A 144,179-nucleotide genomic window follows, 5' to 3' on the forward strand; every position below is an offset into this window, starting at 1 on the left:
ACATTTTCTAGGTCTAAGCTTAATACATAAACCGTGGCTGAGCGCTCTAAGTAAAGACTATCGTCTATCATATTATAATACAAGAACCTCTAGTAGGTAGTTAGGAGTCTCATGTTGATACAAAATTACTAACAAATACCCATTACTAATAATGGGGCTATAAAACTAAATAAACAAATCCAGTTCTTTATTGCCAACACGAGTGTGCAGTATCAAAAACTGTTCTAATTTATGATTGTATGATGTCATATAAAGTGGAACTCAATAAGAATAAAAGACGCGCAGTGAAAAACATGTGGCCTGGCAGCGTGAGAACATAAAAAGCAATCCGAAAAGACAAACAAGCTTTATTCACAACTTACGACGAACTCCCTAGCGCAAAGGTTAGAGTTGTTAATTTAAGTACAAGGTCCCGGGACCTTCGATTCCCGGCAAGGAATTTGTAACTTTAGAATTTTCTCTGGTCTGGGCTGGTGTGTACCGACAAAGACGTGACGATTTAGTGTTCCGTTGCGATGTCGCTTAGAAAACGATTAGGGTTATGACTACCATACTCTCTTACAGGTTAGCCCGCTACCATCTTAGGCTGAATCATCACTTCACCCACCAGCACGGCTTGGATGGGCAGAAGACAATTATATCCCCAGGGGAAAGGAGACAAATTTATCTTCTCCCACAGCTTTATCAACTCTCAGAGCACTGACGCACAGGTCGAAATAATATCCAAATAAATTATATGCGTATTAATAAATGGGAGCAAACTTCTCCTATTCCATGTTCCAGTGATTTAGCAGGTGGGCACGTTAATTATATTTTTTTTCAGGGGATATAATCAGGGATATAATTGGGGGTTATAATTTTTATAATCCGCCCGTGCTAGCCCTGCTGGTAAGTTTGCAGTTCACGTCTAACTTGTAGTGAGAAAAAATAAACTTACAGTCGTATAACAAAGTACTTTATACGCGTACTGATTACGCCTACCCTTTGTCTACGTCTTTTATCCTCGTTTATAACTTCTCGGCAATATCTTATGTTGCTTTTATTATGTTTATAGACGAGCGCTTGACTGCAATCACACCTGATGGTAAACGATGATGCAGCCTGCAACCTAAGGTGGAGAGCGCTTGCCTAGAAGATGCCTATTCACGCTTGGTTTGAAGGTTCTCATATTGTAAGAACTGGGGAAAATGGAAGCTGGAAGAGCATTCCAGATCCTAGCGGTGCGGATCAGAAACGAAGATGCGAAGCGCTTCGTACGCGTCCGCACTTTCACCATTATTACCAACCCATTACCAGGGTGGGGTCGGGGATCGAATTCTTTCCCTTAAGGCTCAAGTCCTGAACACTAGGCTATCATGACTTCATGTTACTGGATGCCGGACATACTCGTAGGTCTTTTGTAAGCGTTGACACACGCCGCTTGTGTTCCGCCAGTAAAAAGGTATCTGTGATTGATTATATACAAAAAAAAATTTAGCTTAAAAAGTAATTATTAAAGTCCCGACAAAGAAAAACTAACGATGTTATTTCTTAAATGATTCCGATTAACAAAATAAGGTCAGGTCAACACTCGGTTATAAATGTATAACATGTTGTTTTTTGACCACAGTTACGCAAGAGGGCGTTGTAACTCGAGAATCCAACCGTGGTTTCTCAGAAACGTGCTTTTAAGAGAAACAAGGGTTTATCGATTCGTACCCGATATGGGAGCATAGCTAGCGTAGTCGAGATTCAAAGCAATGCTTTTGTTGTTTGGGCAATGCTAATTAACATCAAAACTATTTCAGAAGTAGGTATTTTTAATCGCCGTCTTAATATTTTATGACTTATTTTTTTAGGTATGAAATCAATCCGTATGCTTTGTGGTTATTCCAGTAAGCAGCACTAGTACGCTATTGACAACAATATTAAAAATTAAAAACCGGCCTAGTGCGAGGCGGACCCGCGTATTCCATGGAATCCCTTCATCAGGTCCGTACATGGTGATAATGGGGCCACTTCGAGAGTATACTTACTATTTCGAACCATAAAAGATTTTTGAATGTAAAACATATAAATAAAAAATTGACAAGACATCTCGCATCTGTGAACAAACATAAAGCAAAATACGTACATACATTCTAAGTATAATAAACGACAATGATGTTGCGTTATCAAAATGAAAATCTAGACTTTCTATTTTCAAATGGGTCTTTAGCGAGCACTTTTTATGCGTACTTACATACTAGTGACCCAATAATACTTACATCGTAGTGACCTAATTGCAATAATAACATTCGAAAACTTAAAACTAAAGTTACGAAGGTTCCAAAACGCGCTCTGCAGGATTATTTTGACTCTGGATTACCAAGTCAGTGTAATCATTATTATGCTTTATATTAATCTTTTAGTTGTCATATTGATCACGTCTGTAAACCACCGAGACAACGTCATGATCTCGATGATCGTCTTAGAGAAGGAAGTCACTAAATATTTAGCATAGTTTTGATAGGTGTTCCTATAGATAGTTTACAGTAGCGTAGAAGAAGAAGCCCCATTCACATTAGGCGATAATTAATCTTAAGACTAGTAAATTTGTAAATAACAATAAAGAAGAAAGATTATTTCGATTCTTGAACATTCCTACGAGATAGGTGGAATAAAGATATTTTGTATTTTTGCTATACAGTAAACTTGTTGTTATAACTACTTACGTAATTAGATACTTATACTGATTTCTCTACATACCCGGGGATGGGATAAAAAGCTTTATCGCGGGAGCATTTCTTTCTACCAGGATATTAGAAATTGTAGATGCAAGTCGCGCTTCGCTAGCTGTCTTTTTTCTATTATACGTACTGCTCAATACGAATTCCGTGTACCTATTGAAAAAAATCACTTGCACTATGCATTGATCCCCCTCTTCCTTTAAATAAAACTTTGCTGGACTTTGACCCTTTAACTTGTGTGCTATAATGTTTTAAGGGTTGATGCTCTCAGACTTATTTCGCAGTATATCTTAAACTACAGCCCTATCGTAGTTGTCTCGGAGTCCCACCAAAACGCAAAGGATACATCCGACAGACCAAACGAGTCGAACAGGTCTCAGGTTTTTAAAGTATGTATCTTTTTATACGGTTTCCAATTTCATTCTCGCACAAACAACACAATGAGGGGATATTTGCAACCGTGATAATAGCGTGGAGTTCCACAAAGGAATAATGCGGTTTAACTGGATGAAAAGTGTATATTCGCATGAATAATGTTGTTAGGTTTTTTTTACTGTACCTAATAAAATTATAAAGAAGTTTTCGCTTTAATAGAGGAAAGCAAGAAAAAAAAAGTGTTTACTAGTAAAACCTGTCGAGATTGAAAGTGAAGTATAGAATATTTGCCAAAGGAAAATGGCTTGACGAAAACTGAACAACAAATTGACCATAACTTCGTAAATTCCGAGGTCAAGCAGAAAAATGCGCGGAATCAAAATATTTCGAAGGGCACGCAGCTGTCTCTAAATTTCGCGGCGAACAGCGGCCATTATTCGAAACCATAAATAACTCCATAAAAGAACGACTAACCCTTCATTGCCTCTTCCTTTTACGGTTCCGCGAAAAGAAATAAAATATGTGCGAGCCAAAACAAAAGCCATAAAGTCGAAATGACAGGGCCACACGCTTTTCAGTGAGAGCAAGACAGAGAAAGAAGATGGGGAAGAAAAAAAAAGGAAACTATAATTTCGCATTATGTAACAGAACGTAAGGAGTCGTCCGACGGGATTCGTGGGCAGGCGTGTTTTAAAAATAACCCAAGGTTAGCCGCCGGCAGACCGTCGAGGGTCCCTTCGAGATCAAGGTCTACCAGTTTTGCGGGATGCCTTCGACTAAAGCCATGTTTTGTTCAAAAACGGGTTGATGTTGTTGTTGAATAAAAAGAGGCGTGCCTACCTATAGGTACCTATTGAATTAGTTTCAATACACTGTTATCATTGTAGGTTTATATCAATTATGCGACTTTTAGTTACCCTTTAACAAAAAATATAGGTAAAGATGTTATGAGACTTTAATATCTAAATAATATAACTTTAATATCTTCATTAGGTTTATAATTTAGTTTGTTAAATTATAATTGATTTTAGAAATATTTTTGCAATCGATATATAATTCAAAAAACTTTTCATCACCCTGGGTCGAACTTTTAAATTCTCAATTCTGTGCCCAGCAATTGAAGATGATAGACAATAGACTGAGGATGATAATTATTATGATGATCCTTCTTAGTCAATAGCCCTCTTAAAACCGCTTATCTATATTAATGGAAATTAGTAGTTCTAGATGCGTAGAAATTGTTGAATCTTACGCATCTAGAATTACCTACACAATTTTGAATAAATAGCCCTTTCGAAGCCTCTTATCTATTGAATCTTGCGTATCTAAAATTAGCTGCTAGTTATAATTATGCTTCTGTGATCATAGTTGATATTATCCACACTGTGCTTCTTATCTATCGTTGTCTAGACATGATCATAATATTTTTGTTTTGTTGTTTTCGAAACGGGTAGTGTCTTTACACCGATAAATGGATCATTGTCTTAATAAATAGATATAATAGCCGTTTTCACCCGAATTTTTCATTAGTTTAAATAATATATCACACACACACACAGTTCTCACAGTGACTGACCGACAATAGAAAATCAACATTTCACTAAAATCGAGAAGTTTGAACAATGTGTTCTTTATCGTATATAATGTTTTCGATATTGGGGTTCCAATAAGAAAGGCTTTTCTTGACTTGTATTATATTTGGATTTACAAGAGAGACAAGTAAAAATAATAAAATAGCTAAATTGTGGGTTTTAACCCGTCTTTTATAGGTAGATTACATTTATATTAGGTTACTTACGTATTATATTTCGTGTTATCAATTATCATATGTTATTTTACTATAGATTTTAGTTATTGTTACGATCGAAATACATACCTTCGTATTCTTTATGTACTGAAGATGAATGCATTATTATCATATATTATATTATGATGGACTAGGTTTGCCTGGCGAGTTAATCCCTTTTTGTGTCAGTGGTTTGAAAATCCCGCGGTAATCGTTTATTTTCCAGGGTTAAAGAGATTTCTTTTTCGCTCTGGGATCCCTCTAAAGGTTAAATATATAATAGGTTTTGTTTTTACTTATAATCAGCAAAGTAATTGTTTCCAGTTTTCTAAGTAGCATAAGTATTAGTAGCAGTTTAGAAAATATAAGAAAGAATAAAACTAAGAAGTCTGTAAAAATAGTTGCGTCTAATTTAAACGTCTACTTATAGCTACAAACTATGCAAAATAAAAAAAAGACACAGTTTATAAGTAAGTTAGTAGATAATATTTATTACGCTCGTTTGAATGGCTAAATTATTTCCTAGAGAATTGAGAATACACAAAGGAGTTTGCAAAAACAAGTTCACCTATAAAAATTCCCGCGCACGCGCATCACCAAACACAAACAAAAAAGCGCACATCGCAGACCTTGAACAACCCTCGTAGCAGGTGTACGCTTCGATGCACCTGCCAGTATTATGCAGTGACCTATAAAAGTAATAATTAAACAATTTATTCCCTCACAATTATCCCTTAGATGTGGGTCAAATAAAAACGGCTACATTTTTACTGCTAATTCATTCACCTTCCCCCATGGGTGTATTTTAAAGTGCGCATTTTAAAGACACGGAATTCCCTGTTTGTGTCGGAGTTAAATGGGTATAATATACTGATCAGTACAATGATAACTCATTAAAAGAAAGACTTACTTCATAAATATGCCCATGACTGTCATATTATATTATTTTTATTGAATTTTAATTGCGGCCAAGCTTAATATTTGTAAGTTAAATTTTCAAAGCATTAAATAGGGGTACGGCTTCCCATGAGACGGGTTAGGGCCGTTACCACTACGCTGGCTAAGTGCGAATCGGTAGACTTCACACGCCTGTAAAGTTAGATCTGTCGGACTAATTTCAATGCCTGTCGGGGATCGCAATAAATCCTTTTGTATCGGCTATCACCGCTTTTGTATACTTAAATACATATAGGTAAGCAAATTAATATATATGCTAATGAATACCATACTTGGGAATATATAATAACAATATTTATTGTATACTTAAAGAAATAGATAAGCACAGGGAGGAAATCATTGCACTGCTAATATTTGATATTCCAAGTACTCCTGCAATCAGGCCGTATAAGTTAAAGCCGTGTCAATCAGGACAAGTATCGCAAAAACAATGGACAAAACCCACAACAATATGGCTAGACATTGGCTCATCATCAAAACATAGCAGGATCGTCCAGCTATCAGTCATTATGTGCTAACGAAGTCACACTACGAGTACGTACGTAGTTAATAGTTATGAACTAACATATAAACGTTTTTTGTATTCAACAGCGCATCCGTTCGGCGTCAGAGGAAATGAGGGCTTTATGTAAAAATTTACTGACTGGTTTTTATAGTGCATGTACTACACGTCGCTTAACAAAGTGCATTATTCAGTACTGTTAATTAATTCGATACGATGCGTATCATCTTCATGTAGCTTGGCGATTCCATATTTGTTTTTGTAGTAAGGTATTTTATATTTTATAACTTATTTAACATGTTAAATATCCCCTACCTCAAGTTATCTTCTCGTGAATCTTAAAATTTAGATTCTTGTGAACATTTTTGTAATTCGGTTAAAATTATAACTTACCCACCTAAAGAAGATACGAGTATCGTAGTAGTGGATAAATCCATCCTCATGATACTACTAATAGTCATTGACCAGCTCAGGAAGTTGAACATAAAGCCATGACAAATTGGGTCAACTCCATAGTATAGGGTATGGCCAATACGAATTAAAAGATGGTTCGAAGCGGAAAATGCAAAGTGTTTGTATTATTTACGGATACCTTAAATGTAATAAATAGAGGTCAAACTTTTATTCATTTTATACAGGTTCGTAGGGACAAAGGTTAAAGGTAAGAAGTTTTAAAAGCTTTTTCTTTAGATTTTATTTCAGAGTGAACCACTGGGGCTCGTCACGTATTTAGTTTTGTCACAAATTATTTTATAAAAAGTAAAAAATCAAAAGTATCGAGATGGGCGTTTGTTGCGGTTTAGGATGATTATTTTTGGCGATTTCAGTTTAATCACCATCTATACCTAAGAACTTTTCTAAATGTTAATAATCTGATCAGAATAAAACTGCCAATCATGCGAAACGGGTGGTTGAGACACTAGTATCTCCAATGTTTAAAGAGGTCGTAGAGAAGAAGACTTAGAAACTTGTTGATGAAGTGCAGAAAGAGATAATTTTTGTGTTGAAGGGAAGCAAGTGACCGCTTTGGACTGCCCTCTTAGTACTGAAGAATTAGACCCAACTAAAATCATGATGCCGGTAATATATTCTATAGTTAATAAACAAAGTGCAGTTTTATAAAGCGGTCCGACCTTTTTTCCCACTAACCCACGTTCAAGGGTTACGCTCCAAATATTTTCAATAATTCAATGGCTATTCAAGAGGTCACACAGATGTGCGGACTTCAGACAAAAGCCTTATAATAATATCGCAGGATCAGAACGAGTTGAGACGCAATTCCTTCGCAAACATTTCCTTTACGTGAAATTTTTAGACACTAAACTTTGTTTCAGTGCAATAAAGTTGCTTTTTGTTGTAAAGGTCCCGTAGAAGGTGAATTTTAAATGTTGTCGGGATGTATTTTGGCTGGTGTTTGATACACGTGTACGACTCCCCTCCGAATAAAATGCACCTATCACCTGGTGAGGCAAGTCGAAATGAAATTGGGTCACACGTTGCGCTAGTAGTTTCTCTATGGGCCTATTCACTAGTTTCTCGTTTTACTCCGATATGATCTTGTTGATTTGATCTTATCGGAATATTCATTTGATTTAACGTCGCCGTTGGAAAGTAGCTCAAAGTAGCTATGATAGACAACAGGTAATTATATAAAATTATTACAAACGAATAGCCAATAACAGTAGTAACACTGCTGGACTAAAGGCCTCTCCCAACGCAAGAATTTCAGGAGAGAGGACGCTGCTGTCCGTTGTCCTCGTATGAAACCTTCGAGAAGAGCAGGGGTGGTGCCTAGTGTATTCTTTTCGTGAAGACAACGCACGGACGATTACGAACATAAAGAACGATAACTTCCTTTTCTTCTTTACGTCCTTTAACATTTAATCCGGGGGCCGAGAGTACTTGTTTTGGACAAGATTTAGTGTTGACCAGATGCGTTCATTTTCATTGTTCGTGAATGCTTTGAGAGATCATTTCTCTCTAAAGGCTATCACCTTCCATTGATTCAAAATCTAGACACTAAAATATCTAATAGAAGATTGCGTATATGTGCAAGACAGCGTATATACTAAGAAGATCCCCTTACCTAGATAATCTCGTCAAGAGCCTGTAGCAGTCCACTGCAGTACAAAATACCTCTCCCAACTGGAAGATTTGCCTGTAATCACCACGCTGGGCAGTTGATGATCGCAGTACATTGCAGTATTCTCTACGTAGATATCGCAAAATGAATGGTACATACAAAAATATCCGTGATACGAGTATTGTGTGCATTAATAAATAATTTATGCAATTAGATATTTAGAACGGTAATAACCCTTTCATGAAATTCTCAGACTCGGAGTATTTTATCGTCTAGATAATATTATCTGTGCCTCGCCTTCCGGAACATTTTATTTCGACGTTACAATTGTTTTGATACCTGAAAACTAGGCGTACTCTTGAGAGCATGCATACCCTTGCTAAATTTGCAATATCAGAATCCTAAAGGAGTCTATGCGCAATTTTTATCAGGAAGAAGGTAAACTTTGCAATGCATGGATTATTTGGATTCTAAGCGTGATTTTTCTTTGCATTACGTAGAAGCCTATAGACAAATATCACAGATAATCTATAAAAGCCCGTACCATATAGTATTATAAAATCATTTAAATACGAATTGAATAAAGAACACCTTAAAGGAACCATAATTTAGAAAAGAAGACAGCAGTTAACAGTTCACTCTTGGACCTGTCCTGAAGTAAAGCCATTGTTCTTGTCCATTCCATTCGCCAGCCGTGTGCTTAAAGCCAGAGGCCTAGAACTCGACTGATGATATCGTTGAAAGCTAATATCGCAAGACGCACGCGGCACAAAACCGCAGTATATGAAAATTCTTACAAGATAAGAGTATATAGTAAGGATTTCCCCACTCCGGCGTAAGAGATGCGGTGATAGCGCAGTAAGTAGGAGCTCGACTTCACTTCAGGGGCCCGAGTTCGAATCCCAGCACAAACCTCTTACTTTTCTAAGTTTTGTGCGTTTTATGTAATTACAAATATCACTTGCTTCGACCTGGATGCCTCAGAGTTCGATATAATATTCTCAAAGGTTTGTGCAGTCCACCAATCCGTACTGGGCCAGCTCTTCTGATTCTGGGGGGAGACCTGTGCTCTGTAGTGGGCCGATATGATGATGATGATGAATAATTTAAATGCGTTTTGACAATTTGGAATCATTCACATATGGATTGAAATCAGAACGCGCCGTATAGGCTATGATATAGAGGAGAGGGCCACGGATGTTAGCCTTGAACCGGTCTTGAAGCAAAGCCATTGTTACTGTCGACTCACCCTACATTGGCCACACGTGCGCTTGAAGCCAGATGTCTAGCCCTACTAACAGGCGATATCGCAGGAAGCTAACGCTTGACGCACGCGGCGTAAAACTTTGGAAATCCTTACAAGCTATATTCTATGTCCAGCATTATTTGAAAATTGTATTAGTTTGAATAAAAGCAAACGTTCATCACCATCATCATATCAACATAGGTCTTTTGAAGGAAGTTCATAATTCCACAGTTTTGTGCCGCTTGTATCCAGCGGATCCTTGCGACGCGCTTGATGCCGTCTGTCCACCTCGTTGGGGGTCGACCAACACTTGGGACTCCGACGTCCATCCGTTCTCCGAGCTATGTACCCCGCCCATTGCCACTTCAGCTTGGCGATTCGTTGATCTATGACAGTATCTCTGGTTCTTCTACGGATCACCTCATTTCTGATTTGATCACGCAGAGATAGTTCTCTCCATCGCCCGCTGAGTGACTCTGAGCCTTCTTATGAGGCGCATAGTCAGCGACCATGTTCCAGAAGCATAGGTAGGAAAAGCAAATAGTGGTTTGTTATTTGAAAATCATTCGAATAAAGTTTAAAAACAGAACGCACCTTGTAAGTTATACAGAGGAGGGCCGCGAAGTTTAACCTTGAACCGGTCTTGAAGTAAAACCATTGTTCCTTTCATCTCACCCCATAGCCACACGTGCGCTTCAAGCTTAAGCGTTTCACATGAATGGCCCACCGAGAGTATTTATTATTTCTGTATTATTAAAAGGGTACTGGACATGAAATTGCGTAATACGTAATTCACGTATTGAATAACTCTTTCAAAAAAGGTTATGTTTATAAAAGCATGCGTTATGTTACGGATGTCCATGATTTATACAATGCTGGCAATTTTGGTGCTCAGAAATATCTAAAGTAAACTTAAATGACAAGTCAAGTAATACTATTCAAATTTATACTTAAGGTAAAGTACAGCGTCACAAAAGTAACGTAGGTCTAAAAAGACGTTCGTTTTTTCTCCTTCTAACTGACAATATAGTTTTGTATTCGCAAGTTGTGGCAGTCTTTAAGTGGGTCTACAATATTACATTTATATGTTATTTAATTTTTTGTTTAGTTTTTAAGAGTTGTTGTTGTAACCTGTTGATTGTCCCTTACATAAATAAATAAATAAGACCTGACAATAAAAGTAAACTAAATAATAGTCATCATCATAAACACATTACCGGGCCACTACAGAGCACGGGTCTCTTCTCAGAATTAGTCTACCACGTACCTGGCTAAGTAAGGATGGGTAGACTTAAGACGGCATTGAGAACATAAAAAGGAAACCTCATACAGGTTTCCTGGCGATGTTTTCCTTGATTGCTAAAGCATGTAAGTATATTATTTTATTGCTTAAATTAACAACTGATAAACGACTAAGACACCGGGAGGTATCTTTGCATCGTTCGAGTCCATGTAGGACTGAGGTGCATCGATAATGCAGTCGTATTTATATCAAAATACCCACCAACTCAATGTTATGAACATAAATATCTGGCAACTATGAAGTTTTGTTATCAAAAGTTTAATTATTTACCAACTTTATAAATTTACTGTAACACAACGCACATTCAACTAGACGATCACATCTTAAAAAATATATTATTTTGGTGTAGATTGATGTATGTAGGTACGTACAACAGAACAAGCATAAATGTATGTGATCTATGCTCACTATGATTGATTGTATTATCTTTGTATGCACTCAAAATTACCAGAGAGTCCAGGCAGTCCTTTTCTTGTTTTTTTTTTTTATATATTTTTTTTTTAAATCTTAATAGCGGGCAAGTGAGGAAGTAGTGCACCTGATGGTAAGTGATCACTGCTGCCCATAAACATCTGCAGAACCAGATGAGCCACCGATGCGTTGCCGGTTTTTCAAGAGTTTGTTTATCCGCCCCTTGAATAAGCCTAGATTATATTTTGGAGGAAACACATCAGAAGGGAGATTGTTCCACAATTTGCAAGTGCGCGGTAGAAATTATCTGGTATTGCGAATAGTAGAAGAATACCAGGTATCCAATATCCAGATGATGAGGATAGGATTTATGAAAGTTTAAAAACGAAGAGATTCTTAATTCGATTGAATGTTTTTTTTACATATATGTATAGGAATAGGAAACATAGGAATCCTTATCTTACCTAGTGGTAACAACTACGATTTGTAAAACTCAAATGCGCTGTTCTTTACAATTATATGATAAAATACACTGCCCCAGTGCTCTCAGGCCTTTACAATAATTATCTATTATACATATATATATTATAACAAAATATTATTAAAATTAAGCTTAATTAGCTACACTCCGCGAAAAGCAGAATCTGTATGGTGTACCTACTTTATAATTCCTCAATCCGCACACTCCACATAATACTCCACGCACGTTTCGCTCCGAAACCTGAGCATGCTTAGGAGATGTTGACTTTACAATAAATAAGTAAAATCTAAAGTTATATCATGGAATTCTGCAAAGTCTGCTTCTATCCAATATCTATATATAACAAAGTATTTAATTTATTTTTCCCTAAACAACTTTATTAACATAACAATTGATTTACGAAAGAATCATTAAAAATCAGCCCACGCCTTGTTCTTTCGAGCGCCACATAGGATCAAAAATGTATAGACTTATAAATACATTACTTCTTTTTTGTCGCGTAGTCGGGTAATTAAACACCCAAGTAGATTCAAAATTATTTTACAAGAATAACTAAAGTAACCATGTAACGGAATGTGATTTATAGTCAACATTAAGATCGTAAACTTAATTAAAATAGCTATCTATTTTTGTTAGAAGCTTCGTAAGCAACTGGTTTAATTTAGAAGAATTCTTAATTAAAATGGATTTCTGAAAAAATTTAAAAGGGCTTGAGATGAACTGGATCTTTGTTAAACGTATTCGGCTGTGAACATGACTTCACTATTTGCCAAAATTTTTCAGCGCCTACCCTCGCATAGGTAATAGGGATATAAAACAAGCCAACCATTCGTAAACATTAAGCTAGCAAAGCAAATTTGATTCGGATTTTTTTTGAATTGTAATTAAAATCTTTTGGTAATTTTCTTATTGTTTTTATACCGGGATATAATATATGTCATATCATATATATTGAGTTCTAAATAACTGTGTCAAAAAAGATGGATCGTTAGATCCCCTTTCGATCATAAAAACAATAAACTTTCGGCTAGCTAACGAATTGAAAAAAAAAACGAATAGCAATTTCATATTTCGACATCGATGCAGTTTCCGGGACGCTAGGCACAACTCCGCCATCGACTGCTGCAACTACCTGATACCTCGTACGGCTACCCGGAGCAGTTCCCGGTATCGCGCGAAAGTGAAAATTCGCTAGGCACTTTCTCCCCACCCGGGACGTCGCGCGTCGGCCGCATCGCCCCGCCCCTCGCTGCACCCCCGCGCCCCTCGCGCCGCAAGGTCAGCCCCGCGTGCAGGCGGGTGGCGCGGCGGTGCGGCGACGGGCTGCGCTCTTGAAATTTCGCTTTCGTTCACTCGCGGTTATTAGTCGGCCGCGCGCGCTCCGGCAAGCATGTGTTTCGCGTGACGCGTCCGGTACATCGCGGCGGCACGTTCGATTTCGTTGAGTCGATCGTGGTAAAGCATGGCTCCGCGACGGCAAGGCGCGACCGGCGAGCGGGAGTCTGACGACACCCATGGGTGCTGCGTCCCCGGCGAGTGCCTACGCCCCCGAGATCCCGTGCGCGTTGAGGACGCCATCCGCGTGCTATGCAACAACGACACGTGCGCCGCCGGCCGGTATATGCACAGAGAATGCTTCGAGCAATGGGAAGCCGGGGTCCTCGCTTATCTCAAGTCCTGTGGCCGTGCACGCTCATGGTCCGAGAGGCAGAGACACCAGAATCTATGGACAAAGAAGGGTTACGATTTGGCGTTCAAGGCGTGCGGCTGCCGATGCGGTCGTGGCCACCTGAAGAAGGATTTAGATTGGACACCGCCTGGCACGGCTATTAGAGCAGATGATGAGAAGAAGAAGCGCAGGAGAGCTAGATCCGGCCGTACTCCGGCGGCAGTCGATGTCCGCACAAGAGCGTTCAGTCTTTCTAGCTCGGGATCGTGCTCACCGCCATCCGCATCCTCAGAACCATCGGCGAGTCCCACACACGCTCCTCCTCTCACATTGACACCTGCAAAGAGGAACTCGAAACCAGATTTCGTATCCGACAGGATCAGGTAAGAGATTTCTGGAATTTCACACTATATTCTACGTTTTCTGTCACTGATAGACAGCGATATGATAACTTTTTTAATGATTGATGCATGATTATTGAAAAAGTTGGTTGGTAGACAAGGTGTTATTTAAGCCGGTGTACGCTTTTAGCAGTTAAGTCGTATTGCTAACACCGCGTTGCATAGTCTTTGGCGTTACAAAGTCGTTGGCGTTACATACCTATGGCTAAAATAATAATGCAATCACGCCTTATTTTGTAAGATTAGTGGTAAGTGGCGCTGTTCAAGTCGTAAACAGCCACACCTACGCAAATGTATTATGTGTACGAGCTACGCCTACGGTGCTCGAACGCCGGTTGTTTATGTATTAAATCGTATGAGAGCCCGGCATAATTGGCGGGGAACTGGTTGTGGTCGGGTCTTGGAGCCCGTCTTGTTCGAAAACCGGACCCCCTTGGGCCTTTACTAGGTATGCATCGAATTAAGATACAAAGTAAGATAGCTTATTTCTGCCTCGTAGAAAACTAATAGATAGAGCCTAACAGCCCAGGTTAACGATTTGATAGGTAGGTGTAATAGTTTCAAGTTTGCAGAAAAACCCCCAGCCTTTAATTACCTTGTATTTTCTTGATTTTATACTTATTTCCTAGCAGGGTTGGTAATTCGCCGGCTTCCAATGCGTTTCTTTGTGGAAAGCCTTGCGATTAACGTATTTAATTTAACAAATAAGAATGATAGACTTGGTTTCACATGCCACCATATTGTAGGCGATACCTACTACTTCTTATATGTATAATATTCAGTGTTTATACCACAAGATAGAAGCATGAAATAACCCAGCCTAGGTATCTAGGTAGGTAGGTACGTTTCTAGAATTATTTATTAAAAAATCAGACATTTTGAAATCAAAATAGGTAGGTACCTTGGTAGAATTTACTTAAGTATTATTTTCTACTAACCTAGGTACTAAATTAAAAATTACCAATGTTATGTTTTTTATTTACAGATTTTTTTTTACCTTTTAAACCGCCGTGTAATAAGATCTTCTGAAATAATAAAACGTTGAAATTTTATTGCACTCTTTCGGAATAGACTTGTCGATTTAATTTGATAGCCTATTTAGTATAAAAACATATTCAAATAAAATCGGCAAGTGCGAATCAGCCTCACGTACCTACCTACCACAGGTTCCATATTTTTGATGGAAATTTACCTAGGAAAAAATAGGTACGTAAATTGTTTCCTACTATTTGTCTAAACAATAATTATTCGACTGCTTTTAAAACACCGAACAGCATTATAAGCAGCATAGCTAAATTTGCTTACAAAGAAATTATTGCTGATTAAAAAACTGTTAGTTAGAGATGACTTTTTAATTATCCTGTGATAGGTACTTGAATAAGTAATAACCAAAGTATTTCTTTTAATACCATTTATTTCTGATTTTTCGCTTAGTAAACTTAGATTAAATTAATGAATGAAGTGGCGAATGTTTCAAAACCTGATTGCTTCATAAGTCGTACAAGTTTTGCAACACACAAATTATACCCCATATTAAAATAATGACTCGCCTGCTTTTGCCCTTTTAATAATGAAAATAAATACCTAGGTAGGTAAATTCTACTTTTTTTTTGCTCAAAAAAGTCGAAAAATAATAGCATCCCAAATTGCATGTTGATAACATAAACAATTCTCTGTATTTCTATTTGTGACAGACTGACCATGTCGCACCATAAGGGTTCGTCTTTAGCACGGTAACTTACCCCTTAAAATTGAATAAATCCAACACTATTACTTAGGAATAAGACTATCTTCTCAGGTGTAGTATTTCGGACCCACCCACCTCAACTACGTATTCCTTTTTTTTTTTTTTTTTAATTTTGCTGTTATAAATTAACATAACAATCGCTTAGGCTTATTTTATTGAATCCATTACAACTGACTGGTAGGTACGGTACCTACTAGGTACTATATGCTATAATATTATTAGCTTTCATTTCACACGCAAGGTTCGCATAAAAAATTGGGAATATTCTTATATTTGAATTCTAAAAATATTAACACTACAAGAAGTGAAGTGAATAACTGCATCTTTGTATTTACGGCTTAACTCGTGCCAACATACATTAAATAGGTGGGTCTATTAACCTTGTTTATAGAAATACCTGATTTATACACTCATATCATCATTATTTTAAGTAACATCGGTATTTTTTTTATTCTACCTACGAGTACATAATCAAGATCGGGTTCGATTCCCACAACTGGAAAATGTTTGTGTGATGAGCATTAAGTGTTTTTCAGTGTCTGGGTGTTTATATGTATTTTCTAAGTATTTATGTATATATAATTCATAAAAATATTCATCAGTCATCTTAGTACCCATAACACAAACTACGCTTACTTTGGGGCTAGGTGACGATGTGTGTATTGTAGTAGTATATTTATTTATTTATAAGACCTATTGGCTCAATTAATAACAATATTAGTATAATATAGCTTAAAAATCAGAAGACAGGAATATTATTCAAGCATTTAGGTATGCCATCCTGCACAATTCAAATAAACTTCATGTTGCTTCAAAAGAGGTTATAATATCAGCATTGACGGTACCAAATTCTATCTACCTAAAAAAACATAATCTCAGCTCCATTGTCCTTTTTATTTTGTATTAATTCCTTTTTTAATATAGTTGTATCAATATAACAAAGAATATAATATATCAAATAGGTACATAGACAAAGCTGTCCAACTCATAATAGTTTTTTTTTGTTGAGGGTGTTAATAGTTGCGTCGGATAATAAAAAACTAGACTAGGTATTTCAGGTACCACCTACCTATTCGATTCAATTGCGATAAAAATATTTTAGACTTCAAAAGTATATGCATGGCAACCCCGTGAAGAATACCATTAATTATAGTAAAAATGTGTCTAGGTACTAAGTTACTAATGCCCGGGCTTAAGCAGTCTTAAGTAGTCAAGTTTCGTAAACTGAACACAATGTAACGAAGGGCTGCCTACCTACATAAGGACAGATTAAAAGGACGATATTTTTAAACGTATATAAATATGCAGCCGGAAATTGCACCGGTATGTTAGGTACCTAATGAGTGACCTTCACCTGTCTTTGTTTACACAATGAAAATGCTAATAAAGTTTAAAATGTATGAACCCGTGTCTCGTGTCTGTTGTCTGTTCTTGACAATACGTCGCAAAATAAAACTTACAAAAAACATGTTGACTGGAAATATTTATATGCAAATTGACTGGATATTAAGTAATAATGTACAACGTGGGTACTTTATTGCCTCAAGCGCAGTAACTTGGTCGTAATAAGAAAGCTTGAAGTCGACGATGGAGATAGCTATGCTCGGAGTAGCTCTACGTCACTTAATCATAGTTATATACTTGGTATAACGAGTAACGAAGCTATAAAGTGGTAATGGGTGGGGACTATAGCTTCGAAAGTTGAGGTTCCAAAGATGCACTACGAATCGTCTGTAGACCACCACTATGTGGTCAAACGAGTCGCAGGGAGCCGCTAGAAATAACGGCTCAACCGAAGCCTTTAGAAATTCCTACATAAGACATATCCAGCAGTGGGCATCCATCGGTTTATAAGATAAAGTCTAGTGACGAAATTGTTGTCCATGTTTTGAGAACCACTAGGCTAAAGGTGTTATTAACCTACCTTTTGATTTCATGGCGAAGATTAAAACTCTTCATCAGTTTACGTCCCACTGATGGGCATAGGCCTCCTGATCAGCCTCCTGAAGCTGCACGAATGCGGGGGTGTGGGATTTAAATCTAGTATCTTATTATAACCAGCATCAGCGTCTAGATGAACATACATACGTCCATGGGCGTATTTAGGTGATGAGAAGATAGATTTTTCAGGTCAGATAATCCGCGGCGGTGTGTGAACATTTTTTAAAGGGCTCTGTAATCGATACTGCGTCCAAAAAGGTGTTATCATTCATTTTTGACTGTCTGGCTGTCTATCTGTATCTGTAATGCATTTTTTTTAAAAGTTTATACATTATCTGCAAGATTTACAGGGTGGGGCCTATGCATACGTTTCTGATTCGAGCATGTAGTTTCGTTATTGTCCCACTACTGGGCACGGACCTTCTGAAAGATGACAGCAATAAAAAGCATAGTGCATAGAACCACCAAGCTGCTGGAATAGGCTTTTGAGGTTTGTTTTAATTTATATATTGCCATTTTATCCTCTTAAATCTATGAAATAGTAGCATATTATTATTACTAATAAAACTTATTAAAATGGTTATAATAATAATAATGATTATTATATCGATTTAGTAATTGTAACTATATTAAGCATAACACGATAAGTTATCAAATTATATGAAGTAAGTAGGAATGTACCTTTGTTTATGTTTAAGGAAAATAAGAATTGATATGTTAACAATATCGATTAGAACAGGTTCAACATTAATAGGTTCCTAGTTAACTCAAATACCTAACAATTAATTTTACAATACTACCTATAAAGTACTACAATTATGGGAATACAATGGAGTACGTAATGTAGCGTTCTTTGTGCTACTACTACCAGCTACTGCGATCACCAAGCCGTCCGCCCAGCGTGGTGATTACGGGCTACCCCTTGAAGGCCTTTCGTCCATTGCTGCACTTAACTTAACTTTTTTTTTTTTTAACGACGGCAACATCTGGTGAACTATAACGATCCCATTAACTTTGGTTTTAGTGGAAAAACGAATTGCAAGTGCAATCGGCTATAGATTCATGGAGGGACACAGAGTAGGTATTCCACTACCATGAAGTAGTGGGAATTTTATCTTACTAGAAAAAAGGGACCCTTCATCCACCATGATGCTCAAGTACGTGTTGAAGGGTAGAAGCCCTTCAACCGCCCAGTAGTGGGACAATAATAAGCTGAGTAAAATGCACATATCAACGAATATAATATTCATGAAAAACACTTTTTACAAATGTCAGGCGATAGTTTTATTTCGCACCGGCGCATCGCAAATTGGTGTAACCCTAAAAATGCAATTTCGTCGGTCCCATACATTAACCGCGCTTCGCTGCACAGCTGGTTTCCGTTTCCCGTCCATACGCCATAGTTACAAAATGCATTTTCCCGAAATTGGCGTGCCAGCTGCCCCCTGCCCGAAATTGATGCGGTTTCTTGACTAAAACTCATTACGGGCTTATCAGATGTTCACTGTATGGAACTTTTAGCAATATGAGTTTTTTTTATACCACTACGAAACATCCTTTGACTGCAATTTCACCTGATGTTAAGTAATTATGAAGTATAAGATATTAACGTCCATACCATACGGCCAATCGGTTTCTAAGTGAAATCGTACCGTAACGCTAAATCGCTTGGTCCGTAGTTTGGCCACACAAAACATTATTTTATAATTATTTGTTGGGTTTCATATTTATTTATTTACTTACCTAACTATATCATAGACTTCGTCCGCGTTTTTTTTCGGTTCTACCCATATAATTCTCGGGATTAAAAGGATCGTATGTCCATCTCCGATATGCAAGCTACACAATATGTGCTAAGTTTTATAAGAGCTAAACATAACAAATAAACAAACAGAAAACCTATATATTAATAATATTAGTATGGAGAAATATCAGATACAAGGAAAATATCAAATTTAAATTCAATTCAAAGATTTATGTTAATGTTACGTGCTGATGAGTACTACATTAGTTAATTTAAAATCAAAGCTAGCAGGGTTCCAAACGCGCTGTGGCCTTAGAAGAGACAACAACAAACGATGTTTTTTTTTTGTTGTGTTTGTCAAAAATAACATTTTGATTTAATTACTTATCTTTTATCACCTCGGCAGATCTGCCGACTTTCTTTCTAATTCATTCTTTAATCAGTTTGACGAACCTTTGGTAGAGAATTAGGTACAATGGCTACAAATAGATCGGATTTTAAAAATGCTTGAAAAATAAGAAATACTGTATTTAATAAAAAAAAACTGTAATTTCGGTATTTTATACAATAAATTCTACGTGGTAAAAACAAAGCTATAGAAAAAATATCGATCTAGCTACCGGTAACTTACCGTTAACGTTACAACGCGAGGTCTTAGGTAGGGTCATTTCGCCTGTTTGCGTCCACTTAGTGGAGTTGTTAGGTTTGAACGTGAAAAAAAAAATGTCCGTGCGGTAGTTTTAAATCAAATATGGTTGTAATGTAGTCTTGTCAAGTTTAATGCACAGTTTTGGACAATGCATCTGATGTTTTATTCTACACAGGTACAAATAGCTGAAACAGGCGATTTTCCCATTTCGCGTCCACAAAATCCAGATTGCGTCCGCCTGTGGACCAATTGGCGTCCACCTGTTTAGAAATAATTAGGAAGTGAAATAGGAAATAAAAAGGGAAGCTTGTGATTTTAATCAAAACATTTATTTAATAATTGCTGATATCATAAAAGTACACATAAATTGCACTTCAGGATATTTTTTTTCTCCTCCAACTAACTCCATTAATAGATTCACTATTATTTCGAATATCATGTCGATGGCTTTATAGGATTCTATTTTACCATTTCGGTACAAAGCCTTTAAAATTGGCCAAGTGCGAATCGGACTCGCGCGTTCCGTGTTTTATTCTATTTTTTATTATTTATTGTTATAGCGGCAATAGAAATACATCATCCATGAAAATTTCAACTGTCTTACTATCACGATTAATGAGCTACAGCCTGGTGACAGACGAACAGCGAAGTCTAAGTACTAGGTTCCTGTTTTTACCCTTTGGGTAAGGAACCCTAAAAATGGAACAAAATTCAAATATTGGAAAATACATAAAATAATTTTCGTATAATAATTGTATATTTTTAGGTTAGGTAGGTTATAAAGAGTATATTTAAATAAAATTATATAAATTTTACTCTAATATTTTCGTGTGATAAAAAGATGGACGCAAAATGTTATAGGGTTTCTAATGTAGGAAAACTGTGCGTCCAAGTCTGATTTCTGACATTCATTATCTTTTTTTATATTTCTAATAATATGGACGCAAATCGGCCATCATATTATGCATGTTAATGTTGTTAAAATTGATAGGAAGTTTATATTGTTTTTCCCATGTTATCGTATTTAATTAAACATCTGACTGAGAAATAGAGTAATCTGCGTCCACAGCGGACGCAAAGTGATTTTTTTATAAATTTTATGTACCAGTTCGCGTCCACCTTATGTAAAGCTGTCAGTAGAAAAATATAAGCACAAACATCGTTATTCCTATAGTGTGGTTCGCAATTAAGGTCTAGGGATAACAAAGTATTCTAAATTTCACATAAACACCTTAAATACTTACCGTGAAAAGTACAGCTGCTCACTATTTTTGTTACAACACATTCGCGCGTCAGCACTTGGTGGTTGCACACGCAAGATTAGTTTATTTTTCATTAAATTTGGGTTGCACGCACAGATCTTTTGTTTGTGTGTGAGTACCTGTCATAGGTCCGAACATCAATAGAAGCGCTCTTGTTTAGATTGGTGTGTCGGTATTGTTATTTTTCACTGTTGTAAAACAGTGTACCGTCGTTTGGACGCGAATTGGGCGTCGGACGCGAAAAGGCGAAAATACCCTAGTTGAGGGCAAACCAATAGCGATAGTTGTATCAACCCTTTCATCGTGTTTTATTTAAATTATTACTTGCCATCAACTACTTATTACTATTGAGGTGTGGTCAAGCGTAACAGTTTTATAAATAACTATTCATAAAATCTATTACACTCTTAAGTTAGGTGCGTTTCTGGCCTCTAACTGCAAAATACACAATCTGAACAAACAATAATAGACAGCCAGACACGCAAAGCAATCAAAGGGATTTGAATACAAGTAAAACCGGTTAGTGTGACCGGTTTTATTTAGATCTAGAGAAAGGACATGCCTACATACTTTAAAAGCAGAAATGTGTGGTAGTTACGCTTTTACCAGTGGGTTTGACAATTCTAGGTCGTTTATTAAACTGGCAATAAACGTTATTAACACTATGTTTCTTATAAACCTTACGTAGAGCGACGATTACGAAAAAGTTACTCTTATTAAGAAAATAAAAATTATAACTACGTGATGACACTCTTGCTTCAATAAGTAAACTTAAGATTATTCGATGTTGATATTAACTTTAAGATATAATTTAAATTATTGATGAACTAGTAATGGGGGTGTTTTTATAGAGTTACATATTGAAATTCCTATGTTTTCATATGGTATTGGGCATATAATGAACGTCAGGGTAGCTCGATTGAAGTATAATTAGGAATTCCATCTTTTGATAATTGTAGCAGGGACCGTATGTCGAAAATAACGAAAATAGACGTCCAAGCGCGGCGGACACAAGGTTGACTTCTCCACTCTTGACGCCTTGCCTCAAACCTTATATCGCGTACTTTGGGGAGGGAGTAAAGCGGTGGTAAAACGCTGGAACCGACGGTGGTGATTTTGATTCAGTTTTGCTTCATCGTTTAGAAATATTTTAGCATCTATAATACAATGTTAAGACTATATGGACTATCAAATACCGTACTTATGTAGGTGTGGCGTGTGTTATTGTATGTATCAAGTATCAGCAAGGTATCAGCTTTATTGAGACGTGGGCGAAGACAGCATGACGTCCGTCGCCTTATTTACTTGTTAACTTGACCTATAAAAACAGAGTTGAAATGTGACCTCGGGTAATAATTGTATTCGACTGAGACCTCATAATTTGCGTACAAAGCATACATGAATTACAGGAATGATTATTATGTATATTTAAAAGTGCTCATTCAAAACGACATAATATTATTGTTTGTGAACATAGGTATTAGGTACCTACTGTGTGAACTAAAAAGCAAGTGTTACTACGTGGAATTAAACGCGTAAGGAATTTTAATTCAATATGAATTTTAGAAAAATTGAATGGAATAATTATAATCATATGAAAGAACCCCGTTGCATTCATATTACACAGAATCACCTGTGTGTTGTTTTACGAGTGCTTAATGCTTCGCAGAGTCCCAATCAGAGTGTTCTTTCATCGCGCAAATTTGAAAAGAGTTACCACCTAAAATTACTAACTGTATAACATCAATATTTTCGTCAGTCTATTCTGCTCTGTAAAATTGCTGGAAATCGCATGTCGATAACTGTTTGCACTTAAGTCCACCATTCACCTTTGCTCTGGCGTCGCGTACTAAGGTCCACAATCCACAGGTTGAAATATACAAACAAACAAACTTTATTGCACTGACTTTATTTGATTATTGAACGAACAGAACGGAATCGTAATCCAAACCCCCTGATTTAAAGGGAAGCCAAAATATAACTCGGATGGTTATTCTTTATGTATACCTAGCTCACAAACAATAAAACTAAAAAAAAATATATAGATGTACTTAATTCCCAAGCATATTCATTTTTAAGTGCAATTAACAAAACGTCAAAAATTTAACATGTCCTGTCAAAAATATGAAACACCTACTTACACTCCATTATGGAAAATTAAGTAAATAAAGTTTTAGCTTAAATATTTCCAAATAAATATTAAACTTTCCTGTGCTCCAAAACTTTTTAGTGCTATTAACGTATTCATTTGCAAATCATTTGCAGAACAATAATAATTATTAAGACAAGAATATAAATATCAATTGAAAATCATCATAAAAGCAGATAACGTGTTTCTGTCAACGGATGCAATAAAACACAATACTTTTACACAACTGCGCGATTTTAAGCTATATCATTCTTTTATACACTAATTTGAATATCTCAATTCACACATCGCCTGGCGACTATTTATAGGAAATTTTGTATTCATAACACGCACGATTGTCTATAGACGTATTAGGCGATCCAATATGAATATATAAAACTGGTTGGACGGCTTAAATGTGCTGTATATACACCTATTTATCAACTAATGACTACCGGTGGATGTTTACAATATTGCATTCTTAAATATCAGCAATCATACAAGAATTCTGTGTTATAATAACGTTCGTTGTTAATTTGCATATAAATACCTAAATACCTTCATAAACATTTTCATAATAATAAATCCCATCCGATGCAACTGACGTATTGTTATTAAGTTTGAATTCGTTGCACTTATTATTTGTAAAACCCTTAAGTCGAGACGACATTTTAAAATAAAATTTATTTAAAACCATCCCCTACAGAATGATAAAATTAACTATAACTAAAATGTTTCAATGGCGGAGATATCGCTATCCTTTCATAATCATAACCATTTAGGAAACACCAGAATATAGGCGACAATTTGCATACGGATACATAATGCCATTAGTTAAATAGCTACTTGTTCGTATTGGTTTTAGCGTAAATTCTCGCCGGATATCTGTCATCTCTGGACAATACCTGACAGGTCGGTGTTGTTTTTGTTCTATATGTAATGGCGCAGTGATATTTATTTTTTGCTTTAAATGTAATATGTATATATAAACCTGTGTATGTATGTATAAACCTAAATGGAACAAAAAATGCAAAGACCCAGAATCTCAAGATGTTTATTATGTAGTCAACGAAAACATAGGCCAAAAAGAAAGTTACTTAATAACTTTTTTGAAAGACAACTAACTTTATTAATATGTTACCTTAAATCCTTAGCTAAAATGAAATTGTATTAATGAAATCTTGTTATGATTAAAAGTTCCATGAGTCATGCTTTCAATTAATCTTAATTAACTATGTACTAGTAGATATGAAGATGAACTATAATTTTATTATATAAAAAAAGATGAACATTTTTGCACTTAGCAATTACAGTGAATCATCTCAATCTTTCGTTTGCAAGTAACTCAACGACTAATGTTTAAAATGTTTGAGAGCTGTTTTGTTATGATTTCTTTTGCAGGAAGCAGTGTTTTTTGCACCGCTAACGACTGCTACGGTGAATAGTCCGACCACGGTTATTGTAACCTTGGGACGAGCCCACCATGCCAGACATACTGTAGTGTCTCGTGTTTTGTTTTACTAATTACGTAATGACTGGTGCGAACATATTTTGGTAAATTATTCAGTTCATTTGATATTTTTGTTCCTATAAACGTTTACACATATCTGTGCACTTATTGGTGTTTTGATACTTTATCTGTATTTTTTCTAATTTTGAACCACATTTCTCTTTCTTCAACATTCGATTCTTTATCTGTATGGTCCTAATTCTGTCACAATCTTTGTGTAATTGCTTTTTAATCGACGTTTTTTAAGGGCGCTATACTTTACCCCGCGAAAACACAAAGCTCCTAATTATATTTGTTTTTAGTTTAATTTGTTTGTGCTTTCCGTTTTGTTGCTCTGGTTGCATGGAAAATGTGACCAGGTATCGTTTAAAAAGCTTCTTGTTTATACTTTTATGATATGGCGGGAAACTAGTTTTACTAAGAGAAATGATAGAACCCACACCATAAAAAACCGTCTGAGTCGCGGCTCACGACAGCTATGACTCAGACGGCAACGGTGCGTGAAATCGAGGGGAGGCCGCTAAAGGGTATCGATGAACACCGAACATAGTGGATTTTAATATGGGCACAAAGATTACTTAGATACTAAAAGATTTTGTAGATAGAATACTGAATTACTTGGTGACATATGAAAATTGTCTTCAAATGCATATGCATTAACCCTAGGAAATACCTAAGAAATATCTCAAAACGATGAGAAATGTATCTGATTTACTATATTTAAAGCGAAACAATTATAAAATTAATTGGGTGTATTCTCTTATTACTTATTGTGGTACGGTACTGCAATGGTAAACTAATAAATGTTGTACTCTAGAGCCCAGACTAAGACAGGCGTAAAAAACTATAACATAAACGTGAAACAAAACGCTTTTTTTCGCACAAACGCCTCCGAAATCGTTACAAACCGGCTCCATTGTGGCCTCGAAAATTGTTTTATTGTTATTAATGGCTTTGAAATTACAGGAGTCTTAAATTCTCAGACAAGGCGGCGGTTTCCGTTCCCATGTCGACAGTGGCAGAGGGCGGTAAGGCTCGTTAGCGTAGTTTTTAGGGCGTGATCAGCGCAACGGCGCATGCCTGCATAAATTGCAGCTGACTACAATATTCTCCCGATTTCTGTCTACGTGCATCTCTTTCACTGGAGCCGGCTGTGTTCGCGCGTCACGTAGCCTCGTGGTCTCGACCTTGTACCGAGTTTCGATAATTGTAACAAGAAAAGAGTGAAAGAAGGAGGCCTTTTTGCATTGGTTAAGAATGCTACCTTATTAGTCTCATTTATTTCGAGACAAATAAGGTAGCCATTGCAATTGTTATTCGAATTTGAAAATAATGTCAAGTTAATGCTACCACAAGGTTCTCTATTAATTTCATTCAAGAAGCAGTCATACTTAGTCTATTAACGTTTTATTCCTGGGCACAGGCCATCTCTTTCATAGTCGAGAGGGTCTTAGAGCAACGACCAATATATAATCTATTATTGATAATATTATAAATACGAAAGTGTGTCTGTTTTTTTTTTTACCCATGTTCGGATCCACCGCTACATTAATTTTTATATAATTTGGCACATATGTTTACTTTCTGGAGAGATGTCTATCTCTCCAGAAAGTATATAAGAGTACTTTATATATCGGGGTAAACAAATAGTTACCGGGGCGGGGCTTTATATTGATCTTAATATTAATTGATTTCTTCATATGTTGGCTGGCGTTGCCGATGATAAATTTTATTATTATGTATTTTTTTAATCCCTTTAACCTTCTGCTTTCTTTAAAGACCTATTGGCGAAAAACCAAAAAAAAAAAGTGAAGTACGGAAAAGATATCCTGGATAAAAATAATGGCATGGTAAACAAAATAAAAACAGTGAGGCCGCATATTGTTTATTGAGCTGACTTTAGAAGTGAAATGCAGATTATGCGACGATAAACTTTTCATGCTAACGAAGTAGCTGACAGCTACTTCGTTAGTTTCGTAGTTACTAAGTATTATTGGATAAGCATTTCAAGTGACTTCAAGACAATGCTATATTAAATTTGTAGAGCTTATAAAATTACTCGTGATATAACTTGCAAATTCATGTGATTATGCAGAGCCAAACGTAAAGTACGAGTATTTACGTGTGCATTGTGTGTATTGTGCTGTACTCGTCTGGGCACGCACCAAATGTGCTCCAATATAATACGAGTATAACAAAGCATTCTCCCCTTCGTTCAGGTTCACTCCACAATACCTGTGTCGAATTTTATTGGTGCAACATCGGTGTACACTTCGTGGAGCTCAAATATTAAATACCAATAAATAACGTCTGAAAATCAACGATCGTTGCAAAAGATGATGATATATTACGATCGAAAACATAAACCTGACTACAGTTTACGTTTAATAAAATCAAGTAATATAAAGTAGTATAATTTTCGGTGAATTAAGATACAAAATTAAAAACATTACAAAACATTATAGTGATTCTCGTTACAAAAGTAATTGTGGAAGCGGTAGCTTAAAATAATATAGCAAAGATTTGAGCTGTGGCAGCAAATATGATTTTTCTTGCTTTCAATATTATTAAACTCAGGAGATTTATTGTCACCCATGCCTGGTCAGTTGCAATGGCTCATTACGCAGTCGAACGGCGAAGCGGCGACAATTCAGAGCGAACTATGCATAATTCAGCCATTAATTCTCGAAATGACTCTTAGCCGTGTTGGCTAGACGTAGTTGACCAACCTTATACGACGCTATATGTCAGGATTCAATACAACTTTCAAGACTGCTAAAACGACTTTGTAACGAGTTCAGAGCAATTTAAAAGCAGTCTGTACATTCTATTCTATCGGCTAAAAGTTATCTTGTTAAATTGTAGATTGAAATCTGGTTTACGTTTCTATACTGAGAAATCACCCCAAACGAGATTTCTTTTGAAATCCTTGTCTGGTTTTATAAATAAAATCGAAGTCTAACAGAGTATACTCAGAACGTAATTACTTACTATTTAACGAAAGTTACGGCAATAACTTTTAGTTTTGTCCAGTTGTGGATCCCTTTGCAATCGTAATCAGAACTTGGTTTTAACTAAACACAATAACGATTAATGATGCTTAAAGAAAAAATTGCTAAAACTTATTTAACCAAGAGGATAATTTAAAAGCTTTTCAATAGTGGCATTTTATTGGGCATTGTGGCTTTAGGTTACTTTAGTTTTTTGTCAATATTTAATGCTATAGAATTTTCCGAACGTAATCTAGAAGAAGCCGCAGGCAGAATACTTGTTATATTTTATGTCATCTAATTAGCATGCAAATCTTACCGGTTTGGTACATATATATTTTTGCTATAGTTATTGATTTTAAGATAACATGGTGGTAATTGACTAGTAACAGGTTTATTATTACATTTCTTCTATTGTTATATTGTAGCTATCGAATCGTCCCAATTATATCTACCAATTTGATAAAGGTTACCTTTTATTGCATGAGTAACTTTTTATACAAAAATCACATCTACCTCTAACTAGGAATTTGCGATTAAAAATTGTAATACGAATAGCGAGGTTACAAGGTTTTTATTGATGGATTAATAGTCACTAATAGATGATACGTAAGGGTGTAATATAGTAGAAAATGAAGAAGTTAACTTCGTGCCCAGAACTTTATTTGTATATCTAAATGAATTGGAAATGTGCAGCATATTAATAAGTGTGTGTATATTGTGTTATGCGAACAATACTCGTATCTCTATCTGGGTAACATTATCGGTAATGATGTGTATGGAGAAAGTTCGGGTAGGTTCAGGGCCGAGGTGCTATTTACGTCTCGCGGCAGGCGATCGTCGATGCAATTAAATTTGTAAGAGTAGCTTTATGCTCCAGGCTAAATATAACTGTATCCTTGCGATGTTCCCGTGCCGTATCCTTTTAAACGCTACTTTAATTCTCTTCATTTTAGTTCTGTTCATTAGTTTATTTGTTATTGACGCACGTCCAATCAATTGCGATATTCAAGTTCTAACCAGTGGTGCATTTCTAAATTAGTTGTTTATACTTTTATAAATAAGAACAGCTTCGTACACTCTTATTTGTAGTTTGTTATTTAAATCAATTCCTTACAGTACCTTATTTCGTACTATCTAGTGTAAAATATCATCTTTACTGGCAAATAGTGAACGTTTTACGCGGGAATGTTTTCTATGCTGCAATCTCAGCCTACATAAAGTTCAACAGTTCATTGAGCTCTGTCTCTAACACCCATTGTGCTTATCTAAAGGTTAAATCAGCGACATTAGTGAAGGAGAACTATTGTAAACTTATGGTGATATTAATTATCACGCCTTTCCTCAAAACCGCTGCTTTTTAAGATTATCTCTTTTACCAGTGATTTATTATAAATATTTAAGGAACTTTACATTTTCGATACACTGTAAATTTAACAGAATTTATTTGGTCAGATGCATGTATTTGGAAATTTGCGAGATTAGTAGTTTTTTTTTATCTAGCAAAGTAGTTAAAATTCTTATTCATGTTTATAACAGGTTCTTTCTAAGAAGAAGCTTTTAAAGTAGCTCAGACATATTCCAGCAGTATTTCATATATTATATGTTTAATCCGAATTCACCAGCGAATAGGTACAAAAAAATTACACATTTTAAATACAAATATGTCTTCATGTTCAACCAAAGCGAGTTTCGTATCCGCTGGCTTGGAATGAACAAGATAATACGACGTTTTACAACACAACTTAAATTCAGCTGGCATTTACTAACTATCCGACATCCATTGCGGTTATCTTTCCTTATAGTGGCATCTGATATTTTATCCCCTTCACCTCCCATATTAGGGACTAGCTTTTAGCCTACGACTTCTTCGGTGGCAGACGGTGTCTAATTTCCTAATGCACTGGTTGGAATTGACTAGCTAGTTTCTGCTAGTGCTATTCGTGTTTCGTTAATAAACATGAGCTGCAATTTGCAACGTAGCAGAATATTACAAGCGCATATTCAACATGGCCTTGTCGCCTGTAAATCTTGAAATATATCTCCAGCAATAGCCTGGGAGTGACGTTTAGATTAGATTACTGATTTATGGTTGCGTTGACTTGTCAGCCTATCGTATGTGTTGGGCACTCATCCCGACTAGGTACAGTGTGTTTGGAAAAGGCCATTGCACTTGGGAGAGTAAACAAATGTCTGCTGTCTGTATTTGTTTGAAGTTCTTTAGGCTGTGTGTCTGAATGTTATAATTTTGACTGTTGACTGTACCTGTAGTACCTACTTAGATACAGTCAAACAAATATTTGCAATTATATACGTTACATGTAATAATGGTTTTGAGATTCATCATTCATTCATCTTTCTAAATATCTTACAAAATACTCCTTTCTATTCGATTTTTGCATCTCAATCTGCCAAAAATAGCAGTGTGTTTGGGGTAATCCGGTAAATCAGATAGAATCGAAGACACCTTCAACCATGGTATTATATGGGATAATGTGGAATCAGCCATAATGCACTACTATTTTAGAAGTTACACTTCTTTTGGCGCGTTAGGGAAAAATTATGAGATTAAATTTGTACGATGCGCGCGCACAACGTCATAAAAAATCGACACTATTAGTTAGCTATAAGGTTAAAACTTTAAATGTATTAAATACCTTTTTTTCTATTGTTAGTGTCGTTTTGTCTACAAACGTAGAATAAGGCGAAAGATAAAAATTTTGGTAGGATTTTTATCTTGTTACGCCAAAGAATAACTTCTAACGCGTGTACGTAAGTACACCCATTATTTTTATATCATAATTGAATAACCAATTCACTGTGATTATAATATATTCAGTCGCTTGTTACATTGTTGCACAGTAAATATCAAAGTAGTTGCACGATAGCGACGACTTATCACCATATACTTATATAACGTTCTATTTTTAAAACGGCGTAGGTACGGATTGCAGTGGAGTGTTCCATAACATTGATAGGTTCTATAACAATTACTGCGCATCTAGAGAACTAACCATCCTCAACGCTTAAAGCTGTTGCAAGGTCTAGAATTTTCTATGCATTAGTAATATACTCTAGTGTTATACGTTAGGTGGTAACATTTATACAATCGGGGTCACGTTGTCGTTTACTTCCTGCGATAAACAACGTTTTACAGCTGAAAAATATTGCATTTATTTTTATCTCTAGGTAAACATGTTTACGTCTTGTTTTTGCCACTTTGAATAAGCAACACATTGTAAAATTGTTGCTTCGCATTGCTAAAGGTACACATTGTTTACACTTGATTTGTTATAAAAAATGTGGATTATAAATTTGTATCATCGCAAATTATTATTGTCCGATGGTGAGGGATTATAACCATTCCAGCTAAATAAATGTTTACTTGTAGTTAAAATTTATAGTGTTGCTTGTTTGAAAAAAAAGCCAATATGATTTGTTTATATAATCAGCGGATATACTAGTAAGACTGGCATTAGCTCTTGCAATAATTTATTTAATTAAATTCAACTTCGTCTTGAATATAATGTAAATAATAGGTCTATTTATAGGGATAATAGCCACGGCTTTAGATCTATTGTATATATATTGTTGTTTACGTGTGAGTGTGTAGGTGAAGATTGTAGATGTAAGTGATTTTAAATGATAATATCGTTTACACAGCCATTTGTATGCAATTGACTTTTTGGGTAAGTAGGTACGGTAAAGAGGTAGTTAGGTACTAAGATGACTGATAAATGTTTCAATTAATAACATAAATACTTAAATATACAGATAGACACCTGAAAAACATTAATGCTCATCGCACGAATATTTTCCAGTTGTGGGAATCGAACACAGCCTTGGAGTCAGAAAGCAGCGTCGCTGCCCACTGCGCTAATTTACCGTTTGGAATTGCGACCCGCACCAGTAAACGGCGCGGTGACTCGAGGATCCTGGATTTCGGAAGGGCCCCCTACAAAATACCTATGTCCAGCAGTGCAATCTACTATTATTAATTATTTATTAAAGATGATTTTTTTCAATTGCTGTTAATTAGAAGCGTGCATGCGGATGGCCTGTGCCTTTAATCAATTGAAGTTAATGTTGGAATACCTACGCTAGGTCAGTTATAAAAACTTATTCATAGTTCTTATAATATTAGAATGTATAAGTATAACTATCTCGGTGGTCTAGTGGCTAGCATGATCAGCTTCTGATCACGAAGTGCTTGGTTAGATTCCCGAAGCAGTAAAAAAGTATTATGTACATAAATGATTTGTGTCATAAGTAATCCTCAATACTAGCCCGGAGTTAGGAAATAGTAAACTAGTTTAGGTGTGCAAAGGGGGTTTTATCGCTAAAGAGATCTCTCGCAGACAGCCTTTGGCGAAAGTAGTTGCTATAAGGAAAATGTTGTAAGTCTGACCTCTACGAATTAGGCATGGGCCCCTCAGTAGACACGATTGCTCTTTATATCTTAAATTTACCTGCACTTACACTACTTTCCATAATATACTGTTGAAGGGTGCATAAGTATATTTCATAAGAAATCACCCTGTAAAATTAAATCAAAAGAAGCATATTTATTTTTTCATACAAACTAAACAAATTAAAAACATTCTCAGTGTTTACTTATGACAACCCTATTGGAGATAAAAGAACGACACGTGCATAGTACCTACGCTACGCGCCGCGTGCCTAAGAAAGTGTCGGAGACACTTGATTGCATGCATAGCATGTGGCGTTAGGGCTTTATCTGATCACTTTCAGTAAAAACTATGGCAATGGTTTATTCAAAAACTAGTAGCTTGTCGGTTTCACAGATAAGTCTCAGAGACAGTAAATTAATGTACCTCTCAAGCCTCTGAACTATTATTTCGGTTTTCATTTACACGTTGTATAATTATCATGTAACTTTTGACAAGAGATTATAAAAGCACCTCTAAAGCTAATTATTAGTAAATTAACTTGTCAGTTTAGATCATACTCCATACTTACTACAGTTTTTGTCGCCCATTTTACATTAACATGGTTTAAAGATCTTAGGGATAGTAACATGTTAGTTTCTGATAATAAATCTTGTATGTTACATACATTTCACATAAAATTAATTTCTCCAAAGCTGGGTACTTCAAGTTACGCGTATAAGACAAAACTTCTACGGTCTTCTTAATTAACTTAATCGTACAGAGAATGGATCCTTGCAAAGCATGTTGGAACAATTTGGACTCGTTGGAACTTGGAACCCTGGAAGTCAATACAGGGTAGTTAAAAACGGGAGGGTAAGTGTGTACGGCTCACACGACATGAAAGTCACAAAAAAAAAATAAGTATTTTCAACCTATTAGATTAGTGAAAGTTAGGGAAATTTTAATGGAACCTATAGTATAACCTAGAGTATATACAAAAGAAAAGAATCGACTTACCATTGACAAAAGTCAACTCTGACCTTTGCTTACAATGAAGTTATATTTCCCAAATAATCTAAGTTTATTTAGCTTTCTGAACGTATAATAAAACCTATTTGTTCATGAGTAAGAGAGGCAGAGCCAAGTCAACCACTTGGCACTTTATTAACACCGCTAATGTACTTAAAATTTTTAATAAATGCTTAATGAAAGATGTGAAATTAAATTGCTCAGGGCAACATTTGGCAGCTGGCCGATATACTTATACTTTTGTAAGGACATCTATGCAGCGGTAGGAAACGGGTATTCAATTTGACTGCATTAAAAAAAAAACTTCGACGATCGGAAAGGTTTGATGATAACAACATAATATTTTTTCAAGTTTTGAACACTACGATATAAATCAAATAATTAAATATGGTTAAATCCAGAAAAAATAACTCCAAACAAGAGCCTTAGCAATGGAATTATATTACACGAGAGCCGAAATCGTAGAATAAAAATAGTTGATATAAATCGCTTTAAATTGGTATTGAGGTAACATAAAATTCTAAGCCGTTAACGATAAGTTTTTTTTTCAATCAAGCGAGTATATCTATCATCTTGGTTTCGGCCGTAGATTATATGATATTTGGTACTTAAATAAATAAATAAATATAAATAAATACACACACCGCCATCTAGCCCCAAAGTAAGCGTAGCTTGTGTTATGGGTACTAAGACGACTGATGAATATTTTTATGAATAATATACATAAATACTTAGAATATACATATAAACACCCAGACACTGACAAACATTCATGCTCATCACACAAACATTTTCCAGTTGTGGGAATCGAACCCACGGCCCTCGGCTCAGAAAGCAGGGTTGCTGCAAACTGCGCCAATCGGCTGTCTATTTATGAGCAAAGTAGTACTAATTAAACAAATTAAGAATTCCATTTAACAGCAAATAAGGTATGAACGACCGAGACATACTTTGTAATTTTAGCAATTATTTAGTCTGGTCAAGCTTTTTTGACAATTGTTGTAATAGCATCCATTGGTCATTGCAAAACTACTTACTACACACTAGATGGTGAAGGAACGTCTACTAATCCGCAATTGGTAAGCGTGGTAGGCTACCGCGGCTAAAACCTTCGTCAGTCTAAAACCCGTGTCCTATTCGAGTCTGTGATGGCTTGGAAATGATTATGATGACCACAATTTATAGCATACTCAACAACAAAATCAGGTCACCTGTTTTTGAAATAATTCTTTCAATATGACTTAGATCTTGTCAGATTTGTTATGATGGTGTATTAGTTCTGTGTTCCTGGTATTTCCTGTTCAGCCACAGCTACGTAAATCTGTTAAAAGATTCGCCGTTCCCATTACCATGAACCATACTCAATCTCATACACAAATACATAAAGACTAAAAATCTATGTTTTTTTCAAGATATTCTAAATTCCAGACACTTCATTTGGTTACGCTCAATTTAATTGTTTTGCTTTTTATACACAATGAAGACAGTCGGGATCGAAAGCCACGCCCTCGCACAATTCGCCTAATTGCCTAATTATTTTTATTACCCGTTTGTTTCGGGCGCGGCCGTCTCGACCCATTTTCCAATTTAATCTTGCACAAAAAACACCTAACATATTTTATCTTCTATCAAGCAAATAAGAGGTATTTTATCACTTCATTACACGTGTCATAAAATATAATAATCTAAAGTTTATTCTACCAACATCTATCGCGCTTCAAAAAAATATTTCCATTTAGAATTTTTAATGAGGGAATGTTGCCTTGAAATAATCCGATGAGGATCGGTCCCTTTGTTCTTGATACGGAACACTTTTCGGAATCCTAATGAGGGACTATTTACATTTTAAGACCTTGAAACCACAGAGGGTGTGGTAGGTGTACCATTCCTAAATTTTGCTACGTGTGATTCATAGAAAAATATCATTTCGTATAAGTAAGCGTTTTAGTTTCCGGGCATTGTTAGCTGTACATTTTATATTATGAATCTTATGAATTTTGAAACATGATACGCTAACACTCAGAGACGCGAGATTTAGGTAGGCACCCGTTGGTTACCAAGAGAAAAAAAGAATTCATCGTGTGTAATAAATTCGGCACGTGTATCATGATAAAAATGTCATAACTTGGCAGAATTTAAGACATTTTATAACATTCTATCGGTGATAAAATGTCTTAAATTCTTCCATAGGAGCTGGATTCTAAACGTAGGCGACTCACGAAAATTGGCGGTATGGTAAAAAATCGTGAGCAAAACAAGCGTGCCGGGTGTTAGGTAATCGAATTTAGTAGGACCCATTATGTTACCGAGGCCAAGGTCTTTATTGTTTACAACGTACGCGACTACTACGTTGTACCAAATCATGTTTTTGGTACATTTGTACCGACCTAAAATGGTGTTTATAATTATAATCTATTTACGGGCAAGGTGCCTAAATTTAGCGTAGCAATTTGTTCAAGAATATGTCGGACCAGTAAGGACGTTATATCATATTTTTTTAAGGTTATTCTTGATATTCATTATATATACATCCATTTTATACATCCGTTCCATTTTATACAAAATGATCTATAAAAGCCAAAATTTCTTCTATTTTTCAACAGTACCTGTGCACTCGTATGTGCAGAATTTACAAATCGTAAGCCCTTACGAACTACATATTCGTCGTGTGTTCTTTTTATTTTTACAATACGATTTTCTATAAAATATGTTTTCAAGGTTACAGTAAGTTTGAAAATGTATTTTTCTTTTATACACTGAGCATAGTTTATTCCAAAAGCACCCAGGCGCATCCAAAACATCTATAGAGATTGCATCGCTCGTCTATAATTATTTATTTGTCTATAATCCCGTGAGCTTTTAAGGCGTTTTACAAGATATACATTTATCATTTTGCAAAAAAAAAGATATACACAGCCGACAAGGATTAATGTTTGATGTAGGTATCTGTTGACCTTGCTTACGAATTAATTCCATCAATTGTTTCAAAACAGCAAACTCTGTTTATGGGTACAGGGATTACGTTCTTGTTGTTTGTAATAATCTACCTTTCAGTGTTGTTTTGTTTTTCTGAATTAATGAATCGTAAAAAAGAATTGTGTCACGATCGGTAAACTGTAAGTGATGTAACTTTTACGACGGACAATGGGCTCTCTCCCACGCTTTTATAAACTTTTTCTTCGAGATTAATGGGCGCGTATTTAAATTTCTCATTTGTAATTTATTCCTGGCTGCACTTCTTTGTAGACTTGTGGACGGCGTTCGATAATTTGATACTTCTATTGACAAAGTACTTGACATGTCCTCGACAACTTCCGGACATAATATTATGTTATTAGCTATATATGGGTGTTGAATCATCATAGAAATTTCGAGGCACGTTTTAGTATTTACCGTGGCGATTTTACGTCTTTGGTTTTATGCACACGTTTGTCTCATGCAATAACTTTTTTCTATTACCTACGATAGCTCAAGGTACACGACATTGCGGTAGGGTAAATTGGCGTGTATGCAGCATTTGTCACGCTAGTAGCTAGGTAATTGCGTTTGTGTCGCTAATGTGTAGCTAACGTCGTATTATACCTTTACTAATTAAAACAAAAAGAGAAGGTCATAAATCTGACGAGAAAATCGATATTAACGATTTTTTTTTGTATGGTGAAGGTAGTCTCGTATGAAGTTCGCGTACAACTTCTGATTAGGAAAATGCCATTCAAACCTTCATCCTTAGCCATATACCGCGACACATCGCGTCGCATCGCACAGCCTAGCCTTTTCATCAACTGCCCGGTTCCTAAGGATGCGGTTTGATTTTCACAATCCTATTATCTTCATGAAGAATTACGCTAGATTTCCAGAGATTAGTGAGCTCAAACAACAAAACACTATGTACAATACTACAATACTTTGCCAGTGTGCGTCCATATAACCTGAGACATACAAACTCCCGTGAAACCTGAAAGTCTGTATTAGCATTCTTTAAATAATCAAAATAAAGCATATAAATTATAACCGCCGCCGTTCAACCGAACGCCGCGCCGGAACAACAAAGAACAATGTCAGGGTCACCGTAAATATTTTATCGATATTTCGAGTCGTATGAAACCTGATACAAACCCCGAGATATTGTTTAATTGCAGTTTGTAACTGGGATTCGAGGTATAAAAGTACAATTTCTGTTTCGTTTTCACCCGCAATAATTCTCAGTCTAGTGGGAAGCCCCAGTTTTGATTTTGAGTGGGGGCAAATTTGGGGATTTGTAATTTTATGTCAGGTCTGTGGAAGTTACTTAATATTACCTTGAATCAATAAAGGGATATGCGTTGAATGACACACATAGGTACTAACCTGGTTTTGGAAATTACAAAAAATAAGTTGAGCATGCCTTCGGCTTTCGTTCGGCTGATCTTCCACTTGTCAAAGAATTCTAGTTCTTGGTTCTTATTCTTGATCTTTGTTATTTTGGTATAAACGCTGAAGACGTGCTTTCGTTTAAATTAAAAGATAAAGAAATAATGCTCTTTTCCAGCTCGGGCTCTTTGTTCGTTTGGTGTAAATGGTCCTTAACAAGACGCAATTAGCTGAACTTGTAAACGATGCCGATCCCGGTTGTTGAAACAAAATTGCCCGCGATAGCCGGTTACCGTAGGCCAAGCTGAATGAGAAAGTCGTATACCGGTTCCCGGCTCCGACTAGCTAAGTCTACTTTCAAATCACAATAGATCTTCTGCTTATCGCGCTTAACTTAACACTCGGCTACCGGGCATTCAATAAATGTTTTTGGTTGATGGTTTTATGGTGGCCATAAGATAAACCTTCACTTGATGGGGGCTGTGTAGCGACAGCCTAGCTACCGTGTGTAACCGATGCCTTAGGAATTAAACGAGGAATTTGAAATTGAGTTGTTTATGTTGCACGTTTTGTCATGTGATATGGTGCTACATTGTTTCAACGTTTTACAAGGAATGAAATTCATATTAAGTTGATGAATTATGGATAGTGCAGTACAAAATCAGACATTCTGGGAACAACAACAAAAATGCATTTTCTGTTACGAATACAAATAAAGGTATTCAAGTTGCCGGATTGAAAGTAAACAGATTTTCATGCTAAATTCTTTGTTTTTTTATGAATCCTTAACGTGGAACGGTTTTGGTATTTACAACCCACGGTTTAGTTCGTGCATCTGTTCTCTACCTCTTAATGCTGGCGTTGTCCGGTCGCCATTTCAGTAAATTTATACCCCAAATCCATCGACCCACGAGATATGTGCCCCACACGTAATATCTCGTGGGGTCACCTAAACTTCTCAAATCGTTGCACTATCGAAAACTTATGTTCTACCGATCTCATTTTTTTCAATCATATAAATATTTTCCTAGTAATACTAATATATTAGTAATTTTAGTAGTGGATTTTCAGTAAATTCATCAGATCAATTTTCGGATGCGTCATTTATCATAGGCAACACGCAATGTAAAGACATGATCTTCAGGCACTTATGGACACGACTTATTTGAATTAGGTTATTTGCGAATTTTGTATAGGAAGAATATTGAAAAGCATGGCGCTCTATAGCCAAATACAATCTGGTGGAAATCTTACAGCGAAGTTCGCATTGAGAACTCATTAAATATAATTGTGCATAAACTAAATAAATAAAGACAGAAATATCTAAGTAAACATATTAATATTTTGGGCGCAAACTGAAAACCCCGTGGAGACCGGACGACCTCAAGCATTTGTTTGTTAAACACAAACGTTATTATAACTCGCAAGTCTGCCTGGGACACGTCGAAATAACTTAAGCGCTTGACTAATATACAGAGCAAGCTAATTGATTTGGTTCTTCTTTGGTGGATTTTTTCTTAACGCATTTTTGGGACGCGGACCGAACTACTAAATTGTGAAACGAGCGAGCCAATAAATGCATCACATTTGCTATGCGCATCTTGTTGAGTACATAACATATGATGGGTCTTATGAGCTAAAAAGGGCTTAAAGTTGGCCTTTGGTATCAATGTACCTACTTATCGTCTCGAGGTACAAAAAACGCATTTCGAATAGTAATGTGAGCAAATTACCTCTATTTTAAGCCATCGCTATGCAATTAGATTGCTAAAGCACTAAAAAAAAGTAGACAGCGTGAGCTGAAAATTCTAAAATAAAACTACCTACTTTGTATCCACTATAAATTAAGAGTGCAGCATGACTTTACCAATAATATTAGGTCGCAAAATTTATAAACTCATTCTATTTAAATCGTTCCATATAAAATAAACTTACATTTTAATGAATCATTAATTCGTAAAAACGAATATAATGTGGTATGCACGATCGACTCACCGTTTGATATAAAATCGAGTCGACACAAACATCGTTATTTTTATTCCACTCCCAAGGCCGCCACCGCCTTGTTGCATTCACTATGTATCGATTCAAAAAAGTTCGTAACTCGTAAACAAGGTCTTTTATTATGCTGCATTTGAAAACAAAACTGGGTGCAAAGAATATCTTTACATAATTCCCCGCTCAAAGATTTACAAATAGGCACACTGATTTGTCAGTTGTTTACGATAATTTTTCCTACTATGTACTTTATTAATGTCTGCAATCCATTCTTGTCAAATCACCTAGTCCTAGAGCCACGAATCATTGTTAAATGTTAAGTGCAAGTATCTGATTTGCATTTATTAAAAAGTATTGACCTCTTCTCCCAAGAAGACTCAGTTTTGCAGCAGTGCAATGCAGTGTAGATACGTTATAAACCAACGTAGGTGCCTAACAATAATTAATTGTAATTTTGTAAAGTCGGGAAATAAATAATTAAACAGGCAGATATTTTATTAAATTGATTAGCATTTATAAAAATCGAGATTTATAGAATATTTATTGAGAATTTATAGAATAATTAAAATCATATTTCATTCACAGCAAATGGTATTGTGTCGGTGGGTATTTGATAAAAATACATGCATTGGCAATACGTTCTCGTGCTTTCGAGCTCGTCTCCACCTCCCCGGTGACGTTGCAGTGCAGATTATCAGCTACGCTGCTCTTAGCAAAGTCTTGTTGAGAGACTCAGACAGCGCAATGAAACTTCCTTTTGTTTGTTGTTATCACAATAAATCCAAATTATAATAAGCACAATTAAATAAATTGATATTCCTTTACCAAGTTTCGCACCACATTTTTGACAAGTTAATGTGATTAAATAATAAACAACAGAAACACGCGAGCGTAAGGAAGTGCTTAAGCCACAAATGCTCAAGAAATATCAACCTACCTGCTTGACATTTTGGAAGCCATTAATTAAATATAAACGTCAGATTAATCTAATAACGTGGACTTATCTACTCTACCTAGTCAGTCGACCTTACACCTCGTTTAGATCGCTTATCATATTTCAGTCTTAAATGCCAGCACTGTAGGCACTAAAACTGCATGCCAGATAATAAGATATATAATTGGGCCACCAATTTTACCGGCGTTTTTGTTGATTACATTAAAATAACTAAACCATTGTATTCCCAAGGTTACCCATTTTAAGCCAAGCGTGTTTCCGCAACGCTGTCCGTGCTTGCCTTTTAGGAGTTATTTTTAGTTTCACATTGAAATATGTATGTCTTAAGTTTGAATTATATATTTTATTAAATATTTCTCTTTCTGTTTAGCTTTTCAGGGACCAGTTGAATAATGGGCAAAAATGGTTACTTAGGGTACACGAACGTTTGTAAAAAAAAGTTTTTATAAAACGTGAACAAACACATAGGTTTAACTTTCTAAACACATGTATATTCGCAAGAAGAACGTATCTGTAGATACACTATGTACCTACCCTAAATAGTACAAAGATTTCAATAAATTTGTTGTGTACCTACGCCATGTTTTATTACTTGTAATCCAACACTGATTGAAAGAGATTTTAATTGAAATTGAAAATGAAGAGAAAGCACTTTCGTTAAATTTTAAAAAAGATATATTTATTGACATTTATTATTATAATAATTTTAATTAACAAATTTTCACTACGATTGAATTATAAATTATAATGCAGCATAAGTTAAAAAATAATAGCACAATATATGTATTATTATTTAATTATGGAAAATCCTATACAAGCTGATAATAAAATGCTAAAATTAACGTTCAAAACACATAAAGCGTCTAGAATGTAATCGCCGTTTTTTTATCTCCACGCAAATGTAAACACAATGCTGTGTTGACACGCCCCAACGAGATACGCGAGTTGGTATCTAATTCAACTGGCCTTGGCATTGAAAAAACAAGTTTTTTTGCGTAACCTTGATTCTTTATTTTGCTTTTTGCGCGGCGCCACCGATGTGCCATGAAAAATATTTGTTCCTTACTTCAATAATATACTAGAAATACATTCTCATACCTCTTCTCTGACGCAGCGGTGAATGCTGTGGTCTTATTACTAGAGATCCCGGGTTCGATGCTCGGGAGTAATTTTGGAATTTATATTTTCTTCTCTGTGCTATAAGTGGGAGGTCTCGGCTTCACTTCTCTCTGGTCTTGTTTGGTGGGAGGCCTTGGCCAGGTACTACACAGTTATACTGACAATGGGTATTGCCATACGTACTAACCAACTCGTTCACCAAAACCAAAAGTGGTCATGACAAAAATGTTCGAAGATCATGCACCACCAGGAAGATTTTAACATCGTATATTTATTTTAATTTTATATTGTTTGCTTAAAAAGTCATGGGTTATCTGGAAAGAGTAATAAATTGCTTCGTAAAGGGAATCTACCTTGCATAGATCGTCCAGACAGTTTTTTAGTGACCACTTTCACTGTCCAGATGAGAATCTTATAAGAGTGCTTTCGTGTCCAAACTCTTAATGCAATACTCAGTAATTGATCTCCTTGTCCGGGGAAATATGTTTGAGGCTTGGCAATAAAGCTATAACTGTGGGTCGCAAGGCAACAGATTGCGCTATTAATATGGCTTTGTTCTCAATGTTCTCATTGAATTCTTCAAAGCTACATGGACTTAAACACGTGCATGAAAACGTTGGATATAAATTAACATAATGTTATTATAAACAAGATACAGAAAAGAAATATTTCGGTGTCTGCAAACGGAATGAATTTCATTAAAATGTCAACATAATCATATTTGTACCTACTCGCTCCATATTAACAGTCCAAGGTTATATGGTTGTTGTGTACAATGCTTCTTTGTGTTTTTGTTTATGTTATATATAACAGGAATTTGATATTTTTGACTTTTGTATCAATAGGTCATTATGAAATATGAGCAGGAGTTTGTTTTAAATATTGTATTTAATTACCGCTAGTGTTTTATGCAAACTTAATATGTTTGCATGTGAACACAACTGATATAAGGCGATGTTATCGCTCAAGAAAATCTTCCTTAAACGTTATTTATATATATGTAAGGGTTGATAAAAATCATGATTTTTGTATATCAAAAAATCGGATCAATTTATTTTGAATCGTGTTTATTTGATTTAAATCGGATTTTTTTTTGATTGTCTTAACATTTAGTTTTTTTTTTATTTGGAAAGTCAGTTATTTTTATATTTTATAACATCACATAAAACAAAATCACTTTTTAAGAATACACTTTAATTTTAACGAACAAGAATAATAATTAGTATAGTTTTTTGAAAAGGAAGACTACTTTGGCTGCATTTTCGATGCTCTCTTAGTTTGCTGCGCATTTATTGAATACCAAAGCCATATTATTATTTCGACCCCAGCGGAAGAAGCACCTGTAAATAGCAGTCGCTTGATTATAATATAATATGTAATTCTTCTTCTGTTTTACATATTATCAATTTCTGTAAAAGCTGCAACCAATCAGTGGCGTGCACTTCATACATGCGCAAAAGCACTGCTTACCCTAAAATTGATGTATAACTCGTATAGGAAGAGGATTTTTGCTATTTTATGCAATTTTCCTGCCGTATGCATACCCTGTTAAGAAACCCAGTGCACGCCACTGCAACCAATTCATTTAAATCATTGATTTTTACAATAAAAAACACACTTGATTTTAATTGCAATTTAGATCACGGATTTAAATCATATCAACCTTGATAATAGCAGAATTAATTTAGCATTTATTAATTTATTTGATCTGACGTACAACATTTGAATACATCTAAGGTTGATTTAAAATATACAACCGGTCGCTTTATAGTACCGTTATCAGTGATATTTACATAGTTTAGTTTGGTAATAAAGTTTTCTTTTTGCAGAGCCGGCGCTGGCGCAAATGGCATCTTTTCACGAAGACTGGACTTCTCAACATTCAACCTTCTACCCAAGCATAAAGTCAACTCATATCAGATAAAGGTAAGTTATAATTCGAGTTACAAAACTTTCAATGTTCTTCTTTATCTATGACCTCTTTGCCGCCGTTGTATGAACTGAATGAAACCTCTGAATATATCCCTTACATATTTAAACGAGTACAATCAACTGCCTTATGGGTGCTATTTTGCATAGTGCTATTCCATTTAAGACAGCATCGATAGCATCAGGTCATAAATTAAAGATTTTTACTAACTACCTAATATTTTGGTGGTTAATCAACATTTTTTAAATATAGTTCAACGGGTACATACCACGATAATATTCGTGTTATAATATGTACGTGTTAAAGGTCATAAATTGTCATAGAATAAAAATTAACAAAAATAGTACTGAGTAATTAATCAATTTTTTTATTTTTATTTTTGATGATAAATTTAAACATCACCTCTTCAGATGTTGTATCGATAGCTCGATATAATGTGTTTTCTTATCAACCAATTTTGTTTTCTTGTGTTTTCGTTACAACTCATTTCGGTAGGTAGGTACGGTACATATATTTAAAAAACTACGTTTTGTATGGTGACATGCTAAATTACTCGCAACGGGTTCTCAGCAATAAATTCATTGTAACTAAATAATGACATCCACTTGTACCACTTACTATCGATTGATGTAGAAACTGATTAAGATTGGCAGGCAAAAAAAAAACGCGGCTTTACACTTCGCTTTTTGTACCTTGGAGATCCTTTGTTAACTTTTGCCTTCAGTCTTCTTAGCTTTATTTACAATAACTCCATATTCCGATTTCAGATTTTCAAAATCATTACTTTGACTTTAGCTGATAGGATAAACTTGGAAAATCGTAACTTTTATGTGACTATTTTTTATAGTTTACAATTTAACCACTCTGGTCATTAATTTCATTGACCGTTCCATAATAACGTAGGTAGGTAATATAAAAAAATGTTAATATGTTAATCTCAATTGCTCATGAGCAAATGAAGAAAAATAATCTCTAAAATGAAGGGTCCTATGTTAACCCCTATTCAAACAACCAGCTACTTCTATTCATAATAATTTGCAGCAAAAGGTTTAGTGGTTTATCTCTTTACTCATTAGTCTCGTCATCACGTCCACTTAGACCACTTACGGCACTATTTCTTTAGCTCATTCTATTCAACGAAGTTTATTATTAATTTTGTATAAATTCAAGTGTTTGCTTTACATTAGATTACTATGCCCCTAGAAAGAGTTTCCCTGTTTTCGATACGATTCGTAAGTTTTTAGATATACACTTTACAGCCACTAGGGGCCGATGAAATCGTGTTCCTCATTTTTCACTATGTTAACATTTCACGATTTTGATGCGATTTCACATTGTTGGTATCACTAAAGATCAGGTGCTTAGAAATGATGAAAGATTACACATACGTTTGAACTGTGCAAACTAGTTTTCTTGTTGTTTATAAAAAAAAAAAACATTTAATGATAGTAAGACGATCAAAATTTTCGAGAGTTTTACACTCGTACTAGGAGTTAAATATCTACATCTGTCTAGGTCTGATATGTTAGATATACGGGTATAAAATATGTTTATTACTGAAAAAGGTTTGCAGAGGTGAAAGGTTGCTTTTGTTAGAGGTGCCATAAAAACACTGGCCTGACACTTTTCGCGATAAAACGCCGTCACGGGACGCGCCCGGGCCTTGCCACGTTTTCTACCAAATAAACGTAACTCCGGTGTAATTTAATCGCGCCACTAGGTGTTTTACGACTACCTTACCGACTTTTCTACTGAATTCAAATGTTTATTTTAAAGCACGTACCCACGAAAGTACACCTCAAATTACGTTAGCATAATAATAAAGCTAATAGCAAGGGAGTTAGTAGCTGACATTTTTGAAGCATTAGTGTACCTACTAGACATTGAAAATAAAGAAGTTTTCAATATAATAAACAGAAATCAAATTGTGGGATGATTATTTTATTTTTGTATTTGATGACTGCCATTTGTTTCGATAATTCACTATCCATCACTATATCTAAATAGTTGTAAAAAAATAAAATAATTTAGCTGTTTATTCTCTTGCAAATTCGGTGGCAGCTGCTGTTTTCCCCTTATTCGTTAGCCTCACAATAAATAATAATTGTTACTTCATTATTGTTAATGACGACCCTAATCTTAATAAGCAGTAAGACCAAGGTATTCGGCTAAGATTGACGTGATCCCATAGAGAACACACCTGTCATACAAAACTTTTGCTTTAGGCTCATACGTATGTGTTATATTGTATGGAGTAGGTACACGCTACTGATAATGAAGGAATAACGTAATTGCCACAAGTTCTCTAGCTATAATGCTATGTATGACACCTAAAGTGTTTATGTAGAGAGGTCGTGTTCAGACTTTTGCTTCAATTATATTATGTACCTGATAATAAAATCCTGATCAGTTGACATAACATTTAATTGCTCAATTCTGTTGAAAAATTTAGTTTTTTTTATTCAGCTCATTGGTACTTATATGTTTGTATGCGACGGCAGTTGGTATCTAATCTCCACAGGCCTTGAGTCCGTTGTATGTCAACTGACGGTCATTCGCCCGCCCGCCGTGCCTGTTTCTATTTTTACTCGCCGTTTGTTTGATATTTATTACCAGCGTTTGCAGTGAGTGCTTACCTACTCGGTTTACAGTTTCCATGATTATGTTATCGTCTCCACCAAAAATATTTGCATTGTCCTTTTGTCCTATATTTAATTAAAATTTTAGAATATCTCTTTTACCATTTTATATTTAACCACTTACGAATCTCTAAGGTGATTGCGCTTGGTGAGTAGGTAAGTTATGATCTCTCTATTATAATTTTAGATAGTTACTGTCGTACTTATATTACTCTTGACAATGTGAAGTGTAGTTAACAAATTTGTATGACTAGCGTCGTACGCGGTTCTATGTAGGATAGATATATCTGCTTCCACGTCTCTGCCACTCACCACATCTGTACAAACTGCATCATATAAATAAGATCGACGTGCTTTAAGACTAATCCACAACAATAGTTTAAAACATTCTCTCCCAGCTTTATCGCACAAACACGAGCGGTATTGTCTTGTACACTCGTTTCGCTCCGCTTCGCGTGACAGTGCTCGTTTGTATACCACCAGGGGAAACTATAATTTCGTGTTCCCATATATTATTCTACCTATTACTCTATATATTAAACTTACAACAAACCAAAGCCGGTGACTTCGGAGGCATAACACCGTTCCATTAAAAACACAATCATTAGAATCATCAACATAAATCTAAACTTAATTTAATTCTAGAAGTAATGCTACCATGTTTGCTGTAGAGTAGGTTAGCTCATATCACTTTTTGTAAATCTGTCAAGTTTTATGATTTATGTGCAGTGCTATCATTAATCTTTTAATGCCTTTATATTTTTTACGACATTTGTTTTATAAATAATTAAGTTAAAAATTGCAATTATCGATAGATGTGATCCATACAGTAAGACTGAAGAAAACTTCATTGTTGTCTACAATTTAAAAATGCACTTACTGATTCAAAGACTTGGCTGATAAAGTTGGCGAGTTAGTTATTTGGTATTGTTTGAATTATTTTCATTAATAACTAATATTTCTATTATAGTCCCACATACATTCATCATAAAAAAGGCACTTGAGAATGTTTAAATGATGAATGGTTTAATAGTTAAAAAGTTTAAATGTCAGAATATTATGAATCATCTCCAATGTTAAAATCTCTCGTGATATATTTAGGAGTATGTTTCTATTTTACTCGTATTTCAAGCGTGGAAAAATTCCTATTCTTAATTTATTTTTAATGACGTTTCAAATTACTGCTTGTCCTTGGTTTTTTATGCGATAAGAATTATTAGGTAGTGAAGTAAAAACAACTTAGTACACCTATAAACTAGGACAGTAATTTAAGCACATTTATTCTATTTATATGTGTCGCAAATATAATTACAATCTGTTTAGCTGCAAAGTAACAAACAAATATACACCTCTTCACAAACGTTATGTTTGTCTTATAATTATGTGAAGTGAGACCTATCTGATTGTATCATTCAAGTATTTTCTTTATTCTAAAAGCTCTCGGATGTAGTAACACCGGGAGTGAAACGATACTTAGTTACAAAGTGATTGATAATAGTGACAACCGAGGCACGTTTTTGCTAGCAACATCATTAAAGACCGCGACCACTTCTTCTATTTATGGTGTTCGATGTCTACCAGCATATTGATCGGACCGGTTAGCGGCACATACCAAACCTGGCGTATGAATTCATCGTGTAAGCGATTTTCACATCGCCCGTACATAAACAGATTTTATCCACTCACGATCAAACATCAGGCTAACGAGCACAAGACCTCTCTTAAAATGTCCTAATAGATTTATTTGTCGCATTGGACATAGCTCCGTGCGGCTAAAGAGTTTTTGCATTCGTTTTAACATACTTGTATGTATTTAATCGTGCTAACGTACACCTATTTCAAGCTCTAATTGGAATTCAAATGGTTGGAGCTTTGCAATCTAACGTATTCTACAGAACTAATACCAAATTTGACTTTGCTATCCTCCGTCTATCACAGCCCTATTGCTGTCGTCAGTATAGAGTAGAGTCACTACAAACAGATATACTTGACGTTTCCAAAGTGCTTATAAAGTAGGCTTACATGAAATAAATGTTTTTTTTTTGTATAATTTATGATCCTCATTATCATCATCAAAATAAACCCATTACCAGCCCACAACAGGCTACAGATCTCCTCTCAGCGTGAGAATTAGTATATCACGCTGGTCAGTGCTGATTGGTAGAATTAAAACTCCTTCGAGAGCCCTCAGACATGCAAGTTTCCTCACCATATTTTCCTTTAAATAGCAAGCGATATTTAATTTTTTAAATTACGAAACTAATATTGCTTTATTGATAAGAGTCTAATCTGTACGTCTATACTAATATTATAAGTGCGAAAGTTTGGATGGATGGATGTTTGTTAATCAACAACACCAGAGCGGCCGAACGGTTCTGAATGAAATTTAGCACAGAGATAGATTATTCTCGAATAGCACAAAGGCTCCGTTTTATCCCGGAGAGAAATTCGATTCCCTCGCAAAAGATTGGTTTTGGGTTTTCATAGAAGAGATCGACATGTTCCGTTGCATAGTGATATACTCGTAGTTCAGTAGTCAGAGTAAAGACATAAATATTATAACGAACGAACGAAGTCATCATCATCATCTCAACCAATTACCGGCCCACTACAGGGCACGGATCTCCTCTTACAATGAGAAGGTTTCGGGCCGTAGTCCACACCGTAGACACATATAAGTATGCATGTTTTCCCTTCCCCGATGAAATAAGTGATGGGCTATCACCACATCACGAACGAAGTCGCGACCAGCTAACTACTAGTACTATAATATAGATGTATGACGATGAAATAAACAATAATACCAAGAGCAAATCGGAAAGAGATGCGGCGGGCGCGCGGTCGCCCATGTAACTAAATCCGGCGAAGCTCGCAGTCGCGTGGCCACCCGATACTCAGCTCAAGGCTTCCCATGTGGATTAGCACTGTGTTTTTCTTTTAAATTGTCTTGCCGAGAACACAATGAGATAATAGCTTTATTATTTTGGCTCGAGCTCAGTATTGGATTGAATAATCGGATCTCGCTAAATTGAAAACACTCAATTTTTGCGTGGGCCATGACTGATTTTTTAAATTGGATTCTATCTTGCTAATGCAGTTGTGATTCAGCATATTGAGTCGCAATATCTGCTTTAAATTGAAACTGTTTTGTAATAATCCGTACACTTTTCGCGGATGGTTATAGAAGACATCAATGATTACACTATAACATATCGCGTAGTTTTTTTTATATTACTACAAATACCTATTACAAATGCGTCTTGATTTTCTCAACGAACCGTAAATGGCAAGAAATAAGAAAGTAGCCAGCTAATAGATACAATAGGGTTGGACGCATGTTAGGTAGTAGTGCAACTTTCTTGCACCAGAAAAACTTGCATCTCGATGTTAGCATGACGTGCAATCTCATACCAGTTCAGATATCAATTCGTTTCGTAAGACAGTACTTGACGTAATTATTCCAACGCTGTTATTTGTATTAGAGTAGTATCTCTACACAGCCCTTAAATCAGCGAATGTGTAATCGGGGCAGTTATTGCAGTGGTGTAATACGTGTATCTTGCACATTTTCTTCCAGCTAAGCAAAGTTTTCGAAATCGTTTATAGGCACTAACGCTATAAATGGCTAGCTTGGGAACTTTGCCCAACGACTACTGGTTCCACCATTTCGTGTGCCTCAGATCAACTTTTTATGAAGTTATTGCAAGTATCCACTTACAGAAAACATTATTGCCATACATGGAGATGACTCTGGAGCCGGTTTCGGTTTCCATCGGACTGTATTGAATTCGATCTTGATAAGGGTATACCTTGTTTGCATATTTTATGAATTTTGTTAAATATTTCAAAAAGGTTGATTTTTATTTATCGCTATCACCGCTTGTATCATGTTTGATAATCTTTTTGCTTAAGTGATCAGTTCGAATTATTATAGCCTTTTTTATACTCATGTATTGCCAACTTTTAGTCTCAAAACATTCCAGTTAATAAAATAAATTGAATTATTCTATGACGTCAACAGTTCTACCCAAAGTTCCGACTTAGCCTTTAATATTCAATCCTGCTTATCTGAATTCATTGAGAGCGTCTTGACAAACAAAGTAATAGCAGATTATTTAAAGCTATGCTAGTGCAACTCAACCCACACGGTTGGCGCCCACGTTCGTTAACGACACTGGCATCCGAATTGTGAATCATTTTATTTTAATTTTATTTTATATTTCAATACCATGCATTATTGTGCGTGTATTGGAAAGCTACGTACGTGGGAGAACCATTACTGATAGGGTGCCTGATGATTGAGTATCCCCGTATTTTTGCTCTTATCTATTCCTTTGCAAATATAACAAGATAACTTATGTAATCGCTATTATATTATGAATTATTTTCTACTATAATTTTTGGCTTTCTTTTCTCCATCCATACAAAGGGCACATAGCCCGGAGAACGGACTTTAGGGTCTTAAGGTGCTGGAATGGCGACCCCACACCGGTAAACGCAGCGTGGGTCGGCCCCCAACGAGGTGGACAGATGACTTCAAGCCAGTCGCTGGGAGCCGTTAGAGGCAAGCGGGCCAGGACCGTGGATTATGGGACTCGCTACAAAAGACCTATGTTCAGCAGTGGACGTCAATTGGTTGAAATGATGATGATGATGATGATTTTTGGATTTGTCAAGGTAATAGGTTTGACTGAACTCAATTTATTGTACTGAAATGACAGTATTTAGTTTCTTCTACCGTATTATTTATGTTTCTAGATACTTAAATATCGATGCGTCGTGACTATGCCCGCCCACCATTTAAATACTTCCTATCTACTTAAAGGTGCTAAATAAACTGTAAGAGGACTTCATTATACTTTGCAGCTTGTAATCAGAAAGTGTTAATTATGACTCAAACAAGATAATTACTTTCCGGTAAATTAAAACGAAAGTTCAATTCTAGATGTTTAATTTCTATTAATTCCAAATTAATCCAATAATCGAAGGCTCTTGTAAAAACTAGATGTTATTATTTATAAAAAAGAAAAGTTGCATGTTGTCAACTTAATAATTAGATATTAAAATGAAATTTAGAAAGTATCTCTCTACGTCTTAATCATATGATATTATTGTTATTCATATTAATATAAACTTAATATTATCTAACGCTAAGTTTTCCACGAAATAATAAACCTAATAGTTGCATGTCGTAGCGACTGGTAGGTACTAGAATAGAACTGGAGCGGTCGTTGATCTCTGCCGATACTATTATTATCTCGATAACGTTAATAATATTTTGGTTAAACATGTTTGATATCGGGCCAAAATATTCTATACCGTAACCGCACTATTCAGTTTACGGGGCAAATCAGATTTTTTGATATTGTAGTTTACTCAACAATGATGAAAGTCAGATTAGCTTTTATGCTAATAATAGATATGTAATTAATAACATAACGATACGGTTCCTCCCCCTATACTTGGTCTTGTAAGTATATTTCCAAGTAGCTAAGTTACTATAGTATAATATTTTAATTTAATTTATGCTTTAGGTTATATTTGATACTTGTGCTTTGGTCTTTTCTTATTTAGTTTCTCCTTATTTTTGATTGAATACTACGACTGTTGTGTACAAAATCAAATAGTAAATAGTTTAATAATAGGTGTAGGTACCATATATGGAATTGTTGTTGTTCTTAATAAATTGTAGTTAGAACGGTGTAGATGTTAATATGGTTACGTAAGAGTTTGTTGGCATGGTCGACGACAAGCATAACCCTGAAGTCGGGCGTGAGGTCGACGCTCGTATACGTCCCACTTAGAGTACACGGCTGCGCCTGCGCAATGCTTGCAAATCTCTAGCGCATAGAATCGTAAACCGCGGCCATGTTTGTTGCGTTTCTATAACCTGCCGATAAAGTTTAATTAATCGACACGAACCTATAAATTGTCCAATAAAGTAACCATTGAAATAATTATTTAATCAAATTTGATTGAAACACGACATCGACTCAATAAAATTTATAACACAGCTTAACATGATACTTATAAAATAGGATCTGTTACAGATACCCATTGTATATTAACGAGAAGCATAGTAATTTATTAGCAGCTTAAGTATCAATAAAATTATTTGACTACACCACAATGTAATTGTAATAAGTACCTTGTTAAAATCAATTGTTACTCGATGCAATATATTAAAGAAATACCTCTCTACGTATCGACATAGATTTGGAATACTTTTAGGTTTCCAATATGATTTTATTATAAATTGAAATATTATATATGCCAGAATAAAATAACAGTGCACATTGTGATCTTTTCTGGTGAAGAACTTTATTCGAAGAATTTTACTTTGACCTTTATTTTTTCGATAAGAAGTCTTGTGCATATGTGAATATTTCCTAAGACGTCGCCCGCAAGACGATTGGATGAGTTCCACTGAATTGGATTATCTAAAAATGATAAAACCATTTAATTAAACATAATGGCCATAAAGGCCCACGATGAAACTTTGTCCCACTTCTGATGTTTTATTGTCTCATTTGGATTCTTCAATACCTATGTAGTTTGCGTTTCGAAAAAAATAAACAAATTCATAAAAATAGGATTCGTCGTTTGTTTTGGTAAATATACGATATTACGATACAAATTAAGAACCTGCTCCGTTTTTAATGGAGCGCATAATACAAAATTGTGTTTTAATTGCTCTTTGACGTAAATCTCTTCTCGACATATCTATGCGTTTATCTCATTTTCCTTATAGGGTACAGTTTAAGTGCAGGCTTTAATAACGCAGACACGTAATCATGATCTAATTACAAGCTGTGGTAGATATTTTATAGCTTCAACAAATTGTTGTAACACGTCCCGATTGCCACGTGATCGCTCCACAGCATCCATGTTTTATTGAGTTTTAATAAAGTTATTAGCGGCAGATGTATCGTTTTCTTTAAACACATGCCAATGGTTTTTTTTTCTCGCTACTTTAGAAATCGAAACAGGGACGATGTAAAAAATAAAGCGCAATAAGTTATTTATTAAAACTATGCAGCTCTTAATAATGACTTGTATCTCACTTTTAATTTTAGTAATTATCTCGATTTCGCTAAAGTTCTTTGTTTTTCATATTAAGCTTAATCCAATTAACCTTTTTATTTATGTTATTTTCATGGCCACTTTACCAATACTTAAAGTAAAGTTAAGAGTCATGATGCTGTTACCTCACTACCTAGGGTCTGCTTATTATGTAGTTGATCTATTTAGGTAGTTGGTTTACGAAATGGTTCAATTAGTATCATAAAGGATATATATGTATATACTTTTTTCCCATTATTGTATGATTCCCCCCAAGACAATGCGGTTATCTGTTTGAATAACTAAAGAGAACTATGTTTCTTGTATATGCCAAAGGTTAAAAGGAATTTCCTATCCGTATGTCTTGCAGCGCTAATAAAACTAAATTATCAGTGTCTACGTGACCTACCTACACGTTGCCAGTGTTATGATAGCACACACGTATAGAAGGAATATGTTAAAACAAACTGCGTTTCTACTTTGATGGGACAATGTATTATTATAAATTACTATTAACATACTTTGCTATGTTATGTACCTTATTGTTGGCATTGCATTACAATGTGTTGTGATTTAATGGAGCTCTCGATTGTTTATCAACTGGGATTGCTTCTTATTTATTTCAACTAACCAGTTGCAGTTATTTTAAATTTTATAAGGTTTTCTACAATAAAGTTGTACATTTTAGTGTTCAACGTTGGAACTTTCACCGGATTTCACAATAATTCTATTACTAGTTAGTTGTGTACAATATTACCGTTGTCTTCGTAAGTATTCATGCGGGTTACTTTTGACTACATTATTTAAAAGAAATACTAGTGAAAAGTAGCCATACGAAGAATTATCGATTGGATTTATACAAACTTCATTCAAAGCTATTGTCTTAAAAATATAGACTAGTATACAATTTCACTAATGATATTAACGCTTACAGACTTAATAAATCTATTTTTATTACCACTAATGATCTTAAACATCTCAATAGTACCAATTTTATGAAGAGCATTAATGCATTCGCCAAACGTTTCTAAGTGAATAGGATTTCCAGTAACGATTTTAGATGTCGGGGATTTGTAACGGAATATTTTTAAGTAGAAACGGGAATTGAGACGATTGCTCGGAGCGCCATTAGTCGTATTGTTATTACCAGCATTCGAGTAATGAAGCGCTCGTTTTCGACTTTAATATTACTGCTTTTGCTCCCCCGCTATCATGGAACTAGCTACATTCTGTCGCGACTCATTTCGCTTTATATTTGTTTTTTTTTTAATTAATCCCGCCATATATTTCATCATATATTTCTGAAATCAAATCTAGCGTGCTTATATATTTTACTTGCATCACTTTGTGAATATAAATAGAGTGCAAAGCGCAGATATTGGCAGTTAAGGATTTCATTACATTCTACGTGCAATATTCTCGGCACTTGTTTTTCCGAAGCTGTGACATTTTTCCAGCCATTGCACCGCAAAATCACAGCCGAAGTACCTCGTAAAGGGCGATTTACATGAAAACTTAGTGAAATATTCACATCAGCTGTCGATTGACACGTCTGATTGAGATATTCCAACTTTCTCTCCGTCGCAGATTGTGCATCTAATTTAAATAATCAGACGCCTGGCATTGTGTGGCATCGCGGCTCACAAAGTTTAAATATTGATTATTCATTTTTCAAATCAGTTAGGTGGGAATTCATTGTCGCACCTCTTATACCAGGCACGCGATCGTGGCACAAGCGGGTCTATATTCACACTTTCGCCCACGAATTTGTAACACCGTGGAGGTGAAGTTCAAGACTATTTATAAAGCGCGCGGAGTCCTTTCTCGGCGTTTATTGATCGTTTACGGAGCACGCACCCCAACGCATTACGGTAGGTTAGTATGCCCGCGGCTCCCGGCGTTCGTAGCTCCCGGAACCCGCCGAAACCAGCCGAAATTTTACGTCCCCGGACCGTATTGATCGGTCTTGACATTGAAATCGTAATAGACATAAACAGCTGGGAGGCGAGGGTGCGTGCCGGCCCTCCACAAGCGACCCTCTTCGGTCCGCCGTATTTATTTGTTACGAAATTAAAAAAGTACACTGGAATCACTAACACAATCGATTAGCGTACTTCGCAAATTGCTACTCGAGCTTCTAAGATTATTATTAAGATAAATTAATAGATACACATCGACATGGCAACGCAGCTGAACGTCATTATAGTCTAGTAATTATGTACGAGAGCCCTAGAAGACGTGCGATGCGGGGTTCTAAAATCTCATTTATATTCAGTGTGGTTGGAGTTTGAATGTTATCTAAAATCCGTGTTTAGGTGTCGGGCGGGATCGGTATAATCTTGAAACTAAACACATTGTTAAGTTAGCCGAAGCTTTGTTCTCCTGACGACGGTTCTCCGATCCCATATTAGAACGTTATATGAATTCTTGAAGTTGTTGCCAGTACCCGTCAGATTAATTTAATTTCTTAATTAAATATTTTTTGTTTGTGTTTCAGTTTCTTTATCGGTTTTCAATACGTCCCACACGAATGTTTGCGGTACCGATATAGTTGTATACAATGATAACCGTTGAATGTGACACTTTTATTTGCTTTCTGCCGCTTCGGTGTGATAATAATCGTGAAGTTAATTAAGTCCTCCACTTACAACGTCGTTGCCTACACTTGACTAATGTGAAGTACCTAGGTACATTAAAAGTACGTATCTTATCATTCCAAATTACTTGTCCACATGTTTCTTTTCTTAAGACAAGCTTGGCTGACATTTGCTTCCTGTTGTAACATGTCTCTTTCCCTTTGCGTCAGCATAACTGCTTTCTTTGATACAACTAATGACTGGCTTTTAGATAAAGAAGCTATTTAGTTAACGGTTTATTAATTATTTTTACAACGTAGTAACAATATAATACTTGCGCTCGACATTTTCCTTTTAATGCGCAGTAATATCAATCCTTTAGCATTCATCATTCATTCCTTATCCATTCCATCCATCGTAGATCGGAAATAGTCTCACCAATTATTTAATAACATTGTCTGATTTGATTTAACCAGATATCAAACTTGTAAAAGTTCCGAATAGGCTCTTCCAATCTACATCCTTGTAGATTGATAAAAACTTTACTTTGGCGTTGCTGAGATGAATACATTAAACTAATTTAATAATAATCATTGTTCTTCATCCAGTTTTATCGCTAAATAACTATTATTTATGGTAATACTGAACAGTAGAGATAAAACATATTCTTTATTATACAAAATTGTTCTGCTTTCAGATTTATCTACACTTATTTCTCTATAATTTGCCATACAAATAACTAGATATATAACAAACAACAATTTTATGATTTAGGTTCAATAAAATAAATCCCATTTAAGACAGCGTAACAAAGCAATTACGTCCAATAAAAAGTAATGTTGATGAATTGAAGCAATTTCGCGGCAATATTAAGCCATTATTTCAAGACTTAATGGATACTGGTCTTATATTTGCTTATAACTAAAAGTGTCTAGATAAGTTTTCTTGGCCTCGCTTTTAATGAGTACTTAGTTTAATTTCTTAGGTTGGTGAATGCTGGGGTTATTCGAGTAGAGGTCCCGTTTAAATGTCAAGAGCCACAAGAAATAATTTTTTCATCTATTGACTTTCCCATATCTTGGCTTTTGGTATAATAATAATAATAATAATAATAATAAAATATTTATTATTTATTAATGTAAAAACCTAAGAAACACATAAAAGTAAATAATTAAGAATTAAGAATTAAGAATAAATAAATCAATATTCTGTCTATTATAAATTACACTGAAGGTGTATAAAAGGTGGAAGGTGTGTACTGAATAGCTTGCGTTTATCTAAAGCGCGACCCATGTCGATTTCAGGTTATAACAAATCATTACACGACAGTTTCACTACACATATATACACATATACATACGTAGTAAGTCAATAAATGCTAGAAGCTATAACAAAAATAATATTATTGTAATGCGGATTACAGTTTTGATGGAAAATACTATGAATAGGTAAGTAAGCTACAGTGGCATCTGGCATCTTATAACCATAGATCAGATATTCGAATTCATATTTACCTAGAGTTGGCACCCCGGATCCAAATAAATATAACTTTAAAGAAGACACTACCATATGGGGTATTATTACATTTTTATATACACATTGCTTGAATAGCATGCTATAACAAGAAACCGGGATTGCAAGCGTGCAAATCTTGTTCTAACGGTAGGTACGGGCTTCATCGAAATTATTCCATTACCTCCTAGTTTCCTCTCAGTCCCAGCATACTGTATGAAAAATTCATAAATAAAAAATGCGATGTGGCTTATCCGATGAATTCTATATAATCACGGCATCCCAAGTTAAATAAGTGATCACCGGGCGGCGACGTGATGCGAACACCAAATTGCTTTCCATCGCCACCTGGGGCTTGAGCTACGGTTGAATATTGCGAATGAATTTACAATGGATTATAAAAATGGAGCATATTTTATTTTCTTTTATCGATCGATTTAGCAACCCAAGATTTATCTAGTGCGCATTCCAAATTTGCAACCATAGACCATTAAACTTAATTCTCCATTGTTTTTGGGCTGATTTCTCAATTTAGGCTCGAAACCCGGGGCCAGAACACATTTTTTTATTACGAAATTCCCAGCCTAAACTTGCCAAATAGGCGTCGTTCGCCTCCGTACATCTGAGCTTCGTCACTCCTTTTTATCGGACAATAACACAAATGTGACATATTCGTCACTCCTCATTATTTATACAACAAGTACCTAACCGAATAAAACTTGAATGCGAGCTAACCAGCATGTGTGCAGTGTGGTGAACCCCTGTATGAAGAAGTTGAATTAAGAATGAAAAATGGAAAATATTCATATGCCCTGCAATGGGACCCAAACCCACAGCAAGTTGAAATGGCAATGATCAATCCATTGCCATTTCAACTTGCTGTGGGTTTGGGCTATGTCAGTGCCTTAATTCTCATGCGGATCTCCTCTTTACTAAAATATACTGAAGACATACCCCTTTCCATAGTTCGATAGCTCCATAGCAACTATCTCCACTTGCTGATGGTTTGGGTTACGGCAGAGTCTTAATTCTCTTGCGGATCTCCTCGTTTTTATTTGTATCCTTTAGGAAACGCTTAACATATTACAGACCCTTTTCCATAGCTCAGTAGCTCCATAGATTCAGATGTCAGTAGATAGTTTTACTTTTGTCCAGTGCGTACATGACGCGGCGCGGTTTAACCCTAAAATACAATTTGTAGAGCTCTTAGACTATCTCTCCTATGAGTGGAGACGTGTACGAGTTACTTGATTTATAGGCCGTGGATGAGGTTGGTTAAAAAAGGTATCGGGGAAATGATTTTCCGCATGTATTGAGAGCACGCTATTGTTATTGTTGTGATTTGTAACAAATGGGCAGTAATTTCGGAATGCGAAAGCAAAGGTCGATAGATTGGCTGCAGCGGCGGCGGCGGGCCCACTAATCGATCGTAGTCTGTGTGCACACCGCTTGCTGGCTACACTGCACTCGTGCCCGCCAGCCACTGTCTCGCTCGCAGCCGCCTCACTTCCGATAACCCATCCTACTCGCCTCGTTATTCATCGGCCCTAACCCCGGTAGTCGTTGCCTCCCGGTGTCCTCTCGTATTTAGACACTGCACTATCTAATTTATGTTATTGCCCGACAAAAAGGAGAGATTCTCAATTCCGTTCTCAAATTTTATTCTTCCTGTAATATTTTCATCGAACTTGTATATTTTTTAAATTCCTTGTAAGGTTTTTCGTAATTTTTCACGATTAGTTAAACATGATGTTTTACTTAACCTTTTTTCCGATGTCTCATTATAGAATTTCTTTTACCCATCTGCGGCCTTGTTAGAGAGAGTCTGTTTTGTTTTCCTGTAAGATTAAATTTAAATTAATTGTACTAATTACAAATTAATTCTACTAACTGAACTAACTGATTGTTTACTTCGTCTGAATGGGAAGCTGTCAAAGACCGGCAAAGTAGCACAACTGATCGTTTTAACAATTTTGGTTACGGACTCTTCAATCATCATCATCATCATCATCATATCAACCCATTACCGGCCCAATATAGAGCACGGGTCTCCTCCCACATTGAAAACCGGTTAAGGCGGTAGTCCACCACGCTGGCCTACAGTGGATTGGTGGACTCCACACATTTGAGAACATTATGTAGATCTTTCAGGCATGCAGGTTTTCTTCGCCGTTGAAGTAAGTGATATTTTAATTACTTAAAACGCAAATAACTTGGAGAGGTCGTGTTGGGATTCGAACGATTTGGGATGGGAAGGTACTACCCAATACGCTTATAGACGAGCGATATTATTGTTTCTTTCGAGTTATATCACTACGAAGGTGACTGTGAAAGAGCAACTCAAGTAGGTACAAATATCTCTGTTTAAATCGGTAAATCACAGTATCCGTCATTTCTTCAACTAACCTAAAATACTTGTATATTTCTGTAGATTTTGAATAGGATTTTTTTTGAAAAATAACGTAATTTCATAGTATACAACTCTGGGGGACGGTAACGACTCTCTACGGTTGTAGTTATGATACCTAATGGACTATATCATTATTAAGTCTGGCACCTCAACGGTGGTAGTTTAGACAGCACCTGATATAAATGGGGCATAATTTGCGCGAAGCTCGCATTTTAAACTAATTTAGAGTGGTACCTAATTGGCTTAACAATTATTTTACCGCTATTAAATGTGTTTGAACTGGTTTGCGAATTTAAATAGTTTTATTTAACATCCTTATTTTTTTTGCAAACACATTGATCGGATGGACATGTGCAGTGTATGGATGGAACGAGAACCCCCAAGAAATGAATGTAGACTGGAAGTAAAAATGTAGGGTAACATAGGCTGACAACTATCTAGAGGCCGCGCCAGTGGTGGAATACAGAGGGACAGGAGAGTTTTGGGAGAACTTGTATGAATACCTCTCTGGGAGAGAAAACGGGATTTTGAGAAGAAATGGCGAATTTACCGTCTAACTTCACCGTTCGATTCGCTTTTCTAAGAGCAGCGGAGAAATTAGATAGTTACATTATGGGAATTAAGATTATGATGAATTCCAGCGTTTTCAATTTAATGCCAGTTGGTAACTTCAAAATATAGTGTTTATTATTAAGGAGGCTATACGGTTTATGAACAGGCTTCATCTACTTTCAATTGTTTGAAGGCCTTGGTTCTAACTAGCTGAGGAATAGCAGTGGCATTTAGTATCGGTAAGTGCGCCTGCGCAGACCGCTTACATAACACACCTGCCATATCGGGCTGAACCTCGCGTTCACTCGCCCATTCTATGAATTACTTATAGGTCGTAGACCTTAGGCATTATTTCATTCTACTTGGCACACGATACGGTATTGGTGACTAGGTTTACTTAGCTCACATATTATAAATTATTTATGTTATGAAATAAAAGTAAATCAAGCACTAAACGAGCCTAGGTATAATATACTATATCTGTATCGATATTATCTATGTATTTCATTTCTAAAAGTATAAAGAGGAAAGATTCGTTTTTTGTATGTTTTTATGTAATAAATAAATAAAAACAAATACCTATCCGATTTTTGATAATTTATTTAAAAATTTGCACGGTGCAAAAATGCAAATGTCCCATGGCCAAGAGTAAGAGGGCGTCCATGCATGAGCACACACGCCCTCCCAACATATCTCATCAAATTTCATTAAGGAATGAACCCCTAACCTCCCCATTTATGGCGGATGATCCTAATGGAGATAGATCTTTAATCCATAAAATGTTATGGATCATTATATCTAATCCGTCTTTATATAAGTCAAGAAGGAGACAAGATCGCAAAGTATTCTTGAGAATCTTCGCTTTTCTTTCGTGGTTTAAGGGAACCGCTAAAGTTACTTCATTTTCCGCGTTTTTGTCTTTAAATCCTTTACCATCCTAAGGAGCCGACTGCGGCTGAATGGGGAGTCTACTTTAAACACTCCGGGCTCTCAACGACTGTGCTAACACCCCGATAAAATTTTAAACGGGCTTTCACGCTTCATCTTGTTAAAAACTGAATTACTTACTGCCCATTTGCAGTACACTTGACAGTTTTAGGGGTATTTAAATTCCGTAATATTTATTAAAATTGTCACTGTACATTTTTTTTTTATTGCTTTGTGACTAAACCCTTTATATTTATATACCACTTAAAGTTGAACTTTTAAAACGACTTTCTTCAAAAAGCAGACAGAAAGCGACTTTTTTTTTTTTCGTGTTCGACAGGGGTTCATTCCGAAAATGGGACCAACCATTTGAATTTCATAGAGATCTGATGAAGAGTTTTGGACACAAAAAATTAAAGCAAATTAACCGCGATTTCTGCTGTCGCATAAATCTGCACTGTTAACGTAATCACACAACATACGTAGTCATAGTTGCAAATTTTTCTTAAGTTTGACAACCTCCCTAGCTCAAAGCTGAGCGCTGTGCACTTAAGTAAGAGTTCCCGGGTTCGATTCCTGGCAGTAGGCGGGAATTTGGGAATTTATAATTTCCGAATTTTCTCTGGTCTGGTCTGGAAGGAGGCTTCGACCGTGGCTATTTAAACATCTAGTGGGATAAATTAATTTAGGTGTATATTCAGACATGTTTTAGGTGTTGACGGCCGAGTGGCGCAGTGGGCAGCGACCCTGCTTTCTGAGTCCAAGGCCGTGGGTTCGATTCCCACAACTGGAGAGTGTTTGTGTGATGAACATGAATGTTTTTCAGTGTCTGGGTGTTTATCTGTATATTATAAGTATGTATGTGTATTATATTCATAAAAAATATTCATCAGCTATCTCAGTACCCATAACACAAGCTACGCTTACTTTGGGGCTAGATGGCGATGTGTGTATTGTCGTAGTATATTTATTTATTTATTATTTTATAGGTGTGGTAAAACATAGGCACTTTGAATGATATCAATCTAGGACGGCTATAAAATTGCCATAAGAATGTATCTCAATTTATTTGTTGAATTAGATACAAAGTTGGAGCAATCTATTACACAACTTTGTGTGTACCGTGTTTTGGTTTATTCAATGAACAGATCAGATATTTCTCAATTTGCCCGGGGGGAATTGGATTGCGACCTACAATGCTCTTACTGGACCGACCCCACTTAGCCTACAAGTTATAACTTACTAGTATAACGTTACTCTGCTTAAAGTATAGCGTCGCTAAATTATTTTGATTAATATTATTGGCCGATTGGCGCAGTTTGCAGACCCTGCTTTCTGAGCCCAAGGCCGTGGGTTCGATTCCCACTATTGGAAAATGTTCGTGTGATGTTTATATGTATATTCTATGTATTTATGTATATAACTCATAAAAATATTGATCAGGCATCTTAGTACCCATAACACAAGCTACGCTTACTTTGGGGCTAGATGACGATGTGTGTAAAATGTCGTAGTATATTTATTATTTATTATCATTGTAAAAAATATAGTCTTTCGTGGTTTATAGATAATAGACTTAAATAAATGATGATGATATCTGCAGCTTCAGCTTCCTCTATATCGAATCAGCGTTCCGATCCGGTGGTATAGAGACACTAGAGTTATTAAAAATTTGTGGGTGACCTCTTTTCTTGAATAATAATAAAAAAAAATCTGTAACATAAGTTATAGAAAAAGTAACTGACTGGCTGATCTATCAACGCACAGCTCATTCCACTAAATAGTTAGGCCTAAAATTTTGCATTGATATACTCTAGCTATTATCGTAGGTGTCCGGTTAGAAAGTATTTTTGAGACATCCTTAAAGTAGGGGATTGTAATTTGTATAATAATTGAACTTAACGTGAGCAAAAGTTAGCCATCTTACTGATCTAACAAACAATGCAACAGAGAAAGTAGAATAACAAATTCGCATGTAATAAAGTTATTATTTATTATACAATGATAAAAACGCGAACCAATCTCATGGAAGTAATTTCATAGTAGGGGTAATGCGACTCCTTCGTGATTGACAGTAATTACTATGGCTTCAGACCGGCCTCTATTTAATGAATCTCTAAATCCACTGCTGCAAGACATGCTAGTCATTTTGCATATCGACGTTAATAAGTTGTTGAAATTGGTATGACATTATTTGCCATTAGTTAAGATATAATTAAATGTTACGAGTACAAACAAGTCGTGTAGGCTTAATTTGACGGCAAGAACTAATAACACTAACAAGACGAGATCAGCGATTTAGCTTTACTTACTTTATAGAAACCGATAAAGGTATGAATTCCATCCCCCAACAGGTTAGCCCGCTACAATCTCAGATTATACTTAACTATTTAAAATAAAGAATATTTGTATTTTCATGGTTCCTATAATATTGTAGGTAATAGGCATATGTAGCAGTGTTGAATCACCTTCTTGACTACTCTTGAATGAATGAATGAATGAATGAATGAATGAATGAATATACTTTTAATGCACACCACAAAAAGTACATAGAACAAAAACTCTACTCTTTAAATATTTCTTTATTTTTATATCTCGCGGTCAGTTTTATTTCAATTTTTTTTTCTCATCTCGTTCAGCACCACACTTAAAGATTTCAAGTGTTACAGTAATTTTATAAAGTCGGTAAATAACCAAACTTCTGATAACTATAAATTCATATTTGGCAGATATTTTATTAAATTGATTAGGATTTTGTAAATACACTGATAATTATTAATTAGTTAATAGATAGAAACAATGACATTGAGCTAGGGGTGTTTTGATACAAATACGACTGCATTATCGATACACTTCAGTTCTACATGGACTCGGACGATGTCTTAGTCGTTTATCACAAGATTTATTATCACAATTTAGTTATTTTTACTATGAAGAAGGTAAGTTAGGCATTACCTATGTAGTCTAATAGCCTAAGTGTGATTATGACGTAGGTTTATGGCAAGCAGTTATATAAGAATGTTCGGTCTAACAGATTTTAACTTATTTTGTAAATTAAAATTGTATCGCGCTTTATAAAATATGCTGAAGGAACGTTACAAACCTCATTGTTCGTACAACTAGTTGAAAACCTGCTGTATGCGGTGATCACAAGGCAAACTGCGCCCTCCGGTTTCTATCGGTCATTGTACCACAATAATCCGAAGTGTTATGTAACTAAGTATTATCGTGAACACTCGGGCCGATGTGGGCTCGGAGATAAAACCTTCAATAACTATTCATTTGATTATTTTACCATGAAATTGATAAAAATTATGAATGCATGCTTGCAAACGTACTTCTTATGTCATTATTAAGATTTATGCAATGCGGAAATGCGAACTCAGCTTATGAGACACAGAGACAACGATTAAAATTTATAGCTACTGCAGGTATACAGCGGAAGATAAAGTAATTTTGTTTGAACGTCCTAATCTTTCTAACTATCAGTTGGATTACAAAATAAGGCTATTTATAATCACGTTATGAACCGGAGACGAGAAAACGAAATTATAATTTGGGTGAGTGATACAACGCGTTGGGTCACGGGGTTTCTTTGATAGGAAAAGAAAGAGAAAAGAAGGTGAACTACAGCGGAAGATAAAGTAATTTTGTTTGAACGTCCTAATGTTTCTAACTATCAGTTGGATTACAAAATAAGGCTATTTATAATCACGTTATGAACCGGAGACGAGAAAACGAAATCATAATTTGGGTGAGTGATACAACGCGTTGGGTCAGGGGGTTTCTTTGATAGGAAAAGAAAGAGAAAAGAAGGTGAACTTTTTAAAATACTGCATTGCGAAGTCGACGGGAACAACTTTTAATAAATAATGATTATTGGAGCAATTTGTCCTATGGTTTATTTTACAGTCTTTGGTAACCAATTTAATTCCTACATAGTAATTAAAATCATCATCATCAGTATATGCATATTGATGCATGCAGTGGCGTGCATAGAGGGTATATACAGGGTATGCAGACGATATAAAAAGAAGAAAATCTCCCGTGCGAGTTATAAAAAACTTACGGATAGGCATTGTAAGAGTTATAAAAAGCCTACCCTCAAGAATTTATAAGTCATGCTGGAGATTTCCTGCTGGAATTGTAGGAAATTGAATCAAAATTGAATTTGTCGGGTTTTTTTTTATAAAAAACAAAAAAAAAACTTTGAAATGGTTTTTAGTTTTATTTGAACTGACTTTATAACATATAGATAGAGTGGCACTACAAACAAAGCTTGCGGGAGCGCGTAATCTCTAAAAGCACATTGCTATTCGTATTTTTTGAAAAACTGATGGGTTTGTTCAGACATCAAACTGTAGTAAAAAAAATGTGGTGTTTTTTTTTCCTCTACAAGTCAGCCCTTGACTGCAATCTTATCTGGTGGTAAGTGATGATGCAGTCTAAGATGGTAGCGGGCTAACCTGTTAATGAGTATGGTACCGATTAGGGGTATGACACCCCTAATCGGTTCCTACGCGACATCGCACCGGAACACTAAATCGCTTAGCGGCTTTGTCGGTGTAGTTAAAAGGCTACTGTTACAGTAATTTTATGGCGATGATAAATAAAGTTAAACTAAGACATTTAATTTAATTGATTCGCATTTTTAACAAATGTGCTGATAATTATTATTTGTATACCTACTACTAAATAGTTCTCAAGTAATAATTAAAATGATATTTGATTCACGGCCAATGGTCATGACATAACGGCGGTGGGTAATTTGGTATAAATACGGGTGCATTGTCGATGTACAAACTATGCAAATATACCTGCTGGTGTCGCAGTCGTATCGTTACGCTTCTATTAAAACCTTTGAGCAACATATAGGTAGTTTGTCACTTCTGGCAGCGCATTAACAATTAATCGTAAGGTAAAATACTTCGTGCTTTAAAACGCCACACCTGTTTATCGCTCGCAGCGTAATTTTGAATCAAAATATTATTCATTATTATGCTAAAGAGACGTGATTGACTATGTAATTTATTACGTTGGCTTACGAACCTACAGCTTTTTAGAGTTCCGTAAATAAATGGTAAACTGAACTCTTATAATTTGGTCGTGTTCCATGTCACAACTATTTTAAGAAGATTGGCACTACAATACTGTCATGTTTTATGCTTTTTTCAATATTCATCAAACCCATTATTGTGCGTACATTTTCTTTTTCGTCTTACAGTTTACTGGCATACCTACCAGTAAACTGTAAGACGAAAAAGGAAATCAGTGCACAATAATGGGTTTGATGGATATTGAAAAAAGCATACAACCTCGACGTTTGAACCTTAAGGAATTAAACTCTATGTAAAGGTGGCAACTGAAAGTGATAGAAATTAAAACACATTTTCCAAGAAAGTTGGGTGACACGATATGCAATGTAGTATTTGAGATGAAGGATATTTACCAATACAGAACTCTTCTCAGTGCGTGGTCCGACACCCACATGGCCGTTTTTTTTTATTAAGAAATCATCCTAGCGATATAACATGCAAACATTCACGCTTATGATTTTAATAAAGATTATATTTTCTTACGAATTACCATGCTCTTAGCAGTTCTTGTTTACTACTCTATACAATTTTTTAACCTTTTACTTAGGAAGCTAACACATTTTTGATTTTCGATTCCAACCATTAACCCTAAAGGCCTTAACCGAGTTATTAAACACATATTTATAGCAATGTTTTTTTTTAATTCAAAGCAAACTGCACAATTTTTGTAAGTGTGAAATATTGCTGTCGCTACAGTCTGCCATAATAAGCTTCTTTATAGTCTAACTAGCTGTTGCCCGCGACTTCGTCTGCGTTTGATTTTGTTTTTAAAGTATTCAGTATCGCTAAGCCTTAAATGAGTATAGTAGTATTTATATATAACATGTGAGTTGTGACTGTCAATTAATCATAGACAAATATTTTGCAATAAAATAAAATTGCGACTATAATTAAAGATCTAAGCTATCCTATCTCTTAAGTTGGAGCAGACTGCTCACGGTGTGCCAATTTAATTTAAAATCGGTTAAGTAGCTTAGGAGTCCATCGCGGACAAACATCGTGACAGGAGATTTATATATATTAAGATAGTCTAATAGTGTTATCAGAACTATGTTTAATTAAACTTAATACTTCAGGGTACAATAAGAGCCATTTCTAAATAGCCATAAAAAAAATATATTTCTGATTAATTACACTTTTCTATTGATATTTTTTGGGATTTAAATTCGACTCCAAACTTTAATGAGTTAACTATAAAATATTGAAATGAGAACGCATTTATTTCTTTTATAACTTCCTTACAATAAATTAATTAAACATTAACATCTAAATAACTAAATGATTTTCATAAATCTTCATAAATGTTGGATTTTTAAAGCCAACGTTCATTAAATAAAAAAAAATAAAGTTGTCTATCTATAAAATAAGAAAAAGACAAAGTTGTAGAATGTTTACTAATACATTATGAGCAGCTACTCGAAACACCGGATGTTGCTGATATAAGTGGAACACATTTGAATTATAGTATTAGATTAATGATTGTAACCTCGAACATCTGTCAGAGTTTAATATGATATTTGCCGGTACAGTGTTAGTTACAAAGATCTTGTAACTAACACTGACTCTACTTGTATAGAAGCAGGGCATTACTTTGCGGATTCCATGATATATTATGAAAATAAAGTGTTACGGTATACTTCCGCTTTACGGTATACGCTATATTTTCCAGATATTTTATTAAATTGATTAGTATTCTACAAATAGGTACCTACTCTAATAATTATTAATTAATTAATAGATAGTTTTCCAGAAACAGTTAAAATTATATTTGATTAATAACCATGTTCATGACATTGAGATGGTGGGTATTTTGATTCCTACATGGACTCGAACGATGCAAAGATACCTCCCGGTGTCTTAGTCGTTTATCAGAAGCTTAACTTGCTATACTCCGCGAAAAGGAGAATCTTTATGGTGTATTTTATAATTTCTTCAATCTTACTCAAAACCAAGCAGATCTTCAGCAATGTACTCTCTACGTACTTTCGCACTCTCGACTTTTCAATGATTCATTGTAAATCCATTACCGGTCCACTACAAGGTCTAGGCCGTAGTCCACTACGCTGGCGAATTGGTAGACTTCACACGCCCTAAAGAATATTACGGAGAACTCTCAGCTTGCAGGTTTCCTTCATCGTTAAATCATGTAATATTTAACTTGTTACAAAGCCTGAAATCCTATTTAAACAAACTTGGTGCGGTATTCTTTGTAATAAATACACCGTTAGATTACCGTCCCGTGAAGCCTAGTGTATTGAGGATTCAGCCTCCTCCTGAGTTCGATTTTCGGCACACACTTCTACATGTAAAGAAGCATATCGTGAGTTAAGCTGCCCGAGAGTTCTCACAATGTCCGCAAAGGCATGTCAAGCCTAATAATTTGCACTAGGCTCGTGGTGGCCACACTAATTCTCCAGATCAACACCAGACCGGAGAAATCGCGCAATATACTTTCAATGGTAGCAATAGTTTGTAAAGCACTTTTATAATTTAGTATCTAGCATAACTTCGTTTATTTTATGTACGAACCGAAACCTGCTTAACAAGATTAGTTTAAAACCAAATTACAATAAAAATAACATTACAACTATTTTTGAACGTATTAACTGCCCATAGCCCAACCGTAAGCACCGTATTAAATTATTATCACCTTTTTTTGTTGTAAGTATAGTGGATATTTATTAGGGCGTGCTAGACCAACTTCTAACTTGTTGTGTAAGGGCCGTACAGTGCAGCACACGCGTCTTTTACCAACCAGTAACTGTCGGAGTGTTGGAGGGTGCAACTTTTGTCGCCGTTGGTACTCGTTTATTATGTTCGCCTTGAAGAGGCCGTTATCCTCTATATGATACTTGTCTTATCGTATGCCTTTACCGACGCATGTATATTAAGCGGCAGAAATATGTGCACGATCGTGTGAAATTATTAAATGTGATGTTTATGAACACATTATATTTTGTAAGTTTAATCGAGTGATTTGAATAATGTGTAAGCAATACTTAGACTTTAAAGCTGGCAACGTATTCCAGAGAATAAGCCGTTTTTTATACATAATATATCTTTTCTTTTATTATCTTGGTTATGTATCGACATCATAATTGTGGCATGCGGCCATGGTAATATACTATAATAAATAATAAGTTGTATTAATTATGAGACACAATTACTATCAATGTTCAGTATCACATACCTATTTTTACGATCTTTGGAAAGAAGAAAAATCAGTAGCAATAAGGTCGGTACTGATTTCACATACCTCGTTCATACCTCACTTAAATTACGTGCGGTTAGAAATAACTTTACAGTAGCTGATTAAGAATTATTAATCATTATTTGCAACAGGTTAAATATGAAAACAAACATTTGTATTAAATTAAAATAGCGATATACTAACATCATTTTAATAATTTACCAAATCAATTATAGGCGTGAGTACATAAAACGTGTTAGTTTATTTCGAATGAAAAGCATTCTATTTAAAATTCCATTCCCATTCCCACCGCACTATTTACAATATGACATCGAATTTATTGTACGTTTAGATTTTACTATCACCAACTGTACTTTTACTTGTTTACATTATGCGTATGCACTCAATACGAAAGATAACATTCCGTTTTAAATTCTACGAATAGGTAAGTACTATATTATTTAATAAATACAAGTACTGGGCGTGGCTACGCGATTTTTTGTATCCTTATTTCCCTACTAATGCGAAATATATAATACAGTAGCTTCTTGAAAGTAGGACAAAACAGAAGGTGGATTCGGCCCCCGTTACCATCCTACTGACGAAGACTTGCTGCCAGAAACGGATTCAAGGTAAGGGTTTAATAATACAACTGCCTTACCGCTTCCATCTTATACTGCATCGTCAGTTACCAAGTAAGATTCCAGTAAGAGCTAACTTCTTGCTAAAAAAAAAACCATTCAATAAGTAAAATCAATCTTGACGTTGCTGCGTGAACGAACGTAATAACTAAATACTTTTGCAATATTAGTAGGGATAAATAGTTTAACGTGAGTTAATTTATCGTGACTAATGAATTTATTCTGCTATCGACACGGTTATGTCTTCATTTAACCAGTGTTGGTAGCTTTGTTAATTTGAAAAGTCTATGTCACAAGGGAATAATAAAAAGCTACCCGCTATGCCAAATATCTTCTACAATAATTATAAGAGTAGTAACGGAAATAAGGTAACAGCGAAAACAGTTCAAAGCGAAATTTGTACTAATAACTCCTTTTTGTTTCCTTTTCCTTGGAAATTTCATAAAACCCGCATTATAAAGCTGGTGGAGGCAAGACTATCTTTATAGATAATTAATATAAAATTGTGTTTATGACAAAATAAACTTTTTTTTCATCGATAACGCACTTCATTATTTATTATTATTTAACTTTGTGTATAAAACATTGCATTTAAGATACCAACGGCACATTGTATTTAAATTATACAATAAACAATATTTGATAATTATGCCACAAGTAAATAATTACATAACCTCCGATAAGATTAACACTTAACTTGTTTTGGTTAAGTGGGACCTTTTCGTTGTTGTGCAACGTTTATAAATAAGTATGTAGATATGTGTCAAAAGTTCAAATGATAAGTGTTCAATTAAGAATATTTCTGATATAGTTACGGATATATACGTGTGGTTAAGTGAAAGATCCGTTGCAGAAGATGTGCTACTTGTTATTTAAGCCAATACTTTATTAAATTAGATAAATTTTTAATGAAATGCTCTATGAAAGTAAAAATATTTATTAAATTCATTAAGTGGACAAGATGTTATCCCTTGTGAGTGAATATAATCGGGGAATAAAAAAAGTGCCATTACTAGGCGTGCTGTACGATCTTTTTTTATTCTATTTATTTAAACATCTTTATTGCGTAGTTTAGGATAAATAAAGAATATGCATAGAAAAATTAGAGGCAAAAGGCGACCTGATTACTAAATGTTATAAGGTTCCTCTTCCAGGTTACCTAAACGATAGGAATATACATGAGAGACGGGAAATCGCAATTACAAAAAAAAAACAATAAGTAGGTACATAAATTAACACTCTAAATTACATACTATTAATAACTAATAAGATAATTTATTAAGAGAGAAGAATATAAGCCCTATATATATATATATATATATATATAAGGGCTTTGTGCATTGTAAAGATTGTAAAGCATTGCAAGCAAAATACAATCAATTCCGATAGTTTCCTCTTTTTTATTGTGAGTTGTGGTATATGATAAACTAATTTAAATAGGTTATAAATAGGTACAGGTAGATAGATAGGTAGATCGTTATTAATAAATTCTAAGTGCGTAACATTAATTGTAAATTTAATTTATGTATAATTTTATTCAAACAACCTTAATGTAGGTTCCTGGAATGTTAAGGACGTAAATACATACTTGCCTGTTGGTAATAAATTAAGATTTATTAGTTACTCACCTACTATCGATCGTACACACAATATGTTCCGATAAACAGCACCAATAACCGTGCTAATAATAAACTACTGCATAATTCAAGTATAAATTTCTTAGGTACCGTGTGAATGCCAATTATAAGATTTGAACTGATAAATTAAACGTACTAGTTATTATATACTACTTACTCGATATTCAAATTCAATTTATTTATGAATTAATACAAGTTAATGTTACCAACCACTTTTTGATTTCCCTGCATAACAGTCATATACCTAGACTGTTTGACCCTACAAATGAAACAAATACTATGACACTCTCTGTATCTTGGCTATCAATCAATAAAGGTAGACAATATTTACTGGTAATGAATAAAGCATTAACTACGCCTGTAGAATTCGCTAAGATACGAGTATCAGTAGGCGGAGAGATTTATTATGCTTATCTGAAGACCATATCGAGTCGTTTTATCAAATCTTATAACAATAGCCTAAATACCTATTCAAAAGTAAAGTCTTTATAAAACAGATGCAAAATTCCTCCTTCAAAAAACCTCTTGAATACCTTTTAAAGTTCACTTGAGATACAGATAGCGAAATAATAAAACATAACAAGGTTATATTGAAATCAATCCATTAATAAAACTTACTATACTGTCCGGGTTTATCTTTACAAACGATCTATACCAGACAACCGTTGGAAAGACATAATCGCATAAATATAGATGCAATCTTTAGTACCTACCGGATAAAAACTTGCACTTACAATGATTTTGCTGCGATAGGCTCAACATTGAAATTCAGTAACAAACTCCTGTACTTTATTGTGATTTTAACTTTGACGTTATAGTTTTTATCTTCGAAAACTTAAAATAAAAGAGTAGTGGGAAACAAGGTGCTAAGTGACCTGGAGCTGGAGGCTATCCTTAAAATCTCTTGGTCTGAATTTCGCACTAATGTCTCCATACTACTAATAGAACTATGAATCAAAGGATACCTATAATAAATAATACTCCGTTACAAAATACTCTAGTACTTCTAAAGAATATTATGAACAAGTTATGCTTATTTCTGTCACGTAAGTGCTGTAGCACCCGCTACCTGCTCAAAACCACCAATCTGCATTGGAGCAACGTCTTCTATTCCTATAAGACGGGGAGACCTGTTCTCAGCGTTAGATTGATGATGATGATTCACATTTAGAATCCGTACTGAATTTTATTGAATAAAAACAGCAAATCAATAGTAGTGTGTAATACTAAAAGCTTGACGATGAGAAATGTAATGAAACGAAACCGTGATAACACTATCAGTTCCGATACGAGTATAAACCGACTGCGCATTGATAACCCTGCACTTAGTTGTGTCACCTCCAGAGCGCTTATCAACCATGTTTTGCAAAGTTGCCAACAAACAGCCTTGTAATTTATCGGTGGAACGAAAATATGAGTGTGTATAGTGATAAAGTGAAAATAAACAACATTATAATGATAAGAAACGATTATTATGAACGTTTATATTAATTTGGTAGCAACTTAAAATTATGATTACGAATTTTATAGCATTTTTATCCGTCCTTGTAATAACTTGACTGCAGTAGATTCGAAATCCAGGAATCGCCTCACCATCAATGAAAAAGCTGTGTTATTGTGAAAATGTATAGATGTCAAGATTACTTTTAAAGACAAATGTGTCGCTGACACGGATAAAAAATTAAAAAAGGATTCATCAGAAATGCGTCCAGTTAGCATAGAAACGCGGATTCCAATATCTGACATCTTAAAGTATTAAGTCGAAAAGACTAGAGCGATAAAGAAACATGAGCACCAGTAAATAGAGCTTTGATTTGAGTAATAGAGAATGAGAACAGGTTGCCCTTATTTATACACAATTGACTTGTTGTTTTAAAGGTTGACAAACATCATAAAAACCGTTACTATCTCCATCGCACAGTCTCTTGTTTTTTTTACATATCAATGTGTCATTGGGCAATTTTTTTTTTGTTGTAGACATGAAAAATATTCACAATATCCGACTGTTATGAAAAATATCATGAGTAATGTTGGTGCAAACTTTGATTTTAAATGTAAAATTTATTCTACAAATGCTGCTATAAAGTCAGAGGCCCTGACGTAAAAATGCAATCTTGGTTTATCATACAATATTATATAGGTATTTTTGTCATATATTTTATTTGTATTTATATGTAATATATTTCTATATACATATATTATAGTTATATTATATAATATATATATATGTATATAAAATATATATATTATTTATATATTTGTATAATTTTAAATATTATTTATTGCACCACCTACCTCTTTTCTATGTTTTTTTCCTTTTACGCCATTGGTTGCCTGGAAGAAATCGCTACGTAGCGATAAGGCCACCAAATTGTACTCTCTTGATATGTATTTATATATCTGTAACTACTTTTTTTCTTTGGTGTACAATAAAAGTGTATTCATTTATTCATTCATTAAAAACTGACCTTTAAAATAATGGTAATAGACTTACTGAAGAATACGATTTTGGTTTTACTACTTTACTATCCTTGCAAAATAAAACAAAAACAACTATAATCGCACGAACAGATAATAAGAGTAATTTAAATTCTTTTATCGAAACATACTTAGCTTGCATGGTGTTGAAATATTCCATCTTCAGGTTATTTACATCGAGTACTAGAGATCCTCTATCATCTCTGGAAACGCATGTCTTCTAGTGTCGATAACACACACAAAATGGGGTCTAAAATTAGCAAATGCACTTCATATGTCCTTTACCCTTGCCAATTGTAGACGAACGTAATTAATCAGACTTTGATGCCTAGCATAATGTATAATTAGCTCATAAATTACCTTCACCTACGTTTCGCTTAGAAAATCCATTCGTCAAATACCAATGAGAACGTACAAAAAGGCAGATTCATTTGCGTGTTCAACTGGCATTTCGCGTACTATAGTGGTAACGAAGGCGATTCAGAGCCGCGCCGAGTTTGTATGCATTTGCATTTCAGCCAAGCTTAGTGTTGTAACTGTCATTGAGTGCAATAGTTTTGTTGCACGCAGCTACTCGCGTTTTGAATCGACAATTTGTAAGGGGCTAGAGTCTCATGAATTAATCTTAACACAGCAACTTAAAGTAGGTACTTATTATAAAGGAGTATCAGCATCTAATCCACTATTGTTATAATTAAATCGTTACGGATTTCTAGCATAAACCTAACTTATATTATGTCCTACTGCTAAACACAGGTTAAAAATGGTTGGCTGGTATAGGTAACGATCTAATGACCATTTTAACAAACCTAGTTCGAATGCCTAATGATTTAGGCGATGTCCATGGGAATAAAACGTTTCACCAACTCTTAGGTGATTAGGTGAACGGTGAATGTATGCCTAGGCCTGATGCCTGCCTAATGACCTTATATTAGGCGTTACTTCTTAAGGCATTTCCTAGTTAGTGAAAACGGACATAAAAGTCTTAGTAAACGCCTATCATTTGCTTATGATAACAAAGAGTAAGTATCGACGATCGTTTAACGTTGGTACTTCTCCGAAGCACGGTGAAAAGGTAAACTCACATGGCCAAATCTATTCTGTTATCGCATCATAGTGTTGTAAACAGCGTGAACGAGAGTGTAAAAAATTTCAACATAAAAACCTTTTTAGACATGTTGAAGTGGTTAAAATTATTATGCACCCTACTGTCTGAATGCTAATGCAATTTGTGTCGTAGAAGGTGCCTAGGAACATTTTTTTTTGTCTAAACTTAAGCTACAACAGTGCTGCTGATCCGGGAGATGAATGAATGTTTGTATGCTGTCTTTATTAGAGCTTCAGTACGCGATTTTCAGTAACCGTATGTTACCGTTACATCTTAAAGAGGTTCGGTTAGGTTAGGTTAAGAAATGGAATATTTGTTCTTAAAAAAATATCAGAAGCTTCTAAAAACATAAAACCTGTCTTCAACAATTACCAGTGAGATGTGATCCCGAAATGGTTTTCACTCAGCATATTCACTCTGTTAAGACCCAGCTCTGATCATCCGTGAAGCCAGACGTGACGTTCTGAGAGCAGGCAGTGACCGAACAGTCAACGTAGATATTCTATACAGTACAATTGTTATATATATATATATATATATATATATATATTATATATATACAAACAAAGAATAATACGAAGGGAAAGGAAGACTCCTACAAAGAGCCACAATGTGTTCTCCAACCTGAGGCATAGGTGTTAAGTCTTTGTGCCTGTAATTACACCGGCAACCACGTCCTTCAGACCGGAACACAGCAATGCTGCTTGGCAGCAGACAGGACATAGTGGTAATATTATCTAATGAGCTCTTGTCACAAAATGGCAGCATGATGTTTAGAATCCCTCTATTTTAATTCAAATGGCATTTTACTAACCAATAACTTCATAGTTAACTTTACTTTGTCCTTGTTCTATATATTTTGTTAACCTAAATATGACCTAAATCATTGTTTCGATTTAACAATAAGAGTACCTCCATTATTGAATAGTTGATATTGAAATAGTTTACTCAATATAGGTATCGGTTTTATACAATTACGTGTTAATTGATTAAAATTCAATGCACAGAGCATTTAATTCATATTATGCTTATGACAATAATTAAATTATGTATTCAATAGCGTCACGCAAACAATAGATTGTAAAGAATACCTAACCTTACCTAACTAATGTTATTAATTATTATACGAACTACCTTTTTATCTAATGGGCTACTTAACATACATAAAAGGGCGGACAGACGTTTTCTCTAAAGAGGCTAAAAATAAAAAGGCGACACAAGTCAAATACTTACAAAATTACATTGTATATAACCTGTTACAGTTACAGTTTCAGTTAAAACCACGTTGACCTTTACTCAAAAGAGAGTGAAACAATAAAAATCTTAGACAAGTTACGATAACTAACCGTAAAAATGAGTAGGTTTTTTTAAGTTCTTAAAAAGTATTATATTTATTCTTAGATGTAATAAATGCGAAAGTGTGTCGGTTGTTTGTTCTGCTACACCAACGCATTCTTGCGGTTTTACCTGCGATCAATCACAAAACCAATCGTGTTGTGATTGGTCGTAAATTTGCACGCCACCGCGGACACGAGCAGGACGCGTTACTTTGATTCTGGTTTTTTATTAAAGGATAATTAGCACCAATATTCAATTATCATATTAACTTAAAATTCAAGGCTTACTTATTTTTGATTACAATTATTGTAAATTTTTATCTTGTCGTAACAATATATACAACAAAGTCCTGAATACTTTAACATATTATCGGTCGATCTTTTTATCATAAGATTGGGGGTCCAAACAATGATAACACAATCAGCGTGGCTTATTTAAATCAAAATAAAGATAAACATGGTATGGCTCTAGCTTACCTTGTCTATCTACTTAATCCTTACTCAATTTAATTGCTGTGAAAGTGTGTTTGTTTTTTTGTTTTGTACTTTTGTTGTAACTAAGCAACCAATCAACTGAATTTTTGGCAATGAGTTAGTTAAAAGGACGAAGAGTAACTGGCGACGTTTTATCCCAGGAAAACCAACAACGGTTCCACAGCAGGTATTGGTAAAAAACCGCGGTAAACTGTTAACAAAGTAGATAACAATATTAACAATTTCACTGTGCATGAGGAACTGTCCTATTTATTAGGAATATAGAAATCCTAATCGTTAAAGTCCGCAAACCAGCATTGTAGTAGCGAAGTGGATCAAAACTCCAATTCCCATTGTTCTATTAGAGGAACAATCAAAAAGTATTGCAATCTTTAAATTATTGTCGCTCTAAACAATAATCGACACATTACTTAGTTAACTTTCACATCAATACCGTTTTATATAATAAATTGAAGGTATCCCCTTATCAGATTATAGTTTTTGAGCTCGTTCGAATAAAAGATATCGAGCCAATTAATTCAGAAAAGCGGAGTTTATCCAGTGTCTATCTAGCGGGAGAATTAGATTAGATACTAATATAACTTCGGTTTCAATTTCACAGAAATCAAACAATCTAATTGAATAGAAATAATTGGAATCGTCTTTGGTTAGACTCGTTCCGTTTTCGGGGCTTTATTGAGTAAATAGGTAAGATGTATTATTTCGATTATTAGTTATTACTTTTATCATTCATATACTCTCAATACGGTCGAATAAATTGTAGCTTTTTAATTTGTCTGATACGAGTGTTATAAATAAGAAGTTTAGTCCTACATAGGTAATATGCCCAACGCTTCTAATTGAATTTAATAATGACAACTTCACTTACTATACTAATTTCATATCATAAAACAGAGTCTGTCTGTTTATCCGCTAACTCGTCATAAACCACGCAATTGATATTGATGCAGTTTTTTTACCAACGCATAGTAATTTGCAAATTTGTAGTTTTTAAATTGTAAAAAGGGAAAAAACAACCGCTTAATTGGGGCCCACCTATTTCTAGGTGTCATCGGCCTTCTGAACTGGTGGTAGAGTTATTACAAAAATATAGACTGGACGTTTCAAGAGTATAAAGTAGACCTTCTTTTTTACGATCAATGAATTTAAATTTATTCAAATACATAATCATACAAATGTTAGCACGTTCGGAGTGCTAGACATAACATTTCATAAGGATTTAACCACATGTGACGATCAATGTTGACTCAGCTGTAATCGCACGTGGTCCTGCACGTTATCGCTTCATGCCGATACCCTACCTACCTAAATACTTCGATATAAGACATCTATTTATCATAATAGATCTTCTGTCAACTCGTTCTTTACTTATACTGCTTTGATAATTCTTACAGCTAATAATATTTACAAGAAAAATATGACCAACTTTTTTTTGTATTTACATCATAAAATAAGGGATGCAGATTTCAACAAAATACAGAGATTGTAGAACAATGTTTTTAGTTTTACGCATAAGTTATAATATAACTTATAATATTATATATCTTATGTCTATTCGAAATATAAATAATCTGGAACCTCCAATAGGATATAGATTTTTTTCTTGCATTTTTTTTATTTCCCAATATTACGAATTAGGAACTCTATTAGAAAATTCAGAAATTTATAATTCCTGAAAATTTCTGAATTTTCTCCGGTGTGATCTGTTAGGAAGCTTTGGCCGTGGCTAGTTACCCTACAAAGACGTCCCGCAAATCGATTTTGTGTTCCGGTGCGATGTCGTGTAGAAACCGATTAGGAGTATGACTACCACACTCCTTAATAGGTTAACCCACTATCATCTGAAACTGCATCATCACTTGCCACTAGGTGAGTTGGCAGTTAAGGGCTAACTTGTAGTGGAATAAAAAAAATGTATGTAAAGTATTCAATAATGCCACTTCATACAAATGATCGCTTAGCAATATAGAAATATAAATATAGCAATTCTTTTGTTACGAAATTTATTGTTGATAAAATAAAACTCAAAAATATTTCTGCACATATGAAAGAACAATAATTATATTAAAACATTTTCAACAAGAATAAACAATACAACCATTTAAAAATGTTTGCGGTTACAGTTTGCAGATTATATTGATTAAAATTATATTGATTTATGCAAGTGAGTCAGAGTGAGCAACATGCATATATAAACGTACCTATTTACATACATACTCGTACATATTGGATGTGCAAAACAAATAAATTTCGTAAGCTGACAATGAAGACAGAGTTTGCACATGCGAACGAGTTTTAATATGTATTTTCATTTACTCGTACAAAAACCTGCTATATTTGTATATAAACCTAGCGGCTGTCTGCTACTTCGTCCGTGTTTATTGTGGGTTTTTAAAAATCCCGAAGGAACCCTTTATTTTCCCGGGATAGAATGTTTCCTATGGCGGTATCCTTATGCAAACTTTCGGCGCAATGGATGCATGCTACATTTATGATCGGTGCAAAAGTTGAACCGAACATAGGTTACAAACAAACAAATACTGTATTATTTGGATATCATGCTCCTTCAATATCTATATATATATAATGAAAATGGTCTTCGTTTGAGGCTCAATCACGCCTAAACCACTGATCTTATCGACATGAAACTACCACCATTCGATGCGAAATTTTTCCTAGATGGTTTATGGCTATCTATTTTTTGAATTCCAACATTCCTTCATTTTTTTATTGCTGTTTTACTTTTATGAACATTTATCCCGCTAATAAAAACAAAAGATAAGCATTTTCTCTTGATTCTTTTGTTTTCATGGATTTCAACAGAGTGTATTAGACGGATTATGGTTTTTTACATTCAGCTAAGAATCTACTCACGGTAGTGGAGAACGGCTGGACCAATTGGGATTTTTTTTATCTTCAGAATTGTCAGGAGAAAGTTTTGTATGTAAGAAAATTTTAAAAAAGCCCGATAAAAAGTTAAAAATTTCGATGATAATCGAAGAATTCCCATCTATATAGTCACTCACCACGAAATCTCGGGAACCATAAGACTTAGAAACGTGAAACTTGGTAGGAATATTACTTTTGCTATGTAGAGGTCAGCTATGAATAGATTTTAAGAAATTCATTCCCCAAAGGAGATTGCGGGGGCGTTAACAATGAACAATTCCCGTTTTTAAACTATAGCTCCTATAGACTTCAAATTTGGTAGGAATCTTCTGTAAGAGGTGTAGAAATAGGCTATGAACGAATTTTACGATAGCTCACCCCACAGGGGGTTGCGGGGGTGGGTATTAACAATTAATATTTTTAATTTTTCAGCTAAAGCTCCTACAAGCTCCAAATTTTGTAGGAATTTTCTATAAGTGATGTAAAAATGATTTATGAACAAATTTTACGATATCCCACCCCAAAGAAGATTGCGGGGGCGTTAACAATGAAAATTTTCAATTTCCAAGCGATAGCTCCTATAGACTCCAAATTTAGTGAGAGTGTTCTATATGTAATATAAAAAGCGGATTTTACAATGAATCACCTCCAATAACTTCGCGGGGGTGGGTGTTAACAATAAAAAATTTCAATTTCGAAATATAGCTTCTAAAAATTCTAAATATGGTAAGAATCTTTATTATTTACATAAAGAACATCTAAAAATGGATTTCAATAAAGTCTACTTCCGACAGGAATTGCGGGGGTGGGTGTTAAAATCTAAAATTTTTATTTCTAACCTGTAACTTCTACAGACTCCAAATTTGGTGGGGATCTTCGTGTATGTAGGGATATTCGTGTATTTCCTTACAACAATCGTCTTTTTGGCAGCGGAGAAAAAGTCATTGAGAGGTTTCAAAAACTTAACTTTACATGTAGCTATCCAATCAACGGACTAAGACATATTACATTCATTTTACTTTTGCAGACTACATAACCGACGAATTCTTTTATTGCAGGATAGCGGAAATGTAACAGATTAAAATGAATGCATTTTCCAAGCACATGAGATGTGGAAAAGAAATTTAGTTACTTATTCCAATAGAATTCATAAAAAACATGCACAATTAATTTTCTATAAAAAATTGATGTCACGGAGAAAATTTTAGTTAACAGAAAATTCGTCGCACTTGAACCTAGACAGATTTCAACTTCACATATGAGACTTGCAATGACTTTAACTTAAACTTTCAATGCTCATTTCAAATTTTTTTCTTCATGTCAATTATTATTAATTTTTGGAAGAAAGGCTCGGAAATGTTATGATTGCACATTGAAAGTTACAATGAATATTAGTGAGAAAAATCACCTGGATGAAAGATACAGGCTAAATCGATGGAATTTGGAATTTGAGTAAGTCTAAACAATATCGATGCTTACAGTTCTATCCGCGGGGCCTATTTATGTTCATACAAAAATAAAAAAAGGAGAATAATAAAAATATGAAAAAAATAAATAAAAATGAAACATAAAATGTAATTTATTTCCTTTTTCAATTCGCCCAGCGAAGCGGGCTGGAAACGGCTAGTATTAATATATAGACAGACTATACTCTAGCCCCAGAGTAATCTCCGCTTGTGTTATGGGTAGTAAGATAACTGATAAATATTTTTATGAATAATATACATAAATACTTATAAAATACATACATGGTCATCACAGAAACATTTTTAAGTCGTGGGACTCGAACCCACGGCCTTGTACTCAGAAAACAGGGTTGCTGCCCACTGCGTCAATCGGCCGTCAAAAGTTCTAACACAAAAACACGTATTTACCTACTTTTTACATAATATATTTACTATATATTTACTTTTATACTATAAATTTAATCAACAGACGGGCTAAAAATACCTTTTTATCGCAACTAATGCTTGTATGTCTGGGCCTGTGACTAACATAGTAGCTAGTTCGGTCATAAATAATGATAACCAGTGAATCACAGTCTACCACATATTGTGAAATCGAATAGACAAATAAATAGCAGTATTATGATACATTTGTTATATTTTTGACATTTCAACATATGAGATAACATTTTATATACTAACAACAATCGAAATATACCAACCAAACAAACTTAATAACTGGAAGTTAGTTTTTTTTTCACTATAAGTTTGCCCTTGACTGCACCTAATGGTGATTATGCAGTCTAAGATGGTAGCGGGCTAACCTGTAAGGGAGTATGTCAGTAATATATTTTAATCCATACTCCTAATCGGTTTCAACGCAACATCGTTCCGGAACGCTAAATCACTTAGGGGCACGTTTTTTCGGTGGTGACTAGCCACAGCTGAAGCCTCCAACCAGGCAAATGAATGGTATTCAAAAAAATATAATTAAATTAAATTAATGGTATTTTATCTGTAGCAATGTTTAAAGATTGGCAAATATCCATACTCCTAATCGGTTTCCACGCAACATCGTTCCGGAACGCTAAATCGCTTAGGGACACGTTTTTTCGATGGTGACTAGCCACGGCCGAAGCCTCCAACCAGGCAAATGAATGGTATTAAAAAAAATCTAATTAAATTAAATTAATGGTATTTTATCTGTAGCAACGTTTAAAGATTGGCAAATATTATGCTACGATTCTCCACTGTATTTTCTAAAGACTAGGTAACCTAGGTATATCCAAACAATAGGTAACAACGTAATTTCTTATCATGACTTGTAGGTGCTAGTTAATCATCTAACTGCGTACTTCAAACACGCGATATCGGTACAATGATTTACGACCTACCTCACCAATGTGCAGAAAAGAACAATTACGACCACTACTTTTTATACATTTTCTTGAAGTTTTCACTAAAGCGTTACATATTTCGCATTAGCTCCCTTCTGTAAGAGCATATTTTAATAACGACGTAATTCCGGGACTGTATTCGCATAATGTATCGACGTGATGTAAGTCACGTAATGTTTATTGCATAAATTGTTGCTGGGTAACGTATGATTATCATCTAATTTAGAAAAGAGCTTTTTGAAATTTCCTTTTTCTATATCTCGGTGTCTAGTTTCACCAAGTATTTCTTCAACTTCGAAGACTACGTTTTGCCCTTGACAGATAACTTATGGCTCCCAAACATGGTCAGCCTGAAAGTAAGAAAATTCAGAGTCACCGGGCGATCAAGATGGATGTATGATCAAACCAGGAATGTGACGATACGTAAACGAACCGAAGATACTAGGCTAGGCAAGTTTTTACTTTTCCCCTAATGATTTTAACAGCGTAATGCGGGCTTGTTGGCGATCTTCGGAATGGGACTCTGCAAGAGTTTGAACCCTAGGGCTCGAAGAAGCGAAGGGATCGTTCCCCTGGTTGCGCCTCATGTGAGGCCGAACCTTGGCTCAGGCGACGCGACGTTTTTAGGTACGGCAGAAGTCGGGAACCTAGCTGGGCAAGTTGGAAAGCTGACTTAAAAGGTGGGGACGACTTTGTATACTGAAGGATGTTAGAAGAAGAGCCCCCCCTAGAAAAACACCACAGCGTTGCGTCTGGAGGTTCCTGCAAAAGACATATGTCGACCCGCAGAGACCCGTTTAATTTTAATAACGTAAACGTAAATAAATCAAGAAACTCCAAAACATTATAGACTCGATGATTGGAATTTAATGTAAGATGTTTAAGATTCTATAGGACAGGTGGTCGCACTGTTCTAGATAGGTAGGTACATTGTTCTCCAGAAAAAAAATTTGGTTGTAACTTGTAATTCTGACGTTAGTTGAGTCACAACTTAACAATGTCAAGTAACTTACTTGTCAAGATTCAGAGCTTAGTGAGTTCATGATGTGGAAAAACACTTTTAACATTTATAAACATTCACAGTAAACTGTTTAACACTCGCAATTACTCACGAGTAGGTACGCCTTGACCTACATCAATACACACGTTATTTATATGTCTTTTACGCGTGGACAAAGGAATTAGTTAATCGCTTATGATTTATATTGCAAACAATAAAATGAATAGCCGTGTTTAAAAATAGAGGATTGTATCATTGTCACTTTATGATACACTATACTATAACTAGTTTTTGCTTGAGTACCTCCGGGGTACAGGTGGGATATAGATCAGAGTGCTCTTCACGTTTCATCACACACATTCACATTTCACTTTATTGAAGTTAGTAAAGTTAGTAATTCTGAATAGTTTGCCGCACATGTTTTGCAACTCCACATGTTCAAATTGTAATAGAAGTTCCGTGGCAATGTTCAGACATTCATTTAATTTCTTCTTGATAACTCAATATAATTGGCTACGTCCTTAGAAAGTAGACCAATAACTTACTTATACTATAATTAACTGCTTGATTATAAAAAGAACTAGACTAAAATGACTTATTAGAAGCCTTGATAAAAACCCTATTGAAACGTCAAGTCTGCCTCTTTGTAGTGACTCTACCATTTGTTTGGAAGACAAACACTACGCAGAAGAAACCGGCAAGACATTCAGCAGTCGTTCTATTCAAACATTAATATTTTAAAATTAATGGACAGTCTTGCTAGAGATGAAAGTGTAAGGTTTTTACTCAGAGTTACCCACAATGCTTTCGTTATTCCTTGAAATTGTAATGATTGTCCAATAAATATTTCGATGAAATCATAATCAAACGCAGGTCCCATTTTTGCCATCGAGATATCTAGCATTTTTATTTACCTCGGGAAAGACAACTAAATGCCGCAGGAAAAGGAATTACACAAATTCTACGCAGACAAAATCGCGGCAGTCGAAGTGCTAATGATATAATTTCGGTATCGTTTCAGGTAAGTACGGAGAATAATTGGTTTAAAGTCAGTAACTTATCATAATGTAATTTTGCGAATGAAACTTCCCGCTAAATATACGTTAACAGTTTAACAACAGAGTACTTAATATTTTTATTATCACGAATTAACATAACACGATTACAATAATATGAAACTTTACACACCGAAACACCATAAAACCATGGTCATTAAATACACACAAAGCAAGTCTACCGCTATTATCTAGTACCACTAATGATGATACTCGAATGGGTAGGTAGTAATGGTAGGAATGGTAGTAACTGACACAACAATACGGCTAACAATAAAACGTAGTCAAGATAAGTAGTTTTTCATGTTACCAAGTATTACCAAGTGTCCGTCTGGGAAAGAAATAATTGAAATATCTTTACTTTATTTCTCGTGGCTCTTGCACCCAGAGAAGACAAAAAAAGTTGAGTTAACTAGTTTTATTTTCTAGATATCTTTAATAGAAACTTGATATAGTTGAAGCGTATATTATGTATATGATATAGGTAAAATTTCGACCTGAGTGACGACAATAGTATTTATTATATTAATTGGTTACCGGTTTGAGCGTGAAACAGCAAATCGAACATCCTTTTTTTAATAGAAGTACAGACTTAGATTAGGTTTCAATGAGACTAGAAAATCCAGCCTAAAGTGAAGCCTGAAGTACCAGTCTAGATGGTGGAGAAAACGGAACTGGAAAGGCATTCCAGATTCAAACACAGGTTTTAACGACTCCCGATACTACTGTACTATTGAAAACTGAAGAACATTTTAACAAATCAATTCAAATCTCTATAGCAGTACTATTAATACGTGTCATACTATCCGAACGGAAAGTTCCTTTGCAAGGGTAAATTGGGACTCGCGGTTCAAGGATTGCCATAAATCTTAATAAATATTCACCCTGGTTACTTCGAAGAATAGATTACGATTTACAAAATACCCTCATCTCTGTCTAAGTTTCTTAATACAATTTTACTGATATTCAGAATGTCTTCTCATTTGACAGAAATCTCTATAGAAAGAAGCTTGCATCTTTGTGCCCGCCCATCTTTTTCATGTTAAGTATTATTTTTCTTTTGAAACTTAATAAATTAAAGTAAATGAAACCCTGAATATCAATAGATCGTAAACTTGGTATCAGGTCAATCGTGAAACAGCGTTCGTTTTCTTTAGACATTTATTACAACTTATTCATTGCTATAAACAAAGCGATTGTTCGAACAATCTGCGTTAATAAAAATGTCGTTCGGTCCTTGCTCGTTGTCAACGTTTGCCAGGAGCACCTCATCAAAACCTCATCAGCATCCGGACCTATTTGCTTTAATTGAGGCAATTTTTAGATGCACTTCATGCGTGATTATATGAACCCGCTTTCTTGTAAAGTGTTTAATTTCGTTAGCGTACGATGTAATTATGACAAAATGAACTTATAAATAAAATATAAGTTTACTTCGAAAAAGTACAATTCTACCCATATCTTGCAAAAATTGCATTAAAGTTTGAAGTAAAATATTATTATGATTTATACCCCTAACAAAGGAAATGAAAACAAGAAAGCGTTATTTAAATAGGTACATATTTATAAATACATTTCATTTTAAACATATTACCAAAATGAAATTTAAAACACACGCTAAATACATTTTTCAGCCCAGTTTTTACAAATTAAAACACTTTTACAGCTTCAATATGGCGAAATTCGCTTCACGCGTCCTATTTCTTGGAATATGGAATCTTTGGTACGTGAGACTAATTCACGCGAGAAAATAACTTGAATACGACACAGAATTCTCGCTCAACCTTCGCAGGATAAGAAATTTGAAAATTCTCGGGAATTTTATATTCAAATATGTAGGTATAAAATTTCTCACTCGATATTTTCTTCCTTGCTGTTATGTAAGTAGAGATTTACCCACTTTGCTCTTTGTTATCAAGTCAATTATCTATACTCATAATAAAATTATAAATAACTTATTAAGTTAGTTAGATATTTACTTAACCTTTTGATAACTATGGCGCGACGTCGGCGTCAATATAGATAGCTACTCACCTAACAAACTAGGGTCACAGGTGACCATTATATTTATATAAAAATTGTCTAAACCTCATTTCTGGTAAATTGTCTGATTGGTCTTATCCAAATTTTCGGTTATCACCTTGTAAAAAAAAGGAACAAAATACGAAATTTAAAATGTGACATCAGTGACCAGATTTCTGAGTTTTATAAAAATAATGCACTATAAACTACTATTTGTGACGTAAAAATAAAAATGCTATTTAAAAAATGAGAATGCTATTTGAGAAATGGTGTTTAAAAACGTCCTGACATGAATATGAATTATTAAGGCTCTGGACAAATAGTATACAAACATTACGTTGCCCTGGCTACCTATACTGATGAAATTTTGAGATGGAAATTATTTAATATATCTAATTATTTCTTCAGCTTATGCTTAACCTCCCAAGACCAATCTATATTAAACAATTTCAGAATAAAAGAAATTTCCGTTTTTTTTAGTTTTATTATTTGCAACAAGTAGTCATAGAAATCTATTCTTTGACCAATTGTTGCAAATAATAGTTTAATTATAAAAAAAAACATTTTTTTTTTCATTATTACTTTTTTTCATCGACCACAGATCGACATCACGACAAACGACACTCAAATGTAAATCTAGCATAATATTCATTTTCTTAAAATGCACTCTTTGCCACAATAAAGTAAAATACCACCGTGAAGCTTTCAGACAATGGCAAACATTCAGCAAAACGTAACGCTACCATTTAAATAAATGTATTGAGCACCGCAAATACCATAGCAGACATATTGTTTGTGAGGGTGGCGCCAGGGTTGGCACAAACCATTATTAATTGTTATTTATATGGTTCATTATATATTTATGGTGCCGTGTGGTCACGAAAGAAATCTTTATTGATAAAACTTCAGTCTTTTCGGCTTCTCCATTAGTCTCCACATAAGGTGACCTGTATCGTGGAGACTATGGGTGGCCTGAATAACGATATCCAAAAGACTAGGCGGTAATAGTGATAAATAAATAATTTAAATAATTTTGATTTCTCTTCAATTTATTGATTTCGGCATTTTCAAGTATGCGGCGCCGCTATCATAAACAGTAGTAGTAGTTAGTAACAACCCTAATGAAAAAATGAATCATCTTCATAGTACCTGAAATATGGGTGTTATATATAGCTAACCTAACTTTCCAGCACTGTAAAAGCTGGCTTGAAGATCTAAGAATTAGTATTCGAATACGAAGCCATCGTCCATGGTTATTATCACCTACGATTATTATCAATAACATGTGATAGTAATAATTATAGAAGCCCGCCAACTCGCATAGGCTCCTATGAGAATATATATGGGTCCGTGCTACAAATATATTCCTCTCTTATACCCAAGTAAAGATACCCGTACTCATGATAAGTAGTAGTACAGACAGTGACCAAGCCCTGATGATGAAGCAGATATGAGGTAATTGGATGCCGTATATCTCAAAAAAAATAAACTTTCATATTTTCTCTTGTGAAATTAATTTTATTGTACACTGTTCACTGAACCGTGCGCCGACAAACGACGGTTGGATAATACGAAAAATTTCATTTCCCTAATTAAAAATAAGCCACCCTTAAGTCAGTTTCATTTGTAACTCTGGATAGCGCCTTTGATATTTTTACCCGACATAAAAGGAGGTAGTACAACTTAGAAAGCGAAAAGATAAATTAAAGTTCTTGTCGTGTTTGAAAGAATGTACCTTCTCTCGAGAAAGTCCTATGTAAAATGAGTTAAATCCTTAAATTTTGTCTAAGGCGTAATAGAAGTCGGTTTTTTATAAATAATTTTAGGATAAATTTTAAGTGATACTTCTTTAGCAATACACAAAAGTTGATTCTTTTGATTAACCTTTTTACACCCTTATGGATTCAGGAGCTAGGGATCGTCCTAATGAACGCTTTTAGGTGATTGCAATAAAAGCCAAAAAAACCCACTTAATCTGTAGTGTCTCTACGTGCATCTGTATAATTACATCACCTTCAATTTAGGAAGTTTTAATGTGTGTACATTCGTTTTGCGGCATGTCGACTACTAACGAAGCTGGGTTACTTTGTTCCTCTCGTTTCCTCTTTAAAACGGCCTCTTGACGCTTTTGTTGTTTGTTCCAACAGCGAAACAGACTAAAGCCGCGATTAAACTGAAGGATAGGTGGTATCTACATTTTGGACCGAATTTCGAGTACCTACCACTTCAAGGCTCTGTTTTGTTTGCGCGTTGATTTAAGTTTGATGATTGATGATTTTAACTCGCATTGTGACATAAATAAATAAGGAATACTTAGTTAGCAATAATTTATTTCAGACATGATTACCTTTGTACTTGGCTATTGAATGAAATTTTAAACTGTATTGAGATTCAATAAAATAAAAAAAAAATCACCTGTACTGGGAATGCATTGTAGGAATATTATAAAAATCGAACGATCAGTGACAATAGAAACATAAAAGGTTATATTTCTATTGGTTTTTTTGACAAATTATCAAATTTTTTATACAGCTAAGGAGCTGTATAAAAAAATTAATAATTTGTCAAAAAAAAAACGAATATAATCTTTTTCTTTTAAATCTTATATTGCAAACTTAATCATCACTGTTAGTTTATCTTATACTTACTTTTAATCTGCCAAATTAAACCATGTTCATGACTTGGATCGCAACCTGGTAGGTTGCGAACTAATTTCAACGTTAACTGATGTTAAAAGTTTCACAATAATTATACCATATTTATATTTAGTAATATATTAATTTTCATTCTGCTCGTAAAATACGACTTGCAACAGACACAAAGCGTGATCGGATTGAGTGAATAAACCGTCTGCTTGGAGCGCTCATCAATCTTCTGTCGCCTTAGTACAAGATTTAGTCGCTCGCAATCGAGGAGTGGTTTTCAGGTATGAAAATATTTAAAAATCGGACTAAAATGGATCTTATACGAATTGTATTAAAGTTCAATATTGCCTACAATTCTTTAGCTTTTGTAAAACAAAATTCAGAAGTACAGGATTTGCGAGTCTAAAACGAGGTGGCATCAGGTCAATTTTACTTTGACGAGACAGAGTTTGATATGCGAAATCGACTCGTCGATTGCGAGCACGCAAATCTTTTGCTAAGGGTACTGGTACGAGTAGGTACCTACGTAGTAAATGGCGCAAGTTCGGAACGCTTCGTCGCAACGGGTTCGTCGTCCGCGACCTGCAACCTCACTAAACTAACGCGACACTTACAATTTAATTGCCACTCATTAGTCCTCAGGCGACAACTTAACTATCCTTTAATTTAATTCAGTAATTTACAGACTCTTTGTAAACAGAGATTGGAGTCTACAAAGCCGCAAAAACAAAGAAATACCAAAGCGGATATACCTTCGCTCATGAAGCAGGAAAAATGTTTATATAATGCGATATCTTATCCCTATGCTCTTAGGAAATTTAAACAATAAAATAAAATGAGTAAATAACGCTATTTAAATACGACGGCTTTATTGCAAAGAAACAGTAATGATCTAGGTAATGCACCGACAAAGGGGTACGATGCAGCGCCGGGGTATGGGTACCCGTACCCCTGGCAGGTTAGGCGGCTAACATCTTAGGCTGCATCATCAATCAACAATAGCAGTGCGTGGCTCATTCTTAGTGGAATAAATAAATATCGTCACCTTATCGTCGCTTACACAGACTTTTTAAAATTCTCATAAAACAAACGTTTCTTCTTCACAGCAACCACACATTTAGAATATTGTTGAAAATTAACGAGAATATCCTTGAATTATAGATTACTAGCTGTTGCCCGCGACTTCGTCTCCGTTTGATTTTGTTCATTATCCTTAAATGAGGGGTTTGCTGCTGTCCGCTGAGAAGTTCTGTCCTCTATCTCCAACCACATTCATCAGATCTGCACAAAGTTTGGGCAAAATTAAACCATATTATAACCTCTATAGTACAAAAATAATTATTTAAATCGGTTATAATTTGTCGGAGTTATGGTGTAAAATCGTCAAACACTTTCATCCCCTCTCTTACATTGACTTTCAACTTACATTGACATTTATAATATTAGTAGGGATAGGGATAGGGATAATAGAAATAGAAGCGGCGATAGCCGAGTGGGTAGGACTTTGACTTTACTTTCGTGGTGCCGAATCCCAGCACGCACCTCTAACTTTGTAAGTTATGTGCGTTTTAGGCAATTATAATATCACTTCCTTCAACTGTGAAGGAAGACATCGTCAGGAAACCTGAGTGTTTTCCATAATGTTCTCACTGGTGTGTGTAGTGTATCAATACGCACTGGTCCAGCGTGTTGGACTACGGCCTTAACTCTTTCTCATGGTGAGAGGAGACCCGTGGGGAACTACAGGGGTAGTTGGCTGGTAATGGGTAGATATGACGATGATGATGATGATGATATATATAACACCTATATTTATAAATTTGTTATGATGATGGAACGTATAACCGATGCTATAATATTTGGATTCAATCTAACTACTACCGTGACCTGTATCTGGGAAACCGTTTTCTTCTCAATATTGTGCTGTCAATAACTACCGGGGCTATAAGGAGATTATTATTTTGATACAAGCTCATTCCTTTCAAAGGTTAGATCTCAACTGATTGGCATAAATGGCCATGGATAACTGTTACTAAATGATTGATAGATACAGGATTATTTTGCAAACTCCAATGGCATATATAAACTAGCTAACTTAGTATATATTTGTCGTTTATTGAGTCGGCGGCCTCACGATCAACGGATTGCCAATCGTTTTTAAATCCATAATAACAAATTGTGGAAAATATCAAAATTCAAAAGACTACAAATTATAAAATACTATTACGTACTAATCAATCCTAACATCCGATTATAAGGCTTCATAACCAAAATGTTAAAAACAAACCCTGATGATGGTATGTGTCCGTCTGTGACAGCTTTATAATATGTAGTTTATAAATGCTATCGAGGGAAAATTTGGAATATTTTACGTATTATTCTTAGCACTGTTGTTATTTGTCAGATAAAGCATGATCTAATTGGAGTACCACAGCGTTGTTTTCAGAATAAATCAATAGTTTGAGAGTAAGATAGAAAAGAAAATTTACGTTGTAAATTGCTTTGCCAAATACCAATTAATTAAACTACCCTCACTCTACTAACTAGTCGTGATGGGCTAACTTGTCATCGCCAATAAATATAAAAAATCTACAAACCGCATAATATAATCTATATCCACCTGCAAAATTTACAAAGAAACATACCGAATATTGTATAGGTTGGATACTATCAATCATAACATGCGAACGCGTGTTAAATTAGCAGGTACTCAGGGGAGGTCGAATAAATCACACACATCTCTCGCAGATGGTTCAGTTTGACCAGTTATTTATCATTCACAAATTCGTAGACATCACCCTGATGATTGCAATTTGCAAATGGACGCGATATTATCACTACGTTAATCATCCAGATGTAATCGTGCTGAAAATTAGGTACCTACATTGTTTGTGAGCCGTGCATCGAGTTTACGTTCGCAATGCCGGATGGCTTGCCCCACCTCGTCTCTTGGCAAACTGCACTATCCTATATTGCAAATCATACCTACTGTGTTTGTTTGCGTAGGTCAACGCTCTCGCGGAGACGTTTTATGTGTTCCTGGTGTCACGAAGTCATTCTAATAATAGAATAATAGGAATGTTAACATCAAACATGCTGGCATGCGCTCTGATACTTACCGTTTGTGTATGTGACCCGCGTTTCCTATAAACATTAATATGTGATCAATGACAAATCGATACTCAGCTTCATATGCTCTAAACATTTCTATCCTTACTCATATTATAAATGCGAAAGTGTCTCTTTGATTGTTTGTTAGTTCCATATGTACTCGTAACAACTAAACCGATCTCGTACCTAAATCTTATTTTCTGGAAGGATTTTTTACCCCAAAGGCATTTTAAAAAATAACCTTCGTTACTTAACCTTCTAAACACATCTTGAGGAAATTTCGCTTACTGGAGACTTACGTTTACAATTCCGTATAAAAAACTGTTAACGCTGGATTATTGAAAGCCTCCTTTGAGGAACTCCCTGTGGTCTTATAAGTGAAGAGAAAATTTAGAAATCTAAAATTTCTGTATTCTATGGTCTGATGGGAGACTTCCGATAAAGATTTAACGTTTAGGAACGATGCCGCGTTGAAACCGATAAGAGGTATGGGTTTAATATATCCGCCATTGTCCTATCAGGTAAACTGCATCAGCAATTACCGCCCGATGAGATTGCAGACAAGGGATTGTAGAGAAATAAGAAGAATTCGCAAGGAACATTCAGAATTTTAATTAAAATTATAAAGCTGAAAAATTTCAATGTATGCGAGAAGTGCTAAACTCATGCAACACTAAGGCGGTAGTTTCTTTAGTTTGCGCGTTGTGTGTTTCGTTTGTCAAACCTCTTATTGATGATTTTGTTGAAAAGGCTTACCGACAATTTTTTGTTACTTTATGAGAAACAAAGTTAAAGTTACGTCTATTTTACGGAAAGGGGGATATGTTTAACGGTTTGACAGTTGATAATATGCTTAATCAAGTCCTACGACGCAGCAGTAACTCGTTAAACTTTCATTATTATTCGCTTTCACAAATTGCTCGTACGTGAACGAATTGTTCTCAAAATCGATCTCTGCGGCGCCAGTGAGCCTTTGTTTGACTTCGACTCCGAATTCAGCATAATTGCCTTTCAGCCTTTCATTATTCAACTTTATGTAGTCATTTACTTGGATTATTACGAAGGGAGTAGCTGTGGTAAGTGTCTTGGGTGGATGCATTAATCGCGATATGTAAATGGGGGGATATAAAATATTGAAAACGTAAACGTGGTTTTCCAAGAAGCCACGCTTGCCTAACGCGACCCTCGCATTGTTTTCTTATAGGTATAACAGCAAAAGCGAATTTGTTTTAGTGCCTTTAAAATATTTGGTACCTGTATTATGTTATCGTGTATGGTATGATAAATTTTTGTATACAAAATAATTTCTTATATATGGTATTGCTAGTTCCAAAATTAGTAAAGCAATTTTTTTAATTAAATCATAAAGGTGTTTTGTCTTATGTTTCCAAAAATTTGTCTTAAGGAAACTAATCGGGATGCAAGGATATTCCTTGCATAACCTGAAATCCTGCTGATGCAAGGAGATTCCTTGCATCCTATAAACGTGCTGCGTGCGTGTTAGGAAATGTTTTTATAACTCCGTCATCTTCTTTCTTCTTTCTCCTGGGACTGTCTCTGCACTTAGTTGGCCTGATCCATCCGTGTAAGTGTGCGTAACCTATATGCACGCCACTGAATCTAACACATAATATTGCATCGTTAAATTATGTCAAGGCAAGGCAAAAAAAGGCGTCAAGACCGCGTTTACGGTGACATGCATATTTGACTAATGCTTGCGACCAATTACAATTTTTACTGTTCAATGTTCCTGGGATTGGACTGTTTACACGCTACTAAGGACTCACTTTTCACAGCGGACACAAACACTGTTGTACAGTTCTCTCTTGATTAATTCTAAACTGAAAATTCTGCTGTTACTTCAAATATTTTTTCTTACTTATTAATTTTTTGTTATAGATTGAGGACGAGGGTAATCACGGCAACGATGACACGAGGCTGTTCATCCTCTCGACGCTCGCTGGGCAACACAAACCACGCGTATCCTGCGCTCTGTGCAAGGAAACCCTGCATGTCTTCGATCGCTACCCGCTGGTGGATGGCACCTTCTTCCTCAGCCCACGGCAACACATGAGCAGCGCTGTGGAGGTAATAATATAATGCATGATTTTATGTCATTTTAATACTGTTATTTTGGTATTAATAAGGGCTTCCAAATAAAACACTTTTGTCCCGATATAGCTGTATTCCAAACTGAGTAGTTATTAGTAGTTACGTAAGTAATACAAAAACAAGTTGGCGGGCTCTTCGAACATCAGGGCAACATTAGTTTCCTTACTGCAAGCTGGCTGGCTTACTGAGAAGGCCTTAGCGTTTCATCTGCACATGCTAAGGAGAGAAACCAGTTCCCAACTGTAAATGATAAAAGCTGAGGTTGAAGTGAGGAATAGCACAGAGTAAAAGAACTAAGAAATCGACAAGCAAAGCAAAATATTTTAATAAATAAAAAAACTGAGTTCCTACTTTCAGTCTGCTTTATTTACTCAGCAACAAAGATGATATCTATCCAAGTGATGCAAGGAAACAAAGTTCTGTTGTAACTTAAATAAGATCTGGAAAAGTTTGTTTGAGTCTACAAAATAGACGACTGTTCTAACTCGCTACCAACTTCTCGACTGGCGTTGTTTATTCAGTGAATTACGACACGAATGTGAGCTCGGATGTACTTAGGTCTTTGTTTGATGTTGGAGTTACGGTTTCATCCTATTTGCATTTACATCTGTAGCATTAAAACTGTAGATGTTATCAAATAATCGTATTGAATGACTTAAATACACCTATTGATTACGTAAAAAAATTAACCGAAGACCGCTTAAGTACCCGTCAAGCATACAAACTTATCGTCGTCTAAGTCTGTTTTTTTTAAATTGTAATTTTTTTGTAATTTATTAAAAAAAAAGTCTGTTATTGAATTCTAAGAACTGCTTCTGCGCAAGACTTATCATGATATTATTTACTTTTATCAATTACTTATTTCATCCTGACCAACTAAGATCGTGTGTTCTATATTCGCTTATAATTCTGAAGTAGCAAATGGTAATGATATAATAGGCTAGCTGATATCTTAATCGAAAGCTAAAATTAAGTCTGTTTAATATGCGAATACTGCACGAAGGATGGACCAATAATAGTATAAGTATACCGGAACAAAAATACCATAGTACCAAATCTCGGTTAGGCAGTGGTTAAACAGAATTGCGGTCAACGGGTCTACCGTTGGTTCATCTTTCGCATTTATATTATTATGGACCATAAGACTCATTAACCTATTTTCGTTTTCTTCCACTCAGGTGAAAGTGGAAGGTCGCACGCAATACCTGACGTGTGTGTGCATGGGATGCCTGGAACGATGCGACCTAGACCGCACGATTCGTTGCCGCTTCTGTGGCCAAAAGTGGGACGGCTCATCTCTTGTTCTTGGAACAATGTACTCCTATGACATCTTCATGGCTACGCCCTGCTGCGCTGAGAGATTGAAGGTGAGTTCTCTGAAAAATATGAGTCTGCGTGCAATTTCTTATAAGTAAAATTTGGCAATGCAAACTTTAATTTTCAAACATCGGACTTTTATTTAATATAATTTCCTAACTTTTAAAGGTAAAATTTGTAGAAACGTAAGCATACGAATTAATAACTCATTTTTTTTAGAAGTCACTTACAAAAGAAAGAAACTATCGCAAATAAAAGACAAACAAATAATATTTTAAAATCATGTCTTTCATTTGTTCAATCGAAACACCTAATAAGACGCAATTAATGTAAAATCACAGACAAAACCTTAAATTTTATTATGCACCTGAAAACCAAATGCCTTCAAGTTTGCTGAGCTTCGTGTTCAGAAAACTAACATAAGTTGTTTTGTCCACAGTGTAACAACTGCTATAAGCCACTTCTGCACCCACACCAGCGGCTGAACTATTCTGACTACTCGCACCCAGTGACGTGCCCGCATTGTCGCGTGGTGGACACGCACTTCGTTAAGCCGCTGTCTTACTGCTTCACGAAACGGGTTTTCCCGCTATTCCAGCAGTGGCCATAACAAACAGCGGTGCCGGGGCCCTCTCCCGGCACCCCCCCTGATACGTGGGGCCTCGCGCCGTCTCCTTCCAGACGGGCGTCCCCGCCAGCATTGCGCCCAGTTGTAAACACGAGCATGGCGTCCCGCGCGCCGGAACCGACCGGAATCGATGAGTCTGCTAAATTCCTTACTCCTTCTTTGGCTAGTATAACGGAATCGCTCTCCCTGCTTGGCTTGAGTCCAGAGACGCTTGCCATGAGTTTCGGAGAGTCACTCGCGGAGCGATACCTGTCGGCGCTTCGATCGAAACCAGCTGAGAGACCGATGCCGATGCCTTTGAGCACATGCGGCGCCCCAAGGCGGGCCCCCCTCGCTGAGCCATCGAACCTGCAGCTGTTCTCCAACGACTTCATCGACTACCTTAACCAAATCGCGTAAACTGTGCTCATCTTGTGCGCCAATAACGAACTATTTATGTGTGTCCTCCTTTGAGGCGCTAGGAATAATTTTTGTTAAAATTAAGTTGGTATTATTGAAAATAATTTTATGTATCGGTTTAGATCATACTATTGATTTTATTTTAATTTTATTCTACACTTTGTTGATTAAAATAGGTAGATGTTGATTTTATCAAAAATAATAATAATTAGGGGTATGACATAGTGACACCAGAAATTGCATTTTTTTTAAATTTTCGTTTGAACCTTAAACCGGGGAGTATTCCTTCTGAAGGAGATAGACAAGTTTTTTTTTAATTATTACCTTCGATTTCAGTGATACTGGTACGATAGCCCTATTTAATAGGCTGTTTGAGTGGTGTGTTGTTTAGTTCAATTTAGTTTATTAGTTATGTTTTATTTTAGCAAAATTTTAAACTTTTAAACTTAACCTTAAGTGTTATACAATATTTTCGTAGGTTTATGTCGATTTTTTTCTTCTCTCCCACCAAATGGCACCCAATATCTGTGAATAGATTCCAGATGTCATTTTAGGTTATTTTCTTTGATATCGTTTTCATTTACTTACAAATATTTTCACTTAATTATGGTATAGGAGTTTAAGCGTAAGTAATTGCTGTGTCACCAATAATATGATTAGCTTATCATTATTATGTATTACATTTATTGTAAGGCTATGTATCTACCTGTTTTGTTTCCACTAAAATTATTTATTATTATGTTCAGTGATCAGCGGAGTTGTATATGAAAAATTAAATTTTATATTGAATTATTATATTCACTTTTGGAATCGTGCCATATCAAATGAAAGAACCTCAAATATTTGGAACAGAAATTATTTTATAAGATAAATGTCCGCTTATCACTGAAAGCATTTATTTATGAATGTTTTGTTACTATCTTGAAAGGTTTTGGCTACGTCTATACTTTAGGTTAAGGGTTTTCTTATAATTATCATGAATGTCTATTTATTTATAAGGATAGCGCTTCAACATTTAATAAGCGTATAAGTGATGCACATTTACTCATTAATGTTTAACGTTAACGTTTTAGGTAAGTTTTTTATACATTTGATACTTACTACTCGCAAGTGATTACAAGTGATAAAAGTTCTAGAACTAGTGCGTGTTTAGTAAATAATGGAGAAACCAAGTGGTGCGGATTGGTAGGCGCTTATAATGGCTTAATCAGGCCGTTCAACCACAGGTTTGCAAGCGTGTTTCTTACCCGATTATGGTATTTTTAGGCAAAGAGAGATCGCTTTTTGGGAAAGGGACTCAGGGCAGACCTGTGGTCGAGCGGATTAACTAAATTAGGGTATCGTATTATCCGTGAACGCAAAAGTTCACAATGTAGGCAATAATTCTATAAAGACTTGAACATTTTTATAGGTAAAAATTTTTGCATTATTCTAAAAAAAAAAATGAAATCAAAACTGCCATTTACCTTTTTTACTAAATTAATAGCTAAGTTTCAAAATAGGGGTGACTTTGTTTTGGAACCGATCATGATATTGGACTGAATACGTTTTCATACATGTTGCGTAGTACGTAGAGCCTTAGCCTTATCATCTATCATACCTATCACCCGCACATCATCACGCTATCATCCGCATCACTGCACATCATCAGTCGTCATCCTTGTCATATGGCATGGTTTGAGTGGCGATGAACTGGCTTACTATTATTCCGCTTTTATTAATTATACTAAACTCGAATCTATTTAGTTATCCGAGTATTTAAAAAAAAGTTTTTAATTAGATATAAATTTATGTAATAAATTGCAGGCTCTTTTTCGTTGTCTTTATAGCTGAGAGTCGTGAAACCTTCGCTGATGACTTCCGTCAGAACTAAATCACACCGTGTGACTCAGTTTTTTGTGTTTAAATATTATATATACACGTCATAAAAATTCTAGTAGCCAGTTCGTCGAGTATGTTTGTACGTATATTATTAATACCTCTTTAACATTAAATTTTTTTATATTCTCTGGCTTGAAAGTTACTGTAAGATTGAGAATATTATATCGAAATCTATGATAGCACAGTATAGTATTGTAAATAATACCGTTATTCTACACGCAGATGCTTACAAAGTGTTTATTGAGATAATATATGAATGCATATTTCTAGTTTAGCCATAAATCGATAGTACATAGCGTCAACAATATCAAAGATCCCTAATTATTTTAAAACTCGCGCAAGTGTAATGTCATTTCATATGTTAATCAATTTTAATTTTATCGAAGTTTGCTCGTTCGGATATAGAATTATATTTAAAAGTGTGATATACATTTTAATAAATGTATGTAACCGATAAAAATATTTGAAAAAAAATTTAAAAAAAATAACGAGCTGTTGTTGGTATATTTAGGAAAATATTAAAAAAAAAAGAACCAGATCATCTGATGGTGGCCATGTACAAATGAAAAAGTGAAGTGACATTACATTTGATATATTTAGTGAAAGCGACACAAATTTATAGAAACATTGTTTAATAGTCAATACAGAGTCATCTAACGTAGATGTATATGAATGGAATATAATGACGCGAAGCATCAAGTCATTTCCCCCTCTCCTCCGGTACAAATTCAAAGAATACGATATATTGGAAATTTAAATATCCAGTTTTACGAGTTTATTAAATCCTCCGAAATAATATGGATCTTTTTAATATTTTATAAAGGGTGACATTACCTCTCTAGAATTAAATAGAAATTTTATATATTCAGAGGGCTCCTAAATTAAGAATACGTTTTCTAAACTAGCCTTTATAATATGTATGAAGGGTTTACTTGAAATACAAGTAGTACTTTCGGTTGCACAGTACAAAACATATGGAAAGCGTATTTTAATAGTTGCTTACCAATCAGTAATCTTCCTCTGTTAATTATATTTCTCAAAATAAAAATAATGATTTACCCCTTTTATAGTACTATATATAATTAAGTATACTTAACTTATTTAACCTCTTTAACTTGAATTATTATGTACTTTTACTATTGGTAATTCTAACTTTAATATTGTTAAGAGTTTTCCTAGGTCGAACTATTTTAAAACTTCGGTGTTTCATTCGAACGAATCTTCCATCGTCTTTATTCCATTTACTCTTAAGTTTTTTACCAAAGCTCCGTGAAGTAATGAAAATGAAAATCATTCTGATATGAAACTTAAGGTTGTGTAGATGTAGGTGGGAGGCACGTTTGTAAAATAGTTTGGACTTATTCCTAGTCTCTTAAACAACAGATACATAATCGTAGTATGTTTTGATTATTCATATTTTAGTCACTTAGTTATTTGTTTAGTTTAAATAAATGTAATTACACGAACGTTGCCAACTTCTTAGTTTATTTGCACATATTTGTTAAATTTTTGTAATTAATAACAATTTATTTAGACACCTACATTGAAAATTCTTCATGTTGAAATGTAGTGTGGTGTAATTTAGTGAATTGCTTAAAAGTACAAAGAAACAATTTGTTACTTTTGCAAATTTTATAAAAATAAATCAAATACATATTAAACTAAAAGTAACAGTGATCTAGATAATCTTTACGAAATAGTTGCCATTAAATCCTAAATGAAAACGCAATTGTTTCCACTAACAAGTGACTAACCGTTATCTTGGTTTAAAGAAATCTTGTATCTTGTTTTACTTCGATAAAGTAGGAGCAAAAATTGTTACTTATTATAAAAACTATATCTCGTATTAGTTCTCTTGTATATTTATTTGATCTTGTATTTTATCGAATGCTATTAGTATATTAGGAGCACACCGTAGTAGATAACCATCGACATAATAATTGCTGGACTAGGTCTTGCTTTCCAACCTAGATAAGTCTAACCTTACTCCAACGGTAGTTCTCATTTAGGATCATAGGTATTTTCTTTAACGATAAAGTGTGAAAGGGATGAGTGTTCGTGATCACATAGTATAATATAAGTCATCACTTTTTTTTCATTAATAAATAATTATTGCTAATGTTCTCGCGATAAGCGAGCTTTGTTATAAATCGTGTACATTCTGGTCATAGGCACAACTTGTGCATAGTTATGTGAAATTATCATTATTCGTTTTTTTGGTAAATCCACTTTCATCATTACTATATTAACTTATTGCACTCTTAAATCTACCCTGCCCCATAACGTTTAACTTTAGCTATACGTAATTGGCATTAATTCATTAAAATGTAAGGTAATTTGTCTTTTCCAAAAAATATATAGGGACAGTCCTGAAATGTGATAGTTATGAAGACTTAGGTCGCGCATGCTAAGAGTAAGTAAGGCTTAAAAAGAAGCTTTTTGAAGGATAGGAAACGAGAAAGTGTCAAAAAATTCATGATGAGTGTTAGGATACTGAATCGAACGTTTCATCGCAAATTATATTATCATTGATAAAAAAAACACTTGTATCAACAACATATATTCTCCTATTAATAAACATTGTAAAGCGGTTGTATGAATAGATATTGCTTTGACTCCTTTTTTCGCACGACTCATTGATGATAACTGAAAAAGAGAAATCGTTGTTAATTTTTTAATTCATCCGCTATAAAACGTTTATTATTAAGGTCAATAAAATATTGGATTTTCTAAAGATACAGTAAAACTCCGAAATGCCTCATAGGCATATGGCTATCCAGTGTCCATTTTAAAGCTCAAAATATTCAAACGCAGTGGCTGATTACTAGTATACGGCTGTTATTGGTTAGTGAAAGATTCAAATCAACGTGTTAATTATATTTTGATACTCGATGTTTTCTACACTAGTAGTATGTATATTAACCTTTTGTATTAACTTTTGAATTTAGGCTTAACATCGCGCTCCATCGCATTTATCAATTTGAGTAATCGAATCATTTTTGACACCATTAAAGCATTATATATAAATATATAAGAGTGTACCTCAAACTTACAAATGCGATGAGGATGTGTGAAGTGATATAAACAGCATTAATTGAAAGGTTACAGTTTGGGAGTTTATTGGCTTAGAGCAAGTGCGCGCGACGACAAAAGACTGTAACAATACTAAAAATTAGATCAATAGATGATAAAATAACACTTTAATATAACTGTTGAACGTTATAGAATTATATTGTAGATTAAAGTCGGTTTCCTAATTTGTTTTGTGTACCAAAATACATATAAAAAATGCTAATTCCGTGGGCGCTTTCTCTAAGACATGCATCCCTCGGTAATGATTGGCGTGAAGGAAAATAAATAAGCTTGCTATAGGCACAGTCTTAAATGGAAAATTTGAAAAGAAAAGAAAATGTGGTAAGTACGATTAAATTGGGTGATAATCTTACGAATTGGTTAAAGATAATAATTAAGTTATTGCGTGGCAATTAGACTAACATTTAACTACGTAATGCGCGGGGTTCATCAGGGTATGAGTGTCATAAATTTGTAATGAGAAATACTTTTGTACTTTCGTAAAAGGTAAAAAATAATTTAGTGATAACGTTTTTTCTATTAATGTGTAATTCGTAAATTAAAAATCAAGTAATGTACGTTTTTTTACTGAAATCGTAGATGTAGTAATTTTTGTAAGACTAACGAGCCCCGACTCGTACGTGTATCAAAGCGATAAATAGGTATTGTATACGACCCCCCGTTGGTCCATTAAGGAGTTGTCTTGACCAGACCAAGATGGACTGGGAGATTGCTTCTTGATGCGAGACCATCGATGGCAAGGTCCTTTATGTCTAAGTTAGGGTATCTTCATCTATTGTGCGTTTTGTGTCAGATGCTTTTAAGGTAATTTTTTGCGTCTTGCGATTTAAAGTGGCGATTTAATTTAATCTGTTTTAAGCGAAAACAAACGTTTAGATTCAAGAAATATTGACGTAAGAGTCTGAGATATGCGTCTTTTTACTCTTAGAATAGCAGATTCCATGACATAAAAGTTTAGTTTAGACGTCGCCTCATATCAAATAAGCTCCGATATGTCCTTTGAATGGTCTACACGGCGCATATCTATTGGAGTTAATGTAGATGGTACATAACTTAAATGAGGCGAAAAGAACAAGATTATCTTAGTAGGTATGCTGTATTTAGTGTAAAAAGACTCATATCTTCGAAACGTATCAGCTCGGCATCAGATCAGCATAGCCTCAACATGCTGCATTATATACATAAACACATAGATGTGTAAGTCGCATGCTATTCATGTTCAGCGCTATGTCTTCGGCGCTCGTACGTTTCAAAGTTGGGGAAGCCCCGAAACGGGAATGACCCGAATTGGTGTGCCAACCGCATCTATGTGATCTACAAAGTGTTACTGGATTAACGCTCCATTACGTCACTTCGTTCCTAAGAGACGATTAGCTGTTGGCCGTAGCGGTTACGCCAAAATAAATGTTGTAACTTGAGACGCTCCGGATACGCGCCTGCGTTCTGTTGACAGCGATGCTGCTGTGCTGATTTGACGTGTACGTTTACCAATAATTTCAGGTTCATACATAAAAAAACATTTGGAATTAATTCCGCTAAAAAAAATAAAACACCTTACTTCATATATAATTTCGCGTTAATTAAGCGAGTGTACAAGTGTGTCTGAGTGAATGAAGAATGAGTAATGTTATAAAATGTTTCCTTCATTTCTATTGTAGGTATACTGGTTATCTACACTTGATTATTATTAATATTGTGGTGTGGTCGTGTCATATATTATGTATTTTACTATAATGATCTCTTGTTTACTTACAATTTTTCTGAAATATGGCTCGATTAGAGATAAAAGTTGGAATGAGAAGCTCAGAGAAACGCCAATTGACTAATTTTAAGTGTAATCGATAAGTGCTTGAGATAACGGATAAGAAACGTTTTAAAATATTATATTATGAAATATAAGTATTACCAGTAAAAATTATATTATTTTTAAATGATTCGATACATTGTCGTATATTTTTGTAAATTCGCTGTCAATGCATGAGGAATTGGCGCAATAAAAGCGTAGTAATTAACGATTGTGCATCATAAAGCTATGAACAGGGAGAATGCTTTGCCGCAGCGGTACAACAGGACGTCATAATTATCGCTAATAACTGTAATGTGCTATTTTATTGTTCCACTAAAATAAGACTGCGAGTATTGTATGAGATTTTTTCGCCCGCAATCGCAATCGTTTTCAATATCTTGTCTGGTGGGAGGCTTCAGCGGTGGCTAGTTACCACCCTACCGACAAAGACATGACGCTAAGCGATTTAGCATTCCGGTACGATGCCGTGAACAAACCGACTAGGGGTATGGTTAAAATATAACTGACATACTCCCTAACAGGTTAGCCCGCTACCATCTTAGACTGCATCATCGCTTAACATCAGGTGAGATTGCAGTTTGGGGTTAACATGTGGAATAAAAAAAAAAGCAAAATTCACCTAACTTGCTTTGAATTAATGCTTAAGGTTTAGTAATGATAGTAGTGTGGACACTACTGCTCACGAACGTTTTCATTTTGTGTCGAGCTGATCTCAAACTCTGATCGATTTGTATCGTAAGTCTTTTGTAGAACTCCTAAGTGTACGACTTTAAAACAAAGAACATTAGGTTTGTTTTACTTTCACGTTATGGTATTGCGATAATCGTCAAGGAATATGCACACTGAATAATCTTGTACTATTTTTAGCAGCAACAGCTAGGCACGTGCGATGTGCTGCAGCGGCAACCCTTCTTGTCTGTTCTTAGCTTAATAATATGCTGTATAAGATAAGGAATAAAGTTCCAATTTGTAACAATGGGAATATTGAGAAAGCTACTGATTTGTAATGATAGTGAGCGTTGTATTGTCTATTTTGTAATGTTGGTAAAGCATGATGTAGTAGTATTTAAGGTTGTTTCAGAAAATTGTAATAAAACTAAGGAGGCAAAAAAAAAACATGTTATATTTTATACGAATCCTGATATTGTGCCCGCCCCAGTGGCGAGCTTTGTGTTACTTTACGAAGTTAGTATGTAAGTTTACTCTTTAAAAGAGTTTTCGCAGGTAGTAGTTTTAGTAGGCTTAGTGTTTTTTATACCGGCTTGATGTTGTGACATTTATTATTAATATGATATCGATAAAACGCAGAACTACCGAATGAGCGGCCGACATGATCAATAGCAGAATGTGTAGTGGGTGGAGCTGGTGGTTTCCATTGATTTTGTTTACGGAGCAGGCAGCATCCTGCTGTGATCTTTACCAAAGTGTCGCAGTTCGCAAGCATATCATTTTAATACAACACTAGATACGTTTTCGGTACAAAATTTAGCGAAGTTTTTAATTCTATTCAATTAATAATATATTGTTAGACAATTCCTCGTCTCCAGTGCTGTATTGGACAATGACGAACTACAGTGCGAGTGTCTAGGGTCTGTTTCGGGGTCGGCTTAAGCAGGCGTCATATAGAACTAAAAAAAATACTCAATACTGATTACAATAATTCGGGTAGACAGACTATCTATAATATATAGACAAAAAGTTTTGACCCGCAATAAAGTTACGCCAATTTCTAGATTATTATAACGTGAAGAAAAAAATTTGTACCTACCGCTTTAAACATATTGCGCGCATATTTTTGTATAATTAAAGTTTCCATACAAGTGCACTAAGCCAAAATAAATTGAGCCTGTGTGTTAAAAAAACATTTATTGTTTACGTTGATATTGCTAATACTAAATAGCAGAAATCGCCAAGGAATTTTATTATGTTGCCAAAAGATAATCGCTGACAGATCGGCTGAATGTGCCGCGAATTTGACGTAACATTATAACTTTTTTTTTAAATGAATTACGATCTAATTTTGACCACTACGAATATTGTAGGTACCTAGATTATAAACGTTTGCAGAAACGCTACGATTAAAGTAACGTCTGGGTCTAGTGGTTTGCAAATACATGCATGATAAATAGTTCTGTTTTTCAAAGTATTTTTATAAGTTATATTAGAGTAGTTTTTTTCTTTTTACATCACCTGCCGCCTAAATGCTTGCCCTGGTCAGTACCCTGTTCGATTTGCCACTCGGTCTGACCTCCGATTTGATTGAAGCCGTTTCTAGTCGACTTAATCGGCTAACGAATGAATCGTTCGTTTAATCAGAGGTGCCAACGAGTTCATATTGTACCAATACAGCTTTGGCGGTGAACCTGAAACACTTCAGTTATTTAGCAGAATTATATTATTGTCTAGTGTTTCCGATTATGTTACGTTTTATATTGCTTATATTATATATTATTGATACAATGTTCATTAAGTATTTAATATTCATTTGATGAGGACCTAGTCGATTCTCTATGATATCACATCTCCCAAAGTACAAATTCCTTGTTGTTTAGTCCAATTTTGTTTGAATGTTATTAACTGGAAATTTTTTTAGAGAGTTTGCCTCGTCATTTCGCGTGGTTGATAGGCTTTATATACGAGTCTTTTTCGGTTCGTTTTGTCTTTGCCTGTGACATGGTTCGTAAGGCGATGTGCACACTTAAGTAACGTGTTACCACTATTTTCAACATTCAAAGCACTGCTAAATATTGAAGAGCACTTTTTGGGACTTTCACATCACTTGGCTTCGCATTGCATGATGTTCCACACATGATGCATTGAAGTAAGAGTTGTATCTCGTTCTTGTCAAGTTAAGAACAAAATCCTGAAAAATCATTGCATTTTATTATGTATAATCGTATGGATAACGATTATAATAAGGTCCGATTACAGCACATCCCCTTTTATAAGTAACATGCATAAGTTTTTTCATGCTCAGAGTTTCAGAGTCATAAATTCTGTACTAATAAGTTTTATTATACCCACGTTCCGCCAAGAGCTTAAGATGCAATAATCCACGTAACGTTTCATTTCACTCTATCTATACAGAGTTTTTATAAATTAGTCGTTTGACCACGATTGCAAGCATGTTAAACTTATCCTAAAAAAAATCCTGATAGTTCTATCCTTTCTTGCACTCATATATCGGGTATGTCGATTATGTAGGTATCTACATATCTATCGTAAGAGTCGTGCCAACCCGAAATCACATTATTGTCATGTTACTTAGGTGAGCGCAGTGCCTTATACATAATGGGTTTCCGCCGGCAAAGATAAAGTAGATAACAGATAGTTCAAATGAATCCATAAAATGATTTCCGTAGATACGAATATTTTGCCGCTATGGCAACTAGAAAGTACGAATATAATTATGTTTAGCAGCTCTTAATTTAGTTTGATGTTAGATTAATTTTAATTTACCTAATTTTAGTTAATGCACAATAATTAATCACCCAATACTTAGTTATTCATTACCCTCACTCATTTCTACTGTATTCACACACTGGTTATTTTTAAGATTTTTTTTAACTAATGTTCTGCATTTCTTTATTACTTTGTTTTCACTTACCTACCATTGTATTTTGTTATACGTAATCGCCTACTACACATTATATAATTGAAGAGCTAATTAGCATTGAAATATATTTCAAATGACACTATACCTACGATAAATACAATAAAACCTTTATAAAAATAAATAAAAATTTTGAAAAATACAAAATTGTTTTATTCCTAATATCCCTTTACTCTTAATACCAAAAAAATATTTCAATGGTCAATTAAATTAATCAATCAATCATAGTTCAAGGTTGTGGTTCGACTCCACACCGTTTTTTTACAAAGAACATCGGTTATTCGAGCTATGCGCCAGCTACAAAAATATATAGATCAGATCAGATAAACCCTATCATTCAATAGGTTAAAAAAAACTTAAAAGAAGGTCTTGAGACTGCACTTAATTATTTATGTGTTAGTATCTACGTAAAAAAATTTCGTTATTAAGCAAACTGAAGAATGTCCGACAATTAAAAGGTCTGGGAAATTTGCTAACTAGATATCTCAATAATCAAGTGACATATTACATATTACCATAGGTACTGACAGAATACCAGTGTTGTGGGTACATTGGTATCCGGAACATTAAGCTGAGTCAGAAACTTTTTATTGGCACGACACATCATAGACTTAAGCTATTAATAATTAAGTACAATTTTTTTAAGTTACTCCGTATGTAAGTCTGTTTGTGTTGTTCTGGTAAATAAACAAATTCTATTCTACATATTTACTGTCTGTAGTTAGACTTCGGTACCTTTTTACGTGTAGTAAATAATACACAGTTAAATGGATTTTCAACGCAGTTTTATATATTCTACCTACCACTATAACACTACATATATTTACCCGATAATATTGCATCTTCTATCGCTAATGCCAAAGAGATTTCGTTCTATATCTATAATATAAAAATGAATCACAAAATGTGTTGGTAAGCGCATAACTCAACAACGCCTGGACCAATTTGGCCAATTCTTTTTTTTAAATGTTCGTTGAAGTTCAAAGATGGTTTTTACGGCGAGAAAAATTCGAATAATTGCCGGAAAAACCCAAAAAACAGCCCTTTTCTATTTCCCATACAAACGTTTTCTAACTAAAACGAGCTTTATTGCTATTATATAAAGTTCATATTGAATTACAAGCAGTCACTGTTGTTTAAACAATGTAGGTATGTTCCTAACGTCAAAGAGTCAATTAGCACTTTATTACCTCTGTACAAAGTTCAAATTCAATCATATCTATCAAAACAGTGTGCATTGGAGCACAGATAAACAAAAAAGAAAAAGAAAACGAAATCGAATAGTTCAATTTAGTCAAATAAAAAAAAAAGTTGAAATAACAGCAAACTGTCAATTTCAGTGGGTTTTTTTCTTGGATTTTCGGTTACCTCCTACTTAATGAGCTAATGAGTTTGCTTTTATCAATTGATACACATAATAAATTCGTACCTATATAGTGTTTTGTGCAGTGTTTATTTACCTTTGATCGCTAATTATTGCATGTGACAAAATCTATAATAATATATAAATCTATAGAGCTTTTTACGGTTTTTCCGTTAAAACTATTAAACTATACATCCGATTGAATTGTAATTTTGCATCCATGTAGAGGATACATTGACTTAAAGGATAGTCTAACTTTTGTATAATTGTTAAAGTGTATAGCGGGGGCGTTAATGATTAGAAAAAATCATAAAAAACTAAATTTTGAATTTTAACTCTTTTAGGCATGAAATTTGGACAGAATTTTTTTGGGCTATGAGCAAACAAGAATGTATTGAATGAAGTTTAAATCACAAAATCGGTTACGGGGGTGCTAATGAAAAAAAATGAAAATTTTATACTAACATTCCCACATTTAAATTTATAAAACATTCCCACAGACTTAAAATTTAATAAAAGTTTCATGTTTGTTAAATTAAGGTCACTTACTATCAGATTTCGAAAAATTTTAGCCCTAGAGGAGATTGTTAAAATTATTTATATAATTATAATTGTTGATAACATCCTAAAGGTTTTTTATAGTAATAAATGATGGACCAAGCTGTGGTAACCTAATGATTAGTGAAAAACCATAATTTGTTACATAAACAGAGGAACACTTTGAATGCCATGCAAGGAACACATCCTATGAAATGACACCCTTCGGACTGGAACGCAGCTCAGCAGCTTAAATAGGCATGGGGGTAGTAGGGACTTCCCTGGACAAGCTTGGCCACAAAATGCTTTAATAGGTACTACTACTAAAACTTTAAGTGCGGAAGAGTCTATGTAAGATTTGCAGTCAATGATTGCAACTATCTATAATTTCCAAATAATACTGGTTGCCTCTGGAAGGACACATAGGAGGGACATCTTTAGTGCTAAAACACATATCTATATATATAAAAATGTTATGTTGGTTTGTGTACGCTTCAAAAACTCAAAAAGTTCTGCAATGATCGGGATGAAATTTTAGCATGATATATAATACGCATCAAGGTTTGTTTTTATCTATTTTTCTCAACCATTCAATCACAATGTGCAACAGCGAAGCGTGGCAGGGTACAACTAGTATTTTAATAAAAGTTCATGCACCAAGAAATAGTACCTCGTGGTAATAGCTGCATATAGGTACCTAAATAAAGCTGCAACATGCATTCTATATTTAGGTGTCGCCAAAATCGAATCCTATCTACCTAAATGGTACGCAAATAAGTATTTTGGAACATACTTCTATGAAAAGCTCTTAATGTGCTTAAAAATTTCATCTGAGATGATTAAGATGAAAATAAGTACCTAAAGTCAGTGTTTTCAGACCTGTGCTAGTTACTTATATGTCGAATATGATAGACCTACCTACCTACGTGTCAATTGTGGGCAGGATTCTATGGGAAGGGGCACAAAGAGGTCAGGTTGGATAAGGGAAAGAATGGTTTTAATCATGTACCTAGACGAAAAACTGTTATTACCATTAGATGCTAAATATATGGAAGTTTAATAATGTATGATTTGTATGTACCAAAAATATTCAACCTTACGAAGGCTTGTTTTTCCCGGTATGTTCTAGTTAGGAATTGTGGACTGGTTTGGTAGATAACCATACAATATTTGTACCCCTATTTCACCCATATTATAAATAAATAAATAAATAAATATACTACGACATTACACACATCGCCACATAGCCCCAAAGTAAGCGTAGCTTGTGTTATGGGTACTAAGATGACTGATGAATATTTCTATAAATATAATACACATAATTACTTATAATATACAGATAAACACCCAGACACTGAAAAACATTCATGTTCATCACACAAACATTTTCCAGTTGTGGGAATCGAACCCACGGCCACGGCTCAGAAAGCAGGTTCGCTGCCCACTGCGCCAGTCGGCCGCCTCAAATAAATATAAGGAAGGGTATATAGGAATGGTGCCGTAAGTTGTGTCGTGTGGTGACGGCATTTTAGAATACATTTTGTCACCACCACTCATCTTTCCGCGGTTACCATACGAGCCGACCAAGGTATTATAAATTAGAACGGGCCGCAGCCTTCTCTGTACTTACTATCATCGGCTGCAAATTCAAATTTTAGACGGCCGACTGGCGCAGTGGGCTGCGACCCTGCTTTCTGAGTCCAAGGCCGTGGGTTCGATTCCCACAACTGGAAAATGTTTGTGTGATGAGCATTAAGTGTTTTTCAGTGTCTGGGTGTTTATATGTATTTTCTAAGTATTTATGTATATATAATTCATAACAATATTCATCAGTCATCTTAGTACCCATAACACAAGCTTCGCTTACTTTGGGGCTAGGTGGCGATGTGTGTATTGTCGTAGTATATTTATTTATTTATTTATTTATTTATTATTTATTTAAATTCAAAAATGTTTATTCATGTAGACCTTATCACGGGCACTTATGAAGCGTTCCTACATTTAGCATGTTAACACTAATGTTAGGTGATGGTGACAACTGCATTCGTCAGCTTAAAACTAAAGCCAGGAGGGTTCCAAACGCGCCCTGGTCTCAGAAGAGCCCAACAAACTTGGCCAAATTTTTTTTATCACCATCTCTAAGTTAATGTTTAGCTATGAGTTAGAGCAATTCATACCCAAGCTTTTATATCATACATGTAATCCTTAATATTATAATGGGATATTTCTACAAGCTTACGTTTTATATAAACTTTGAACTTATTGAGAGACATCTTAAGGATTTCATCTGGTAATTTGTTATAAAATGATATACAATTACGCTTAAATGAATTACTAATTTTATGCAGCCTAGTTAACAGCACTATAGGTTTATTTTTACTTCTCATATTAATATTGTTACAGTCCACTTTCTTTTTAAATTGTGTTTTATTTTTATGTGTGTGTACTCATGAAGCTGTCTACCCTGCGGAGATTATGAACAGAACCCCTTCGTCGGATACCCCTAATCGGTTTATATACGACCTCGTATCGGAACGCTAAATCTCTTAGCGGCCACGTCTCAGCCACAACCGAAGGATCCAACCAGACAAAACTTGGTACTCAGATGCTGTTCAGTGTTCATCTCCTTAATGTAAGTATCAACAAAACCGGCTTATGCTCTGATGGATAATAAATATCGTAACCTCTCGCTAAGTAAATAATGGCCTCTCGAAAACACAAGCTATATATCTCACACACCCTTCGAAAGGATTAAAGTAAGGTCTCGGCATAGATATAGCGGGTTAAACGCTTTTCAAATTATCCTAAAAGGGCCTTCTTTGAGAAAACTCTACTACTCACTAAGGTCATTGACCTGATATTAAAATGAGACATCGGTCCTTTGAAATAGAAATACAGGTATTAACTTACTTAGGTACCTATTTTTAATTTTATTCATTGCTCAGACGCAAGGTGTTTTCTTTCGTTGACTTTTACGCAATAATAATTGCCATATTTAATTGGTTTTTAAAAGCACGGTAGTATATCATTAAGCGATTTATAGCATTTTAAGGGTCCGTACCGAAATGGTACAGAAGAACACCCAAAGTGAATACCTACTTAGTAGTTAGTAAAAAGAAATTGTTACGTTGTTATAGTTAGCTATAAGTTGTTATAGTTACCATCATCCTATTGTTGTTATAAAGTAAATTCTAGAATTATAGAATTTTGACGACCTTTCTGTTGAAACGGTGAGCGCTGTGAATTTGAGTAGGAGGTTCCGGGATCGATTCCCGGCAGGGGCGATTTGGGAATTTGAATTTTCTGAATTTCTGACCACAGGCCTGCAGGGTGATTGCGTATCTCGCGACAGCAATGCGACAGGCGTAAATCATGCAATCACACGTCAACGTGCAAGTGACGTTTGACAGCAGTCAAACGTCACTTTTCCATACAATAAATAAACAAAAGTGACGTTTGACAGCAGTGATTGCATGATTTACGCCTGTCGCATTGCTGTCGCGAGATACGTAATCGCTCTGCCGGTCTGGTGGGAGACTTTGGCCGTGGCTAGTTACCATCAACAAAGACGTGCTGCTAAGCGATTTAGTGTTCCGGTGCGATGTCGCGAAGAAACCGATTAGGGTTATGACTACCATACTCCCTAAAAGGTTCCCTTACCACCACTGCATCGTCACTTACCACCAGGTGAGATTGCAATCAATGGCTAACTTGTAAAGGAATACAAAATTAAATGTCTAAGATTATACCTTACCGATATTTGAAATGCGCAAATCCCAACTATATATTATTAAAGGAAAACAAAACAATTTCTTTAACTTCTCTTCTAAGTCTTTTGGAATCACCAATAGTGTTTTTATAACTAAACAAAAATGTCATACTTATTTTTCTTTCAACATACGGAACCAGTGATATCAGTGCGTGAGGTACGTGCGGTTTTTTAATATCTTTGATATTGCCGAAAGATATGGAAAACATATTTACCATGGAAAACACCTTTGCTTGTAGAGTTTGGCACGTCAATTATAATGGCTTTTTGAATTGATCCCGATTATAGATATAACTCGATTGCGCTGCTTGTCCTAACTGCGCGAAAAAGATAGATAAAGCGCTGCTTATCTTACTTAAAGAAATCAAGAAAAATAATTGCAAGGATGGCTCAGAAGGTATATCTACAGTTATACTAATGGCAGTAGCATTGCTTTTCAGTGCACGAGTCCCTTTATCTTCACCATCTCAAATATTTAATTACAAACACATTTATGTATACCTACGAACAATAAAATAAAAAAAGATTTTTCGTAAAAACATGTTGAGATTGCAGACATTTCGCATTTCTAATATCAGTGATGAGAAGGCACAAGGATAAAGTTAGGCTAACTCTTTTTCAAAATTCCAATCATTCGCAGCAAAAAACAAATAAGACGTTTTGAAAAATTACTTGGACTATCGATAATTCGATAGCAACAACAATCCCAATTATTTATTTGTAAAATATTTGGACGTATGTACGCTATAGGAAAACGCTCACAAATCGGACGTACCCTAACATTTCAGTTTTGTGCTGAAGTTTACCGAGACCATTCAAATTCGTATCTAATCCCACCTTCGCAAATTTAGAGATAACGACAGCTAACGAGCTTCTTGAAAGCGAACAAGTACCTCTTTCTCTTGCATTAGTGGAAGTGGGCTGGTAGTTAAGCATAGATTTATTGTTCTATAAAAAAATCACTAGGATCATGAAAATATACAGCCAAATTAAATTTGCCAGACTGAATATCTTTTATAAATCCTAATTAAAACTGTTTTAATCCACGACTAGCGGTCCCTCGCGAATTTGTCTGCGTATAAGACAGCCTTAAAAGTTAGACATATGCTGTCGGAAACTTTAAAGAAGGAACAACTTTGTCTTACGTGATTTTATCGAAACGAACACCTTAGATTAGAGGACATCAATTAGAAACACCCTGGCCGAGCCACGGGCGCGTCCAGATTAATATAATCACAGCAATTCATTAACATTTTTTTATTAACCAGCAAATTATTAACGCAGCGCAAGCACCCTCGGAACATAATCATGAAATTATTCGTCATCTTTAAAATTGTCTGGCGTCGAGATCCTCATTATCAATTAATTTTATCGTTCAGGTACTTATAGGCTTTGCGAGCGTTCATTATAACTGGCTCAATTACAAATATACGTGAATAGGGCTATGATAAACGAATACCTGAATATAAAAATGCTGTTTTTTAAATTTACTTATCATCATCATCATCGGCCTTATAACGGGCAGGCTTCGTCTCTCATAGGAGGTTCTATAACATAGACCCACCTCGCTCCAATGAGAATTGGTGGGTTTTAAGGACTAAAATTTTTCAAAAAATTTACTAAACTCTACATTTTAAAAATAAAACTTAACTTGAACGTTCCTATGTAAGAAACATAACGAAATTAATTACCTACTCGTAACTAACTAACCAAGTAACAGTTTCAGTTGTCACATCTCTGTCAGGTGTATGAATCCATGTTACCTATGCAGTGACATAGCCGCGGCCTGCGTCATTTTGATGCTTCAAAGCTACCCACTTATAATTTACAATTTATTTAGCGCTCGAAGATGCAATTTTATATAACTACCCTATTTTTGTAAATTTGCCTGTAAGTTCCATTTAAGTGGATATTCCTTTGTGGAACATTACATTTCTTAAACCAGATTAAGACAATGAAGTGACAATTACGTAAACCGACAGTGTATCGTGCTTGGAGACTTAAAAACATGCAGAAACCTTGTACACGACTATTATTGAAACATCAGTAAATATTTTACCAGTAGACAGCAAATATTTTCCCTGAAAATGGATTATTATATAAAAATGGATTGTCTTGATGTTGACGGATGGAAAATGCCTTTTAACTTTAGAGGATACAAGAATCTAAGGCATTGCAAAACCTAGCCATGTTTATGAGAAAAAAAACGCAGTATATCACTTTCTGTGGGTTCGTGAGAAATTTCATCTTTTGCCTCTGTTACCTTCACCTTCTAAATTGGCAACCCTAGATATTCTCAGACCATCGTGATGAGACAAGATTAATAGCGACTTTATATGTAGGTACACAGTACACTGTTACTTACGTTATTTTAATGGATTTATTAATAGACCACATCAGTAATAACATACCTACCTACCTGCTGTTGTTTACTGTAACAACATTGTAGAGTATGTACCTATGTGCCTATTTAAATAACCGAGGCAGATATTACTGATTTATAATATTGTGAATTATTGCGACCTTTTCACATTGGATTACTGTACCTATATATAGCCAGAGAGGATTTGCAAATGTCATGGTGAATTGAAAGAAGTTATTGCTTTATATTTTTAGTGATAATGAAAATCCTTGAACATCTGAGTATAATGGATCTTCTTTACAATAACCCAAAGCTCAAATTTGCCTTTTAAAAAAGTTATTTGGTTTTTTATTCGTACCGCTGAGGTGTGGAATGCTCTTTTGGTTTCAGTGTTTCCTTCCACATACAACCTAAATGCATTCAAGGCTAGAGTCATGAATAGGCATTTCCTAGGCAAGCGAGCATTCCGTCAGGCATGATAAATCCTGGCATCAAACGCAAGCCTGTCTAGTAAAAAAAAAATGGTTGTCTGTAAAGTCGGCTTACTGACGATAGTTGAACGTGACAACGTCGTAAGAAAATACTGATGGAATGGTTGCATTTTTCAAAAGAAAATTTTAATTTTATTTGTTTGATAGATATTATCGTTGCTATAAACAATTGACACCACATTCACTTTTCACTGCACTTCATCCTTGCCGAAAACATGTAAATGTATTATTGTATAGAAGTTGTCCACGCGGACGCATCGTTCACTCAAGTAGGAGAGAGACAGATGTAGAACGCGGAGGCCGACTGTGGCACTTTGTCGCTCGTTCCGCGCTCTCGCTTGCACTTCAAGCCTTGAATGGAACGCCTCAGGGCGAGGTAACGCCGCATATGTCATGTTTTTTCGTGCGTGCAGCCGGCTCCATTGAATTATAAGACGTTGTCACGGCAAAAAGTGATACTTTTTACATAACGGCCTAGTCAGGTCGTGTGATCTGTTACTAATGTCAGTAAATAAAATAAACAAAGTATTGCAAACACAAACAAATGATAAAAACCGCCATTTAAAACTATACGCTATCTACCCTCATTGTACACCGTTCAGTGGCTTTACGAGTTACTTTCGCTGACCGAGCCTCGAGATCAGGATGTGTGTGAATCATAAAAAGTTTATAGACAAATATAAAGGCCCGGGGGTTCATCGCAAGACAGTAGGCCGGATCGCAAAACGATGGGGCCTTTATGGGGCCCAATTTTATTGCTTGTTACGCACCATAAACAGACCGATAGCGCGGTCTGAATTTATTTTTTTACGAGTACAAAAGTTGTTTAATAGGTGAACCGGATAATAATACGCGGGTCGTACGATGTAAGTGCATATGGGTGGGATAAATAAATAGTTAACTAGGTAGGTATTTCTACTACTACGGTGTCAGGGGAAGCTTGAGTTGAGAAGTTTAGAGAGTTGGGACTAAGTCACATAACTGGATTAGGTACACTTTTTTTAACTGTTTTTTTTAAAGTTATGTGTTAATAAAACTTATGACTACAGCTTTTACTGTCCAACACAAGCCCGCATGAAATGATGTCAACAATGCAGGCTGCGTTTTCACGCTAAAACTAGGCTGACGTATTGGGCAAAAATAAGCCAGTTTTTCTATCACCAGATGAGGCAATCAACCGCAGTGTAATGTCTCGCATGATAGTAATTTTTGCACTCAGACCCCCTTGCCTCAGGGTCTCCACGACAAACGGAACTCTCTATTAGAGAGGTATATTTACGCCTATTACCGCCTATTATGCCTACCTATCATCTCGCGGATACAATGCGGTACTAATGTTTGCAAGTTCGTCGGTTCCATTCCTGCGTCGAGTCAACACTGAACTGCGAATATTTTCTTTTACTTGTTAAATCCTTAAATGAATCTGAGCTATTCTTGGATCTTTCATTGAGGTGGACATTTGATTTTTGTTCAATTTTTTTCTAAATATATTCTAGTAATGTTTTTGTCCAATTTATTTCTAAATATATTCTAGTAATAAAAAAATGTGTTTTATTTCTACAGACATTCACATGTCTGTAAAAATAAAACACATTTTTTATCCACTCTCAATATTTTATAACTATATTTTGAGAGCCAGGTCTATGACTCCGTGAAATCTTCTCGTCCAAAATACCTCTGTGCCTGCAGACCAAAGTCTTCGAACACTGCGTGTTACCAGTGATGACTTATGGCTCTGTAACGTGGTCGCTAACTGTGGGTCTCATAAGAAGGCTCAGGGTCACTCAGCGGGAGTTGGAGAGCTTGCTGCTTGGAGTTATCTCGACATTGTCAAATCAGGAATGATAAGATCAAGCGCACAAAACCTTGGTATTTGAAATCCCTTAAAAATTACCTGTCCAGCCATGGTTATGATTAGGGGGATCCGCTAGTTCTTATTATATTCATTACATCGCTGCTATATTTAGCCTTATCTGATATACGAGGTAATATTATTTATCAGACACTAATAACCAGTAGGTAAATTAAAGTAGTTCATATAAAAAAATCTGAATCGACAAAATTTGAACCGGCCACTCTCTCAAAATCGGGGCCTGAGCGCTTTTCTACTAAGCTACGGCACACGCGCCGCTGGTGCCGAAATTAGTAGGTATATGAGAAGAAATATCATTTATTTTTTCATGAATTTGATATTTCCTTCAATTGTAGGTAAAAACACTTTAATAAAAATATCCATGTGTGTTACTTGCATATGTTTGTATGTTACTTTTATGCGTAACTGCGTATGCGTGCGTTCACGTAGGCAGTTCGTACGATACATTCGTCACGTTCGCCATCAATTCAATACATCCTACAATGATGTATGGCGCATGCTTAGTTTATAGAAATTTGTGAATCATAAAGTGTCCGGTGATAAACTGCCCAGTGGGTAAAGGACACCTTGGGGTGTTTTATCAAGGCTTACAGACACGTAAAACAGTTTTATTGCGTGCCCGTTACGTTGTATGTAATACGTTTTATGCAGCCTCCCCCCTCCGTTACCACCCTCTCCCCGCACTGTTTACTAACTTGATTGGAAACGTGCTCTTTTTATTTACACGAAGAATTTATATTTTAGTGTCCTCGGAGTAATTGAAATAGTGTAACCGCAGAGTTTCTTTTGGATGTGACTTAATGTAACTTGTTTGAAGATTATATATTTTATTTTTAATTGCAGGCAATGTTTTAATTAATGTTTTACTGTATCTCAAAGTCAGTTTCTATGTACTAATTTTAAGATACACTTTTAAAACAAATGGTATTTTTAAAGACGACCTCCTTAGCGCGTGATCTGCCAGTGTCATGTTTATTACATGACACTGGCATATCACGTAATCATCATCACTCAAAGTACCGCGTTTGATCTCCGGCAGGGGCAGTTTGGAATTTTATAATTTTCTCTGGTGTAGTGGGAGGTTTCACCCTGGATAGTTAGGTACATACCACTTCACTGACAAAGACCTGCCGCCAAGCGGAATAGCGGGGTTTAATAGGGGGTATAACTTCCTTATGTCCTAATAGGTTAGATTGGTAAGTAGCTACCATCTTAGACCGCATCAGGTGAGATTACAGCGGAAGGCTTACTTGTAATGGAATAAAAAAAACTTTCCTTGGTTTCTCCGAGAGATTAATAAGTGAACTATTTCCTATTTCCTCAGTCTTATTATTGTAGTTTTTGTAGCTTGAAGACTGAAGAGGTATAAGATAAATTGCACTTTAGATCTGTTAAATAAGAACAGTTGTTTCCGGGATAAAAAGAAGCATTTGCATATTTCGGTTCATAAACAAATTTCTAAGCAAAAAAATCGAAAAGACTGATCGACAAAGCAAGAAAATCTCTTTCGCTTTTATAATATAAGTAAGGATTATTTATTACTGGTGAGAGGCTTTGGCCGTGACTAGTTACCACCATATCGGCAAAGACGTGCTGCTAAGCGATTTAGCGTGCCGGTGGCGGTACGATGTCACGTAGAAAACGATATATAAAATAAAGTATCTTAGACTGCATCATCAGGTGAGATTGCATTCAAGGGCTAACTTATAGAAAAATTAAAAAAAAAATGTTTAAGCATCAGCCTTTTAACGTCTCCAGCTTGGACCAATCACGATGTACACCCTCGTATTTAACGATTGGCTTTAACGGTTAATATTACACGTTAATAATAATAACCAGAACGATAGATTAAGATGCCCTCCGAGGCTCCGAATACTTGATATATTTAACACCTAGGACTCCATGAACCGTAGTTGAACCATACGAATTTCTGGACCTAGACAGACATTAGTTAGATAATGATAGACATTAGTTGTTGTGTCTTTATTAACTATCTACCTGAGATGTAAAATCTCCATCTACAAGACATTAGCGAAGTATCTTGTGCCCAGTTGGCACAGACAAAAGCCATAACCAAGAATTGAGATGAAAAATACATTTTATTTCCTGCTACTTTTTTAATAACGAAAAGAACACTTGAAAATACCTACCCTTTCACTGTTCTTCTTTTAAGTATGAAACCTTTAGATAGAGGGAGTGTCATCCCCCGTTGCGCTGACGAAATTAGCAAAGCCCCGGCGAAATTAAAAAAGAAATCGGGCACAATCTCATTCCAAAAGTTTTAATTACGTTTATTTAGCAATCAGGCAAATTCGACCCTAATCAATTTCTAAATGAGAACGGATTTCTTTGCAGCGTAGGTAGTAGCTTTCGTTAAAGTTTAATTATTTAAAAGTTTTTGTTTAGATTAACCACTAGATCTGTCTCTGTACATTAATGTTATAATCGCATAACTTGCTACGTGAAAGAAGGAAAAACTAATAACTTACTTTCCATAATACCCAGTGCAGTAAAACAACGCGCAGAAAACTTGTCTCCAAAAAATAATTGTGACTACAAATTACCAAATTTCCGCTGCCTGCATTCGTACCCGAGAACACTACTTATAAAATCTATTTTATAAAATCTATTTTGTATTAACAAAGTTACTATGTGTAGTCGTCATCATCAAAATCATGTCAAACAATGGATAAAAAGTCATAGGTCTTTTGTACGGAGTTCCAAAACCACGTCTTCCACCTCGCCGGGGTCTAAGTTCTAACAATATCATGTGTAGTATATTATGTAAAGAAAGTATAAGATAACAATCCAGTTTAAAGCGGAAATTTCCTGTTGCTAAATAAGTAAATAGCATGGCTTTATATTACCAGTAGGTATGTACAAGATATTCTAAAAATCACAGTGCTCTTGATTGCGCCAGAAAGGAACTGAAATATGCAGTTGAGATACATGGCCAAAATACAAAATACAGTAAGGTTTCATTTAATTTTTTTAATAGCCGGCCAAGCATATGGCGCACCAGAGCACCGCAACAGAGACCTGTGTCCAATTTTAGGCGTATGTGTTAAGCCTAGTGTGCCTATAATTCCACGGGCAACCACGCCCTTTAGACCGGGACAATGCTGCTTAGCGGCAGAAATAAGCTTGGCGATAGTACTTCCCAGGACGAGCTCTGTCACAAAAAGTTCTCCTACAACAAAACAAAAATTACCTTTCTACCATACTTGTACGGAATCCAAAAACCACGTTCTACAAAATAGGCTTGATAGAAAATCAAAAGTTTACATAAGGCTTTACAACTTCTCACATGGTTATGTATTTGCATGCTTTTTGTCCACGTAAACAAATATGGAATTTACAACGTTAGAAATGTTAAGGCTTACAATGTAAGAACCCTAGAATGCACTTCGCACCTTACTGTTTTGTTTCTGTTTGAATCGTGGCCTGCTTAAGAGCAAGGTATGGCCGGTTATTTCTACAAAACAAAAATTATCCTAAAAAGTTATCTGTCCAAAAAACCAGGCAAAATAGGCTTGATGGAAAATAAAAAGTTTACTTATGTTAACTTTTAATTTTCTATGGCTTTACAACTTCTCACATGGTTATGTATTTGCATGCTTTTTGTCCACGCACACAAATATGGAATTTACAACGTTAGAAATGTTAAGGCTTACAATGTAAGAACCCTAGAGTGCACTTCGCACCTTACTGTTTTGTTTCTGTTTGAATCGTGGCCTTCTTAAGAGCAGGGTATGGCCGGATTATGTCTACTATGACGCAGCTATAAACGCCGTGGTTTTAAGGAGGACCTATCAGTATAAAAAGTATTCTACGAGTATATCCATCTCCAGGATGCTAATTATCTATACTTATAATAAATCTGTAACTTTCTCTGAAGATTTCTGTACATATTTTGTAAATTTTGACCGGGGGATGCTTTATAATCGATACTGAGTTCAAAACACATTTTTATTGAATTTTTGTCTGTCTGTCTGTCCGAGTATCACGTGAAAACTACTGAACGGATTTAAATAAAATTTTGTATAGTTGTAGCTGATGTTCCGGGTAACATAAAGGATACTTTTTATCCCGATAAACAGTAAGTTTCCTCCGGGAAATGGGATGAATTCTTTTATCAATTTTACTTCATAACTCCGTCAAATTTGAATCAATTTTAATAATTCTTTTTTATTTGAAAGTGTATACTATCAAGCATGTATTGTCTTATTTTAATAAGGATCTGATAAATATTGTCGGAGATAAAGGACATAACTCTTCACATATAACAGCACGTCGCAAGGACATAAACAATATAGGACAGTAGTATTAATTAAGGCTATGAAACATCACGCTACAACCAATGACTACCATCATTAATGAATAATATTGCAAAAACTACAAAAAATATCCTTTATGAGAGATTCCGATGCGTTACGCCAAACGACGGAAATATGTAGTATCGGAATTGTTTCTTTAAGTCTGCGACAGCATACGACTACTTTTTGAAGTTGACTCATTCGCAGACGTAGTCGTGCGGGTCCGCTAGTGTTAAATATGTCCAATTTTCATCAAGATCTGTGAAATTGAAAATTCAGTTGGAATTGAGATTTGACGGTCGACTGGCGCAGTGGGCAGCGACCCTGCTTTCTGAGTTTAAGACCGTGGGTTCGATTCCCACAACTGGAAAATGTTTGAGTGATGAACATGTTTATCTGTATGTTATAATTATTAATGTGTATATTCATAAAAATATTCATCAGCTATCTTAGTACCCATAACACAAGCTAAGCTTACTTTGGGGCTAAATGGCGATGTGTGTGTTGTCTTAATAGTATACTTACTAATTTAAATAGCTAGGCGAAACATGGAAATCTAATAAACAAACAGATACATTTTTTTTAACATTAGTATGGATTCAAGATGTAGTAAAATTTGCAACTTTAAATGTGGACTTTGCAAAAGTTAGTATTGAAGTTTGTTCAGAAACTTAAGATATTTAACTTGTAAGTTACACTGTATAGTTGCTTCATTCCGTTTCCTAAGCTTTCTGTTGAAGCACACATAATGTTGTGGCGTCAGTGAGAATGTAAGCATAGAGCGAAGTGTACAGTGTTACACAACGTAAGGGTTCTTCATTGCACTCGCTGCATTGTTTCCAGATGAAGTGTTCTCGCGTCGAGAGTCGCGATGTCACTGGCAGACAAATGGTGTTGCAGAAACCTTGCTAGTATAGTGGGTGCCAGATGAAACATCCTATCAAAATAACTGCAATGAAAGTCTATTGACTGAGATGATAAGTTACTATTTTAAGTAGCTTTCGTCGCTAAAAATCTCAGATAGCTGACATTTCGCTAACCATTGAAGATAAAAGATCGACACGCGCATACTCTACGGGACGCGTACCTAACGTTTCAGTATATCCTATGGCAGTGGTTTACTCAAAACTATTAGCGTGTCAGTTTCACATATAAGTCTTAGAGATATTAAATAATGTACCGCTAAAGCATGTGAAGTACTATTTCAGTTTTCATTTACACGTTGTATATAGATGATTTCTCGTGCGTAGGTGTTACCTAAAAATTAGCAATGCAAATGAACCCATTGATATTTTATACCTAATTAAATTATTAATAGCATTAATATGTAAATTATTAGGAACGTAATTGTAACAAGCTCATAAATCATTTCTGATATAAATTCGATCGGATATATTGCAATGTGAAAGAACATTGGAACTTTCACATAGATTTTAAATTGGATAAGGAATTTGCATACGTAAAACTATAATAAAGATATTTATGTGGCTTTTTAAAAACCGACTTTTAATAAGGCGGAGATTCTCAACTCGTTTGTATATGTATCATCATTACATGACCGGGCTACATCAGAGCACGAATTTCCTCTCAGAATGAGAAGGGTTTAGGCCGTAGTGGGTAGAATTAATATTATTTAAATTATTTTAATATTATTTATATTATTTTAATTTATATTATCGTAGTTTACGACGCTGGTAGTGATGTGCCGATTTGTAGACTTTATATTGGTAGACGGTATATTGGGTAACAGCAATTACTTTGCGGAAATCCATGATATGAAAATGAATCTTGCCATATACTCCGCGAAAAGCAGGAGAATCGGTATATAATTTCTTCAATCCTTATACTCCACACAAAACAGATCTTCGGCAATGTACCCTCTACAAACTAGATGTTAACTTTACAATGAATAATTGTTATGTTGACAATTATTCATTGTAAAGTCAACATCTCCTGAGGATGTTCCGGTTTCGGAGCGAAACGTGCGTAGAGGGTACATTGCCGAAGATCTGTTTGGTGTGGAGTATAAGGATTGAAGAAAGTATAAATTACACCATATAGAGAGTACACCATACACCGCGGTGTATAGTAAATTAAGCTTAATTTTCATATGATTGACTCTCGTGTCTGCTGACACTACATCTAGGTGTCGCCTAAATCGAATGACTTGTTATTTAGGCGATGTCTATAGAAAAAAACGTTTCACCAGCTGTTGGGTGATAACTAGTGGTGAACCGTTGATGTATGCCTAGGAAGCTCTGATTTAGGCACTGCATTGTATGTTACGGAAAACGGGCATCAGTTATGGTTCCTTACGATTTTTCCTTACCCTTCATAAAGTAAGTGAAACTTTATTTACATTTTGGTTTGTTATGTGCACATAGATTTGTTGCGGTTAAATTTCTAGCTTAATAGTATGAAGTAGTGAGGTAGTAAGTAACTATCTATTGCATACATACCAATTCACAAAGACATTTCGTAGATACGTGAAACAAATTCACAATTATTAAACTTCCTTATTGAATTCTTCCTATAGATACCAATCAAGGCGATTATTGTGAGTTGCAGCAGAATCCTATATACCTTCGTTGATGTAATGGTTAAGTCAACTACGGATCAATAGGTACCGCGTTCAAATCGCGGGTCAAGCCAAAAATTTGAAGATTAACCTAAAGGGTTTTTCTGTAAAAGGAACTCGAGTACGTTACGAGTTAGAAATTTGGCGGTGTGCAACCACGTGCCTCGGAACGCAAGTCCAGGCATTTTCAAACAATTAAGTAAAAGCATTATTTCTTTATTTAACAGAAATAATTGGTCGAATTTAAGCACACACGATACTAGAAATAATTTATGTACCTATCTAAGTGAGTATCAATATGCAACAGATACCAATCCCAACAATTAAGAGTAAATGTATACGGTCGGTCCCCGCAAAACGGTTAACGGCTAAGTTTTATGTAAATTCGCAGATACAAGCAAAGACGCATTTGCATTTTGTAATCTAGGCTTAACACTATTTATGATAGTAACAACTGCCAACCGTTACTGAGAGCATTAACTCAAACGGTCTTTCCAGACAGATCACGGTCGGAGCCCTGTCAGGGCTCAGTCAGGGATAAAAAAAAGCTTCCAGTTCCTATGATTTTCATGTCCGTTTACAAATATGTGTTCATAGTCGATTTAATACCGACTGGCGCAGTGGGCAGCGACCCTGCTTTCTGAGTCCGAGGCCGTGGTTTTGATTGCCACAACTGGAAAACGCTTGTGTGATGAACATTAATGTTTTTCAGTGTCTGGGTGTTTATCTGTATATTATAAGTATTTATGTGTATTATATTAAAAAAAATATTCATCAGCTATCTTAGTACCCATAACACAAGCTACGCTTACTTTGTAATACTCCCATGCAACGGAGTAGCAGAACAACGCACAGCATATCTTGGCTCCCCAGCATCACAACCTCAAGCACTTGGCCATCTGGGCGGCCTGTTAAGCTTCTGGAGTGAGCTTGGCTGGCTGGAGTGGTCCAGCGGGGAGCCGTACCAGTGGCACTACGTACAACGGAAGGTCCCGGCCGACCAAGTACGTAGACAAGCCCAGGAAGAAAAAGACGAATGTTTTTTTTTCATTACTGACTGAGCCCTGAACTATTAAAACCTTATAAAAAAAGAACCGTCCTGACACTGACAAGTCTGAACACATCCTTAGCGTCAACGCGATCTCCCTGACTGATACTAACATATAATTTATGTACTCGGAGCATTAAAATTGAAAGTAAAAATGAAAATTGTGAAAAATTGCCCACATCAAGTGATTCGCGCCCCAACTACGATATAACGTAGAGCTCATATTCTAATGCTAGCTCGGGAGAGATTGTTCAAATTCAGTGGACGCGGTTATAATAATTCACTTTTATGAGCGTTTCGCGTCTGCTCGATGCGTCTGCGACTCCGCCTTAAAAATTGTTCTAATAGCCATATTATCGCCAGCCATCTTTCTTGGTAGCAATAGTTCACATGCACAAGCGCTTTGTGTGCTAAATTAAAAATTCTTTCGTGTTCCAGGAATACCTTGGCGACCTTGGCACAGTGGTGAGTACTGTGGTCTTAAGTGAGATGTCTCGGTTGCGATTCTTTCCGGGGGCAATTTGGGTACTTATAATTTCTGAATTTTCCACGGTCTAGTCTGGTGGGAGACTTCGGCCACCCTACCAGAAAAGCCGTGCCGCCATTTTAGCGTTCTGTTACGACGTGTAGAAACTGTAGAGGTATGAATAACCATCATCGCGGATTGCTTCCCACTGCACCAATCGGCCGTGATTATCGCATATTTGTCAATAAGGCGATTACTAGCCACGACAGAAGCCAACCAAAGCCACCCGACCAAACCAGAGAAAATGCAGAAAATATAAATATCTTTATTGCCCGTTTGAACCCGGGACCTTTTACTTATAAGACCACAGCGCTCATCTCTGCGCCATGGAGGCCGACAAGAGACATATCATTAGAGCATTAATACGTCACTCTGTTGCGATTCGGATTGGCGGGCATTTTTACGAGTTAGTGATACCTTGTAACCGAGATTATAGATTATTATAGTCATCTCCGAATAACGAGGTTGAACAACACCAATTTTCATACTCAGATCCTATACTCAGATGCAGATCTACTGTCTTGACAGAAAAACTCAATAAACACCCAACAATTGGTGGCCTGACTCCTGAGCCGTATCCGGACCTGGTTATCGAAACCAGGATCCCATAATCCGTATTCAAATATAGTAACCACTAAATCAACACGACACGTTAACCTTAAAAAAAATATGTTAGCATATTTTTTCCACTTTTAAATTACCAAAATATTATTTTATTATAATAAAAATTAACATTTCTCACAAAACCCAAATAAGCGTCTGTGATAAGTTTATTCAAATAAAAAAATATTTGTTACAGTTTGTAACTTCCAAGCATTCTTATATTCGTTATTAAACACCAAGTTTATTCTACAGAACATTCCAAAGAACATTCCATACACGAAATTGGCCGTAAAGCGCCACCAATTCGACGAAATACAACCATATACCCAAATTAGACTTCGACGTTCTATTTAGAGATGTTAAAAAGGTCGTAACATAAACTTTTTCAATTTTCACCTGCAGTTAAAGACGGGTGTAAAGCGACGAGAATGGCAACTTGAGTAAATATTTCGAGAAGGTTGACGACGCCTGCGGGCCAAATGTAGCGACTTGATAAGGGCGTCGGAATAAAATGCATGTAAACACCTTCGCCCCAGACCAAATGTTGTCTACTCCTCTCGAATTGAGAAACTAGTGCGATATGAAAATTTAAAAAAAACTTCGAGTAGGTATACAAAGGACAGCTTGTTTTTTATAAATGTTGCACTATCAGAGTCTAAAAGTGGAACCAGGACTTTTGTATATACGAGTATATACATACGTAGATAGAAAAATGTAGAATTACTGTGAGCTAAAATTTTCACTTAACAGTCATCATCGAAAGCATGATGTGAAAGTGGACGGTTGTATATTGGTGGGTAAGACTTCTGTCTAACTTTAGGGGGTTAAAGTTTAATCCCACCCAACCTTGTCCTTAGCATTTGGGAGTTAGACGCGTTTTATTCTGTAATTATTTTAAAGAAACGAGAGGGTAAGAACATAAATCAGTACATTAATGTTTCATTCATGTAGGAGGCCGTAAAATAATTAGAAATGAATATGGATAAGGAAATGTTATATCAACGGATGAACTCAAGTGATCAGTTAACTGTCTTCAGGTCGCGTGCACTAGCTTATGAATCAGGAGGTGGAATTTCGATGAAAAATTACATAGGTACATCCTGCAATATTTAGTTCCTTTATTATTTAGTAACAGTATTTTATATGCGCTGTTATATAAGTTAATAAAATAAAATAAAAAATATAAGTGTTTAAGAATCAAATAGCAATATTTCACGAGCTACTCGCGGCTAAAACCGCGCAGACATAAAATCATAACAAAGATGTCGAATAATGTGATGCACCTAATCCTCATGCGTTATTAGGGCTGTCTAGTTACAGTTTTGAATTCAACCCTGTACATAGGCCTCATAAGTGAATAGGAGCTAAGGACACCCTACAACAATGTAGGGTTGTGATTTCCTGCTTATGTATCGGTCAGATAATGACTGACACACATGTAACGTGATCTCTGAGGCAATAAGTCACGATTATGATTTCTCTTTGGTACTTTAAAGATATAATCTGTCATACAAAACAACCATCACGCAAAACAAGAACATATAAAAGACCGAAGCAGGCGAAATTCCATGATATTTCCATTAACATTAAGCTTTATTTACTATACCCACTCCGCGAAAAACTGGAGAATTATTATATGTGATACATAACATTTATGTATCTTAAATAGTTTGATAAACTATTTAACAACGTGCACGTCGCATGCCAAATAATAAATTTCATCGTCAAAATTTTGCTACTTTAGGTATGTTTTTTTTAAATTTCCACTACAAGTTAGCCCTTGTCTGCAATCTAACCTTGTGTTAAGTCATGATGGAGTCTTAGTGTCTGTGTGTTTATCTGTATATTATAAGTATTTATGTTGATTATTCAAAAGTTAACTAAGTACCCATAAAACAAGCTACGCTTATTTGGGGCTAGATGGCGATGTGTGTATTGTCGTAAAATATTTATTCTTTGAAATAAAAAAAAAAATATTATCGCTATATTTTTTGAAAAAAAATTTAAGCTTATTGGTACTTTATGATACGTTACATTCCTTCGTCTCAAAATGTTTAAAATCTGTCCTGTAGTTTTGTTCCCTATTGGGTACAAACAAACAATTTAAAAAACCTGTTTATAAGATATGAAGAAAACCCCGCTACACAAAAAATAAACTACACTATTTTGCCAACCAATATGTTAACATAACCACGAGCATTACTTACAAACTTTTAGATGAGATTATAGGTTTTACTTTATTCCCAAGTTGTCAACCCTAGCAGCGACTAGCGAGTTGTCCTCGTATAAAATTCAATCCGTTAAGAGGCCCAGTCTGTTACATACACTTTACAGCGAATGATGTGATGGGACGGCAATCATTCTAATGGCTCCATATCAGCTCGCAGACCGAATTAGTTCTTTTCATATCCCCATCATTGGAATGAAAGCATTCAGACGTTAGACTACACTGTTATATTAGCTACATTACTGGAAAATAAACTGCTGAGTATTTATTTACTTTGTAAAGTCAACTTTATATTTTAACACACCATAGAACTTAGAAGAGAAAAGCTAAGAAATCTTTTGCAATTTAGCTTTGCGGTACTTACCACCAGGTAAGATTGCAGTTAAAGGCAAGAGCAAATAGTAATAGAAGATAAAAAAAACTACTTTTTCATTGTCTGGCGAAAGAAAAACTGAATAGATAAACTCACTTTCGAATACAGTGGAAGGCGCTTCAGCTCGACAGACAAGCCTTATTACCGTTATACACTTTCTACACGATTGGGCTAATCAAATGCACATGTAGGAGCAATTTTCCAAGTAATAGGATGAAAGGGCTTTTCCTACTCCGAGCAGTCGAGAGTCGGAAAGAATAAACGTATAGAAACGTTCAAATTATACACCAGAGAACGTCGTAGACTAAGGTCGTTTGAAATTCTATTCAGTGTTCAAAAGGTAAAATGGAATGTCATAGATTTAATTTTCCTATTACAGGTAGTTACGTAGATTTCATTTGCGACTTCTAAAAGTTTTAATTAATATACAACTACATATCATTGTTATCAAATTATTTGTTCTTTATGGCTGAACTAATCTTGCCCAAATTTGGCTTGCATCCCGGAAATCTGAGGTAGGATTTAGTCCCAGAAAACATCATCCCATGTTAAGACAAATATCTAGGTATTTTTCATTTTTGATATTAAGTAAGTATGACAATCGTTTCCATAACTTAAGTTATGTCGAGTTGTTTCCATAAATCCAAAATCGTAAACCGCAGTGCTGGATATTGTAGTTTATGATTGCTTAGTAAAAAACTAGATTCGCGATAGGAACGTAAAATCTTTCTTAGGAAATAATGTGAACATCAAACCTATTTAATATAAAAGATTTTTTAACTTATCTGAAAACAACAAAATTAGTTAATTTTTTTGATTTCGGATATGTTTAAAAGTTAGGGCCAGAAACTCGAGTCGATCTTTTTATAATAAAATAAATAAAATAAAAATAGTTTATTTCGGTATGAAACAAAGTGGCATCAATATATCGCTGAAGCCTTCTTTTAAGAGTAGTATTACTACCCCTGTGTCAGAAGACTCCGCTCTTCCATTACAATTAAAATAAACTTAACAAAATACATTAAAATGAAGGTAGGTAAACAAACAAAATATGAGATACAATGATATACAAAAGGACAGACATGTTATAAAGAAATTTAAATGATAATAAAAAAAAGAAAAAAAATAACAATATACAAAATAAGTATGCGTGTTTCTGTGTATATTTGTGTGTGTATGTTTGTGTGTGTGTGTGTGTATGTTTGTGTGTGCGTGATCAAAGTTTGTGTAAGACAGAATTTGTGAAAATTCACGATTGAATTTTTATGAAATCATAATAAGAAATAGATATAGAAAATATTAATTAATCTATCCCTTTTGTGATTAATAATTTTAAACAGGGCGGTGGGATAAATAACCAAGTACGTAGTGATGAAATGATGATATTTCATATTGTCTACTTGACAATCGGTCGTGGTGCAGAAGTCATTCAGTGTGTCCTTTAAGTTATTTATAGAGGTAACTATAATAAATTATAGATACGCCTTCGTAATCGTGTATTCATTTACATGAATCATTAAATAAGTCACAAATACAATATTAGTTGACTTAATTCTATTATTTAAATTTAAGATGATCTGTTGTAATATTGTAACTAGCTTTTGCCCTGACTTAGTCAGCGTATAACAACTTCTAACTTTCTTAGATAAAATAATTCGCTTTACTCACACTAATTAAACTCATTGCTCTCGTTTTGCAATATCTATTTTTTAGTAATAATGTTATTTACTTATTTTTAATTCACTAAGATATCATTAACCACCGGTGCAAAACGACGGGGTGTTTTAAATTTGACTTAACTGTGTGTGTGTATGTATGTGTGTATATATGTAAAGAACTCGAGTTCGTATATCGAACCTTTTCTTAAAGTCACCAGTGTTTTATTATAATCATAACAAGTAGATACATAACAATTCGTGACATTTAAAAATATATTTAAGAGTTTCTTTTAAGAAGAGATTATTTGATTTAAAGACCTGATGTAAAGGATTTAAAGGTTGTTTCTTATATTTTCACAGAAACGCAATTTCGTCTTTATTTCAACTACCCATTGAGGGGAATATTATAATCATCATTATAAAACAACGTTTATTGTTTTTTTTTTACATAACAAACAAAAAAGAAACGAAAATAATGATTAATTTACTTTTAACCTAACAGAAATACGTTATATATCTTAAAAACACAGCCAAGGAATTGTGCACCCATGTTCGATACTTTTAGACAATAATGAAACAAGAAACCATTGGTAGCATCATTATCAAATAAACAACTTGCCATGTACGTAGTGAATACGTAAGTAGTAGTAAGTCTGCGAAGACACTCCACATTTCCTGTAGTACGTAGAACGATTTGCGTACATTTGTGTGTAAACGTGTACGCAGCTAACGTAGCACAGATGCATCTTGTATTACTTGAGGATAACCAATTTTACTCTTCTTCTTTCTACATTTACTATTCAAGGTATGTAAGTATTTTACAAAATTCTGTTCTGTTCTGAAAAAAATATTTTTAATTCGAAGGTATGAGTTATTAAAAAAGTTATGCGAAAACTACATTGCCCATTAAAGGATAATAAAATGGCTTAAACGTTTATAATAATAACCAAAGTAAGGGTTGAATTCACACAAATTTAATCTAACACGCCATCAAAGTTAATAAAAGACGTGCTTGGAATTTCCTTTATGAGGATTTTGGGAGCAATTACTTACTTTGATTATAACGGTTGGTTCTCACGTATGTAGCCGATAAAAACTTTGTAGACGCTCCGAGGTATAAAGGCGGAGACAAAATTAAAAGACGCCTCCCGGCCCAACGCCGCACGGAACGTGTTAAGTCAAATAAAAAAAAACTTACCTTAAGTTCTTGCGCGATATGGTAGCCTGGTATCATAGTAGTTACCATAGAAAATATTATATTTTCCTACTAATAACTCTCCTTGGCGTATTAATTATAAGGTTTGATAACATATCACGAATTCCTAGTTTCGATTCTCATGTGGAGTCAAAAAATCTAATAACTGACATGTGATAATAATATTGGTTTTAGCTCGTCGACCCTCATTGGTTATTTGACGGCCCTGCTTTCTGAGTCCTTGGCCATGGGTTCGATTCCCACAACTGGAAAATGTGTGATGAACATGATTGTTTTTCAGTGTCTGGGTATATATTATATTCATAAAAACATTCAACAGCTATCTTAGTACCCATAACACAAACTACGCTTACTTAGGGCCTAGATGGCGATGTGTGTATTGTATATTTATTTATTATTATTTATTTATTGGTGAAGCGTTTGGGATATAAACTTAAATCTCTCTGTCTTTTTAGAACGGAGGCCTGTATCCAACTGTGGGACATTTATTAGCTGAGGATGATGATAACGATTATATTGCGTGGTAATTTTTAAGTCTGACATAGTCCTAACTAAGTGAGGCGAGTTTAAAAAAGGTTTCATGTCTAATAATTATGTTTTGGGAGTGTTCAACACCTTTTATGATGAATAATAATTGAGGGATGAACATCAAATCGCATGATATTATAATTAACCACTCTAGCGCTGACAGCTCGAAGCGCGATAAAGTGTTTGAAAATGCTATTTTACAATGTCATAATATGTTTTTAAAAAACCAATTTATATAAAAAAAAAATTACATTTTCTTCTGTTCTTTTAAAGTACTTACTTCGTAAACTTAATATATCTTTTATATTATTCAAAATCAGAGCAAACTTTAAACACTTTAAAGCAATTACTTTCGTTTTTTTATATAAATACTAGCGGACCCCAGCGCCATCTGTCGGGCTGATTTGTGAATCTAAACTATCCAGGGTGCCACCCAAACGCATACCAAAAAATTCATTCAAATCGCTGGAGCCGTTTAGGAGGAGTTCAGTGACATACACACGCACACACGAAATATATATATAAAGATAATAAAAAATTTAAATACCTTTTTTTTATAAATTTACCTGAAAATACATATTAATTATAAAATGAGAGTTTCAACTTATGGGGGAAATCATACAGGTCAATGTTGAATTTAATTTAGTTGGGAGGGTTTGATCAGACACAAATCACATACAAATCTCGAAATTTTGACCACAATATGGTATTGTTAGCTATGAGTAGCGGGTGGAACCAGTTTATTATCTGCACTCGCAGCCTAACAGGTCGTGATTAATATACTCGTAGTTAAGACGATTTCGTATGTGTAAGTATCCTCATATCATCATATGCATTGATTTATAAGTAGAGGTAGACCGAGTTCTCATTTACTCGATTTAAATGCCAAACTTATTTGTACTCACCAGGATTACTGACATTTTGAGTAGGTATACAGGTAAGCTTAATTACAACATTCGACTAACTAATATTAAATAAACATCTGGATTTGAAATATATATTATTGAATTTATAATTTTGAGGTAAAATACAAATATAATAAATAAATAATATAAATAAATAAATATACTACGACTATACACACATCGTCATATAGCCCCAAAGTAAGCATAGCTCGTGTTGGGTACTAAGAAGACTAATGAATAATTTTAAAAATAATATACGTAAATACTTATTGAATACATCTGTATTCAACATCTGTATCAGTGTCTGGATGTTTATCTAAACATCCAGACACTGAAAAACATTACCACTTTGACCCCACGGCCTTGGACTCAGAAAGCAGGGTCACTGCCCACTGCGCCAATCGGCCGTAATAATGTGTGTGGATATATTTGTATGATTCATTAATCAGTAACTTATTACGGTAGAGAAATCATAATAAACGTTTGTTGTTTAGCAAAAGCAGTTATAATGAAGGATCACAGGTTATCTAATACCGCAATTACGGAATTTATTTACTCGTTACAACTTGTGCATCTCTATTTGTGAGTATCCTACTATCGAGTCCTACACTAGCTAGTCTAAAATCAAGAATAAAAAAAGGAAAATCGCGTAAAAGAGACCCGATACAATATTTCCATTCGATAGATAAAATGCGAAACGATGCGGAATATTGTGATTTCTCCCCAAATTAACATAATAAAAATATGAAGTAAGATGTTGTGTTAATTTGTATTTATCATGTTTTCTTTGTTATTCAATATATTGTTACTCCCTGGCATTTAATCCATTTGTGGAACATTAAGGTCAGAGTATTCTTATTAATATTTATTGCTTTGTTTATGGCTGAACAAGTTAATAGGGCCTCTGATAAATTACTTTTTTTGTTACATATATATTATATATATTATATATATTGTATATTTACTAAAGACCTATAAAATTGGTTGATATCCCATCAACACGCACGAAACGTTTTTTATCCACGTTTCTGATACGTGCCGCTGAGATGTGGAACGCCCTCCCGGTAACTGTGTTTCCTGCCTCGTATAATTTAAGTACCTTCAAGGCATGATTGTCGTCAAACGCTGGCCTATCGTTAATAAAAAAAAAAAAAAAAATTATTAATTATTTTTTTTTGATTCCACTACAAGTTTGGCCTTGACTGCACTCTTACCTGGTGGTAAGTGATAATGCAGTCTAAGATGGTAGCGGGCTAACCTGTTAGAGGGTATGGTAATCCCCCCTAATCAGTTACCACGCGACATCGCACCGTAAAAAATCGGTAAGAAATCTGTAATAAGTTTAAAGCTTATTGTGTTTGTGATGACTTATGGTGGTATTGTACCCTATTTTCAAAATTAGGGTAGATAATGTGATTGGTGATTGACAGGATAGACATTGGGTGATTAAAATCAGGCGTTCGAATTTGGCTTTTACATTTTCTGCGTGCTTAATCTCTTTGTACACTCTAATCATAAATAATCGTAATTTAATAGATCATCATCATATCGACCCATTACCGGCCCACTGCAGGGCACGGGTCTCCTCCCACAATGAGAAGGGGTTAACGCCGTAGTCCACCAAGCTGGCCCAGTGCGGATTGGTGGACTCCACATACCTTTGAGAACATTATGTAGAATTCTCAGGCATGCAGGTTTTCTCACGATGATTTCCTACCTTTGAAGCACCGTAATGTTTTGAATTACTTAAAACGCAGATAAATTAGACAAGTTTGGGGTGCATGCTGGGATTCGAAATCGGCCCGCCGACAGTGAAGTCGAGCTCCTACCCACTGCGCTATCACCGCTTCAATTAATAACATAATAATAAATAAATAAATATACTACGACACTACACACATCGCCACCTAGTCCCAAAGTAAACGTAGCTTGTGTTATGAGTACTAAGATGACTGATGAATACTTTTATGAATAATATACATTAATACTATACAGAATTTAATAGATACTAACAACTAAATATTATCTGGGTCATAACTTTGGTTGTACTGAATATGATCTTCTACTACTGATTTTATTTATCGATGGAAAGATAAAAGGCTGAAGGGCCGTGTAGGGAAAAAAACATCCTGCACGGCTAGCATGGGCAGGAGACAATTATCTCCTCAACTATCTCACAGCTTTATCAACTTGGCGCACAAGTGGAAATAATATCCAAATAATATACGTGTGTTAATAATCGGAGGTACACTTCTCCTTTTCCATTTTCCAGTGAAATAGCAGGTGGACACGTTAATTATATCCCTTTTTCAGGGGATATAATCGGGGGATATATTTTAATCTCCCGCCCGTGCTAGCCCTGCTGGCTTGAGAATCTCCGCCAGTTGTTAAATAAATCAGCCTGTCACTCTTCGGAGTTGCTGTATCCAAGTCTAGGTTGCAGAATAATCAGCGACATTAGAAGCGTTAGAAGAAGAACCATTTTAAGAAGAGAAGAAAACCACAACAACTACCACCAAGAATTCGCTAATGTGTTTAGTTGTTTATATCCCTCGTCAGGGGATATAATCGGGGGATATAATCAGTGGCGTGCACTGGGTTTCTTAACAGGGTATGCATACGGCAGGAAAATTGCATAAAATAGCAAAAATCCTCTTCCTATACGAGTTATACATCAATTTTAGGGTAAGCAGTGCTTTTGCGCATGTATGAAGTGCACGCCACTGGATATAATTTTAATCTCGCGCCCATGCTAGCCTTGCTGGCTGGAGAATCTCCGCCATTTGTTAAATAAAAGCAGTTTGTCACTCTTCGGAGTGTATCCAAAGACCAGGATGCAGAATAATCAGCGACCCTAGAAGCGTTAGAAAAAGAACTTTAAGAAGAGAAGAAAACCACACCAACAACCAAAAAGAATATTCTCCATAACTCGTATAGGAGGAGAGTTTTTGCCGTTTTATGCAATTTTCCTGGTGTATGCATCCCCTGGTAAGAAACTCAATGCACGCCATTGGCTATGGTGAAGCTTTATGTGACAGAGTTGGTCCCAGGAAGTACTTCCGCCATGTTTATTTCTGCCGCTATACAGCAATGTTCTGATGCTATTTTCCGATGCCGGTCGCCAGTGTAATTACAGGCACTTTATACTTACGCTTCAGGTTGGTGGATACAGGGAAGTACGTTGCAGGACGTGTTTCTAGCACATCCTGCAAAATGCTTGGTCCACCAAAAAAATGGGATAGTAATGTGATCGTGATCCGTGAGCACATTAAGCCGTACGTACAGTTATCATTATATGATAAGCTCTTCAACCCAACTTTGGCCCAAATCATGGCAAGCCTCTAGAAGCTTCATGTCTCATTTCTCAATTGAGAAAGAAGATCGAGCCCCATGTAAGTTTTGTACACTGTCCCTAGCCACTGACGTCTACCACTGGTCAGACTGCTGTCATTTTATTTATGGCTTCTGTATAATAGATTGACGCCATCTTGGCGCTGCAAGTGTGATGATTTTCCGAGACTCTAAACTTGGCCATTATTTAACGATACAACCGTAGGTCACATATGACGCTTCAAATGGAAAACAATTTCACCTGTCCCATGTCATCATCATGTGTTCCATTTGTTAAGAGATATATGTGAGTGACGTATTATGTATGAAGCCTTTATACTTGTTGTTTTAGGCCTTTTAGAATAGAGAATTTTCGATTAGAATTTTTTTTATCTATCATTTATTCTTTTTAATTTTTTTTTTAATTCTTTACAATGCTATAAATAATAAAAAAACACTTTTAAAAATTTATAAAAAAAACATCCATCCTCCGCTTGCGGGGCTTTTGAATGCCCAAGCAACCGGCGGTCAGGGCTACAGAGTGAGGAACCCCCTCACAATACGCGCCGTTTCAAGGACTACTGCCTTCTGTATCCGACCCTTGATCCAACAACCAAGCGAAAGATTAGATTAATTATTAGCATTTAGTTCATAAGAATTCTTTATTTGTTACGATTTCAATGCATCGGTATATTAAGTATAAGAAATTTCAAGTAATTCGTATGACTAAAATCCTTGACTGCTGAAAATAGAATTCATATTCCTTTGCAAACCAAACCGATATTCTTTAAAAACCATTGCTATCAAATACTTCATCCATTGAGTAGGTAGTACAATTATATTCACAAAGCAGTCAACTTAAAACACTCCTGATTTTTTTATTGAAAAAAAGATAACAAATAATAAACTATAGGGCCTATATAAATAAAGCCACATACTTTTCGAACCACCTACAAAGCTGATCGAGATCTTTTCATGTTCATTTATAATCAAGTCATCAGCATTATTATCACATACTGACCATCGACGCGAGAGACGCCGCGGGCAAGAATAATACGGAAACCGCCGCGTAATACGATATTACGATGAATTCAGATCACATTACTAATGGGGGGAAATCATGCGTGGATTTTTTAATCGATAGATATTAGTTATAGTTGCTTGTTTCAAAATAAAACTAAAATCAACAGTCTCCTAATCAAGAGAATGAGTTAGATGACGGGACTTTTCCCTTTGTCAAAGTATCAGACCACTAGGTCTAAAACATATGGAAGTAAGAACATTCCATCCACATGCACGAGGGTCGCTCGATTTGTTGTAACCTGATGTTATAAGTGTTATCTGTATTATTCCTCCTACTACAGACTTCATCATCACATCATCATCCTCACATCAACCGATAGACGTCCACTGCTGGACATAGGTCTTTTGTAGGGAGTTCCAAGTTCCACGATTCTGAGCCGCTTGGATCCAGCGGCTACCTGCGACGCGCTTAATGTCGTCTGTCCACCTCGTTGGGGGTCGACCAACGCTGCGCTTACCAGTACGGGGCTGCTATTCCAGCACCTTGGGACCCCAACGTCCATCCTTTCTCCGAACTATGTGCCCGGCCCATTGCCACTTAAGCTTCGCGACTCGTTGAGCTATGTCGGTAACTTTGGTTCTTCTACGAATCTCCACATTTCTGATTCGATCGCGTAGAGATACTCCGAGCATAGCTCTCTCCATCGCCCGCTGAGTGACTCTAAGACTCTACTACAGACTTATTATATTAGAAATAAATGTTTGTTTGTAATCACTACACTCTGATACTAAAAAAACGATTTTAACGTTCTTCCACTATGAGCAAGCCGTTTTATGCAGTCGTAACATAGGCTATACTTCAAAAGTTAAGAAATTTTAGAGATTTCGCTAAAGGTACCGGCACTAAGTATCGTAAGATATTTCTTTCGCTGTGCGTATTATAGATTTACTCGTACGAATTAAAATATAACTGTGAATCTGATCATTTGGATTTTTTTAAGAACAATAGTACACGTCTTGTCCTAGGCGTGCTGTTTGATGATAGATATATGCCTGATATTAGATTACGTATACATTAAGTGCGTGCTACTTTTGTTTAATAATGAAACCGCACAAGTAAATGATCTATAAATTATGGCTGATAATGTTTAATGTCAGAAAGAATTATATTTATGTCTTGTTCCACGTGTGTATTAAACCTACCTAATATATAAGTAAAGCCATAAATATGATATAGTGAAGTGAACTGGACGCCATACATAAATGGCTTTTAATACTACTAGAATAATATCTAGTTTTCTTATTAAGATATACCTAACATCATTGCTTAGTTTTCTATCTAAGATTGAAACTATATAAGTATACTTTATACACAAAATTATTTATAATTTTAATAATAAAATTAGTTAATTTTGGTATTTCAATATCGTTGTTTGGAATCGGTATCCGGAAATAAATCGGTTTCTTGTAGGAGCGTAGACTGAGTTGATTGACCGCACTATCTCGATGTCTTACGTAGCAACGTGGGCGCGTGCGTTTGTTAATTTTCTTGTAACAACGTCACGGATTGTCTATTTCATTAAAATTAATTAACGTATTAATCGTAACGCCGCCATCATACGTACGTGCATTTACTTTAAATCAATATTTTCTATGATAACAGCTCTCGGAATATCTTTAAACAAGAGCGATTCTCCACAGGATTTTCCATAGATTGTAGTTAAGCTTACATTCGTACATAAATTTATAATAAGATGGAGAGTATAGCCCCAAAGTGTTTACATAATAATCACTGTTACCTCACAATGGTAAATAAAAAACCTTAAGCTATTTAACTTAATAACGAGCTTTGTGTTTGGCGAAGATAATTATAGGGTTGTCTATCGGCTATAATGTAGTTCACTCGCCGAACCGATGAGTTCAAGGCGAACCTGTTTAAAAGAACAAAGGAGACACGTGTAAACTGTTAATGGGTGATATGATAAATTAAACACGATTTTTTTTAACATCATTAAAAATAAATATAGCTTTTGAATTTACAAAATTAATTAGTTTTATTACTATATAATCCCATCTAATATATCATATCACATATGCGATGGTGTTGTTGTTTTGTTGGTTTATCCTTGTTTCAAATAGAGCAACCATCGACTTCAATTATAGATTTATATCGATGAGAGCAATTCGGATGAGTTTTTTTTTTATTTTTGAGTTGAACAATAGTGATGAATTTAGCTGTTTGAAGCGGTGATAGCCTTGTTAGTAAGGCTTCGGCTTTCCTGCTGGCTGGCTTCGCCGAGTCCGAGTTCGAGCCCCGGCACACAACACTGACTTTGCGGAATTATGTGCGTTATAATTCAAGCAATTTAAAAATCACTTGTTTGATTAAGCTGAAATTGTATACACTTAAGTTCATTGACATAACTATCAAGCTTGTCTAATGATGAGCTGAAAGGTAATCATAGGATTTCCTATGCATTTAACGTCATTAACATCGTGTATTTTACAGCCTATTTATGTACAAAAGGTCATACACAATAAATTTTATTAGCTTTCTGCATTAAGTCATTAAAAGCGCTATCTATCTTTTACTTTACAAAGCTAGCTTTATAAATAACTTGATATATCTACCTTATAAAGCTATACCTTACCAATACTCCTGAAATCATAATAACCGTCGGGACCCAATGACAACCGTTGCTGTATTGTTTTGTGGTATTTGTAGAGATCGTGATTCGTGATATTTGATACTGATCCCAGACAGTTAGTCGTCAAGTTTACTTTGTGAAGTGAAATGCTGCGCGCCGTTGATTTTAACTAGAATTGCTTTTTTATTGCATCATATCTCAACTCGATTCTAATTTCACTGTAAGAAGTCTGGAAGTCCCGGGACGTTCCGATACTTTTATCGAGGGTGTTCTCGTATCCCGGAACTTGGTAAATGTCGACTTAATAATCGACTTCCTAGAGACCCCATAGCCACGGAACTCCAAAGAACCGCTTTGTTGAGCGTGGCCACAGTGGCGTGCACAGGTTCTTCGACAAGGGTATGCATAAAGGCGGAACGTGGCATAAAAAAGGAAAATTTCCCCTCACATACGAGTTATATAAAATAATTTGTGTAGGCAGTGCTTTTGCGCATGTATGAAGTGCACGCCACTGGTAGACCATCGGCCATAGCTGCTCATAACTGGGGCCGTGTGCTTAACGCTCTCGAGTTAGACAATGCCAACTTCTTAACTCCGGTTTTTATTCTGTATATACTTACCTATCATCAGTCATTAGTATTTATGGGTCATTTGGATTAGGACTGATCTCTGTAGTAAGCCATGATAAGAATATAAAAGCAATATATAAAAACATATATAGCTGTTGTCCGCATTATTCGTCCGCGTTTATACGTTTTTCTGCAAATTTCACGGGAACTGTTAGTTTTCCTGGGATAAAAAGTAGTATATGTTACGTTCCTTCCTTATAACTCACTCAAAAAAAGGTGATTGGTTCCATAGTTAGGGCGAAAAGGAAAGAATAACTAGCAGTCTCTCCCATTTAAAGCAATGCGGATGAATGAATGAACGAATGAATACACTTTTATTGTACACCACATAAACATTGTAAATAAAACATAACAAAAAATATACAATTATAATTTATTATGAAGGTTTTTAAGGTGGAAGGCCAAGACCTAGAACGGGTCCAAATGTACAAATACCTCGGGGCTTGGGTAAATGAAGAATGGGACTGTGGACAAGAAATCCGAACCCGGATTGAAATTGCTCGAGCCAGCCTTAAAAGGATGGAGAAGGTTTTGTGCAGCCGTAAGCTTTCGATAGAGCTCAGGGTAAGATTACTCCACTGCTATGTCTGGCCGGTAGTTTTGTACGGTAGTGAATCTTGGACTCTAAAAGCCGATACTCAGAAACGTCTCGAAGCCTTTGAGATGTGGTGCTATCGTAGAATGCTCCGCATTAGCTGGACACAGAAAGTTTCTAACGTGAGAGTACTCCAACGCGTCGCCAGAAGCCGGGAGTTACTGCTTATCATTAAGAAGCGTAAGGTCGAGTATCTGGGCCACGTTCTGAGACATGAGCGATACCAGCTGCTCCGGCTCATAATGATGGGCAAAGTAGAGGGCAAACGACGTGTTGGAAGGAGGAAGAAGTCGTGGTTGCGCAACATCCGTGAATGGACCAATGTTGAAAGCGTGGAAGTATTGTTTCGCTTGGCGCAAGACCGCGAGAAGTTCGCTGAGCTGACGTCCAACCTCCAGTAGTGGAGAGGCACAAAAAGAGAGAGAGATGAAGGTTTTTAAAATTTAATAAATAAAAAATAAATAAAAATGTTTTTGACTGCGAACCTTCATTAGGAATAATCTCGAGTTGTAGAAACTTTGAGTCTACACCACTCAAGTATTCGAATCCGCTGTAATTAGATGTTCTGAATAGTTGTTATAGCAGCGATTATCTCGCCGTGCAGCGCTTAACTGCCGTCTTATTGCTCTCCGTATGCACTCTCATGGCTCTCCGGTGCCTCTGACACGAGGTTATTTCGTTAATTGCATTTTCATTGCTATACAAAACCTTGTATACCGGCATAAATAGCGGTGGTAGTGGTAAAGACTTCAGCTTTCCTTGGGTACCGAGTTCCCCGACACGCAACTCTAACTTTTCAGAGTTATGTGCGTTTTAAGCTATTTAATATCACTTGCATTAACGGTGAAGGAAATCACAGTAAAGAAACCATGTAGAAAAACAAGCCTGAGAGTTCGCCATAATAAAAAAAAAAAAAAAAAAAAATATAGTACGACAATACACACATTGCCATCTAGCCCCAAAGTAAGTGTAGCTTGTGTTATGGGTACTGAGATAGCTGATGAATATTTTTTTATGAATATAATACACATAAATACTTATAATAGACAGATAAACACCCAGACTCTGAAAAACATTCATGTTCATCACACAAACACTCTCCAGTTGTGGGAATCGAACCCACGGCCTTGGACTCAGAAAGCAGGGTCGCTGCCCACTGTGCCACTCGGCCGTCTGCAGCGACCCTGCTTTCTGAGCCCAAGGCCGTGGGTTCGATTCCCACCCACCCACTACTGAAAAGTGTTTGTGCATGAATGTTTTTCAGTGTCTGGGTGTTTATATGTATTTTCTAAGTATTTATGTATATTATTCATAAAAATATTCATCAGTTATCTTAGTACCCATAACACAAGCTACGCTTACTTTGGGGCTAGATGGCGATGTGTGTATTGTCGTAGTATATTTATTTATTTATTTAATTAAATGTGAAGTACAACATCGTGAGGAAACCTGCACGCCTGAGAGTTCTCCAGAATGTTCTCAAACATCTAACAATCGTCTAAAAATGCGCATTTTGCTGACTTACAGGGCTAGAACGGGCAGGAGAAAAAATTATATCCCCTGACAAGAGTTATAATTAACGTGCCGACCTGCTAAAGCACGGGAACTTGGAATAGGAGAAGTTTACCTCCGTTTATTACATATGTGTATATATTATTTGGATATTATTTCCACTTGTGCGCCAGTGCTCTGAGAGTTGATATAGCTGTGGGACAAGATCCATCCATCGCCTACCAATGAGCAACACTTCCTTCGAATTACCGCCCTGTTTCCATCAACCTTAGGTGTAAAACCTCATGTGTTTGTTATTAAACTAGGTATTGAGAATTTTCACAAAAAAAA

General features: G+C 35.2%; 3 protein-coding genes across 3 annotated transcripts; all 3 read left to right on the forward strand.

Moving 5' to 3' along the window:
- The first annotated feature begins 13,210 nt into the window (after window positions 1-13,210).
- Window positions 13,211-96,954, forward strand: LOC120627622 (headcase protein). Its single transcript, XM_039895633.1, has 5 exons — window positions 13,211-13,904; window positions 43,565-43,661; window positions 94,789-94,977; window positions 96,180-96,368; window positions 96,758-96,954. Exons 1-5 carry the CDS (start codon window positions 13,315-13,317, stop codon window positions 96,926-96,928), a joined length of 1,236 nt encoding a protein of 411 aa, XP_039751567.1. The 5' UTR covers window positions 13,211-13,314; the 3' UTR covers window positions 96,929-96,954.
- An 81-nt stretch (window positions 96,955-97,035) lies between these two features.
- On the forward strand, window positions 97,036-97,553 carry LOC120627623. Its single transcript, XM_039895634.1, has one exon. The coding sequence runs from the start codon at window positions 97,043-97,045 to the stop codon at window positions 97,343-97,345; it is 303 nt and encodes a 100-aa protein (XP_039751568.1). The 5' UTR covers window positions 97,036-97,042; the 3' UTR covers window positions 97,346-97,553.
- Window positions 97,554-142,138: 44,585 nt separating this feature from the next.
- LOC120627568 lies at window positions 142,139-142,739 on the forward strand. The gene has a single exon (XM_039895571.1). It carries the CDS (start codon window positions 142,166-142,168, stop codon window positions 142,736-142,738), a length of 573 nt encoding a protein of 190 aa, XP_039751505.1. The 5' UTR covers window positions 142,139-142,165; the 3' UTR covers window position 142,739.
- The last annotated feature ends 1,440 nt before the right edge of the window (window positions 142,740-144,179 follow it).

This window comes from Pararge aegeria, chromosome 11 (genome assembly GCF_905163445.1).
Source record: "Pararge aegeria chromosome 11, ilParAegt1.1, whole genome shotgun sequence".
Taxonomy (NCBI): Eukaryota; Metazoa; Arthropoda; class Insecta; order Lepidoptera; family Nymphalidae; genus Pararge; species Pararge aegeria.

Excerpts from the sequence above, each read along its gene's own strand:
- LOC120627568 (XM_039895571.1), top strand. The coding sequence starts at position 142,166 with ATGTACAAATACCTCGGGGCTTGGGTAAATGAAGAATGGGACTGTGGA.
- LOC120627623 (XM_039895634.1), top strand. The coding sequence starts at position 97,043 with ATGGCGTCCCGCGCGCCGGAACCGACCGGAATCGATGAGTCTGCTAAA.
- LOC120627622 (XM_039895633.1), top strand. The coding sequence starts at position 13,315 with ATGGCTCCGCGACGGCAAGGCGCGACCGGCGAGCGGGAGTCTGACGAC. Across the intron at positions 13,905-43,564 it reads TTCGTATCCGACAGGATCAG|AGCCGGCGCTGGCGCAAATG; the intron begins GTAAGAGATTTC and ends TTCTTTTTGCAG. Across the intron at positions 96,369-96,757 it reads GCTGCGCTGAGAGATTGAAG|TGTAACAACTGCTATAAGCC; the intron begins GTGAGTTCTCTG and ends TTTTGTCCACAG.